The sequence below is a fragment of the Mesocricetus auratus genome, unplaced genomic scaffold (assembly GCF_017639785.1).
Source record: "Mesocricetus auratus isolate SY011 unplaced genomic scaffold, BCM_Maur_2.0 Super-Scaffold_100691, whole genome shotgun sequence".
NCBI lineage: Eukaryota > Metazoa > Chordata > Mammalia > Rodentia > Cricetidae > Mesocricetus > Mesocricetus auratus.
The window spans coordinates 18,099,086-18,243,264 of record NW_024429267.1 but is presented as its reverse complement, the minus strand read 5'-3'; the positions used below and the strand labels follow the sequence as shown (position 1 = coordinate 18,243,264).

Below are 144,179 nucleotides of genomic sequence, written 5' to 3'. Positions count from 1 at the left end.
GGCAGCTGGCAGTGTTTTGGATGCCTGACAAGGTGAGGTTCCACAGGTGCTCTGGCGATTCCACACGACTGCACTGAAGACGTACAGGCCCTCCTGAGTCCCTTCTCTCTCTCCTGTGGGCCCCATCATTCACTCAGTACGTGAGCTTGTCTCCATGAGAATGAAAAAGTAGAAAACCCACAATCATCCTAGGTTGTCCTGGATCAAAGACACCAGATACTGGCCCACGGCAGCACCAATACTCCCAGTTCCATCAACGATTCCTGTGACAGTCGCCAGAGCCTCGCTGCTCCCTTGGATCAGTTCTTAGCAACCTAAGTCTGCAGAAATAGCTGAGCTAATCATGTTGGACGGTCTGCCAATAAAAAACCCTGTAACGGTCATCAGAAGCGCATTGATGGACTTATTGTTTGGAGAGTGGCTATACCCTACAAGGGACCCCACCGCCACAGCAGGCTGAGGGCCAGCACGGGCGCTCTCTTCTACAGCACATCCGAGATGAAGCCCTGCAGAGTCCGACCTACGATGCCTCTGACATCGTACCAAATGGACAGCTTCGGCTTCCTTCCACCCGAAGTTGTTAATCAGATAAAAGGGCAGCCAGAAGAAGAAGGAGTAATTCACCAGCTTCAGGCATGTGTAGGCCAGTGAGTACGGTATGACTCCAGGAAGACAGCAAGCCTGATGAAAGCTTATTGCCTTTGCTTGGATGACAGCCCCGTCCTCTTGGATCGAATAGTTAGGCTCGTATTCATCTTCATTTTCAGCACCATTGATGAGGGACCTGTGTGAATCTTCTTCCGAGTTTTCTTCTGCCTCAATACCCGGGAGACCAATTTCTTCTGGTGACACTAGCAGTCCAAAGAAGATGACGACCCCACCAGCAAACTGCACAGACGTGGTCACCAGGAAGGCATACTCATAGCCATACTGCAGAACAGATGACGCCAGGCACGCTCCCAAAATATTGCCCACTGAAGCACAGGCACTCCAGAGACCATAGACAACTCCATGGCCAGCTTTGCCAAACCAGTTGCCCATCACAGCAACCACGCAGGGCCAGCCAGTGGACTGCAGCAGGCCGCTCACAATCCACAGCCCACAGTAGAGCCACTTGTTGTAGAAGTGCAGCCATGCCATAAGAGTGCCGAAGACAAACACCACAAACGCAGAGGAGCGCATGCCAAAAGACAGAACCCATTGCAAGTTCAGCCGATCCCCAATGATGCCACTGATGAAGAGGCCCACAGCATAGGAGAACAAAAAAACGGTATCTAGTGTTCCAAGGAAAAGAGTGGCTTCCTCTGTGCTGGGGAACAAACGGTTGCTGCTCCAGATCTCTGCGGGCAGGTCAACAGATGTGTTAAAGGCGTTTGGGGTCCACTACTTGGAAATACTGCCTTTGACATTGCTAAATGTTTTTCTTGACGCATGGAGCAATGAATAGCTGAAGAAGGTGAGCAGGAACACGGCAGCATGGTGATGGCTGAAGCCGGTGAGCAGAGGCCCCTCTGCAAAAATCTTGGCTAGGCCATGCCTCCCTCTTCACCCCAGCCTCAAAGTCTTCAGAATGGTTCAGTTACATCACTTCTTTCTGAGACCAGCCTAGGCGGCGCTGGATCCCCAACACACCCTGCCACCCGCCGCCCCCCCCCCCCGCCGCCACCTCGTAGCACACTTAAGATGGGTTTCTAAGTATACCAGAAAATTTAAAAGTGAGTGAAATAAAAGGAAGAAGTGATTTCAAGCTAATTAGGCAAGTTTAACCGCCTTTTGCATACCACCATCAATAAATTGCAAAGTATAGTGAAATAACAGGAAAACTATACACCTACCTCTCCATTTGTACTTATTTCTACCCTTACTGAAGCCTTTTGCATGAAGGTGCTCTTACCTGTAACATGGGATCTATAAAAAAATAATTGCTAGGATTATATAAGAAATGGGTGGATTATAACGAACTTTTAAAATATCTGGAAAAGAGTAATCATACCTAAATATCATTATGAAAGAGTAACAAGAGATATGCTTAAATTCCTTAAAGTCAGATTATCAAGAAATGAGTTATAAATACATGAATATATTGTAAGATGTTAGCCAGTGCATATAAGAAACAAGGTCTGTTAATGGTGAAGCCCAATGGATTGTGGTTTTATTGAACTACAAAATTCCGTAATTAAAATGGGTAAAATTTATATATTAGGGCAGGGAGGGGCATTCCAAGTATGGTGATAATATTTGAGTACTCAAGAAGGCACCAACTTTTAAAATAATTGTTGGTGACTGTGTGTTGCCTGACTTCAAATTCTGGCATCAATCTTGAAAAAGTTACTCATTGTCTGCTGTGACCCGTGGGACATTCAACAAGGGTCACTTCCTATCTTAAGGGGTGGTATTTCAGCAATGTGACCTGGAGTCATGTCTTTCTCTGTGAGGATGTAATGGTGCTATGGCTAAATTATGGCAGAGACCCCCAACAATTGTCCATAGCCTTTTCTGGTGGTATCTATTTATACTGACCTTTGGTTTCTACTTTCTTGTCCATCACCTTCTGGTCACACTCACATACATGCACTAGATGAACAGGAAATTTCAGACTATATTTCCCAGACATACTAAAAGTTGAGGTTTTAGGTCAGATTTAGATCCCACCAGCACAATATATGGAAGGAAAGATGAGACCATGCTATTTTTATGTAGGTAGATTAGTTGATCAGCACATTTCAGTGTATGGTCACATGTCTTCTGGTCACAGGAAGCATGGATGAGGAATGGTGACATCAACTAGCATTAGCTTAAACTGGATTGTGTCCCACTAGGTTTGACACTGACACTCAGATCTGTGGTAGTGCCCATGACACCCATTCCTCCAATCTTCTAATGGCATTTGCAAGCACCTGGTTCTCCATAGTAAATGTCTTTCTGTTTGAAATACCTGGTGTGTTTCTACTTCTTTCATGGAACCTGATCTAATGCGAATGTTTTATTTCTGCTCAGAAAAGAGTTACCAAAGCAGCAAGAAAACTGACACAAAATTCCATAATGTAGAGTTATATACTATGTAAAAACTAACTTTGAACTAGAGATTGACAGTTGAACATGGAATTCCTAGAATACAATGAAATGCAACCAATAAAATAGCAGCAGTCAGCACTTGAGTATTTTCCTATGTAAACAGTTTTACAAATATATAGCATAAAAAGTAAAATATAGATTGCAAAAATGTAGGTTGATAAAAGTTCTTTCTCTCCCTGTGTCACCTTCCCTAGTGGCAATTCACATAGCCAATTCTACATCTTTCAAAAGTTATTATCCACAAATGATTGCACATGAATGTATTAAAATTGATAATAGTTTTCCTCACTGAACGAAGTATTTAATAATTTTATAACATGAATATTTGCTTTATTCCTTTCTACTAATGTTTATTTGTTTGCTGAGAAGGGTCTCATGTAGCCCAAGCTGGCCTAGAACTTTCTGTGTAGCCAAGGTAGCTAGCGTTTAATTTCTGATCCTTCCTACCTCTACCTCCCAAGTTCTGGCACTGCAGGCAAGTGCCACCATGATCAGTTTATGGAGTTCTGGAGATTCAACCCAGAGCTTTGAACATGAGAAGACTGGAAAACAAAGTAGTGGGTTCCTCGGGCATCATGCTTTCATTCTATTACACTTTTTCTTCTCGTTCCCCTCTCCCATTGCTCTCCTGTGGATATCTATCTCCCCTTCCAACGAGTTTCCCCAGTTGGTTGCAGCTTCTACTTCTAACTACATGTATTCCATTACCCTCTGTATTTTTCACCGCCCTTAAAATTTCTTCCTCTCGGGCGGTTCTTCCAGCAGCATCAGGTAAACAGGCCGGCTTCCCGGCCTGTGATCCAGTGCCTGCAGATCGTCTGGGACCTGCACAGAGCTCCCAATCCCGGCGGGAGCCAAGCACCCCAGACTCCGGATCTTCGCTCACACCAACGAGACCAGGAAAGGAGAGGAGGCTGGGAGTCCAGCGAAGCGGCGGTTCTTCCAGCAGCATCAGGTAAACAGGCCGGCTTCCCGGCCTGTGCTCCAGTGCCTGCAGATCCCCTGGGAACTGCATAGAGCTCCCAATCCCGGCGGGAGCCAAGCACCCAGACCCCAGGTCTTCTCTCCCACCAACGAGACCAGGAAACCAGAGGACCCAGGGAGACCAGGGGAGTAGCTGTTCGGGATCAAGTACAACAGGACCCAGCATAGGGTCCAGGGGACAAGGTAAGAGGATAAGCGCCCCAGATTCCTGTTCTTCTTCTCCACCCACGGGACCAGCATTCGGACAAGGAATAGAAGAACCACCAGATTATTGGACTTGCTAGCACCCACCAAAAGGGAACGCTGGTCCCCAGACCAGTAAGGGGCTCTTTCTGTACCCACTAGAAGAAGAGATGGGAAAGAGACAATACAAAAACACAGTCAGCAACAGAAAAACAAATATGACACCGCCAGATTCTAGAGACTCTACACCAGCAAGACCCCAACATTCCAATGCGGACGAAACAGAAGAGAACGACCTTAAAAGCACTTTCATGAAAATGATAGAGGCCCTAAAAGAGGATATTGGAAAATCCCTCAAAGAAATGGAAGAAAAAACAAACCAAAAAATGCAAGAATTGGAAGAAAAAACAAACCAAAAAAGGCAGAAAATGGAAGAAGAAATGAAGCAAAAAATGCAAGAAATGGAAGAAAAAACAAAGCAAAAAATGCAAGAATTGGAAGAAGAATCATACCAAAAAAGGCAGGAAATGGAAGAAGAAACAAAGCAAAAAATGCAAGAAATGGTAGAAAAAACAAAGCAAAAAATGCAAGAATTGGAAGAAGAAACAAACCAAAAAAGGCAGGAAATGGAAGAAGAAACAAAGCACAAAATGCGAGAAATGGAACAAAAAACAAACCAAAAAATGCAAGAAATGGAAGAAAGAACAAACCAAAAAATTCATAAAAGGCAACAAACGGACGAACAGATAAACAGAAAATTGCAAGAAGCAATGCAAACACTGCAAGGGTTGAAAACTGAAATAGAGTCATTAAAAAAAACACAATCTGAAGAAAGGCAGAAAATAGAAAAGCTGGACAAACAGACAGGCACTACCAATACAAGCATTACCAACAGAATAGAAGAGATGGAAGAGAGAATCTCAAGTGTTGAAGATACGCTAGGAGAAATGGATTTATCAACCAAAGAAAACCTTAAATCCAACAAATCCTTAACACAAAACATCCAGGAAATATGGGACACCATGAAAAGACCAAACCTAAGAATAATAGGTATAGAAGAAGGAGAAGAAATCCAGCTCAAAGGGGCAGAAGGCATATTCAACAAAATCATAGAAGAAAACTTTCCCAACCTTAAGAAAGACATGCCAATGAAGGTACAAGAAGCCTACAGAACACCAAATAGAGTGGACCACAAAAAAAATCCCTCGCCACATAATAATCAAGACCCCAAACATACAGAATAAAGAAAGAATATTAAGAGCAGCTAAGGAAAAAGGTCAAGTAACATATAAAGGCAGACCTATCAGAATTACACCTGATTTCTCCATGGAAACGCTGAAAGCCAGAAGGTCCTGGATAGATATTCTACCTACACTAAGAGACCACGGATGCCAGCCCAGACTACTATACCCGGCAAAGCTCTCAATCACTATAGACGGAGAAAACAAGATATTCCATGACAAAACTAGATTCAAGCAATATGTGTCCACTAACCCAGCCCTACAGAAAATTTTGGAAGGAAAACTCCAACCCAAGGAAGCTAACTACAACCAGAAAAACATAAGCATTAGAGAATCTCTCTCTACCAACAGCCAAAAGAACAAAGGGGTGAAATTCCACACATAATTCCACCAACAACAACCATCGCAAATCGAAGAAGGATGAGCAATCATTGGTCATTAATATCCCTCAATATTAATGGCCTTAACTCACCCATAAAAAGACACAGACTAGCAGATTGGATACGAAGACAGAACCCTTCCTTCTGCTGCATACAGGAAACACACCTCACCCTTAAAGACAGACATTACCTGAGAATTAAAGGTTGGGAAAAAATTTTTCAATCGAATGGACCCAAGAAACAAGCCGGGGTAGCAATCCTAATATCTAACAAACTAGACTTTAAAATAAAATCAATCAAAAGAGATGAAGGAGGTCATTACATACTCATCACAGGTGAAACCCACCAAGAGGAAGTGTCTATTCTGAACATCTATGCCCCAAATACAAAGGCATCCACATTCGTTAAAAAACATTATTAGAACTTAAATCTCATCTAAAGCCCCACACAGTTATAGTGGGAGATTTCAACACACCACTCTCACCACTAGACAGGAATACCAAACAGAAACTCAACAAAGAAGCAAAAGGGCTAATAGAAGTAATGACCCAACTGGGATTAACAGATATCTATAGAACATTTCATCCACATAAAAAAGAATATACCTTCTTCTCACCACCACATGGAACCTTCTCAAAAATCGACCACATACTTGGCAACATATCAAACCTCAGCAGCTACAAAAAAATTGGAATAACTCCATGCATCTTATCAGACCACCATGCTTTAAAATTAGAATTCAACAACAACACAAATTGCAGAAAACCTACAAACTCATGGAAATTGAATAATGCTCAACTGCACCATCCCTGGGTCAAAGAGGAAATAAAAAAAGAAATTAAAGACTTCCTCGAATTCAATGAGAATGAAGACACAACATACCCAAACCTATGGGACACTTTGAAAGCAGTTCTACGGGGGAAGTTCATAGCACTAAATGCTCACATGAAGAAACAGGAGAACAGTTATACCAGAGAATTAACATCACAACTGAAAGCTCTAGAACACAAAGAAGCACACTCCCCCAGGAGGAGTAGACGCCAGGAAATAATCAAATTGAGGGCTGAAATCAATAAAGTAGAAACCAGGAAAACAATACAAAGAATCAACGCAACGAAGAGTTGGTTCTTTGAGAAAATCAACAAGATAGACAAACCTTTGTCCAAACTTACCAAACAGCAGAGAGTGAACACGCAAATTAACAAAATTAGAAATGAAAAGGGGGACATAACAACAGACTCTGAGGAAATCCAGAGAATCATTAGGTCATACTTTGAAAACCTGTACTCCACAAAATTCGAAAATTTAAAGGAAATGGATGACTTCCTGGACAGCTATCAATTGCCAAAACTAAATCAAGAACAGATAAGCAATTTAAATAGACCTATAACCCCTATGGAAATAGAAGCTGTCATCAAAAGTCTCCCAACCAAAAAAAGCCCAGGTCCAGATGGCCTCAGTGCAGAATTCTACCAGAAATTCAAAGAACAGCTTATACCAATTCTTCTCAAAGTGTTCCACACAATAGAAGCAGAAGGGTCTTTGCCAAACTCTTTCTATGAGGCTTCAATAACCTTGATCCCCAAGCCACACAAAGATACAACTAAGAAAGAGAACTTCAGACCAATATCCCTCATGAACATTGATGCAAAAATACTCAATAAAATACTGGCAAATCGGATCCAAGAACACATCAAAACAATCATTCACCACGATCAAGTAGGTTTCATCCCAGGAATGCAGGGATGGTTCAACATACGAAAATCCATCAACGTAATCCACCATATAAACAAGCTGAAAAACAAAAATCACATGATCATCTCACTAGATGCTGAAAAAGCCTTTGACAAAATCCAACACCCCTTCATGATAAAGGTCTTGGAGAGATCTGGGATAACAGGGACATACTTAAACATAATAAAAGCTATATACAGTAAACCAACAGCCAACATCAAACTAAATGGACAGAAACTCAATGCAATTCCTCTAAAATCAGGAACAAAACAAGGCTGTCCACTCTCTCCATACCTTTTCAACATGGTACTTGAAGTCCTAGCTATTGCCATACGACAACAAAGGGGGATCAAGGGGATACAAATTGGGAAGGAAGAGGTCAAACTTTCACTGTTTGCAGACGATATGATAGTTTACATCAATGACCCAAAGAACTCTACCAGGGAACTCTTACAGTTGATTAACACCTTCAGCAAAGTGGCAGGCTACAAGATCAACTCAAGAAAATCAGTAGCCCTACTATATACAGATGATAAAAGGGCTGAAAGAGAAATCAGAGAAACATCACCCTTTACAATTGCCACAAACAACATAAAATACCTTGGGGTAACGCTAACCAAACAAGTGAAAGACCTGTATCGTAAGAACTTTGAATCTTTAAAGAAAGAAATTAAAGAAGCCCTCAGAAAATGGAAAGATCTCCCATGCTCTTGGATAGGTAGGATCAATGTAGTAAAAATGGCAATCCTGCCAAAAGCAATCTACAGATTCAATGCAATCCCCATTAAAATCCCAGCACAGTTCTTCACAGACCTTGAAAGAACAATAATCAATTTTGTATGGAAAAACAAAAGACCCAGGATAGCCAAAACAACCCTGTTCAACAAGGCAACGTCCAGAGGCATCACCATCCCTGACCTCAAGCTCTATTATAGAGCTATAGTCCTGAAAACAGCTTGGTATTGGCACAAAAATAGACAGGTAGACCAATGGAATCGAATTGAAAACCCGGGTATTAACCCACACACGTACGAACATCTGATCTTTGACAAAGAAGCTAAAAATATACAATGGAATAAAGAAAGCATCTTCAACAAATGGTGCTGGCATAATTGGAGACTGGCATGTAGAAGAATGCAGATCGATCCATGTCTATCGCCATGCACAAAACTTAAGTCCAAATGGATCAAAGACCTCAACATAAATCCAGCCACACTGAACCTCTTAGAAGAGAAAGTGGGTGGTACCCTTGAACGAATTGGTACAGGAGACAGCTTCCTGAACATAACACCAGTAGCACAGGCAGTAAGATCAACAATTAATAAATGGGACCTACTGAAACTGAGAAGCTTCTGTAAGGCAAAGGACACAGTCAGCAAGACAAAAAGGCAGCCCACAGAATGGGAAAAATATTCACTAATCCCACATCTGACAGAGGGTTGATCTCCAAAATTTACAAAGAACTCAAGAAGCAAGTCTCCAAAACACCAAAGGACCCTATTAAAAAGTGGGCTGCAGAACTAAATAGAGAGTTTTCAATAGAGGAGTCTAAAATGGCTGAGAGGCACTTGAGAAAGTGCTCAACATCCTTAGCCATCCGGGAAATGCAAATCAAAACAACTCTCAGATACCATCTCACCCCTGTCAGAATGGCTAAAATCAAAAACACTAATGACAATTTATGCTGGAGAGGATGTGGTGAAAGGGGGACACTCCTCCATTGCTGGTGGGAGTGCCAACTGGTTCAGCCACTTTGGAAATCAGTGTGGAGATTCCTCAGAAAAATGGGAATAAACCTACCACAAGACCCAGCAACTCCACTCTTAGGCATATATCCAAAAGATGCCCATTCATACAACAAAGAGGTCTGTTCCACTATGTTCATAGCAGCTTTATTTGTAATTGCCAGAACGTGGAAGCAACCTAGATGTCCCTCACCTGAAGAGTGGATAGAGAAAATGTGGTACATCTACACAATGGAGTACTATTCAGCAGAAAAAAATAATGGAATCATGAGATTCGCAGGCAAATGGATGACACTAGAAGAAACCATCCTGAGTGAGGTAACCCAGTCACAAAAAGAGAAACATGGCATGTACTCTCTCATATATGGATTTTAGACATAGATCTGGGGAGTGCCAGCCTACAATCCTATGGCCAGAGAGTCTGGGAAACAGAAACTTTATTTAGTGGCTGATCGAAGAAGTGGCAGACTCCCTTGGTTAAGTACTGAGCTGAACTCAAGAAAGCCAGTAACAGAGAGGGAGGACTGATGATCAAAGGGTTTAAGACTGGGCTGGTTTAACCCCCAGAAACAGCTGACCAGACAAAGGTTAACTCTTGAATCCCAGGCATTAGCCTGGGAAGCCAGCATGGGACTGATCAAGACCCCCTGAATCTGGGTGTCAGTGAAGAGGCCTAGGGAATCTATTGAGCCTTGGGCAGCAGATCAGTACCCATCCCAAGTATACACACGGACTTTGGACTCCAATAGAACAATGTGAGGTGCACTCTCACCCAGAACTCTTGGGAAAGGGTCTAGGCCCTGCCCTATATGAAATGACACACTATGGACACCCCCATGGAGGGCCTCACCCTCCCTGGAGAAATGAGAGGATAACGGGGGGGGGGGGAGGGGAGGGCACGGGAGGAAGGGAGGGAAAGGGAGAGGGACCTGGAACTGACTTGTGAAGCAACCTTGATTCTTATCTAAATTTAAACTGGAAAATAAAATTAAAAAATAAAAAATAAAAAAATAAAAACACACAAAAAAAAAATTTTTCTTCCTCTCCTCTCAGGATCGTCATTCTAATTTCATGACCTACAAACACACACACACACACACACACACATACATATATATATATATATATATATATATATATATATATATACAAAAATACATGTTATTTTAAACATAGGCTTTGCATATGAGAAAATACATGATATTTGTCTTTCTAAATCTGGCTTATTTCATTTAATAGAATGATTTCCATGTGGTGACATTTTGTTTGTGAGCTAACAAATAAAGCTTGCCTGAAGATCAGAGTGTGGAGCTAAGCCACTAGTTAGCCACAGAGGACAGGCAGCAGTGGCACATACCTTTAATCCCAACACCGGGGAGGCAGAGGCAGACAGATCGCTGTGAGTTCAAGGCTACCCTGGGCTACAACAGAGCTCACTCCTTTGATCCCAGCTCTTGGGATCATAGGCCTTTAATCCCAGCACTAGAGAGGTGGAGACAGGAGTGATTTGGCTGGGCAGAGAAAGGAATGTAAAGTGGGAGGAGACAGGAGTTCATTGCATTCAGTCTCAGGATTTGTAGGGACAAGATCGCCCATTCCATTTGAGGATTTCTAGAGACAGTATCAGGCATTCAGTCTGAGGTTTTGTAGAGACAGGGTTGTCCCTTTGGTCTAAGAATTCAGTAGTGGCTAGCTGCTCTACTTCTCTGATCTTCCAGCATTACCATCTATTACTGACTCTGGGTTTTTATTATTAAAACCAATTAGAACTCATGCTACATTTCTAGTTACACACATTTTCTTGAAAATGTCATGATTTCATTTTTCTTTACAGCTGGATAAAATTTCACTGTGTAGATGGACCACAATTCTTCCATCCATTCTTCTCCTTATTGTTGTCTAGGCTCATTCAATTTCCTTGCTATTATAAATAATTCAGCAATAAACATGTCTGTGTAAATGGAGAGGGACCTGGAATTGTCATGTGAAGCAACCTTGTTTCTAATTTAAATTTAATTTTAAAAATAAAAAATAGTAAAAACATGTCTTATAAACATCTCTGTGATAAATTGACAAAATATGTGGGTATTGACCACAAGAATAGTAAAATGTAACCATGTTATTACATGGTTATCACTCTATTTTCAGTTTTTTTAGGAACTTTCACACTATATTCCATAGAGGCTGTCATAGTTTACACCCCCATCATCAGTGAATATGTTTTCTTCTTTTCCCACATACTTAGCAGTATTGTGGTCTTTTGATTTCTTGGTCATTTTGACCTGGGTGTAATGGTGACTTTGAGAAGTTTATTCAATAGTCCAGCTATAGTGACTGAATAACCTGAGTGTTGGGAAGTTAATTTTTACAGGGTTTTATATATCCTAGATATTAGTCCCCTGTCTGATATGTAATATGTAATAGTTGTTTTCTCCTATTCCCCACTTTGGTGACTGCTTCATTTGCTGTGCTGAAACTTCTTAAGGTCATTAAGTCCCCTTTGTCAATACATGAGATCATGACCTGTATTGCATGTTCATGGGTGTCCCTCTATCTTGAAGTATGTTCTCTATTCCCACAGTTTTGAAATCTCAGGTTGCATATTGTTTTTTGATCCATTTTGAATTGATTTTTGTACAGGTTGAGAGATACAAATGTAGGCTGGTTGTTCTGTGTATGGATATCCAGTTTCCCCAGCACTGTTTTTTAAATAAGCTGTCTTTTTCCAATGTATGATTTTGACAGCTTTGTCAAAAGTTTGGTGCCTGTACTTGAATGGGCTGTTTCTGGATCCTCTATTCTATTCCACTGAACTGCATGTCTGAGTTTGTCCCCAGTAAGGTGTGCTTCTTACAAACAATAGAAAGGTGGGTCTAGTTTCTTGTTTTTAATCAATCAGCCAATCTGCATTTCATTAGTGAACTGAGACCTTTACATGTTAGATTACTATTCAAATATTCAGAGTAATTCCTACAGTGTAGTGTTTTTTTCTGGTTGATTAGATTGATGATTTTTCCTTACTTTCTCTTTATTAGTTTCAGACGTTTGTTGGTTTACTGTGTTGAACATGATGGATTCCTTTATAGCTCTCCTTTGTTCAACCATTCCCATCAGGAAATCTATTCTTTCCTAAGCTGTTATGACTGAGAGCTATCTTTCGTCTTCAGCTGTGTATAGTATTGCTAGATATCTTAATGATTATGAACTGTCTTAGTTTTGCCTCCCTTGAAATGCCCTATCTTTGCCAATTTTAAAAGTTACCATTGTGGAATATAGCAATCTTGGTTGATATTTATTTACTTTTAGGCTTTAAAACATCTCATACTTTCTTGACTTTGACTGTTGTTTATGAAAGTGGTGATATAATTCTGATACATTTGCCTTTGTAGGTGATTTTGTTTTTCCCATTTGAATATTTTAACTTGTTTATAAATTGTTTTGGTTTTTAACTCTGTGCTTTTGACATATTGATAATGATTCATTAAGGAGAATTCCATCTCTTGTAGTGTCTTTATGAAGTGCTAAATACCCCTCATGTTTTTATGTCAGTATTTTCCACTTTAATGTCATAGAAAACTCTTAAGTGTTTATCTGAGTACCTTGTAGTACCCTGTGGATTCTTGGGTTAGGTCTTTGGAACACATCTCAGAGGTCTTATACATTGTAGTCAGGAGACATAGATGAGGCTTCCAGGCAGAGAGGAACTCTGGAAAGAAGAAAGATGGAGCCTCCCATCAGACACAGAGGACGCAGGGTTTGCAGGAGGAGAGGTAACAGCCACAAGTCACATGGCAGGATGTAGGTGAATAGAAATGGGTTAACTTAAGTTATAAGAACTAGTCAGTAACAAGCCCAAGTTATTGGTCAAGCTTTCATAATTAATAAGAAGTCTCTTGTGTCATTATTTGGAAGCTGGCTGGTGGAAGGGAAAAAGACTCATTACAGGTGACAAAGGACATTCAATTTGGATTTTCCAGCAAAGATTTCAACAGTTCCAGTCAGGCATTTCCAGGAAATTATTACAATAAAGATATTTTAATGGTTTTTCTGAAGATTTCCTTTTTTTTTAAAGAACAATGCTGAGGGGATTACCATTCTAGATCTCAAGATATATTACAAAGCCAAAGTAACAAAAACAATATGGTACTAGAACAAAACAGATGTGTAGATCAATGGAACAAAATCAAAGACACAACATATAACAACAGCCATTTAATATTCAACAAAGATGCTAAAAAACATATGTTAGAGAAAAACCATCTTCAACAAATGGTGCTGAGAAAACTGAATGTCCACATTCAGAAGAATGAAATTAGATCTGTGTCTATCACATTTCATAAAAACTAACTCCAATAGATCAAATACCTAAACACCAAACTAAAACACTGAATCTTCTAGAAAAAAAATGTTAGCCATACCTATGGGGTATAGATGTAAAAAATGGTTTCTGAATAGGACTCCATGTACCCAACAATTGACAAGTGGGACCTCAAAAAACTAAACTTCTGCACGGCTAAAGAAACAATCAAGTGAAGAGAAACCCCATAAAATGAGAGAAAATTTATGCTAGTTAAGCATCTGACAGAGAATTGTTATTCAGAATATATAAAGAATTCAAATAAAAAAGATTTTTAAATGACTCGTACAAAAAAAATGGGCCTGGAATCTGAACAAAGTTCTCAAAGGAAGAAATAAAAATGGCTAAGAAACATCTCAAAAACTATTCATCGTCCCTATCAATTAATGCAAATCAAGACAACTTAGAGATTTCATCTTACCACAGGAAGAATGGCAAGAGAAAACAACCAACAACAAATGTTGGAGAGGATGCAGGGAAATGGACCCCTCAATTTCTGTTAGTGGGACTGAAAGCTGACTGTGGGGCTCAGTGTGGAAAACCCTCAGAAAGGTAATCAATAACAATTAATAATAATAATAAACCTATCTTTTGGCCCAGTTATACCACTTTGGGCATATGAAGGCCTCAGCATCCTGCTCCCCTAATAAATGCTCAGTCAAATTCGTTGTTGCACAATTCACAATGGCTAGGAAGTGTCCCTCAGCTGATGAGTAAGTTATGAAAATGTGGTACACATACACTATGGAATACTATTCAGCTGTAAAGAAAAAACAAAATCATGAACTTGCAAGTAAATGGATAGAAGAGAAGATGACACTGACTGGGGTGACTCAGGCCCAGAAAAGCAAATGTTGCATGTTCTTTCTTATCGAGGTTTCTACCCCCAAATCTTCTTGTGTGAATACATAACCTGGAATAATTGCAGACATCAGGAAAGAAAATAGGAACTGTGGCTGGGGTGAGAGTTTGGGGTAGCAGAGAAGGGTATAGCGGGGTACAAGTGATTTGAAAGGGGATATGGGGGAAACAGGGGAGAGGGCTTTAATTATGGAGGAGGAGGAAAATAAACACAGAAGAAGAAAGAGGATAAAACTCCACAGACGTCTGAAAAAGTCAAGGATTCATACGCTTAATTATCTACCTAAAAATACCTATATAATACTTGTACCTCTGTGTATACACGCACATATAATTTAAATGAAATGTCCCCATCTGGGTTAGCAATGCTCCCTGCAAGAGCCATAGACGATCTAATATAAACCCTAGTACCATGCATGAGAAGCTCTCTTTGGAATTGTTGGTCCAAGAGACTCCCAAAACTTTATAGGCAATCACTACAGCCCTTGGTTGCCCCCTGGAGGAAGAAGGCACGTATTGATGAAGACATCATGCATTTCAGATAAAGAGCCCAGAGAACCCAATCTGGATCTTACCTGAAAGCTTCCTCCCTGAGGACTAGCTTTCTTGTTACCAGTGGGTACATTTCAAGCTTTGAAGGGAGGTAATCAAGCAATAGTTCTACCCAGATATGAAACCTACGAACCACAACAATGACTAGGATGGCACAATAACACAAAGGGTACACATACCTCGGCAGTAACTATCGGTTCCCTAATTTGACTTAAGGCCCACTCAACAAAAGAGAAACTATGTCTGGCACTGGAAACTGAGCCAGTTACCCAGGACTAGTGAAGTCATGGATCTTAACAGAGAACCTACGACTTCCACTTTACTAAACCAGCATAATTTCTAGCTACAGTCTAAATATTTATCCTTACACCTGCACATAAGTGTAGCTCTTGCTCTTCATCAAGGAAACTTCTCTTTGCAACAAAGACCATTACATAATTCCATCCTCAATCAAAATGCAGAATCGTGGTGCCCAGTTCCTACTGTTACATCTACAACACATCTTCTGTACCAAAGATCAGAGATCATTGCAGAAGAGAGGACAGAAAGATTGTTAGAGTCAGAGCAACAGGGAATTTGCTATGAGATTGTGGTCCCTAAAAATGTCAGAGAAGCTACATCCATGAAGTCTCACCAAAATGGCTGCTTAAACAAGGGCAATACCCAACAGACATGCTAATGTGGACGAGGGAAGGACCAAAAGACCTCAACCCTACACAGAGAACCACAGTCAACTAAGGAGTGCTGAGAGAGTCCTCTCCATGGAAGAGCAAAAAAATTGGTTATCCAATATCAAATGATCACACTGAAACGTGTGTGAGCAAGTTATATTTATAAATTTAGGAATAATAGTATATGTATAACTCTGATGTAATTATAACATAATCTCAAAACAAGTTTTTAATGTTTTTTAATTTCCTTATTTTTATTTTATATGTACATGTATTCACCTGCTTTTCTACACTACACATGTTCCTGTTGCCCTAAAAGGTCAAATATTGGATCCTCTAGATCTGGAGCCACAGATAGCCACCATGTGGGTTCTGGGAATTGAATCAAGGTCTACAAGAATAGCAAATGCTCTTAACCTCTGAGCCATCTCTCCAGCCACCTGATGTCTTTTCTGCATAGACAATGGTCCATATTTATTAAAGAGTACACATAAAAATAATTTTTAGATATCACAAAGCACTTTCAGATACCAACCACTCCTAACAAATAAGTCTTTTCAAAGGACAAGAATGTTCTTCTATTATACTCTACAAACTGCAATTGTCACTGACAAACATGTATACCTTTAGAATAAAGATCTGTCTGTGTCCTGACTCATTTTCTGTAACAAAAAAATCCATTGTTAGGGTTGCCAGTTATGATAAAGACATCCAATTTCTAAAAAAAAAAAATCAGGCAATACACTTGGAAAAGTGGCTCATGGGCCCTATGGAAGAATCTATTGCCATTACTTTGCTAAACGAGCACAATATTAAACTGATACCTAGTGATTTGTTTTTATGGCCATAGATTGATACATCTTCCAGTCCTCATCAAAGAAGATCCCTGTTTTAGTAGATGTAAATTAACACAGAAAGTCTCCCTCTCCCAGAAGCTATTAAATGCCAATGGTTCCCTCAGCTACTGGTGGAATTTTGCCCACTGCATGATGAGATTTCATCTGGCTTGAGCTTGTGCAAGTTTTGTGTATGACATGATAATCACTGAGCTCACACATGCAGATGATCTGTGTGTCCAAAAAGTCTGTTTCAGTCAACCACTGTCTCCGTCTCTTACAATCTTTCCATGCCCTCTTCCAGGAAGTTACCTAAGCTTTGGGGAGAAACGGTGTAATGCAAACAGCCCCTGTAGGGCTTTTATTCTCTGTACTTTGACCAAATGAGGATTGCTGTGGGACAATCTATTTGTACAATATATGTATTGCTTTCATTGGTTAATAAACAGTTGACATGCCAATAGCTAGGCAAGATTTCCAGGGCAGAGTAATGCTGGGAAGAAGGAGGAGTCTCAGGAGTTAAAAGAGACAAGGAAAGAAGCAAGATGAATATGTCATGTTGAAAGAAGGTATCGCCTTGTGGCAGAAGGTAGATAAAACATGGGTTAATTTAAAATGTAAGAGTTAGCTAGTAACCAGTCTGAGCTATAAGCCAAGCATGTATAATTAACAATAAGTATATGTGCAGCTATTTGTGAGCAACAGCCCCAGACACAAAGAAACTCCTCCTACAAAAGATCTCTGTGTTAATCATCATCTACTGCAGGAAGAAGCTTCCTTGATAAAGTTTGGGGGATGCAATGATCTACAGATAAACCAATAAGTCATTAGGAGTTGCTTTAGTATTATGTCTCTCTGGCAGATTAGTATTAGGTTCTCCCCCAGATCTATGACCTATCTGGCCACACATTTTTAGTCCCATTAATAGTGCCAGAAGTGGGTTCCATCTGGAGTGGGCCTTAGCTCATAAAGTGGTTGGTTACTCCCATAACATTCATACACTATTGTAATCTTGGGCATCGCTATCTTGTCAAGCCAACCATTGTGACTTTCAGTGGTCACAGCTGGCTTAGAGTGATGGTTACTTTTCTCCCCTGGTAGCGTGGAGCATTTAGCACTATGAAAGCTAGTCACTAGGAATGCAGTTTCCAAGAAAGAACCTGTTTGGTTTCTCTATATTCCATGAGTCCATTATGTGGTATCAGCAACGTGGTCTTACCTTTAAGTTCTGGATTCCTCAGATAAACGTATGAAGCAATAAACAACCATCCTAACTTAGGTAACACAGACACAGAGAAGTACAGCATCTTTTCTCTTATATATGGTTGTAGCTCTGATTTCCAGGATAAGCATGTTGTGTTTAGAATACCCACAGAGGAAATTAGTAGAGGGCCATGGGAGGATTTCAAAAGAAGGGGAGATAAAACACAGTGGCATACAGGGCTAAAGGAGAATAACTAGGGAAAGAAGGGATAAGTTGGGGATGAGAGATGGAAGACAGGGCAGAAGAGAGATTATGAGAAGGGATAACTAACACTAAAGGACATTTGAAAAATCCATATGGAAACCTTCTGCTATACAAGCTTCCTGAAATATATACATATTAACATATTTTAGTGAAGCAAATCTACTGTAGAATAGGAGACAATACCCCAATTAGACAACACATGCAAGCAAAAAAAGGCTCCAACACCAGGAATAGGTTACTCTCTTTTGAGTTGCTGGCCAATAGGATATTCCTAAGCATTACAAGCTGTTCCCAGTACTCTTAGTGATCCTTCAGAACTTAATAGTGTCAACAAGTTTAATGCTTTCTCAATACAATTTTATGTCTTTGACTGATAAAGATGCCTTTCCAATATAAATAATTAATTCCTTACCCACTTTCCTTAAGATTGTCTCACACTCAGGCATGTTGTGCATTACCTCAGTGTCAGATACTAGACAACTAGGGACTGTCCATGTATCTCCGAACTAACTAAAATTACTCAAAACAGCCAATCCACAGCCATCATCAGAAATCTAACCATCTCTATCTTGCTTGTCTCACAAGCACCCAATGGCTCCAGAGTGTCATTATCTTATCCCCGAGTACCATCCCCTCATGTGGCCTGCCTGGCAGCATCTCTTTCTTCTATAATGTAACTGGGAACCCTGCCTTCCATCTGTCCAGTGAAAGTGTTAGTGTCTAGTTTCCTGAAATCTCTGTAGTACACCAGCAATTAGAAGCAAATGTGGACTTTTTTCCTAGCACATCACAAAATCCGAAGGCTCCTTTAAATGAAAGAAATCACAGCTTGTTTCCTCTAAAACATTATCAAGGTGGGCACCACAGATGAACAAATTGAACCTCCAAACCTAAAGTGGCTCCTGCATCCACACCTCAACTCTCAAGAGATGTATCTGTTCATTAAGGAAAATAAGTCATCATTATGCCACTTTCTTCACCTGGAGTTTGCATAATAGCATAAGGTCTTCCTGTGCCCTTTTAGTTCATTAAGTAATGTTTGCATTCTGCAAGTAAAATTGAACAGTATTTGCAACCACAAGCCCGTGCCATTACTCCTTCCAGGAACAGCTTCTCCCACTCAGAGGCCCTTGGCAAAAAAAAGCCTCAGGATTACATGGAGTATCTGACACAGCAGGCAATGATCCTTCCCACTTCCCCTGGAACTTGTAGTCTTTCCACACACTAACTTCTGTTCTTCCTGAAGCATTAGGAATAAGAACTCTTTAAAGGCAACCTCCTACAATAAAGTATATTAGCTCATTTCTACCTTTGGACACCAGCCATACATAAAACATGAAATGACACCCTGCAAACTCCCCCAAGTGGGGCTGGCAGCCTGTGTGTCTCACCATACAAGAACGAGACCAAACCACCTCCCCAGAACCACAGAGACTAAACACAGCAGAGCCAACTACAGAGGCACAGACAACAGTCTCCTCAAACTATGAAGAACACATTCTCCATTCAATCTCCTCTCCTAGACACTGCCCAGATGGGAGAACAGCTGGCCATTTCCACAGGACATCTTCCCTTATAAAGTTCCCACTATCCACCTGAAAATTTCTTTATTACACGGATGTAAATGTTAGGTATAGAACTTCTCTGATGACCTGCCATTGCTTATGTTCTCAAAACTCTGAAAGACAGAGTTTGGGAAAGTTTCTGTAGGATTGATGCAAAGGAAATAGTGAAAGGTAAAATTCAAAGTGAAAAATGCTAAGGACTAAATCTTTGGAACTTTTAACCTTCCCATGTGGTTAGAATAAAATCAGGAATTATTTAAATGGTTTAATTGAGGAGTATCTGTATCATTCTTGCCACTCTGACTTTATTAGAGTAGGTAAACCGTCAGTTAAGGATCATGACAGGTTTCCATAAAGTGCTAAGAAAAATCTACCTGAAATGTAAGTTCTCTCCTATCAGTCATCATATCTTCTCAATGTTTTCCTAATACACATACATTTCTGCAAATAGTCACTTAGGTCCAATTACATCATGACATCAATCCCAGCAAACTACCTCTACTCAGTACCCTCAAGTTCTGTGTAATGAACTTTATTGAATTGCTGTGGAAAATAATTGCCATGATGTCTTATTCTATTACTCTGTAATGAAAGATCATTCTCCTGGCCAAAAACAAAGTGTTTTTTAAAAGTAAGAGAACTATGTATTTGTGTATATATAGAATTATATGCATTATGAAATTATATCGTATGAAATTTTCAGACAACCTTAATTGGTATTAACTCTCCTCCTTCTGTAATTACCTCTCTTCTCTTCATGAAAGCTCCCACTCCCCATATTCCCATTTCTCCCTTTAAATCACTTTGTAGCCGTATTTCCCTCTGCTCCTCATGACCTAATATATCATATATTTTAATGTTAAACCTTCTGCATCTCCATTAACACTCATCACTTAAATAGATAAACCCAGGAACCCTAATGCAGACAAATCAGGAAACCTGGTCCATGAAGCACACAGTGTGTGCAGCTACTGATGGAAGACCGGCTACGGATAGGCTGCAGTGTAGGGACATCACTGCTCTTCCATTTCAGCTTTCTCTGAAAATTTTCACCAAAAAGATGTTGTTGCATATTTCAAAGTTGAGAGGAAACAAAGAGCAAAGTTAATAAAATGCATCACATTGTAAAGCTCACTGTTATTGACACTCGTTCTTGTGCAGTAGCATTTTGTGAATACTCAGAACTGACATAAATCCTAGCTTATTTTAGAGCTAGTTAAGAATACATATGTAGCTGGGTGTGGTGGCACATGCCTTTAATCCCAGCACTCGGGAGGCAGAGGCAGGCAGATCTCTGTGAGTTCAAGACCAGCCTGGTCTACAGAGCGAGTTCCAGGACACCCTCCAAAACAACACAGAGAAACCCTGTCTCAAAAAACAAAGAAAAAAAAAGAATATATATGTACTGGACTGAAAGGATGGCTCAGTGGTTAACAGTACTGGCTGCTCTTCCAGAGGTCCTGAGTTCAAGTCCCAGCAACCATATGGTGGCTCACAACCATCTGTAATGGGATCTGATGCCCTCTTCTGGCATGCAGGCATACATGCAGGTAGAATACAACTACTAATTAATTAATTAAGGAAAAGAATACATATATATTGATAGGAACTCAGGAGGGGCTCTTTGGGATCTCCTGGCCTGAGGACTAGGGGCAGGCTGACTTGCCCCTGTGGACTAAGCAATCCAGAGTCTGCTGACATCACTGTGCTAGTCCTGCCTCTACCCACTGGGAGAGGAGGGAGAGGGAGTGTCTCAGAACTATCTGCACCCATCATGAGACCCATCAGAGTATGGGATCTGCTTGCACCCACCAGAAGAGAACCTTGGATGCACACTGACCAGGAGAGGAAGAGACACCACCTGCACCCACTGGAAGAAGGGATTGAAGATGACAACATAAGAACACATTCAAAAACAGAAAAAACCAATATGATGCCACCAGAGTCTAGGGACTCTATGCCAGCAAGACCTGAACATCCCAACATAGATGAAGCAGAAAAGAATGACTTCATCAACAATTTCATGAATATGATAGAGATCCTAAAAGAGGAAATCAGAAAATCCTTTAAAGAAATGGAAGAAAAAACAAACAAAAAATTAAAGAAATGGAGGAAAGGATGAACCAAAAATTACAAGAAACAATTCAAACAGTGCAAGGTTTGAAAGCTGAAAAGAGACAATGAAAAAACACAGGCTGAGGGAATCCTGGAATTAGAAAAGCTGGGTAAACAATCAGGAAATATAGACGCAAGCATAACCAACAGAATACAAGAGATGGAAAGGAGAATTCAACAAAATTATAGAAGAAAACTTTCCCAACTAAAGAAAAACATGCCTCTCTGTGAGTTCGAGGCCAGGCTGGACCGACAGCCTCCAAAACAATACAAAGAAACCCTGTCTCGTAAAACAAAACAAAACAAAACAAAACAAAACAAAAAGAAAAACATGCCAATTAAAGTATAAGAAGCTTACAGAACACCAAATAGAGTCCCCATGCCACATAATAATCAAAACACTAAACATACAGAAGAAAGAAAGAATATTAAAAGCAGCAAAGGAAGAAGGCCAAGTAACATATGGAGGCTAACCTATCAGAATTACACCTGACTTCCCCATGGAAACTCTGAAAGCCAGAAGGTCCTGGATACATATGCTACAACACTAAGAAATCACAGCTGTCAGCCCAGACTACTAAACCCAGCAAAGCTTTCAATCACTATAGATGGAGAAAACATGATATTTTTCATGACAAAACCAGATTTAAGTAATACATATCCACAAAGAACTCAAGAAGGTAGTCACCAAAACACCAAAAAAATCCAATTAAAAAGTGGGGTACAGAACTAAATAAAGAATTCTCAATAGAGGAATCTAAAATGGCTGAAAGACACTTAAGAAAGTACACAACATTCTTAGCCATCAGGGAAATGGAAATCAAAAAAAAAACTCTGAGATACCATCTTATTACTGTCAGAATGACTAAAATAAAAAAAAAAAACTAAGGACAGTTTATGCTGGAGAGGATGTGGAGAAAGGGGAACACTCCTCCACTGCTGGAAGGAGGGCAAACTCCTACAGCCACTTTGGAAATCAGTAGGGCAGTTTCTCAAGAAAATGGGAATCATTCTACCACAAGATCCAGCAATCCTACTCTTAGGAATATACCCAAAAGATGCACATTCATACAACAAGGGCATCTGTTCAACTATGCTCATCGCAGCATTATTTGTAATAGCCAGAACCTGAAAGCCACCTGGATGCTCCTCAGCTGAGGAATGTGTAAAGAAACTGTGGTACATTTACACAATGGAGTACTACTCAGCAGAAAAAAAATGGAATCTTTAAATTCGCAGGCAAATGGATGGAACTAGAAGAAACCATTCTGAGTAAGGTAACCCAGTCACAAAAATATAAACATGGCACACACTCTTTCATATAGGGATTTTAGACAAAGAGCTAAGGATTACCAGTCTACAATCCACACCTCCAGAGAAGCTAGGAAACACGGAGGACCCTAAGAGAGACATACATGGTCCCCTGGAGAAGGGGAAAGGGACAAGATCTCCTGAGCAAATTGGGATCATGCAGGGAGGGGAGAGAGAGTTAGGAGAAAGAGAAGAGAAGAAGAGGAGGGGAGAGGAGGACATGAGGGAACAGGAAGATTGAGTCAGGGGAAGAATAGAGGACAGCAAGAAAAGAGACACCATAATACAGGGAGCCATTATAGGTTTAAAGAGAAATTGGGCAGTAGGGAAACATCCAAAGATCTACAAGGATGACCCTAACTAACAATCTAAGCAATAGTGGAGAGGCTACTTTAAATGCCTTTCTTGATAATGAGATTGAAGGCTGTTTTATATGCCATCCTAGAGCCTTCATCCAGTAGCTGATGGAAGCAGAAGCAGTCACACACAACTAAACACTGAGCTAAACTTCTGGAATCCAGTTGCAGAGGAGGAGTGGTGAGCAAAGGGGTCAAGATGAGGCTGTAGAAACCCACACAAACAGCTGACCTGAACTAGGGGGAGCTCATGGACCCCAGACTTACAGCTGGGAAACCAGCATAGGACTGATCCAGACCCCCTAAAAGTGAGTGTCAATTAGGAGACCTGGGCAATCTATGGGGCCTTTGGCAGTGGATCAGTATTTTTCCCTAGTTTACAAATGGACTTTGGGAGTCCATTCCCCAAAGAGGGATACTTTCAGCCTAGACACACCGGGGAGGGCCTAGGTCCTGCTCCAAATGATATGACAGACTTTGAAGATTCCCCCATGGAAGGCCTCACCCTCCCTGGGGAGCAGAAAGAGGATGGGACAGGGGGTTGGTGGGGGGTTTGGGAGGAGAGGAGGGAGAGGGAACTGGGATTGACATGTAAAACAAGCTTGCTTTCTAAATTAAATTTTAAAAACGGAAAAAAATATATATATACCAAATAGCATGCATCTTTTAATGTGCTATTACTTTCAAAATAGGCTTGGACTACTTACCTTGCTTATGGCTATAGTGTGCATGGAGTCTCAATAAAGTTGTTCATTCAGAAAAAAAAGGAACTCAGGAGGGCCCATCTGAGAGAGATAATTATTTCCTTATTCTATGTCAAAATGCAGGACAGTGTTATAACACAGAATTACAAACTATGTGGAGAATATGAAGCTAGCAGTGATATTTGCTTTAGATTTTAGCCCAATGATTTCTCCCCATTATTTTGAACACTTTATGGTTTTGCTGCTGCTGCTACAATTGTAGTTTGGGTTAGACCACAGATGTGGAAATTTTGGTAACAAAAATCTAAGACTACTTTATTATGAAATTAATCAACAGCAAGATGTTAGAAATAAATAATAGGTTTCCCAAACGTCGAGTAAATGAGACAGGATAGAAATATCTTTTATGTGTAGCATCATTGCCCATGGCAAAGATTAAATTAAACAAAGCCACTGTGAAGATAAGGAAGTGAGCATCCAAGAGTGAAACATGTGCTTTCTTTAAACATTTTCTTGCTCCTGGGTCTATAAGGATAATATGGCAGATTTGTAGAAGCAAGAAGTTGTGGCAGAATGGCTGGTTCTTCTCCAAGAGAGAAGAAGGGTCTTCCCTCCTTCTGTAACACAGAGGTGGTTGTGATGTGGCTGCCAAGGTGGGGGTCACTCGAGCCAGACACCATGGTCTGAGCACAGCCTGTGGTTAATAGCGTCACTGTTGGGTGGGAGCAGGAAGGGTGTGTTGAACTTCTATTACCACTTAATTAAGCAGAATTTGCTGACCCTAAGTTCCTGCTCTCTCCAGGACCTTGAACACCACTTGCTGACATGACACTTGTCACCAGACTCCTAGATGCTTCCTTGGAAACAAGCCAGATGCCAACTTACAGCATATGTCTGGCATCAAATGACCAGCTTACTGAATTTTAAATGTTCTTTGTTCAAACCCAGCTACTGAATTTTAAATATTCTTTGTTCAAACAGTCTAGATGACTATAAATTAATACACACAAGGAAACTGGGAATTAGTGAGAAAAAACAAACATTAAATGGAAAAAAAAACAAAGGAATCAAGTATTTTTTTGTTTTGTTTTGACAAGACAGGGTTTCTCTGCATTGTTTTTGAGTCCAGCCTGGCCTCGAACTCACAGAGATCCGCCTGTCTCTGCCTCCCAAGTGCTGGGATTAAAGGCGTGCGCCACTACCGCCCGGCTTAGGAATCAAGTATTTTAAGGCATCATTACTTAGAAAATTGACTAACAAATGCAAGGTTAAAAAAAAAATTCTCCAGTCCCTTCAATGGATCCATTCAAGAGCACTTAACTAGGAGATGAGTGGAGGTGTGTGGGAGGGGGGGTCACCTGAAACACCATTTGCTTGAAAGTACCATAATAATGCCTAGTACTTTGTATGCTAATTTAGAATAGACTTAAAGGATAATAAAGGCATAGGAAATAAAGAGCTATTATTCACTGCATAGTTCTGGGTAAGAACTCTGGAGAAATGAAAATGAAAAGATAAAATCTGTCCCCTGAAGATGCTGTTTTGCAGGTGCTGAGCATGGCAGCTTGGGGGAGAAGCAGGGATGGTTTCCTCTCCTCCTTTATCTTCCCTTCACCTCCCTTCCAAGCAGAAATCAAACAGCTTATCTATCTGAAGTGGAATGGGGGAAGGGAAAGCACAGACTTCTTGGAGATGATGGCATTAGGATTTATTTCCCATCTTGATAAAAAAGAAAGAAAAAATTTAAGTATCTGCCCTACTACAAATGAAGCTACAATTTGTGTTTGACAGTATGACTAATTTGTGAATTTTTAAAGTTTAGATAATATATCTGACTTCTTAGAAATGAGATATTCTCTTCTGGGATGTTGTTGTCAGTTTATTTACATTTCATCTTTCATAAATTTCTAAAGTTTTTTATAGATAACGACTTCCAAGATTTGTGTGCCCGTGAGACTGTTTCTCTTAGACTCTGTGGCCTAGAAAGCAGAGGCCAAGTCTATATGCTTATTAATCACATTGCATACATAAAACAATACTAGAAATGCATGCGGGTGAAGTACATTAACCTTGAGTTAGAGGAGGCAACAGAGATGAATGGCCCACACCCATGAAAACAGTGGCTCTTTACTCTTAATACAGCAAACACCTTACAGCATTTGCTGCATGATGATGTGTGGCCCTGGGAATGTAACTGCTCACTGTTAGGTATTAGTCTTGCGGTCAATAGAAAAACAAATAAATACTTCTAAATATTCACTTAATTGTCTTCAGTGGTTCACTCTAGCTAATTGCTGTCTTAAAAACCTGCTAAATATATAGTTACAAATGAAAGCACGGTGACTATAATGAATTTGAACCTCAAAACAAACCCCAGTTTTTAGAGTTATGGAAGAACTATTAGAATTGAGTGATTAGTGTGGTGATGTTATTATTGTTTATTAAAGCTTTCCTGAGGATTCAGAAAGCAAAGCCAGCCTCAAGCTATAAAGATCAGGCAGCGGTGGCACACACCTTTAATCCCAGGACTCAGAATTAAGAGGTAAATGGATCTCTGTTAGTCCAAGGCCACACTAACTACATGAAATTGATCCAGTCCTAAAAGAAACAGCTCACACCAAGGTGATCTCAGTACCTGGGATCACATGCCTTTAATCCCGGCATTAAGGAGGTATATAGGACAAGAACAGGGACTCAGAGCTGGCATTCAGTCTGAGAGTTAGTCTCTACCCCGTTGAGAACAGCATAGCAGTCAGAGTGAATCTGAAGAGCAGTGAAGTCATGAGCAGTCCGAGGATCGCCCCTTTGATCTGAACTGAGGTAGAGGTGGGAGCTAGTAGCAGCCGGCTGCTTTGCTTTTCCCATCTTCAGTTTGAAGTTTGAACCCCAATATCTGTCTCTGGGTCTTTTATTTACTGTGTTGCAGACTAGTGACTTTTTGCAAGGTTAAAAATGAATATATGAAGAGAAAATTGTAGTTGAGAGAAATGCCCTGAAGCTGTGTCTTCATTTAGTTAAATATGTTTCCTTGGGGTGTGCCATTTGTGATTATTTTCTCTGTATCGTATCCCAGGAGAGAATTACTGCTTCTGATAGTGATAAGGGATGGAAAGGGCTGAGATATATACTGTAGGTGAAAGAGTAAAAGGAAATCAAGCACTGAACATGTAGTTTTAGGGAGGTACTGCTTCAGAAACTGTAATAGACAAACACTAACAGCATCAAGCCCACTGAAAAATACTTCAAAGACTTACTTGATCTTTTTATCTAAGACAAGAAGTAAAAGCACATGTATGAAGTAAAAAAAAATATGTGTTTATATCTATCATATACACTTGTGTTTGTACATGTGCATATACATACAAATGTGAGTATACTCAATATGAAAGTTTAAGTAGAAGATCTATGGCTAGAAAAGATTTATTTCCAAATAAGGTAACTATATTAAAAAAACTGAAAGAAACAAATTGTATAGAAACTTACTAAGGGATTTCTTTGACCATGTTGAGAAACACCAAGTGGAAAAGCTGGTTAGAAGGTAATACCGAAGCCCTACCTCAATACTTTACACATGCCATTGCTTAATAACAGAAAACAAACTGTGTTCCAAGGGAGGGCCTGGGGAGATGTTCCAGTGCTTAAATACTTTCTGCACAAAACATGAGGACCTGAGTTCAGATAAGAATCTACACAGGGGATATTGTAACTCCAGTGCTGGGTACAGGAGGGGGGCAGACCCCCAAAACTCACTGGCCTCCTAGTATCATCAAACCAATGAATTCCAGGTTTTTTGAAAAGATATATCAAAAACCAGTGTGGAAGACCAGTGATATGGCTCAGCAGGTAAAAGTGCTTGTTTCACAAGCTTGATGGCCTAAATTCAATCCCCTGAATCTACACTGGCTCTAACCTTCACACAAGAGGGTAAACTTGGAGGGGTATAATGGAGGGGATGGGGGTGGGAACATGAGGGATCAAGAAGACGGAGGCTGGGGAAAGCCAGAGGAAAAGAACAATGGAAGAGATATTTTGATAAAGGAAGTCATTGGTGGGCTAGGGAGAAACCTGGTGCTAGAAAAATTCTCAGGAATCCACAAAGCGAATAAAGTAGTAAAATAATACTTGAGTCGAGGTAAGAATAGAGGAGAGCAAGATGAGAGACACCATAATAGGCTTGAGGAGTGAGCTGACTCTAGTGAGATCTCCAGAGATCTACAAGGATAACACCAACTGGCAAACTAAATAGTGGAGAGACTACACTAATAGCCCCTCCTTGATGAGAGGGTTGATGACTATCCTATATGCCATCCTAGAACCTTCATCCAGGGATTGATGGAAGCAGAGACAGATACCCACAGCTAAACACTGAACTGAACTCCTGAAACCTAATGACAGAGATGGAGGAGTGATGAGCAAAGGGGTCAAGACCATGATGATGAAACACACAAAGACAGCTGACTGGATAAGGGGGAGCTCTTGAATCCCAGACTGATGGCTGAGAGGCCAATAGGAGACTGATCCAGACTCCATGATTGTAGTACCAGGGAGGGAGGCCACAGAAATCACTGGGGCCTTGGGTAGTAGATCAGTGTTCACCACGGTTTATGAATGAGCTTTGGGAGCCCATTCCAAATAAAGGGATGCTCTCTCAGCCTGGACACATGGGGAAGGGCCTAGGTCCTGCCCAGGATGAAATGACAGACTTTAGAGATTTCCTCCCAAGGAGGGTCTCACCCTCCCTGGGGAATGATGTGGGGATTGGGTGGGGGACTGGGGGGGCTGGTGGAGTGACAAGGGAGGAGGGGTGGGAGAGGGAGCTGGGACTGACATGTGAAACATTCACATTTCTAATTTAAATAAAAACACATATTGAGAAAAAAATACTTGAGATTGGGATACAGGGTAGTAGCTATGTGTTTTCCCAGCATGCATTTCCCTAGATTCAATCCCTAGTTTACAAAATAAAAATTAAAAAATGGTTCCTGCAGAATCCTTTCCAGCTATGAGTAAAGCTCTGCAATGTCCGACTCCGAGGTGTTGAGACTCAGTATAGAGACTGGACTGGAAACTGAAATGCCTACAGAAAAGTGATGCTGTGGACATGGAAAGGAAAGGGAAGACTCGTGAATTGTTCCAGAAGAAACCCCAGAAGGATTTGGTATATAATAATGCTCCTGTGCCAAAGAAGAATAAATAATAAAAATAGCTCTCTTGTTCTGACACAAGAAAGTACATTTTCATTGCTATAGCATCAGAAACAGACACTGATGTTTCTCTTGATCTTTGAAAAGAAAAATTAAAACATGCACGACCATAGATAATTTTCCACCATTATTTTCTTTTTTCTCCTGTATAACACAAATAATAAAAAAAATCAGAGACAGATATTGGGGTTCAAGCTGAAGATCAGAACAAAGTAGCCAAGCTAATAGTTCTTACCTCTACCAAGCTGAAATGGCAATCCTGTCTCTACGAATCATCAGAGACAAAACTCCTCAATGCTCTACACAAATCCTCAAAGGCAAATGCCTCCCTGTCTGGAAACTAAATCTCACATAAGACCTTTTGTTTCTTCCGTTTATACCACCTAGTGCTGAGATTAAAGGCATGATATCTGTTATTGTTTTTGTCTGATTAACTCTTGTGTAGCCCTGGGTGGCCTTGAACTCACAGAGATCCTTCTGCCTCTGTCTCCTAAATCCTGGGATTAAAGGTGTGTGCTACCACTATCTGGTTTCTAGGGCTAGCTAGTATGGCTTCTGGGATTAAAGGTGTGTAACACCACTGCATGGCTCTATGGCTGTGACTAGCTTTGCATTTTGATCCCCAGTGGCTTTATAAGATGATAAGTATATCACCACACTCCTGCAAGATAAAATATAGCCTTAAGATTTCAGTTTAAGTCAACTCACTTCATCATATTTCATATGCACACATGCACACACAACTTTACCAAACAACATATTTGAGAAGTGATATACAGTTAGCAAAATCTTATGTTATGCAAAGTTAACTCATCTTTTCTCATCATACCTTCCATTTCTCAAAATTCCAAAGCAGAGAAAGTTTTAGTCAGTAGAAATTACTTGCTGCTTCCCGAATGCTTGCTTATACATCTATGCTTAGAAAATCACTGTAGATGATGGACCTACTATCAAATAATCTTCCCTCCTGTTCACCTAAAAAATACCTCATCATGTTAAAACCAGAATACTTATTGTCACTCTGTGATACATGCCGTGACAGTCCATCCATTCTTCAACAAGCTTTTTTGATACTACCAAAGCAAGCTAAAGAACTGACTACCAACAAACAAAACTAAATTTCTGTCTTTTAGACGAATAGGAGATGTTCTGTATTAAATTCAGAGCTGTGAGTGGTAGAATAGACCAAGAATGCAAAGAAAAAGTTTTCCAAGTCTTTGTAAAAGGCAATAGACTTTTTCTGTAAAGCTTGCACATACTCATAATTGCTAGCACATTTTAGAATAATCATCTATGTGCTGTCAGTTCAGGTAGGCTGATAGATGCCAGATGCCAAGGCAAAATAAAAGAAATGTATTATGCAACATTATATAGTTATATAAAAGACCCTGTAATGTTAAGAAGGTATTGAATAAAATATTCTTGTATGTGCATATGTGAACATATATATATATATATGATATTTAGAGTATACTATTAATATGCCATACTAATAATGTAGCACTTTAGTCTCATCAGGTTTAAGATTCCTGTTAGCCATTTGCTAACTATATAAAGTTAAAATCATTACCTTTTGTTTTTAATTAGGCTTGCTTGCATGAGCATATTTGGGAGGTACTGGAGCATTAGCATCTTATCAGTGAGCATACCAATAAAGAATAAGGTTTTCCTCCTCCCAACCACTATTAATTGCCAATAGTCCCTCTGAGAAAGGTTGGGCCTTGTGAGCCTTTCCCCCTCCCATTGTGAATGTTGACAGGCTTATACTGGTCCTCTGCCGAAAACCAGGCTGCAGGGAATTCGTGGCCCCCTATTTACCTTTATTTTACATTTACCTTCTTTTTTATTTTAGTTTAGAAGCAAAAGTGGTCTAAATCGCCCTATTTAGAACACTAAATCAACCATTCTGTGAGAATTCTGATTTGTGCCAGACAGATGTCATTATGACTATATGATCAATGTTAATTTAATAAGAAATATAATTATAAATGATATGAGAATGAAAACAACCTATTACATTTTAAATATTAATTTTATTTTCTTGTTGGTAGTGTTATATAATTGTCCACTCATTCAATAAATTTGTGAGAAAAAAGAAATGTATTGCAGATGAAGAAATGTATTGTGGGTAAAGTTTATGAAACAAGGGAAAGAAAAAAAGTACAGACCAAGCATACTATGTTTGTATTTCTAGAAGTTTCCACAATGTCCAAATGAGTAGAGTCCAAAGAATAACAAAATGACAGTAAGTACAAGGTTGTAGGTTAAACATTATGGATACAAAATGCATAAAACTTACTACTGATTTTATTATATCAATCTTGTGAAAATACTATTGAACAACAAAACCTGAGTAACAAAGGAAACAGGACAAACATATTACTACTAGACTATAACTCTCACATAGAATCATCCTTATGGCAATTAGAAAAGTCTGTCAAATTCTAGCTTCCCCAAGACATTTTTGTAAGAGTCTTGTTAATCTCCAGAGAAATTAACTCAGGAATGTGTTTAGCTCATTCCAGAACATCTTTAGAGGCTTTAAATTATAAAGAAGCTACTCGGGGCTAAGAATACTGAGTGTGCAGCACTCAGTACCTTTGCAGTCATTTTTTACAGGTGATTTCAGAATGTTTTGTTGATCTTCCATAGTTTAAGATGACTCAGATCACAATATAAGTGATGCAAGATAAAATTTTCCATAGGCAATGAGTTTCCAAGGATAACTGGAATTCAAAGGTCCAACTGGTCCTTAGGATAAAAATAATTTAAAAATATACTCCTGAAGTCCTGGCAATTCCTGAACATAGTAACAAGGAATTCACTAAACTTTTAGGGAATGATTGTCAAAGATTGCAATTAATATAAACATTTGTGCTTTATTAATATGATGGGCTGGGGTATTTTGACAGTGCTTGAAAATGAAGTTAATTTTAATCATAGTGGTTGCAGATATATAGAAGGTGGGCAATATAGAAGGTGTCAAAATAAATAAAGAGTTCCTCCAACTGATTTTTGAAATGTCAAAAGGGCACACTGGAGAAAGGACAATCTTTAGTAAAGGGTTCTGGGGATAATGGACATCAGCATGCAAATTAGTGGAACAAGTCTCCTCTCTCCAGTTACAGAAAGCAACTCAACATGTATTAAAGGCTTAAATTAAAGCTGAAGTGACTATGGAAAACATTCTAAGAAATTTCAAGGAGTAAGGGTTATTTTTAGACAATATACATAAATGTATGAAATAAGAACAAATGCAGAGAAAATAGTGTAAAGAACACTAAAAAAAAGGAAAATGGCAAACAGTGAATTAATAGATAGACTACATAGGACCCTCAAACAACTATGTAGAACAATCTGATTCTAATGTATTTTATTTATTTTTTTGAGAATTTCATACATATATACAATATCCGATGTATTTTGATATCTGTTCCTAGATTGCTACCTCAAACTCCTCCCTCAGTCTCCCTCCCATCTTCATGTCCTATTTTGGGGTGGTCACTGAGTCCAGTTGACATTTCTAGTATGTACATGGGTGTAGGATCAATCACTGAGACATTGACAACCTACCAGGAGCCACAACACAGAAGAAAACTGATTCTCCTTCCTCCAACCAACAACCACTCCCATAACTCCTCTGCTAGCAGTGGGTTTCAAATGCCCCTCCACCACCCAGACTATAATTTTGCCTGGCTTCTGGTCAGTCTTATGCAGGAAACTATAGACACTCGGAGTTGTGTGTGCAATGGCCTTTAAAGTCTAGAAAACACTGTTTTGTAGCAGTCCTCCCCAACCTCTGACTCTTGAAACTTTTCTGCATCCCCCTCTGCAATGGACCCTAAGGGTTAAAGAGAGGAGGTTGTGACACAGATGTCCTATTCAGTGTTGAGCATTCCACATCCCCTTTTTCTGCACATTCATAGTCGTAAGTGTGTATTAACTGTCATCTCCTGAAAAAATAGCCATTTTGATTAGGGCTAGGAACTTCATTAGTCAACTGATATAAAAATATTTAGAAGGGAGTTTGATACCATGGTCATTCAGCAAAATAATAGAAATATGTTTTCCTTTGGGGGGACTATGACCTACCCAGGTCTAGAGTGCCAGGCATGAGTTTTGTCATGTGGAATAACCTTAAGTTCCAAAAAGAGCAGCTGGTCACTGACATAACCTTCACAATTGTATTGTATTAATGGGGATATCTTGCCAATTGTATTGTTACTATTGTGGCAGTGTTCATGGTTGGGAAAAATTGTCAATAACTTTTTTCCCCAACAGCCTACATACAACCTATGGAAGCTAGCCAATGAGGAGGAAACTTTCAGGTCGATATCATCTTGATGTTTCTATGTCTTCTGTCCTAAATATGTGGTGGTTTAGTCTTACCATCAAGTTCTGGTGGGCAACCAAGAGCACCGTCAATAGCCTTATTATTTTGGGGAGAGTCCATGGGACCTCCTATACCACCATCTCAAAACAAAGGTACCTTATACCTGACAGTGAGCTTTTTGTTTGATAACCTATTCTCCACCCCAAATATAGGTTAACACTACTTAAATTTCACTCTGTGAGTTCGAGGCTAAGCTCCAAAATAATACAGATAAACCCTGTCTCATAAAACAAAAAAAATTTCACATATATATAAGTGGATTGATGATAGATAGATAGATAGATAGATAGATAGATAGATAGATAGATAGATAGATAGATAGATAGATAGATAGATAGATGTATATCCAAAGAAGCTTTAAAAATAGCAAATTTCTATATGGCTTTTTCAAATATCTTTACTGTTAATTATTCATCCATGTCCCTTCCCAAGAACAACAGACCTATTATAGGGTTTCCTCTTCTGTGGTAAAGTACCATGACCAAAGCATCTTATACAAGAAAGTGTTTAATTGAGCTTACAGTTTTGGAGGGTTGGAGTCCATGGTGGTTGAGGAAAGGCTTGTGGCAGGAACTCTCAGCTGCTCCTGATCACATCTTGATGCTCACATCTTTATCTACATGCGCAGGAGGCAGAGAAGGCACATTGAGAATTTTATGAGTCTTTGGAAACCTCAAAGCTTGCCCACAGTGACACACCTCCTCCAACAAGACTACATCTCTTAATCCTTCCCAAATAGCTCCACCAACTAGGAAACAAGTTTTCAAATATAAGCACCTATGGGACTCATTCTCATTCAGATCACAAGATGTAAATAAACATTTCTCAAAGAGTCTCACAAGAGGTCAGCAGGCACATTTTTTTAAAAATTGTTCAGTGTCATAAATGACCAGGGAAATGCAAATCAAAACCACACAGGATAGCGCTTCAGCTCAGTAATATTGGTTATTATAATATAGATCAAAGATAATAGATACTGACAAAAGTGAGCCTTCATATACAGTTGATGAGAATATAAAGGAGTACAGCCATAAAATAACAGTATAGAAGTTCCTACAAAAAATTTAAAAAGAAAACTATACTATGGTTCTTTAATTCCACCGTAGGCCACAGATCCAAAAGAAAGTACTTTGAAGATACATCTGTATTTATTGCATACTGCATAACTGTTCACAATAGCCAAGAGATGGAAACACTTTATAAATGGAAAAGGAAACCGTAGTATATGCATGTAATGGAATACTGCATAATACACAACCACGGAAAAGCTGAAGTCCCATTGTCTGAAATGAAAATAACAAGAGATCATTATGCCAAAACCAGGTAGAAAAAGACACACATCACATCATTTATTCATTCATAGGTAGAATATAAAATTTGATGTCACTGAAATTGAGAGAGTGCAATGAAATGTCCATGGAGAGTAGAAGCAGTCATGTGGGGAGGCTGACCAAGGGGTACAGAATCAGACTGAGGAATAAGAAGTTCAAATGTGCTACAGTACTGCATTACACAGTGACTTCGAGCTATGTGTGTTTGGAAAAAAGCAAAAACTTGTTATAAACGTTTCTGTCAGCAACAGATGATAGATGCTTGAGGGGATGTTTGCCTTGAAGTTAAAGCCGAACAATATATCCTTATATCAAACCACACATGGTGCCCCAATAGTATGAACAATTTCATATTTTATGTATTGGCTTAAAATAACTCACTTTAAACTAACAGGTGTGAAAGTAGAAAAGGACCTACCCTGTCATTGGTACAGCAAGGAGACTTCAACAAATTCTGATAAATGATTTACTTACATTAGCTCATTCTGAAAAGGATTTTGGCAATGTATTGAAATATGAGAATCAAGTAGAGTGGGACTTTGATTTTTTTTACATAATCCCTCTATTATTCCATGAAGAATGAAGAGTCACCACTGGAACTAAGATTTCAAACATTCGACCCACAACAGGGAGCCTAAGTGAGACAAAAGAGGCCTCTGAGAACTATGCCCGGGAACAGCCATGGAAACATACCAATGTAAGTTCCTCATATTCCACTGTCCCTACACAAATAGTGACTTCTATGTCTTTTATGTCTTAGAAACAACTAGAATGCATAATGCTGTCATTATCACTACTTTTCAAATATATGAGATCGATTCACACTGAAGAAATCAAATAGAAAAACCAATGCCAAGTAATCAGAGAAACACAAGTGAGTGGGGGGTGAGGAGAGACATTATGAGAAATACACAAACCTTTCACAAAATAGCATGAGGAGTTGATAGAATCTGTCGGCTGAAGAGCCATGAGAATGGAATAAGAAGTAGAAGTTCAACTATTTTAAACGCTGTTAGTAACAAAATGATTATACTTTTGACAGAGGGTATGATGACAAGGACCATTAACTACTAGATTGTAACCTATGAGAAAAACTACAGCAGAAAGATATGAGATAAGAGACTTTTGGATTTGACCTAGAAGTCTGGCATATAAGCAGTGAGAGAAGTAGATATAAATCCCTGTGAACCAAGTTCATTAGGATTTTTTTCTCTCCTAAGAGAGTGTTCAATGTATGTATGCAGGCAAATGATATGGTCATCAAAAACAAAAATAAGAATATAAAACAAGAGAAAGGGAAGTAAGCAAGGGTGACACACGGAGAAGGTATTCAAAGGAAATTAAACAACTGTACCTATTAGTAGAAAACAGGGTAGTGTGGCATCATCAAGAACAAAGAGACAAGAGTGTAGTGATACTAACACATTGAATGCCAAACAAAATAAAAAGGGGAAAATGCTTGAGAAAGGGAGAACTGGTTATTCATTAACAGACCAAATTGAACCCCTGAAGAAAGCATTTTTATTGGCTTTAGAAAGCAAAAGGGGGACAGTTTGAAAAACTCAGACCATTCATCTGAGGACGTCGGTGAAGAAACTGGTAATTCAGTGTGAGTAGAGCTGAAAGAGTGGCATAAAGCCGTGGAGAAACGCAGGTGACTCGAGGGGAGACGAAGACACAAAGAGGGAGGGCAGTAAGAACGGAACTGAAAAGAAATGGAATGATTGCTGAAGTGAGGCATAAAGAGGTCAGAAAGAATTCGACTGCCAAGCATAGGATCATCCCTCCAGTTGGGAGGCACAGTTCACTTCTGAAAAAGAACAAAAAGATGACTCACTTAAAAGAGACCCTGAGATATTTTAAGAAAGGAGGTAACTTCAAACTTAGTCCAAATGATCCCCCAGTGTTTGTGTGAATGGCATTCTTGGTGAATCAACTATGTCAAGAATAAATTATACACAGCAATCTTATGCTTCACTTGAATTTTTCATTTCCTTGGTTTTGCTTGAGTTCCGTGTTGTGTCTGGTGCTCTGTGTCTTTGCTCTGTTTGTGTTGGATTGAGAAATACAATGTACTTAAACTTTAAACTGAAAGATGGGAGTCACAGTGGTGAAGGGACAAAGTTGCAAGATTTGAGGGGATTACCAAGGGCTGTTCACAGAGTCCTGGGAGCTTAGGTCTTGTTTTGACCAAAAGAAACAATCCAGGATGGAGGGGAAATTTATGCTCATTGTCTCACTACAGACCTGACCTGCGTTTTTGGAAAGGCAAGTCAAAAATCCCCCAGATGGTGCTGTCTGGCACAGACAGTGAGAAAACTGCAGGAGGCTGGTAAGGAGGAAGGCAGACACAATCAACAGGACTGCCCCACACCAGGCCTGCTTCGCTCAGGGCCGGATTTCATTCCCGTGTGCTCAAAACTAGAAAGCTAAAGCTGTTTCACAGACCCCATGCAGCTGCTGCGTTCGCTGTGGCTGCCGCTCAGATACTCATACATGGAACTTCAATACAGGGTGGGATTAAATGCAGAGAGAGGAGATTTTGAGAGATAATGAGCTGGTGGCGATGAGAAGACATCTTGTGGCTCTCCCAACAGAGGGAAGACGATAAAATGTTCCTGGAGCCAAAAGATCTCCCTGGGACTAAACAGCAGAACTAGATGCTGACGCTGAGACAGACTGCTGTGTCCTTGGCAGGACAATTCTGGCATGTGGTTTGGGGCTCGTTACTGGAGACACAGTGTAAAGTCTCCGCCTCCAGCTGTTCCAGTGATTTAGCAAGCAATAAAATCCTTACATCCTATCCCTATCCCAAGGTAGCTGCTAGCTACTGAGACCAAACTCTGAGTAATACAAGAAGATAGATCAACAAACTACAGTCCTGGGCCCAAGATGACAGCCAGATTTTTGCAGCATGAGAACTAAGAACAGTTTTCAAGTAGTTACATTTTAAATGATTCTTTAAGTTAGGGTGGCCACATATTTCTATAAATGCACAATGCTACGTTAAAGAAATTTTAGATCCACCTGAGATGGCTCAGTGGTTAAGAGCATGTGACTGTTCTTCCAGAGGTCCAGAGTTCAATTCCCAGTACCCACATGCTGACTTACAATCATCTGTAATGAGATCTGATTCCTTTGCCTGGTGGTGGTGGCGCACGCCTTTAATCCCAGCACTCGGGAGGCAGAGGCAGGCGGATCTCTGTGAGTTCGAGGCTGGGCTGGACCGACAGCCTCCAAAACAATACAGAGGAATCCTGTCTCGTAAAAACCAAAAAAAAAAAAAAAAGAAATTTTAGATCAACAGCAAATAATTTCCATCTACAAGTGTATCCCAAATAGTATATGAGAGGTCTGTGTGTGTGTCTATATGTGTGTGTGTCTGTGAGTGTGTGTGTGTCTATGTCTGTCGATGTGTCTATATCTGTGTGCCTGAGTCTGTGTATCTGTGTGTGTGTGTGTGTGTGTGTTAAACAAAACTTTATTGGCCAACCACAATATAAACATACCCTTAATAAAAACTTTTCATCTGGGTCTGAAAAGACTACAATCTTTCCTATCTGACCCTTCCAGAGGAAAGTTTGTTAAGCCCCGCAGTAAGCCACTTCTCTGCAACACAGAGCCCTATAGTCCTGAGCCACTGAATCCATTCCCTCAACTCAAGCAATAATTCGTGAGTTAACATACCCTATGTGGGGTTGGGGAGAATGCAGGTCATGTGTTCCTGGTGCTTTCTTGGAGACTGGAGAACTGAGATGGCCAGATCAGCTGAAGGAGACACCTTGGTAAAAGGAGCTTCACTTCACCCAGAGAGCTGGACAGCTGCAGTCTCGGAAACAGAACTCATAACAGAAACCATGAGCCAAAGGAAAGGGGGAGAGGCCCACCTCCTAAGGATGTAGCAGGGCTCAATTCTGAAGAAGCCAGAAGCAAAGGTATCAAGGAGTTATATTACCATCCTCGGCCCTAATCCCACCCCTCTTTTTCTGTCATGGATCAATGCAAACCATAGTTCAGTTTCAGGCTCCTCAGGCCAGAGTTTTGTCCCATCTGGGTCGAGAGGACTTCAGATCGCAGCAGTTCTTGTGACATAATGCCTCACTAGGGCAGCTGATTCTAAATCACAGTGTTTCCAGCACTCTGCTCTGGTGCTCTGCCCCCCACCCCGGACTCGGTAATGCCCTCATCATTCAGAGGACTCATCCACAGAAGTTTGCTCCAGTCTAGCCGGGTCCCTTCTCTAAGTGACGGCAAGCATATCAAGCTGACTCCTCTAACAAAACTGGACATGAGGATGTTCACTAAGTTGAAAGAATGAGCTACAACTGAGTTAGGGGAAGGCCGCCCCCCCCATCAGCTCCGGGGAAAGCCCACCCACCCCTATCAGCTCCTCTCCCCTAAATCTCTGCCTATGTCTAGGTATGCTGTGGTACCTCTGCTGGGCCTTTGTTTGGGGGTTTGGGACTCCTTGAATAGGTAATGGGTACTCACTACCATCCTGGTGAAAACTTTCTTGGAACTGACCCATGACATGAGAATTTTCTGCATTCCCTCCTTTTACACGGGTATCAAAACTGAGCAAGAGCCTTCAGCTTTTCTGCCTACTTGAGCTCCTTATATCTCATAGGTGTCTGCAATCTTGTTTTTCCTTTTTCTAATTTAAATTAGAAACAAGCTTGTTTTACATGTCTATTCCAGTTCCTTCTCCCTCCCCTCCTCCCCTGCCCCCCACCAGCCCCCATCCCATCCCTTTTCTGCTCCCCAGGATGGGGGAGGCCTTCCATGGGGGATCTTCAAAGTCTGTCATATCATTTGGAGCAGGGCCTAGACCTTCCCCCATGTGTCTAGGCTGAGAGACCCTCTATGTGGGTTGGGCTCCCAAAGTCCATTAGTGAACTCGGGATAAATACTGATCCACTACACTGACTCTTGACTTGAGAGATGCTTCTACAATGCAATAAGACAGGAGTAGATGGTGTGGTCCAGGTAAGAGATGACCCCCAACCTGAAGGAGGATGTTAGCAGTAGACATGGACAAGAGGTGGGTCACCCAGGTCTTAATGTATCTCGTACTGTATGATACAAGAAAACAGAAATTGTAAGTTATGTCAAATGGCATTGAAGTGAAACCTCTGAATGCAAGTATTGTATGCAGCAAGGCTCCTTTTGAGACTCTGAAGTCAGCGTTTCTGCAGTATTTAAATCATGATCTCAATGCGTAGAGAGAATTTGCATAGCGATAAGAAGCAGCCATATATCTGAATACATTACTCTCTCTGCCCTTCCCTATTCGGTGTATGTTCTCTCTCCTTGACAGATTTCATCTGCCATTTAGACAAGTTTAAATAGTTTCACAGGACTCCTCTCCCTCGCAGCAGCACTGAGGATGGCAGTTCATCCTGGTTTCAGCCACTTAGCTTGTAGACACCGTGTATTCACAGCTATCCCACCACACCAGCCTTGCCTGCCTCGGTCTACTCTCTGCTTGACCTGAGAATGTTGGAGTGACCCTGACCTATCCTCCCCCTTTTACACTTGTTCTCAATTCCTAGCTTATCTCATCCAACCCTGGAACTTCAAACACTGTTTAATATGCCTGTAACTCCCATTTTTTTATAGGAAACCATGATTTTTCCCAGTGTTCCAAGCTTGCTGTCCAACCGCCCACTCAGTAAACCCGTCTGAATATCTAACAGGCATTTCCAACTTAAAACAGCCAATATGAACTTTTGATTTCACACCGACATTTCCCCAGCTGCCCCCACAATTCCTCAGTCAACCTCATGCAGGAACAAGCAAGCCATCCCCACTAAGCCAGTGTCTTCCAATCCATTGCTATTTTCCTTCCTACACTCACGATGTGTCAAACATGAAACATGGCCTGACATACCTTGTCAGGCCTGGCCTCTCACATCACTTCCTGTTCCTTTTAGTATCCTACTTCTTTGTTATGGAACTTCTCATTATGTGACTGCTGTGTTTATATGCATACATACCTTTGGTTTGTTTGGTTTTTTTTTAAGTTAGCTGTCTGTTTACAGCTATTTCTCCTGTGCTACAACTGTTGCCTGACCCTAATTAGCATCAAAAACTACCTGTTAGCATCAAAACTACCAAACAAAATGAATGAATGAAGTGAAAGAGTGACCCGATTTCATCTCTTGAGGATTTATACTCTTACTCAATGCTTCTGCATATGGAAGTGTTCACGAATGGAGTCTTGGGTCATTTAAGCTCTCATTCCAACAGCCACAATTTTCACTAACATTTTTAAATCCCATTTGTTTATAGCTTTAACTCATAGGCATTATCTGAACACTGACTGTGTGAACAGACACATCCCAGTTTTTGGAATTCCTAAATACTTACCAGAAGGCATCATCTCCCAGCCAGCAATCAGCTCATTTCCAATAAAATTCAAATTCAGAAAAAAAAAAGTTGGACATGTTCTTTTCCTTTGCATTGCTATTAGTTTTATTCTTAGATGAATCATCTCCCCTGTATTGGTGTAATGGATAATTGGACCATTCCTAACCCTACAATGTAGGACTTGGCAAGTCATCATTGTTTTTCAACCAGGAAAACATGCATCAGTTATCTCTTTTTAGTTCCACCCAGAAGTTCATAAGTTATAACCTTTGAAGACCTTCCTCTTGCCTGTGTGTTTAGTGGACGCCAGTGCAGATTCCACCTTCAACAGCAAAATCGCTTTCTTAATGCTCTGAGAGGTCAAGCCTAACAGTTATGCCATGGATGATTGTTCCAAGGATATTTTAAAGTAAAGAAACCTGGAAGCAGTTCGTAGAAAGGTCAGCATGGGTTCCTGGCAAATGGCTTTCCTGAGATCACTTTTCATTCCATACTTATGGGGCTTTCTGAGGGAAATGATCTTTACCACCAAACTGTCAGGAAATCACAGCACTTCATGAGAAAGGGAACCAGACCTATAATCTTTCAAGTCCATGGTTATTATCTACAAAGTGAGCAACTGCATGAAAGGAAGCCTCCTTACTTTTCAAAAAGTCTGTTTCCCAGCCAGCAATCAGCTGGTTTCCAATGAACACGTCTTAAAGAATCTGCAGTTCAGTGGTTGACACAGAAAGCATTTTTCCTTTGGTTTCAGCAAAAAATGATGGATGCCACTGCATCTGAGCAACTGAGAACTAATTAATTAGCAAGGTCTAACGGTCTAATCACTCTTAAGCAAAATACACTAAACAAAAAGAAAATATGTGTTCGGGTGGTTTTTCCATCTCCTCTCTGGGGGACTGGAAGGCCACCCCAGAGCGTTGCATTCATTAAACGTGGGCCTTTTCTAATTCGGTTTAATTTGGTCTGATTTGGAATGCTGTATTGGCAAAGAGGCTTATCCGGGTGTAGAAACTTTTCATCTTGAGGTTCCACCGAGGGGGCTGTTTTTTCCCCACTGGCCCAGGGCCATGTGGTGGGAAGACACCCTTCTTCCCCAAACTGCTCTCCACCAGGCTTGGATAGGCTTTCGAATGGGTAAGTTGTCCTTACCCAGTCATTGCCTTAGAGGCCCAGGGCCTCCTGCGATTTTCAGGGTGTCCTGCGAAAGACACTGCCGTGCCAGGCCCCCAGACCTGTTACTGGGACAAGGACCTGCCTTCCAGTGAGGACCCTTCTTCAGAAAAGACTCTGTCCAAGGGATTCTCCCCCACCCTCTGGTTTTGACCCATGCCCTACCTCAGGGGATGCATTGCCTTAGGCTTTGGGTTCTGGCATAGGCTTGTGAAATGGGCCCCTGCCATTCGAAGCCAAGGTCCCCAAATGCCCTTGGGCTGCCTTTTTCAAAATCGTTTAAATTGGGGCTGTCTGACACCATATGTCCTCAACCCCTGATTTCTTGACAATGGCATGCGATGGCCACTGGAGGGAATTTTTGATTTTACCATCCTCTGAAATTTTTGCTGGCGTGGGCACCAGTGAACAGAACCCATATGCCCACCATTTCTGCACACTGCGCCCCCGCCCTCCCCTCAGTAGCCAGTGTCTCACAGCACTGGTCTTGTTGGCGAGGTCATAGCGCCTCCAGATTCCCGCCAGTCTGGGAACTGGGACCCTGAAAACTCCGCCTGACCTTGCTGCCTGAGACACTGGCCCCTTACCCACCCCCTAACCCTGCCTGTCTAACCCCCTCCTACGGGGCCACTTGTTTCATTCAGTACCAGATATTAAAAAGCAATTAAAGGCTGAGGAGGGTCCCAAACACTCATACAAGAATTGGTTTAAAACGTCTTTTAAAGTTTTCAGTGCCTGAGAGGAGGCAGCCAGAGTCCTCCCAACAGACAAGTCCAAGCCCAAGCCTTAGCAGCTGCCCTGAGGTCACAAGGGGTACAAGGGAAGTCGACCACCATGAGACTCCATCCTGCTGGAGCTCAACCAAAGTCAACTCCACCAGGAGCCTGCAACAAATTCGGGCAGGATGGTCATTTGGCAAGATACTGCCTGGACATTCACCCGCCAATGACGCCCATGCTCCATCTGCCTTCAGCCTGGACACTGGAATTCAGAGTTGCCTCCGTGCGAGCTGGTCCTCTATGCCAAACCAAAGAGGTCCAGCCTCACCAACACCGGCAGCTGAGACTGTGCCAGCCTTCGAACTACTCAGCCTGGCAGAGGTCTGACTCAGCCCAGACTTGGTGACTCCCATTGCCCTCTCCGAGCCTAGGGTAACACTGCGGATAGCAGTAAGTCCACTACTTTTCTTTTGGGCACGGGAGTTACCTACTCTGTTTTGACCTCTCACTCGGGTCCCACAGTTCCCTCTCCAATTCCTGTCCCTCCCATTTCAGTAAAACCTGGGACTGCCTTAGCTGAAAAAGCTGTCTCACTTCTGCTCATCGACTTACCCCTCAGATCTGATGGCGTTTGATGGCTGGGGTACGGATAGCTCCTTAGTTCATTAAGTTTCCTGCTAAAAGTACAGACAGGTGTGCCCCTTTACAGGCTTCACAGTCAGGGATCAACAGGTTTCAGATGTAACTTTGCAGGTTCAGAGTTTTTCACTTCCTGATTGTCTTCTAAAATGTCCGTGCCTTTAACCTAAATTCATAGCCTTTTGCTAGGACACCAAGATGTAAATCTTGTTCCAGCTGTCTTACTGATACCTGCAATTTCCTGGGAGAAGTTCTTCTAGATCAAGAAATCTGGTCTGATAAAAACAGTCTCCAGAGCCCATTTTTACTCCACCCATTTTTGAGAATATCTTACAGGTTCACTCCTTCCTGGGCCAAGGCCAACCCACAGAGGGGCCTCCAGATAACGCCTGTACCAGCTCCTGGGAATTCACCATCGGCACCACCTCTCCAGGCTCCACCTCTTCAGGTCTGTCCAGCAGCTGGCACCCTCTACCCTCCAGTTTTCCAAGATGTCCCAATGAAAGACCCATCTGCTCTCCTGTCTCATTCATTCATTCACCCTCGCCTCTTCTATACTCCCAGGACACTTCTCCATTCCCTTCATTCTGGTAGTCATCACCCTTCCATGACTAGCCCCATTCATAGGGACAACAACAACAATCTATTTTTTCTCCTAGCAGCCTGCCTTCTGGGCCTCCTCAAGGAACAGGTGCCTGAGATCTACAGGATGGCAGCTAACTGAATGCATCTTCACGCACCTTCCACCGAGCGTACACCACCGACTCCTGACTCTCCCCCTCCTCGACATCGTCACTTGTCAGCAGGAAGAACCAGATATATACCCAAAGAGTCTGGGATGTTATGGTGGAGGTTCCACCCAATCCCCCTCCCCCATCTCCCTCCAAACCCTACTGCATCTCAGAAAGCCCTCCAAATGGTGGCCCCTCCCCAGAGATGCTCAAGCCCATTCCTACAGGGTATTTAAACTATCCCCCAGAGAACAGACTCCTGGTTTTTCCAGTCTCCCTTTCCTGTCTCCTCTCTGGTGGGCTGAAAGGAGACCCAGAAGTGCTGTATCCATTAGACATGGGCTTTTCCAAAAAAAAAAAAAGAATTTGTGTTCATAAAAACAGTGTCTCCCATTCATCTCCTGCTGCTAAGGAATATCAACACCCTTAAAGTAAATGTAGCCTAATACTGCAAAGACCAAATAAATTTCAAAGTAATTGAATTCAACAAGATGAAATTAAAATTTTCTTTCTAAAATTTGTATATACACTTTCAACAATATTGTATTTCAGTTACTATCAAAATTCTACAAAATATGGACTATGTCATTAAAGAGGATGAGTATCATGATTTAAGGCAATAACTGAGGTTATTTATTTTTAATTGTATGCATTAAATTGTATGCATTTATAGTCTTGCATGTACAGTGTTTACTGACCTATGGTTTCCATGAAATTATTACTTTTTCTTTCCTGTGGCAGTATCTTATTAAACTTGACCATGTATTCCTTTCTTCATTCAATAGTCACTTATTGAGCTCCTACTACCTAATTAGTATGCTGGAAGCTAAAATTGCACCAGGAATCATAGTAAATGTTCTTAAGAATTCAGAGCCTAGTTGTTGAATTTTATTCTGGAACTCTTAGAGTTGAGCATCTGTGCCAGGCCTTTTATTTTGGGCCACCAGCTAGCTTCCAAATCATGACACAGAGACTTGTTAGTTCTGAATGCTCAGACTCAGCTTAGCTCTTTCTGGCTAGCTTTTTAACTCAAATTAACTTGTTTCTCTTCAACCTCTTTATGCCTTAGTGTTTTTTTTTTCTTTCTGTATATCTGCTTCTGACTGACTGGCTGGTGGCTGCTGCCTGGCTTCTGGCCCCAGATGCCTCCCTTGTTCTTTCCTCTTTCATTCTTCTCTTCTCTTCTTGAGCCTAGTTTTCTCCTCCTATTATTCTCTCTGCCTGGCAGCCCTGCCTAGCCCTCTCTTGCCTAGTGATTGGCTGTTCAGCTTTTTATTAAAGCAATCAGGTGCCTTAGGCAGGCAAGGGAAACAGATGCAACACATCTTTACATAATTAAACACTCAGTCTTACATCTTAAACAAAAACAACACACTTTTACATAGCTAAAGTTATATTCTGAAGTATAAGTAAATGTAACACATCTTTGTCCAGTTAATATAGTATTCAACAACAAGCATCTTTGAGGAATAGTTTAGTGAAACACACACACTGGGTTAATTATTTATTGACCTGCTTGTTTCCCCCCCACCAGACTGGCAATTTCTGAGGACATAAATCATACAGTAGTTCTGCTGCTTCCCTATTTTTTAATCACACTGTCAGGTATATGGTAAGTACTCAGTAAATACAGACCACAGATGACATCAATTCTAAATGCCTAGAGAATATATTAGACCCAGTTCCTCCCCCCACCAGATTCCTGCCTTGAATTCCTGCCTTGACTTCCCTTCACAGTGAACTATAACCTGTAAGAAAAATAAACCATTTCCTCCCCAATCTGCCTTTGGTCATGGTGTTTTATCACAGCATCAGAAAGCAAACTAGTATACCTCCTAAACTTAATTTTCTACAAACCAGTAAGATAGTCTATTGAAATGCAAATTACATCACTCTTCTTCTCAGAACCTCTCTGTGTCTTCCTATAATTACAAATCCATCATCGCCAACAAAGTTCATGGCATCTGGCATGACCTACAAGATCCAATGTCATCCAAACTATTTTCCACTGACACTCTGTTTACTTACTCTACTTCCTTAATATCTGTAGCCTCCTAGCTATACATAGACTACACAGTATGCCCATGTGTGAGTATTTGCATTTAGATCTTTTCTACCAGTAACACATTTTTCTGGTTATTTCCCTAAAGAAAAGAATAATATATCAGATCAATTTAAAAGGCCAAAATTAACTATACTTCTCCTAGCGACATCTAGCTGCTGCCAAAGAATTCTAGATTTAACTGTAATTCCCCAAGGTCAGTCTCAAATAAATTGAAAATGTTCAGTGGAGTTACAGCTTGATTTAGTCTAGAATCTCACAATATATCAGACTTACTGGAATATCTGTTCATTTAGGTTTGTAGAAATATGCCAATACATATGTTACAGATTTTCTAGGACTAGATAGTTGTCAGTTGGATACAAACTTAATGAGAAGTTCAAATCTTCAAATCTTCAGCCAGTCATAGTGCAGGAAACATCATTTGTATATCTTGTAACCAGATGCTTATTGAGTACTTAGCATGCTCTAGAACAGCAACTGAAACCCACAGTAGGTTCTGTACTCTGTCTGTACTTTGTAAATTCCACCAGAAATCTGCCTTGTATTTAAAAAGTGGCCTACTGGACCTCATAGCACAGGAGGCCAAAGTAAGTGGCCATGCAGCTACTCTAGTTCTTCTCTTCTGATAGAGCAGTAACTTAACTGGGACCCAGGCAAGAGACTGCCTCTAGACCAATTGAGTCAATGAAAGTGACCAATAGCAGGTTAGGCTATCCCCTATATAGCTAAGAACACCCCCCACAAGAAGAAATAAAGCCTGCTCACCCTCCAGCATGATGGCAAAGGGCAAATAAAAACATGCTCATTACTGGAAAGTTTTCAAGAAGAAATCATTGAAAAATATCTTACTCTTACCACAAAATTCTTCATATTATTTCATGGAGGCCTTCATTCGGATTCCTTTCATGGCACTAGAACAGAAGAAGAGAGAAAGCTTTAAGGTTATTGCCTCTAATATTCATACACTATTGACACAAGAGAGTATTCTTCCCAGCAGACCAAGCCTGGTGATGGTCCAAGTTGACTGAAGTATGGCCATGTTGACATGAGCACATTCATGAGCATGCTCTACCTTTTTCCCTGCCTGTTCTTTTCCTGTGAATTTCATTGTACTTTCACTGTAAAACAAGCCACGTATTTGCTGCTGTCATAACTTACCTCTATGGTTATAGTTCCATTAGGAAGATGGTGTTTATCAACATAAATGTATCCCTGTATTTATACATGAGCCAGTGATCATACCTCGCTGTTAAGAAAGAACAAATCATTATCTCTGTTTCAGACATATGTTTCACCTTTCCCCCCTACTGTTTACTCTCTAGCCATGATGCTACCTGTCCTGTCCATGCCTTCTACTCAATACTTCCTCCATTTCTGCATGAAAATGGTCTATGGTTAACAATGAATGCACATGTCTAAATCAGGAATAGAGTGATTTGTGTGATTTGATATGCAGCAGCATTGGGTTTTTTGCTTTTTGTCTTCCTTTCTGCTCTTGTTCTTTCAAATGTTTTGTACATATATTTGAAACAAAATATACAAAACATTCAGGTGTTTTACTGCCTTGAAGCTCATAGCAATTGCTCTCAAAGAAAGTAGTCCCAAGGGTATTCACTATATTATTCATCACATCAAATAAATGTGGATGTTCTGCCATGATTACCTTTGAAATTTTTATCACTGAAGACCTAATGTGTAGTAATATAGACATTACAGAATCTTAACTAGGTTAACCAAATATTCAAAGCTTATGCAAAGCTTCAGAATATATATACTAGTATTTCCTATTTTAAAAAAAACAAGTTTCCTAGAAATCCACGGTCTTTAAAGAGCTTCACAAAAGTCTGAAATTCTTCTCCCCCAGACTTTACTGGAGTCTCCCCTACCTCAAGCAAATAGGGTTGACATGCACTCAGTACAGAAAACCTTGCTCTACCTATATTCTTTGTAAACCCATAGATAACTCAGACTGGATTCAGCCCTAGCAAGAGTTAATTCATATGTAAAAGTATAAAAGTAGTAACATAGAGGAAGAACTCATGTGAGATGCTTGTTGTAACTTTTTAACATTTTCTTCTCAAAAAACATCACTTTCTTCTGTTATTAAAATTGTTTTTGAAAACAACCAGGAGCACTTCATAAGATTACAAAGTTCTTCCCTGCCTTTTGCATCAGAAAATGTTAATACTCATGTCATTCATTTGGGTTCAATATTTAATCTCAGAAACACACTGACAACACATAGAACATGGTCAAAAATGTTTACGGTGTGACACTTCAGAATGATAGGGATAATAAATTAATTGTGATCAGCCAAACATTCCTATTAAGTACGTTGGGTATAAAAATCTCATCATAGGACTTTGTTTTGTCACTTCCATAAACATGAACAAGATCATGGTCTTCTCTTCCTTTCTTTCTCCTTATCTCTGTAATTATATCTGATTCTGTGGTTTTAGAGAGTTGACAAAGACAACAGATTGTTTATTGAAGAACGTTTTTGTTATTCTTTCATATAGAGCACTAGCTTCCTTCTATTCTAGACAGTTCTTCTAAAAACGCAATTAGAGAAGACAACCTTGTGGAACAGAGAAGACAAAAGGCACCGTGTTTCCAGTCCATCACAAAAGATTCCAGTTCCCTAAACTCTATGCTGTCTCTAATACAATTCACTGCATTGCAGGTGACATCTGACTGGGTGTGCTTCCTTTAGGAAACAAATCACAGATGCAAAAAAAACCATGGCCAGACTGTTTATGGTGCCACAGAAGTAAAGACCTTTGACTCTGAGTAAGGTCTCATTCCTCTCCTGCCACCAAGTATGAAACTGCAACAGAGGGCAAAACCTCACAGATTTCATAGTTTTCCACACCTTTTAAAAACACTAGCAACTGTTGGGAGGTAGCTGAATTAGTAGAGTGCTTACGTAGACATCTCCAAAACTGTATAAACTAGTCATAATGGTATATGCCTACAATTCAAACACTCATAAAGTGGAGAATCAAAAGCTTAAGATCATCTTTAACTACAGACATACATCAAAAGTTTGTTCAAGGCCAGTCTGAACTACATGAGACTCTACCTAAATTGGAAAAAAAGATACAGCAAGAGCAATGTTCTCAAGAACTGATGAATTCCAAGAAACATTTACAGTGCATCCTACAAGTTGCCACAATTATTTTGCCTTCAGAAAAAAACTAACCCCACACAGCTCTCTTGAGAAGACCTTCATAATCATGAAGGTATGTTCCAGTGGAGTAGGAAGATGACAAGAATATCCCAAAGTCATAAGTCTCTCGCTTTCCAGCCAGGCACAATGGTCTCTGAGACAGGAGATGGAGGGAAAAGACTGTAGGCAGGAGGTATTTTACTTATGTCTGCCACAATGGGAGAGTAAGAAATCACCTCAGAGAGTTACAGTGGCAAATGGCAAGGCTCCTCTGACTTCTGCCAAGTCCAGCATTTGTCTACAAAGTAACAGCATCTGCAAGTGCTTTGGGCTCTACTGGAGGGTGTTGCATATGGACAGTCACTTGGAACATATACTGAGAATCCAAAGCTTAAGTCAACATCACCATTAAGAAAAAATGGCAGATATTTCCCACAAAAAATGAGCATCCTACACTCTAAACCACTAGAAGGAAATTTGGAATGTCTCAGTAACTCCATCTCTAATACTAATTGGACAAGATCATCATTTGGAACCAGCTACAGTGATCCTAGACATGGAATTCTTCACATAGTGGCAATTAAGATCATTGTGAGTGGTGAAACGTCTAATTACAAATTAATTACGATCAGTATTACCAGAAACCAACTTGAAAATGTCTTTTTTATTAAAGGTTTGTTTGATCACCCTGTGTGTCTGCACATGCACGCATGTGTGTGAGAGAGAAACGGAAAGTGTAAGAGAGGAATGGTATATGTGTAGGGTAGTGTATGACAATGAGTATCTTCCACTACTGCTCTCCACTTTATCTTTTCAGATGGGTCTATCACTGAACCCAGAGCTCACCAATTGGCCCTACTTGCTAGACAACAACTTTTGGTAATTTGCTTGTTCCTGCCCTCCATCCCCCTCAATGAAGGGTTACAGAAGTGCACAGCTGTACCTGGTTTTACATGAGTGCTGGGGATCCAAACTAAGGCCCTCATGCTTTGGGGAAAACACACTTTCTCTGACTAGCCCCCATGCACACTACTTACTAAGCATCTGTAAATGCAATGGTGTGCTGGGAAATGTTTAACAACCAACTCTGAAGGAAAAGACCTTGGTTCATAGTGTTTGAGTGTCAAGGGTGTATCCTCCTACAACTGCCAATTCAGACTACAAACAACAATATTGCATGAGAGGTGGTTAATGGTTAGTTTTAAGGAACTGAGAGAACCTGGTCCCAACAGCAATGAGATTTATGAAGGAGTAAAGTCTAGAGCTGTTGTCTTGGTGTGCACTAAAATTTAAAATCCTGTCATGTAGGTATCCAAGAGTCAGTAAGTTGTGTTTCACAATTACATATTCTTGTATATGTACATGAGGACAAAAATGCGTCTTTTTCATCCTTTTCTCATACAATGCATCCTGACTGTAGATTTCCCTACTTCCACTCCTCCCCGCCTCCCCTTCTCCCTAGAGTCACTGCCCCTCCATTTCCCTTCATAAAAGAGCAGGTCTCCCAGTAACATCAGCTGAACATGGCATAATAAGATGCAATAAGACTAGGCACAATCCCTCATATCAAAGTTGAACAAGGCAACCCAGGAGCAGGCAAGAGTCAGAGACACCCTCATGTTGAGGTCAGAGAACCATGTGAAGTAGTCATTTCTCTCCTTCTGCCATGCAGGCTCCAGTTATCAAACTGAGGTCATCAGGCTTGTAGCAAGTGTCATTGCTCACTGAGGCTTCTTGCTCTCTCTCTCTCTCTCTCTCTCTCTCTCTCTCTCTCTCTCTCTCTCTCTCTCTCTCTCTCTCTGTGTGTGTGTGTGAGTGTGTGTATGTGTGTGAGAGAGAGAGAGTGTGTGTGTGTAAGTGTGTGTGTGTACATTTACAAATACATGTGAGTTGCAGTAGTAGAGTACTTTTTCTATTACTGATACAGTGAATTATCACAAATATAATGGTCCAACACAGTTTATTGCAGTGCTGTTGTTAAAATACTACATGGGTCTCTTGGGGCTAAAATCAATATGTCATCAGGGACACACTTATTTCACAAGACTTCTGGAGAGAATCTATTTCTTTGCTTTATCCTAAACTTCACTCATTCCTTGCTCGACATGCCATTTTGCCTCTGTCTTCAAAGCTGTCGTTATCCACTGACTTCTCCAACCTCTCTGATTCCTTACCCTATTTTCCAGGATATAAGGCAAAACCAGGCAATTTAGGATGGTATCCCATTGTAATGACATGTGGTTAGTAGCCATCATTAGCAAACAAATTCCTTAACCTATTAATAATCTCCAGGAAATAGGTCATATGTAGACACCATGAGGTTGCCGCTGGTCTGCCTAATACACATTTGTTGTCTCTTCATGCACTACACATATACCAAAAGTAATGCTTCTGAACACATATCTATATCTGTGTTAAGGGAGATGTATAGCTGTAGTCTCATGAATTTCTGTGACACAAAAACCTTAGGCATTTTTTCTGCTAGAAATTTTGTCTGAGGGAGAGAAAGAACAATATCTACAAGAACAACTTGTTATTGGCTCTCTGCAGTTCAAAAGCTACAGAACCATATTGTCCTTCCCTTAGTTTCTGAGAAGCTACAAACCAAATTTCCTAGCTATTTGCTAATCCCAAATAATCAGTATATCTATGAATCACCCTTTAGTTGAATAGAACTTAATTCAGATGATTGTCTACAAGTGTGCTATATTTATTTTCTATTGGATAAGAGTTCAAATGCTTTTTTTGGAAATAGTAAGTCAATTACACATTTCTGAAGAAAGTCCCAGAAAGGCAAAATGATAATTACATGTTCTTCATTTCCAGGTGGGCCACAATATTAAAAATCCAATCATGGAAAGCTGCAAACACTCAGTAATAAAACTCCATACCACTGAGAGGTGTGCCCACACTAGCTTCCCATTTTCCACAGTTCTGAGCTCTGAGCCATTCCAAGAAAATCAGGACGTGATAATTCCAGTCATATAGAATATCCCAAAGAGAGGAGAAAGAAAACCTTCCAGGAAGAAATTGAGTCTCAGTGGTTGGATGTTCTCCCTACACAGAAAGCTTTGGGTCCCCCAGGCCTGCCACTCGCTTAGCATTTATCCTTGCCTAATACCTCAGCTCTTTCACAGCCTAAACCACAGCCCACATCCATTCCTGTCCACAGCAGTGGCTCTCAACAGATTCACTCCGCCTAGGAAAGTATTCCTCAAGTTACAGGCCTGGGTCTTAAATGAAGAGTGGGTGTTCAGGCCCTCCAGGCCCTTGCTTCATGCAGGGGATACTGTTCCGTAGTGAGCTTCCCATGAGTCAGAAAACAGCTCACGCTGCATACGTGCTTTGTCTCACCTCACAAATGTCCCACAGTGTTGCGGCACAGCAGGAAGGCAGGCCCTCACCATGTTCTGGCACCTCCATAGTGATTTTACACCCTTTAGAACCATGAGCTAAGTGAGTCATCCTCTACGACCTCGAAAAGCCTCATACACGACTGGCCCACATGTACAGAGAAGCAAAGCTCTGACCGCTGTGTTGCCTTACCCGAGAGACTGACTAGTCAGTTCACAGAAAACCTTTCTCTTCAAGCTTAAGGGAACTAACTAAGCTCAACCCAGGCACTCAGATTTACCAGACTGTGGCACCTAAGTAGCATCCTCTTTAAAATATAAGTAATAATTATGCCCACCTTGCAGATTTGTGATGAGAACAAAATGTTAGCTGTGCATAAACTGTTTAACGCTCTCTCTGATGTGGTAAGTTCTTCATAAATATCAGCTGCAGTCGTTTATAAAGATTAATTGGATTCTATCCATCTGCCACAGTATGTTGGACATCAGATAGTCATGGCTTGCTCAGTCTGCTTTCATACACAAGCCAGGACCACCTGTCCATTGGTGGCACCACTAGTATGCTGGGCTCTCACACATCAATGATGAATAGAGAAAATGTCCTACAGGCCAATCTAATGAGAAAATTTTCTTAATTTTATGTCCCTCTTTCCAAATGACTCAAGCATGTACCAAGTTGATAAAACACTACCCAGCACTCCTTGAGTAGGTAATTTCATTAGTGTGCTGTAGTTATGCAAAAGAAGAAGGAAGTTGCCTTTTAAACCACTTTGACAGAGGAGGTGATGACCATACAAGATTAGGCTTCACTCCCTTTTCAGTGTTCTCTTTAGTGAACTCGCTAAAGAGACAGAAGTAAGGGCTGGAGTACAGCTGAGTGGCAGAGTCATTGCTTTTTGTGTGTGAGGCCCTAATGAAAGGACAGAAACAGAGAAACGAAGAGAACATCATACACATTCTATCATCTGTGTCTAAATAGATAGGAATATTTGCCCAAATAACCCACCAATTCAGCATGCAGAATGGATAAGTCCACTAGTTCAAGATAGGATGGTATAAATTTTAATGAAAAAAATCACTATAAAATTTAGATGAGTTATGAATAGATATTCAATAAAATATTTTTAGAAGACATTTTATCATTTCTAACAACGTGAAACAATTTTGGCTCCTTCTTCACTCTTAAGGTCTTTCTAGAACTAAATGTTGGCTCTTTCCCTAGCTATGTAGAGATGATTCAGAATGCTTCTGTCATTCTTTGTGTGTGTGTGTGTGTGTGTGTGTGTGTGTGTGTGATCCCAAAGTGCCAGATTTCTAGACTGAATTGCTGAATGAGGTCACATTTCTGAATGATCATGCTAATGAACTGTTTTTTTACTTTTAATGTCACATGTGTCATATGCAATCTGACTTGATTATTTTCAGATCTTGATATCATAAAAACACCAGGTATCCACATTTTCCATTTTGAAATGAACATTTAGTTCATATGATATGGATGAGAGAAAAAAAAGGAAAGCCTAAAAAAGAAAATGCACTCAGGATTACAGAAAATATTATCAATGGAATAGTTTAATATTCCATTACTAAAAATTATAACTAAAATACTTTACCTAGTAATGTCACAAATACACATGGCTTTGGTATTTCTATGTGTGTAGACACACATGAAAATAGACAACAAAGACAAGTAATTAATGACAAGGGCAAGAAGTTAGAAATACTCATTAACCAACATGTGCTGTAGAATGAATTGCTTAAACTCTTCCCTCAGTTTTCTTACTTTGTTAAAGTTACACACCTTAATAGCAAGATTCAGTAAGACAACACACATTAGAAACCATGTACAACCAGGCCTGGTGGTAAAGGCCTCTATTCTTAGCACTCAAGAGTCAGAAGCAGTGAATCATGAGTTTGATCATAGTCTAAGCTATAAGAGCCTGGCTTTAAAACCAAAACAAAACAAACAACAAAATATATAGAAAATTTCCTTACAAGAAAGTTGAAAATTAGCATTTATATAAAGCAATTATATTGTTAAAGGAAAATTTTAGAACAAGTTGTCAAGATAAGAAAAAAATCTAACCAAACAATATGCATATTTCAGGCTGTGTCTAAGGGCCATGCATATATCTAGAAGCTAAACAAAGTAAGGAGATTTTCATCAGGAAATGAATCTTAAGGACAGGAACTGTAGCTCAGTGACAGCCTGTGCAAGTCTAGCACATGCAAGGCTCTGAGTTTGACCCTCAATGCCAGGAACAACATATAAATCCCACTCCAAGAGCAGAAACATAAAACAATACAGATTTAATGCAGTCTCTGACAAAATCCCAGTGACATTTTTTTTCTAGAACTAGAAATCAACTCTCAAATTCAGATGAAACAGTAAGATCCCAAATAGACAAAGGAATCCTTACCAGAATCAGCGATGCTGGAGTTATCACAATATTCGATCGCAAAGTCTACTGCAGGACTTTAGTAATATAAGCAGCATGTTACTGGCACAAAAGTAGACATGTAGAAAAAAGAGAATTGGACAGAGGACACACACACACACAGTTACAATCACATCACTTTTCACAAAGCCATCAAAAACATACAACACAGAAAAGGAAACTTCTTTAACAAATGGTACTGGGGAAACTGAGGTCCCATGTACAAAAGAATAAAACTGCATCCACACCTCTCAGTCTGCATGAAAAATGATTTAAAGTGAATCAGAAGCCTGCGTGTAAGACATGACATTCAAAACTTCTGGGAGAAAGCGTAGGAAGATACTTCAAGATACAGGAGCAGGCCACAGTTTTCTGACATGGACTTCAATCACACAGGAAACCAAGAATTCACAAATAGGGTTGAAATTTAAAAGCTTGTTCAGAGCAAAGGCACCAGTCACAAGAGTGAATAAACAAAGCCTGTGGAAAGGGGAGAGTAAAAGTCTACAAACTGTACACCAGGCTAGAGACTAACACTCAGGACACTTAAAGAGTGGTAAAAACTAAACATCAAAAATCAGATCATCAGATCAACAAATGGACTACAGAACTGAATGAATATTTCTCGGAAGAAGACATACAAATGGCTAAGAGATACCCATAAAACTGTGCCACGTCGATAGCCATACAGGAAATGCAAATTAAATTAAGACTGAGATTCTGTCTCATTTAAATCAGAATGATCATGATCAGGACAACAAATGAAAACAAATGCTGGCAAAGAAAATTCTATCTACCACTATGAAAGTGTAAACTTATATACCCAGTATGGAAAGCAATATGGAACATCCTCAGAATACTGAAAATAGAGCCACCACATGACCCAATTATACCACTCTTGAGTATTTCCTGAAGAGGTCTAAGTTCAACTGCACATCTTATTTATTGCTATAGTATTCACAATGGCCAGAAAATGGAATAAACCTAGATATCCAACAATTAGATAGCAAGGTAAATGTCTTATGTTCACATTAACATAATATATTATAGAAAATGAAGTTATGTAACCATAAAAAATCAAATCACGATATTTATAAAAAAATAAATACAAATGGAAATTGTAAATTTTAATAGGTAAGAGTCAAAAAGATCAATAACACATTTTTCCTTACTTGAAATTAAAAGTGTGTGTGTGTCAAAGACACAACTAAGAAAGAGACCTTCAGACCAATATCTATTCCTCATGAACATTGATGCAAAAATACTCAATAAAATACTGGCAAATCAGATCCAAGAACACATCAGAGAATTCATCCACTATGATCAAGTAGGCTTCATCCTAGGCATGCAGGGTTGGTTCAACATACGAAAATCCATCAATGTAATCCATCATATAAACAAGCTGAGAAACAAAAATCACATGATCATCTCACTGCATGCTGAAAAAGCCTTTGACGAAATCCAACATCCATTCATGATAAAGGTCTTGGAGAGATCTGGGATAACAGGAACTTACCTCAACATAATAAAAGCTATATACAGAAAACCAACAGCCAACACCAAACTAAATGGACAGAAACTCAACAGGATTCCTCTAAGATCAGGAACAAGACAAGGCTGTCCACTCTCTCCAAACGTCTTCAATATTGTACTTGAAGTTCTAGCTAGAGCAATACAACAACAAAAGGCGATCAAGGGAATACAAATTGGAAAGGAAGAGGTCAAACTTTCACTATTTGCAAATGATATGATAGTTCACATGAGTGACCCAAAAAACTCTACCAGGGAACTCCTGCAGCTGATAAATACTTTCATCAAAGTGGAAGGATACAAGATCAACTCAAGAAAATCAGTTGTCCTACTATATACATATGATAACAGGGCTGAGAAAGAAGTCAGAGAAACATCACCCTTTACAATAGCCACAAACAACATAAAATACCTTGGGGTAACACTAACCAAACAAGTGAAAGAACTGTATAGCAAGAACTTTGAGTCTTTTTTTTTGTTTGTTTGTTTTTTTGACTATTTGAATTTTATTTTATTTTTTTATAATTTTAAATAGCTTGTTTTACATGTCAATCCCAGTTCCCTCTCCCTCCCCTCCTCCGCACCCTCCCATCATCTCCCCCATCCTCCCACCCTACTGCCAATTCCTTCCGCATAGGGGATATCTAGAATCTATCATTTCATTCTGGGTAGGGTCCAGGCACTTCCCTAAGAGTCCAGGCTGAAAGAGCAACCCTCTTTGTGTTATGGACACACGATGTCTGTTAGTATTCGAGGGATAAACACTGATCCACTGCTCAGGACCCCACAAGTAGCCCAGGCCTCCTCATTGACTCTCACATTCAGGGGGTCTGGATCGGTCTCATGCTGGCCTCCCAGCTGTTGGTCTGGGGTCCAAGAGCTCTCCCCTGTTCGGATCAGCTGTCTGTGCTGGGTTTGCCAGCCCATTCTTTGCCAATTTGCTCTTTGCTCCTCTCTCTGTCGCTGGGTTCCTTGGGTTCTGTTCAGTATTTAACTGTGGGTGTTTGCCTCTGCTTCCAACAGTCACTGGATGAAGGCTCCAGGATGGTTATAGACATCAAGTTCACTATCAGGAATAGGCATTCGAGGTGGTCTCTACACTATTGCTTAGCTTGCCAATTGGTGTCATCCGTTTAGATCACTAGAGGTCACAATGGTGCCTGATCTGTCTTCTAACCTATGATTCCCTCTTCCCCCTATCCTACCCCCCCAGTAGACCTTCCTGTTCCTCTCTTCCACTTCTCCCCCTCTCTATTTCCCAGGTTCCCCCCACCCCCACCCCTCGCCGTGTTCCCCATCTGTTCAGAGGATCTTGCCTCATTTCTCTTCTCTTGGGTACCATGTATATCTTTTAGGTTCTTTCCTGTTTCCCAGACTCTCTGTCAGTGGAAGTGCAGACTGGCACTCTCCTGATCCATGTTTAAAATCCATATATGACTGACTACATACCATGTTTGTCTTTTTGTGACTGGGTTACCTCACTCAGGATGGTTTCTTCCAGTGTTATCCATTTACCTGCGAATTTCAAGATTCCATTGTTTTTTTTTTCTGCTGAGTAATACTCCATTGTGTAAATGTACCACATTTTCTCTATCCACTGTTCAGTTGAGGGGCATCTAGGTTGCTTCCAGGTTCTGGCTATTACAAATAATGCTGCTATGAACATAGGGGAGCAGATGCCCTTGTTGTATGAATTTGCCTCCTTTGGATATATGCCTAAGAGTGGAAGTGCTGGGTCTTGTGGTAGATTGATTCCCATTTTCCTGAGGAATCTCCATACTGCTTTCCAAAGTGGCTGTATGAGTTAGTACTCCCACCAGCAATGGAGGAGTGTTCCTCTCTCTCCACATCCTCTCCAGCATAAATTGTCTTCGGATACTCACAGACAAACAGTGAACTGAACTCCTGGAATCCAGTGTCAGAAAGAGAGAACTGATGGGCAAAGGAGTTAAGAGTGGGCTGGTTTAACCCACAGAAACAGTTGACCTGAACAAGAGGGAGCTCTTGGACCCCAGATTGATGGCTGTGTGGAAAGCATGGGACTGACCCAGACCCCCTGAAGGTAGGTGTCAGTGAGGAGGCCTATGGGGTCTTGGGTAGCATTTATCCCTTTGAGAGGAGGGCACGGGAGGAGGGGAGGGAAAGGGAGAGGGACCTGGAACTGACTTGTGAAGCAACCTTGTTTCTTATCTAAATTTAAACTGGAAAATAAAATAAAATAAAATAAAAAAAACAAATGGATTTTGAGTGCCCATGCCACAATATGGGAGGCTCTCTCAGCCAGGACTTGTGGGGGAGGGCCTAGGCCCTGCCCTGAATGAAATGACAGTCACTGGAGATCCACCATGGAGGGCCTCACCCTCCCTGGGGATCAGAGTGGAGATTGGGTGGAGGACTGGGGGACCTCGTGGGGAGGGCAGGGAGGAGGAATGGGACAGAGAGCTGGGATTGACATGTGAAACAAGCTTGTTTCTAATTTAAATTTTAAAAAGTGTGTGTGTGTGAGTCTGTGTGTGTGCGTCTGTGTGTGTGTGTGTGTGTGCATGTATGTGTGGTATGTGTGTACGGTATCTATATGTGTATGGGATGTGTGTGTGTGTGTGTGTGTGTGTGTGTGTGTGTTGCAAAACTAGAAAGGGTATCGAGAGAAGGATGGAGGGGATTTTAAAGGACCTTGGAAATCAATGTGGCAATGGAACACATGTGACAAGAAAGCAGAAGTTGGGGTTTACCGTGATAAGAAAGAACAAAGTGAAAGAGGAGAGGAGGAAGTGGAAATGCAGAACAAACCAGGACAAATTGCAATGGTATACATGTATAAAAATGGGGTGATGAAACCCATGACTTAGTAAGCTTACCCAAATTATTATATAAATAAACAATAAAAATCCATCTCACAGTACTGGCAGGCAGCTGTTGCATACTGTTAGTGGAAATGTAAATTAGCATAGCCATTATGAAGAACAAACAGTATGGTGTACACAACACAGATGAATTCGGCATGTCCAAAAGATGCCTCCTTGCCCGTGTTCAATGTAGTAACACTATTCACCATAGCTATCATAGATTTATTTGCATAAAGATATTGTAGCAGATATACACAATTGAATATTATTTAATTATAAATAAATTTGAGTAACACTATTCACCATAGCTATCATAGATTTATTTGCATAAAGATAATGTGGCAGATATACACAATTGAATATTATTTAATTATAAATAAATTTGCAACAAAACTGACGGGTTTGGAAGACCTCTACCAAGTGAAATATGCCAGATACGAAAAAGATCAGTACCGCATGTTCTCTCCTACGTAGTTCCTAAAAAAAATAAATGCGGCGTTGGCCTGAAGAACAGCAGTGATTAATAGAGGTAGGAAGGATGAGACACTCGGGTACGATTGGGGCATGCTATGTGCCTGCATGAAAACAGCACTGGACTCCATCAGTATCGGTTATTAGTGTAGCTAACACACGCTGATACAAACAAAAATCCAAGCTACCAAGAAGCCTGTCAAGTTTGAATTCCAAGGGCTTTAGTCATAAACAGACGAAGACTCGATGTGCTTTTGTTCCATTCCTGGTCTCACCTCTTGATCTTTTGTTTTCTTTTCCCTGGGCTTCCAGTGAGGAATCGTTCTGTGTCTCCTCCCACATCCCTGGTGATTTTTCTCTTCTGAAGTGTAGATTTTTATGATCCAAGATTTTGCCCTGAATACTTTCCCTCCTTTCTCAACTGCCTCATTCCTCTGAACAATTTATTTGCTCCCCTGTCTTCAGTCAACACTTCTATGACCTCCACATCTGAAACCCACGCCAAGTTCTCTCTTAGGTTTTTGTCTTCCTTGCCAGCTGCATCCTAAAGCTCTCCACCTGTCCTGTCTCCCTTCTATGCTCTCTGTTTGTCCCCTTCCTCACTGCTTCTCCTCTAGACATCTCCATTCCATCTCCCCAGGACGCGAGATTTACAGTTTTGTCATTTCTTTCTTTTTTCTCACCTTCCACCTCCAAATGGTAGCTAAGTCCAACAGATTCTAAGCATTCTGCAATGTCTAAGTAATTCATCTGTTAGCATCCTCGCCTTCGTATTCAGACCTTGAACCTGTGATAATGAAAACTCCTCCCACAAGTCTCTCTGCCCTCCGTATAACCTTCATTCCTAATTAGCTTGACCATAGTTTCTCTCCGTTCCTGGTTTTAATTATACCACTTACTTGCATGAAAGCATTCAATAGCTTTTTACTGTGTTCCATGAGTCTATCTCTTTTCCTTAACTTTCTCGGCCTCCCATAGTATGGCTGGAACTTCTCCACACCATTACCTCTCACTGAACTTTCTCAGTGATTACTCTACTCTGTCCCACTTGAATAACTCTCCCATTCCAGTACACAATCTGAGGTGTGTGTGTGTGTGTGTGTATGTATGTACTTGTGCATGTGTGTGTGCGTGCTCATGTGCATGTGTGTGTGTGCTCGTGTGCATGTATGTGTGCACATGTGTGTGTGCATTTACAAGTAGAGACAAGAGGTCATCCTCAGATGTTGTTCATCGGCACAGCCATCTACCTTGTCTTCTGAGAAAATATAGATATCTCCTGGAGACCTGGGGCTTTTCACTAAGCTATACTGACTAGCCAGTAAGCCCCAGGGATTTGTCTATCTGCCTGGACAGCACTGGAATTACATCAATGTGTCACTATGTCTGGCACTTAATGTGGGTACTGCGGACAGAACTTGGGTCATCACATTTGCATAGCAAGAACTCTGTCAAGTGAGCCATCAACCCAGTAGCCACATTCTGAGATTTCTACCACCCAAACAATCTCTTCGGACTTTCTTGAATGCCCTCCCTCATCTTTAAAGAGGGCCTCACCTTTCCACATATGAAAGCAATCTCTCATCTCTTTTGCATATCTTCAATAATTTGGAGTCCTTTCTAATACTTTTCATTCTGTATTTTCTAAGATAATCATTTAGGTATATGCCATCTTCCATATGAAACCCAGGTCGTTAAGGGCATGATCTATAAATCGTACCACCATAAATTCACCACCTCACCAGCAGTACAAGATTTTACATGTGCTCCACAGCCTACAATCTATTTTAATATGAAATAGCCTGCTTGACTTTTATTGAAAATGCATGAATGTGAATACAAATTCAGGATGCTATTCACCTCAATGAGAGTATAGCGCCTTGCATGGTCTAATCAGGATTCTTTTAAAGTAAACAGAGAGAAAATGTCTCAAAACTAGTCAACAAATCTAGTTCAAATAAGCACAAACTTGGTAGTAAATCTTTGGAAAAATCTCCCCAGCATAGCTTTCCATCCTAAATGCAGTTAATTGGTAGCATGGAAAACACTGACAATCTCTCTGGAGCTTGTTGACATAAGTTCTCAACAGTGTTGTTAGGTTTTAGCATGTTTAATTACAGTTATGTGGTGATGTGTGGAATCATTTTCAGTTCTGGTTTGCCCCCAACTTTCAAAGCTTTCATTTCTATGCTAAAACCTGCAAAGCAGTGAACAGAGGAGACTCAGCTCTGCCCTTCCAGCTGCCTTTGCAGAATCTGAGTCTGAGGCTAGCTGGCCTGGGCCTGTCCTTCCAGCTGCTTGTGCAGAATCTAAGGCTATAGAACTCCCAAGTGGGGGAAGTTAAGATGAAGTCCCACCCACACACCTCCCCAGGTCTTAAGATCTGAACTCCCAGTCCCCCTGTTTTGATAAATTACCTTACAAATTAGTCCAATCATCTCACCATTATACTTGCAGGGTTTATTTCTTTCCTGGAACTTACCAAGATTAAAAATAAATTTCGGTTTCTTCCAACATAGTTTCCAAAGTTGCAGCTCTTCTTTCCCTCACATCTGAGTCTACCCGAAGCCAAATGCAGGATAATCCTGCCCGGTGATGTCCCCGCTCATCCATCACGCCTTGCTGATGCGATCCAGTGCTATAAGTTTTCTTCAGGGAGCATGGGTGGCCAGCAGACGTGAGCCCATGAGTGAATGGAAGAACTGTGTAAGAGTATATCTTGGGTAAGGAACATGTACAGGCATGGTTGCCAGATCTCCTGATGTAGATGGTGTGTGGAGATAGTTTTAGTCTCTTCAAAAGAAATAACTCAATTTCTGCTTTCATCCTTCCATGACTTTTAGTGCTTTTTTTTCCATTTTCTGCATGCGAGTTTAATTTACATGTGCTTTTTAAGACCATGTAAAATCTCCTCAAAAAATATCTGATGCACATTAAGGATGTGGATACTGAAGTGAAAGATGACCTCCAAATTTGATTAACCTCTTTCTTTCAGTGTATTCACTTTTTATTCCTTAGCAACAAAACTTAGAGGCAAAATGACGTTCTAATTGGTTTGTCTGTATAATTTCTTTAACTTTTGGAATAAGAACCTGATCCTGCTATGAATCTTCTTATAATTAAGACAAATTGATGTTACTTGTTCACAATTTTCATTTTCAAGTTGACATTTTGATAACATGAAATAAAATGCTATTTGGATAGGACTTTATTTAAGGCTTTATCTGCACATTTGGTTAAGTGCTAACTTTGTTACTGTTTTCAGTTTGCTTCTAACAGACTGTTTGCTATGCAGACAGAGCCTGTGAGAGATGATGTCCCTTCCCACAGGCACAACAAGCAGCTGGATGCTGTCTTCAGACACTTAAAAGGTCATCTGAGACATCCTTGAAGATCCTGTATTACTTCTGCAGATTTTGTCACAGGGAAGCTCAAGCTGGATCGGAAGGACTCAGGCCTTTGCCTAATTTCTCCAAACAGTGCCTGCTCTGATGTGAAGAGCTCTTGGAAGGGAATCTGTCCATTCACATTAGCAACCAAAGAATTTCTGGACCACAAAGGACTATGGTGCCCTTCTCTGCTGTCAACTTTCTCTCAAGGACGTCAAGGCAGGCTGCATGGCTGGAAGAGACTGAAGGGACTCTTATCAGCCTGAGCAAGACAAACATGGCTCTGGTGGGCCTGGCTCTTCGCCCCCATTCCCTTTGCCTCACTAAAAACCATTACATGACATTCCTAAAGCTAGTCACCAAGGTCGACTCCCTTATTTGACCAGTTCCTCCTCCTGAGGCTGACTACCAAGGTCCAGCTATCACAGTATTGAAGTCCAGCAATCAAAAGCTTCCTTTGGCTCACCTAATTAACATGCCCAGTTAAAATTAAACACTGCATCCTATCATGGGTTTCCCCTTGTACCTTTATAAACTGTTGTTTGCCTGTGGGCCATGTCTGTCTCCTCTCTATCCAGAGGCAGTCCTTTGTCATCATCATGTCCCCTCACTCCCCCAGGAGACTCATACCTCTTCCTCCTCTCCCTTGTTCCCCTCCCCTCCCCCCTCTCCCCACTAGTGCTCTAATTTACACACCCACCTCCCTGCCTTCCTTCCGTTTCTCCTCGCAGTGTTTGCTGGGAAAGGAAGCAGCCATCACAAGAAACCCACTTATTCCTTGTCTAATTCACCAATGTCCCTCTCACTCTCCTTCACTCTGTCTTTGTGACCCCAAAACTTATTTCTAATCATGGTAGCACAGAATGTTGACAGAGACGAAGCATCGGAGATGCTGCCTTCTGAGGCTTAGAATTTCTGTGAACTTAAATGGAGCTCTGCTCTCACTCTTGGGAGGATTGGAGCAGGTAAGGTAGTCCAACCTCTGGATTTAGAAAGCTTGAAACCAAGAAATGTCTTCCATTCTTTTGAACATTTTTCCTTCAGGAGACAGCTTATCTGCTCCTAGTTAGCCTGACTCACAAGCTTGAATCTGTTCATCCTAACTCTTTATCTTTTTCTCACCTGTTAGTGATGGGCAGCAAAGTCTGTCCTGGTGTCTCCAAGGACGTCTTGTCCCCATAAAGATGATAAAGATGCCTCAGCTCAGAAATGGAAAGAACTCTGACACTGAAGACACCAGTTTAGGGAGCACCGTTTTTAAAATCAGCTGTATGGTATTCTGGAAAGTAGGAGCCCTCTCTAAGAAACCAGGAAGATACATTAAAGAGTCAGAAGGGCTGTAACACCAGGACTCTACCTGTTTCCCATTTAACTCACCAAGCAACTTTTATTCAAAAAAAAAAAACATATGGAACATTCTAGACAGTCAGTAGACTTAAAATGGAATCAGAATTTTTTTTAATTCTCTCCAAATTATAGATATATGGTGTTAGGTAGGTAATTAGCAATTAGTATGTTTGAAGATCATCCATGATGGACTCTGCTCTCATGATGTAATGTGCTTTGAATCCCACCTCCTCTGTTTCTGGTAAGAACACTGATTTGCAAATGAAAAGCAGGGATCAGTAAAGAGAGAAGGAAGAAACATCAGTATCGGACCCTCCTCTGGATTTGCATTATCTCAGCCATCAGTACCCCTTCTGCTTGTCAAGACTGCTATTGGCAAGCACTCTTTGATGAAGGCAGCCAAGCCATCCAAGACCTCCTGTGACAAGGAGCAAATCCTCATTAAGCCTAATTTATAACCTCAGGAGTACAGCCTGAAGGCAAAGGTGAAAATAGACGTCATACTGCAGGAGACACGTCAGGATGGACGGGCGTAACTCTGCCCTCACGTGATATGAGCTTTATACCCCAGAAGCCTCTTCCTGGATGCAGATAAAGACAGACCCTCACAGCTAAGCCTGCCTGTTTTCAGAGTTTTAACCCAGAAAGAGTAACTTTTGTCTTTTACACCTCCCCTTTGGACTTTGGCCAAAATTCTAACCCTGCTTTCCTGGACGCCTCCCCGACGCAGCTGTTTTGCAGGCTTCCAAAGCTCCCAGCAGCTTTCCTGACCTCCATCTAACTCAGAAAGCTCAAACCCAAGGTTCTCTCTCTTCCTCTCTACAGCTCCCACCTCCCACAGCAGCCAAGATCCTCGGCTTCCGTGCCTTTTTTTCTCTCTCAAACTCCAAATACACTTATTCTTGTGTTTCTTTTTAAATTTACTTTAAAATACCTTATTTCAAGACTAAGAACCTGTGAAAAGGACCCTGTGTGTCCTGGTAGTGAAAACAGAAGCATGAAAATGGGGGCCTTGCTTGCCCCGTCAGAGTCTGTGAGGCCCTGTGAGCCCTGTTTATGTTCTCTTGGGGGACTGTAAAACTGATAATGATGAAAATTTTGATTTTTACTGGAGAAATTGGGATTTGTAATGATTAATCCTAACTGAATTTTTTTCTACTCAAAACCTTTATGCTTCTAAAGGTAATCTGATACATTTTATTTCAAGCACTGTGAGAACGCCTGGCTCCTTTTGTTAGCTTCATAGTTACCTTTTATTAAGGAAGGAAGTCAAGTTTGTGTGTAATTAATTTGATAGCTACAATATGAAAAAATGATCCCTATTTTCCCATATGTTACAATAAATGATAAAAAAATATTCCACTTCATCTTAGCCAAAAGATTGATAATCAATTCATTTTTTTAAAGGGGTGGGGGGAGATACTTGAGTTCTACAAGCAATATCCACTCAATACCAAGAAAATGGTAAAGTAAAATCATTACTACATTTTTATTGCTTTACATAGATCGTGTTTCTTCTATGCAACTCAAAATATTGTTATGTAGCATTTTGCACTTTGCTTTACATAAAATATTTTCTGATTTGTTATGAGCTTTTCACCAACATTTTATTTGCTCTGTGTGTGTGTGTGTGTGTGTGTGTGTGTGTGTGTGTGTGTGTGTGTGTGGTGTGGAGCATTGAACCCAGGGCCTCACACAAGCTAAACTCTATCACTGAACCTCCAGCCCCATCAACATTTTTAACATTGTATCGTTTTCTGTTCTAAGACTTTCATAATACATTTAAACCTTCATTATTTGAGGGTGTTTATACTACTTCAATTTTGTATTAATTAACACTTAAGTGTGTGTGTGTGTGTGTGTGTTTAGGATCATTCTCAAGAATGGAACTGGTAGATTTAAGATTATTGACGTTTGAGGCTGTTGATAGCAATTCATTCGTTTCTTTATTGGCAATACATGAATGGATTCATTGGAGGCCTTAGTAACAGGGAGGAAAAATACAGAGGATCATAAATTGCTTATTTGAAACATCTTTTTTGATGTGAAGCTAAGTGGCATCTCATTCTATACCAGAAATACTTAACACCTTTCACCAGATTTGTTACATCATCTATATTTTTCTCTTTGGAATAACTTCTGACTTCTTATTTTCAAGTCCTCAGATGTGATTTCTACACTCTTCCTAAAAGTTACCTTCAATGACTTCAGGTGGACAGATCTCAACAAGGCTCTCAGATGTTGTGGGTCAGTCAGCCTATTTGTCTCAGTTGCTGTACAGAGTTGTTCATAAGTGTATGACCAGCAATATTGGCATAACCCTACGAATGAGGATATGTGAGTGACAGAGAGTTTACACATTTGTCATCAACAAACATCAGCTTAACTTCAGTCTCTCCCAAAACAGAAGAGTCACTGACTTATACCACAATAATAGCATAACTAATTAAATTTATTTTCTTCCTTAAATTTCTATTCTATTATGTCACATGGTTTCCTAAAAGTTTCCTAAACCATTATTGCCATCCATAGAGTAAAACTCCCCAAATTAAGAGGTAATAATCCATTTGCAACATTGGTTTATATTTTCCCTGATATATTTCTGTATGTAAAGAATTTGATACAGTGGTTTGTATTATTATTATTATTATTATTATTATTATTATTATTATTATTATTATTATCTAACCCAGATTGTAGGTTGAAAGTTGGATAGAGCACTATAAATCAGCAAAGAAAATAATTCTGCCAAATTTCAGTCTCCATCAGCCTCTATCAAAGTTCATCCTTTTGCTACCTAAATATACTTATATGACATTTTTTAACTTCTTAAGAGTTTGTTTTAAAGACTCAGTGGGCTTCCTGGGTGCCAAACTACTTCATAAGATACTTCTGATGATATATACTAAAATACATTAAAGACAGATGAAATCAATGTTCCCTAAAAATATATGTGTTTTTACAGTTAGAGACGGGGGCATAAAGAGGTGACTGGCAAAATTTTTTGGGTGTAGCAAATCCAAAATTTTTGAAAACTTGTTCCAGATGCTTGATGAGGCCTCCTGGTGTCCTTAAGTTCCACCCAAGCCTGTTGTACATAAAGATAATTATAAACAGAAATAAAGTAAGGGCAGTATGCGTTGGATGTTACAGGAATTGGAATTAACTCTGAACTGAATTGCACCACAGACAACAGAGGATGTGGATGAGTTGCCAGTCATGAACAGAAATATAATTTTATAATATGCCAACATGAAAGTGGGAAAATAACAGAACAGTTCACACACATACATGATGACAGCCTGGCATTTCATCCTAGCACTCAGAAGCTCCACTGTGTAGCCAGTGCCTCTAAGAGAGGATGATAAACCTCCCATACAGGATGTCTGGAGACCATGTTTGGCTATCACCATGGCTGGGAAGAACTTCTGTCTCTGATATCCCAGCAGCCAAGGTTGGTTACCATCGTGGAGTTCTGTTTCTGTAAATAGCTATGGCATTCCTATCATTTAACCATCCTAAAGCACCCTGCCAGCTTTCTTCCCATGCCTCCCAAAGCCCAGATATCTTACCTTTGCATCTTCTTCTCTCTACTGTTTCCCTACTTAGAATTAGTTATCTCTCCTCTTCAGTTACCCACTCCTCACCTTCTCCTCCAAAAAGACTATTTTCCAAAGCTTTCCTCAAAGACTAACTGGCAGAGTGAGGTTTTTAACCCCCTCTCAATATCATTGTTTCTTATTTCCTTGATCATATACAGGGTCTCTATCTTAAGAAAATCTGCTTAATTAGATTCTGCTGATTATTTTTATCAGGTTTGTGGTCATGTAGACTCAGCTATAGTTCAACACTTTATTTGACGTCACTGAGATAGTTTTGTCCTGTGTTCTCACACACATTCATATGTATGGATATAAATGTGGACAGATGGGAGTTAATACAGGTACATTTCTACAAACACATAAATGCCATCTTCATTTGAGGATGTTGCTGCCCGAAGCCCTCGTTGCAAGCTCTGGTTCTTACTTATTTTATCTCCTATTGACATTTAGAGTGCAGCCAGGAAGAGTCAACATGGAAAAATATCATCTAATACTTCTTCAGGGAAATAATTCCCAGACTCATTTGCTGGAAGACGTAAACTGCACATCTGGACAATAGCAAGCTTCAGAGTAACTATGGAGCATTTCACCTTTCAAAGCAGTGAAAGTCATACTAGAAAGTATGCTTCAGAAGAGCCCATTATGGACTTCATAAGAAAAGACATAGGGATTTAGTTGAAAAATAAATAGCTCTTACCAAAGGCACTTTCCCAACATCCTCAGCATCTGCGGTGTTGGAGCTGTGACATGTGCAGGGAACCCTAAGGCCCTGTCAGTGTTCTAAACAGTCTTGACCTATGTGTAATAAATTCAGTGTTCATCTGTCTTTGTGTCAGTGCTTTAAAGAGAAACAGCTCTATGTCACCCACTTTAAATTTCTAAATAGTGCTTTTAATTCTTGAGAAATACATCTTGTTTTGTGTATACTAGGGTTTTCTAATGAATTAAAAAGCACTGCCCACAAAATAAACCAATAGCTTTTCATTTAATTTAGGGTTGATGTCACTTTGTGGTAATGTCAGGGTACACAGCCTTTGCCTGAAGAACACTCTGCTGATGGGTGACGATGTCTCCTTCTCTGAGGGTTTCTCTGGATGTCTGCCAGAGTCCTGTGCCATTTAGGTAAGTGGCTGTCATCATGATCAGACCCCCAGCTTCTCGGCCATTCCTTCCAGCCTCCTCATTGTTGCAAGATTAAAAGCTCAAGCTGCCCAGAACTTAACCTCAGAACACAGAGAAAGTATAGCCTCTGGGGACAGGTGACAGCTTTTACTAACACTTTCTCAAAGTCTGTAGACTGATGGTGAAAATTAGCAATAAAAAGATCTCTTGTCAGTAGAAGTACTGCAAATACGATTGCTTTTTCTAGCTATAAATGTGTTGTATCTATTACATGAAGATAACAAATGTGAAAATTGGCAAGGGACCGTGAAAATCATTTCTGTTTTTATCACACAGAAATGATCACTGAGAATCTTTGTTCACAGTCACCCAGAGTTCACATGAGTATATTCACACATATGCTGCGTATATAGTCTTCAAGGTTAAACCAAAAAGTATACACAACCTTCAATCTATTTTGTAATTTAATATGTTAGAACATTTCTATGCTGAACAGAAATTGAAAATAAAAAGGTACATCTATATTACCTTTTTTTTATTTTTCCACTAAGTTAATGTCTCAAGATTTGCACAAACGTGGTGCTACTTGGCACCTAGACTTTTCTCAATGATTCACTCTTTCCTGGAACCCTGTGACTGGCACATTTATACATACACTGTAGGCATTTTACTGCTCTGTGAGTGTGTGTGTGTGTGTGTGTGTGTGTGTGTGTATGGATAAAGTCCAAGATTGAAATCACTGACTACAGTGGCAAAAATCATTTTAATTTACATTGCCAAGTGCATGCCCCCAGAAGCTATAGTGATCACTGTTTAACCAGAAACCTCTTAAGGAGAAATGATTTATGTGTTTAAAAATGTTATTGACATAGTTTGGGGAATATAGCCCACTCCTGGTTTTTAGGCCTCTTACGTGAATACATAAGTTATTTAAAATTGTAACTTTAAAGTTGTGTTGTGGCTCTCTCTGTGTGTCTCTCTCTCTCTTCTCTCTGTCTCTCTCTCTTTCTCTCTCTTTCTCCCAATAAGGATCCTGAGGGAGGAGCTTCTGACAGATTAAGAGGTTCATTTTTTCCCCTTAAGATGTGAACGAAAATGAGTTTCTTGCTCATCCTGGGCAAGCCTTAATAAAAATGTTCAGAACTTTCTTCACAGAGCCAAGGAGAAAAAGCAGTTTTCTCTTTGGTTCTAAGTAGTTCTCAAAAACACATCAGTGCACCGTGCTTTAAGGTAAAAATTTATTTCTCGATGTCTGACAGCACATGTAACTGGGAATCTTGAACAGGTTGTCCATTATAGTGACAGTTGGGTGTAGATGGACTGGGAAGATGGCTCAGTTGGTAAAATTGTGCAAACATGAAGAACTAAGGTCAGATCTGCAACACCCATGTAAAAACCTAAGTGTAGCAAACCTGTGCCGCGTGTAAATGGGAATTCTTAATTGTTCTAAGTAATAAAAAGCTGGACTCGGGTATAGAGGAAAATGCTGAGAGATCAGAGAGAAGAAGGAGTAAGCCACAGCCACATCTTACCTCCTTAGCGTCTCAGCAGACAAGACAGTGAGTTCCTGTTTCTTCCCGCTTATATCCTCCCTCTGTTGAGCCATCTCACTTCCTGTCTGTCTATACAGACCTTCAAACCTTCTTGGTTAGCTGATGACAAGCTCCAGTCTCTGATCTTCAGACAGGATTTATTTTTACAAGCAAGATATCACCATACCCCTAGTATCAGAGGGGGTTGCAAATGGGTATCTGAAACTCATTGAATAAATGAGTTTCAGTTATAGACTGTGTCTTAAAAAAAAACAGGTGAACATCAGTCAAAGAAAGATGCACAAAGTCAACCTCTGTCCTCCACACGCACAAGTAGAGACTTGTATGTGTGACTGCACAAAGAAATGTACACACCCACATTAGCAAATACACTACACACACACACACACAATATACTTGGATGTATTTAAACAAAAGAAAAATCAACAATTTAACCAGTAAATAAATTTGTTTTGGGCTGTGAATTTAAAAAAGCAGAAACCAAGTAGATTCATAGGCTAAGCAAGTAAGTTTGTTTTAGCAATTGTCATTAGTGCAGTTTTGATAACATTTACAAGAAAATGTTAAATGTGATGTCCATTGCAAAGACATAAGACTCTTAGCATGGTAAATCATTTTAAGGAATAACTTGCATAAAATCAAGACAAGGGAAGAATGCATTCCTTCTCCCTTCACACAAGAACGGAAAAGAGCAAGCTGAGAAAGCAGACACAGCAGGAAAAACAAGCAAAGTCGAACACACAGCACTGAAGCCCACGAGACATGAGGTCATCCCTTGAGGTCTAAGAGAAAACTAAGTGATGCTTTTGTGGAACAGACTCCTACCGCAGCTCAGTCTGCCACTGAGTGCCGGAATGCCCCTGCGAGGGCCTCTGTGGTAGCTCTGGAACAGTACTGAAAAAATGAGAGAAGCACATATTGGGAACTATAGGCCACATCATGCTTCCCATCCAGGTCCTACTTGCTACCTGCAGGAATGGAAATTTTATATGAAGGAAAGAAAAGGGAAGCGGTTCTGTTATTAAACCTGGGTGGGCTGAGTAAATGGACTCTGGACTCCGCTAAAATGCTCCAAGAATAATATTCTAGTTGCGTTTAACAAGCAGAACATTTGCATACCATAAACCATAACATTATGACAAACAAACAAAAAACGTGATAAAAAGTCAGATTTTCTGTGTTGGCCAAAGTAAGACTTTTATTTAAAGGCCTGTTCAAGAGTCAACACAGACAAAATCATCTGCCTCTGTGCAAACTTTCTTTCATAATCACTGGTGGTACCTTATTCTTTAGTTCTCTTGCTGACAAAAACAGAAAGTTGGACATCTAAGAAATTCTAATTTAATGAGTCTTAGGATTTTTTCAAATAAAGTAAAACTTTTCCCTCATTTAATTGCTTGAAATCCCAAAAGGAGGGAAAAAGACAAAGCAAACAAGCATGCAAAAGGCCCAGGTCCCTACATCCCTTACAGCTGCTGGAAGCAAAGGGTAGAGGATTCCAACTCCGTGTCCAGCCCCTCGGGCTCAGCAGCTGCAGAAGCTGAGAAAATGGCCCTGTTCCAAAGGGGTCTTTTGCTTCTCAGGCAGTAGTGAGGCTGGCTATTCAAGAGCATCTGGAGGATCTGGTAAATGTCTCAGTCACCTCCCAAGCTCCTGGACACTTCCTAGTCAGCTAATGATAGCAACATGTAAGCGCCAGGACATACCCACCTCACATCCTGTGCTTCACCTGGTCTGAGGATGTGACAGGAAAGGAAGCATTTGCTTTGGGATGTAAGTGGCGGGTGTCGAGCAGTGATGCTGATAACCACCCACACACCTTTAAACAGCGTTAAAGAATGCCTGGGCTCGACTCACGGAGAAAAAGTGTGGGCTAGCACTTCCTTTAAGAAACCAACAAATGTTTAGAAAGCAGTTGAGTTGTAAACATGATGTAAAATCATAACCATGCTGCATCCAGGTGCTTGGAGACGGGGGCGTCTAGCCAGTCTCTTACAATCTTTGTGTAGATTGCTAGAAGGACCCGTTTCCCAGAAAGCGTACAGCGCATTGAGTCAGGAGCTAGCCGTTCGCTGCATAGATGAAAAGGAACAAAGTTTAAGACACTGAAGTATTTGAAAAACACATTTTGCTGGTTTCAAAAGAAATTAGCCAACACAAACCCGCCAGTTTCCATCTACTAAGGAAAGTGACAGTGAGGCGTGGGTTAAAAGCAGAAAGGATTTCTTACTGGTCCTGTCATTACTTTTGTGAAGCTGGTTATGAACACATAAAATGACTTTTCACCATGCTCAGGAAATCAACAATGTGTTAATGAGTGCCTCTCAACCCCACTTTCCTGGGCTACACTTAGATTCTCTGCTATACTCACTACAGTTTTTATATTCCACCCTCTTTTTTTTCTGTAATTTAGTTATTTTATCAACTCCATCACTGAAAGGTAATGAGACAATCTCAGAATGTTTCACTACTCCGGAGTTACTTGTCTCTCAGTAGGAGAAGAGACTTAGCCAGTGAGATGAAGGAAGATGCTAAGCCTCAGCCAATCAGCAGAGACCCTCAAGAGTCTACACATCCTCATGATATAAGTGACTCTCTGCTTGTCACCACCATACTACTAGGTAACAGTGACAAAACTAGCTTTAAAAACAAAACCAAAAAAAACCTTTTTATAGAGTGTAGTATTTTCTTTGTCAGTTGCTTTGGTTTTTCCCCTGCCAGTCGCCTGGGCTCTGCCATAGTTGCAGTCCCCAAATAACACGCAGGAGGCTATATTAATTATACAGCTGTTGGCTGTTTGCTTGTTTCTTACTGGCTATCTCTGACTTAAGTATTTAACCCATAACTGTTAATCTAAGTATTTCTCTTACCGGAGAAAGGGTCTGGACCTCTTACTTCTATGGCGGCTACATGATGTCGCCTGTGTCTCTCTTTCCCAAAATCCTCCTCAACTCCTAGTCCCCCCTATCTTTCTTCTCTATTGGCCAACAGTGCTTTATTGACATATACACGGGCCTTCCACATCAAGTTTTCACTGAGACATTCAAAAGAAGTTTCACCTACAGCAGATCTTAAAACATTAAGAGGAAAAAGAAAAAAACTTAATCAACTCACTGCACTAAAGTCACTAAGAAATGCCTTGTGCTGAGCAGCTTCCCTTAAACCTGCAAGTTAATAATGTGATGGCTAATCCTGGTTGTCAACTTGAATGCATCTGGAATCAACTAAAAGCCCACACCATTCCCTGTTAGCGTTCCCAGCCTTGTGCTTGTGGATCAAGAGGTGAGCTCTCAGTATCACTCCAGCGCCACATCTGCCTGCCAGCTGCCGTGATCCCCACTATGATGGCCACTGACGCTAATCCTCTGAAACCATTAGAGTCCAAATTAAATATTTTATAAAGTTGCCTTGGCTGTGGTGTTTTGTCACAGCATTTGCAAAGTAGCAGAGAGAAATGGGAGATCTAAAGAACGCAGTGTCAACTAAATTGTGTTAGTCACCTATTTGACTAATAGGCTCTAAATTTGTCTTACAAATTTTAATTGCATATAATAGCTGAAAACTTATTTCTAGTACAAGGCTTTTCAGAATGAATCCTTCAAGGAAATAATTGTCAAACACCTCACTGTGGAGCGCTGTGCAGTCTGCTCTCCAAAGAGCAGCCAATGGACAGCACACACAAACACAGCTGCCAGGGCCCATGTCAAAGCTTATTTTTCCAAGAATATTTTAATTAAACCATACAGTCTTAAGAAGTTGGTTTCCTTTTAGTTATTTATAGTCTTCTCGTCATTGCTTTTCGTACTTTTCTCTCAAGTCTCTTAGTGAGCTTTCAGTAAGTGTTTGTATTACAGTTGGAGATGAAAATAATTACCATCTAATAAGAAATTTTAAAATAACAAATCTCATCATTTCCCTGCCATGTTTTGCTCAAATGTTTTGTATTTTTTATAACCACTTCCATAAACAATTGTCCCTGTGCCAACTTCCACACACCTGACTGTTCCCTTCAAGGGATGTTTTCACTACCCACAATCTACACTGTAAGATGACACCTTAAAACCATTTCATGTTGGTTTTCCTCTGCAAATGAATTCATAAAATTTATTTCTAACTTAATGATGCTAAGTTGGCTGTGTTCCCCTTTGAGTCACTACATCATGCTAGAGCTACTTTCTCATGGGGATGGAAGGAGATGCAGACTTATACAATATTTAAATTTTTAAAAACCGCATTTTCATTGTTCTGGGAAAGCAGGGCAGCTTTTCAGTAAATAGCACCATAATCCTGCTGGGTGACAGCACAGGCTAACAAAGGATGAGCACAAAGGATGTCAAAGAGAAACTTTGTCAAAGAAGCATAGAGCTGTTTTTACAGCCAATACAACACTCTTCCCTACAGTTTCCAGAGACTACTGCTTCTTTTTTCCTACTTTCCATCATTGAAAATAGATTTTTTTCATAAACTATATTCTGATTACAGTTTCTCCACCAGCTCTTCTAAGGTCCTCCCTACCTCCCATCCCATCCTAATCCACCCCTTTTGTATCTCTTAGGAAACAAACAGGCATCTAGAGCAGAAGAATAAAATAAGATAAGACAAAGACAGGCAAACTAGAATAGAACAAAACAAACAAATAGAAGGAAAAAACGAAGAAAAAGGTGAAGAAACACAGATGTAGGGACACACATTTTCTTCTTTTTTTTCCTTTTTTTAATTTAAATTAGAAACAAGCTTGTTTTACATGTCAATCCCAGTTCCCTCTCCCTCCCCTCCTCCCCTGTTCCTCACCATCCCCTATCCCATCCCCTTTCTGCTCCCCAGGAAGGGAGAGGCCTTCCATGGGGGATCTTCAAAGTCTGTCATATCATTTGGAGCAGGGCCTAGGCCTTCCCCCTTGGGGACACACATTTTCAAACACATGCAAATCCCATAAAAATAAAAAACCAGAAACCATAATGTATATGCAAATGACCTGTAAGGTTAAAAAATATAAATATCCTGGGGGGGGGGGCGGCAGTGTCATTTAGTTTGTTTTGCATTGGCCATCTGCTGCCCGAATGGAGCCTGACCTGAAGATTGGGTTGTATTCCCAGGAAGACTTCGTTGGAGAAAACTGAACTTCCATTTGCAAGCAGATATCATCTGGGGATAGATTCTGGGTTAGGGATGTGGGCTGGTGTCCACTTCTCCTATCAGCACCAGGACCTCGTCCGACACAGACCTACCCAAGCCCTGTGCATGCTGCCACAGCCTCTGTTCATGTACACATTGGTCCTGCTATATTTAGAAAGCCTTGTTTCCCAATGTCCTTCATCCCCTCTTGTTGGGGAAGTCCTGTGTATATGTCAATAAAGCACTGTCTGGCCAATAGGAATCTAGATAGGTGGGGCTAGGAATCCAGGAGGACTCTAGGAAGGAGAAACACAGGAGAGTTCGAGATGTAACGCCATGGGGTAGGAGCCCGGAACTATTCTCCGGTAAGAGACATACTTAGATTAACAATTATGGGGTAATTACTTAAGTCAGAGCTAGCCAGTAAGAGACAAACAAGGCCAACAGCTTCATAATTAATATAGCCTCCTGTGTGTTTATTTGGGACTTATGCGGCTCTAGAACCAGGCTGGCGGGAAAGCTTCTCACAAAGAAAAAGCTTCTCTTAACACCCTCTAGCTCTTAAAATCATTCCATCTCTTCAGCAGGGTTCCCTGAGCCCATTTAGGATTGAGTATTCCGAGGCCTCTTGCTCTCTATACATTGTCTGGCCTTGTTCCCATCAACAGCAAGAGGAAGCTTCTCTGATGGTGGCTGAGGAAGAGACTAATATGTGAGTATAGCAGAATGTTAATAGGAGGTATTTTATTTCTACATTCCTTTATCAGAATAATAGTATTTGTTTTCTTCCCTGGGTCCCTGGCCTATCTAGCCTCGGGTTCTTGGCCACCTGGGCAGTGTTGGGCATAGGCTTGATCTCATGGGAATAGCCTTAATTCCAACCAGATGTTGGTTGGTTACTGCCAGAAGCTTTGTGCCACTGTTGCATTAGCACTTGGTACAAGCAGGTCATCCTTGTAGATTACAGGGTTTGTAGCTGGGTTGGTGTTTACCTTTCTCTTCTGATAGTCTGCCGAGTACCATCCAGTGCCACTTACACTAGTCCAAAAGGGCGAGGGCTCTAGCTAATCACCAGCTCAAATTCTGGGTGTTCAATGAGTCATGTAGGTATTGTCAGCAGTAGCACCTTACCACCAGTTTGGCAATAGCTTTTTTGGGGGGTTCTTATGGGAACGTTTTGGCCGACTATTTGATTAGATGAGACCCATTCCTGGGAGTTTCATTTGGTGATGAGTTGTGTCTAGAAGGGGCTCTGTCTCCCTTGTAATTTGGATTGTATATAAATATATTTTCCATATATATTTAATATAATATATATATATATTTAAAACTTTTTAGTTTTTCAGACAAGTAGTATTTGGTTTTGCCCTAGGTCTCTGGACTATCTAGTCTCTGGTTCTTGAACACCCAAGTAATGTTTGGTATAGATTCCAGCTCATAGAGTAGGCCTTAAGTCAAATTAGACAATGGTTGACTACTTTCACAAATTTTGTGCCAACACTGCCCTGGCATATTTTGGAGGAGGCAGACTTGATGGTAGATCAAATGTTTTGTGCCTAGGTTGGTGTTAATGTTTCTCTTTGGGCTGCCTGCAGAGTACCTTCCCATATCAAGGACACTAGAACTCAGGGGTGTAGGTTTGATGCCAGCACCAGCTCAACCTCTCCTTATTCAACGAAATGTGTGGGTGTTGTTTTCATCAAGGGGATTTTTCTGTCCATTTGCAGAGAGCAACCTATTATCTTGGCAGCAGTCTGAGTTGTTTGAAAATTTCCATGGGACTCCTTTGGCCAACAACTCAATTGGATGTAACCCAGTCCTGGTACTGGAAGCTTTGTTTAGTGACAAAAGATGAACAGCTGGAACTCCATCTTCTTCATTATTTGGAGACTTCATTAGGATCACCTTCATATCTCTAAAAAGTTTCCACTGTGTTAGGTTGCATAATACCTCTCAAATACCCATCAATTCCAGCTGCCCTCCCCACATACCCTTCCTCAACCCCACCCTTCCTCCCTCTCCCCATTGATCCTCCAATTCCTGCCACCTCTACCCCAGTCCACCCATAAAGTCTATTCTATCTACCCTCCAGACACTTCCTGTGTATTTGACCTCTCTGTGACTACAGATTGTAGGTTGGTTATCATCTATTGAATGACTAATGTTCACATATAAGCAAATACATAACATATTTATCTTTCTGGGTCTGGGTTATCTCACTCAGGGTGAATTTTTATTTTTTCCATTCATTTGCCTACAAATTTCACAATGTTATTTTTTTAGCAACTGAGTAATTCTCATTGTGTAAATGTACCACATTGTGTTTGTCCATTCTTCAGTTGAGGGACATCTAAGTTGTTTCCATTATCTGGCTATTATAAATAGAATAGCAACAAACATAGTTGAGTAAGTATCCTTGTAGAAAAATGAAGCATCTTTTGGGTATACCCAGAATGGTATATCTGTATCTTAAGGTAGATCAATTCCCAACTTTCTGAGGACCACCATACACATACCCAAAGTGGCTGTACGAGTCTGAACTCTCATAAGTAATGGATGAGTGTTCCCCTTGTTACACTCCCTTGCCAACATGAAGTGTCACTTGTGTTATTGGTCTTAGCCATTCTGACAATGTTCTGATTATCATTTAAACATACCTCTCTTTCCATAGGGTGTTATCACTTATAGTTATTGTCTTGCAGTACACTCTGCTGATTATCCCTCTTCTATAGCTAATTGGTGTCTTCAATGGAATGGTTATGTGACAGAATGCTCAAGGGTGACTTTCTGCAGTAAGAATTTATTTATATACAGCAGGCACACAATTAATACATAACAAACTTTAATGAAAAAAACAAAAGAAAATTACCTCACCACTGTCTGGAGGGAACCATGTCTTCTCTCCCCTTCTGCTAGTACCCGTGCTTAAATCTGTGTTTAAAATCTTGTCTTTGTTGACTCCAATTTTGTGTCATTAAAAAAGAAGTTGTCTAATTTCAGAACAATGATATGACCAAGTTCATTAGCATCTTGAATCTCTAAACTATAATAGATGAGGGGTGTGCCTTGCTGTGTTCAAACTCATTTAATATCTAAGAACATCAATGCTACATTTCTATTTTCGGAACAATGAATTACACAGATGTGAACTTTTCCCTACCAACTTTCTACTTCAGATGTGAACTATCCAGATTAAATCCCAGTTTCACAATTTGTTTTGTATGCATGCCTACCCCTAGTGAGTGGGTGCTTTCTGCTTTGTGAAATGCCTACCTCAGAAAGACATTTAAAAATGAACATTCTTAAACCAGTGAGATGGCTCAGTGGTAAAGGTACCTCCCACCAAGCCTGACAGCCTGAATTTCACCCAGAGGACGTAGGTGGTGGAAGGAGAGAGCCAATTCCCACAAGTTGTCCTCTATGCACTCCCCTTCCTGACACAGACATAAAATGAATAAATGTAATGCAATATCTTAAGATTTTAATTTACATGTAAAATGTTGAGCCTATTACCTAACATATCATATTTAACAATTCTGGCTAGGTTCTATTACATGTGTCAAAAATAGGATTGGGTTCAGAACTGTCAGTTTGCAATTTACAAAAGAGTTGTGTGAGTACTCGTGATTGTATTCATAATTACTAAGACCTGTCAATCATTGTCATTAAAGAAATCATCTCTAAATGTAAACATTAAACAAAACTGATTATTTTATAATATAAAGCTAATTGTTTAGTTTAATAAATAATCAAGTATCCAGAGTTACAGAATTGGTAATAAAACAAATATGTGTGTTTGAATTCCTCTAACAGAACAAAAAAAATATGTTACCATTTAATAAGGGGAAAAAGTGACATAATAAAAAAGATTTATTTTAAAATACACTAAAAGACTATTTGGATGCACTATAGTTTTTACAAACCAGATTTTGATGACATAGCCAAATGAGTCAAAAACATGTGAATTAAATTTTCCTTTAAAAACTGCATATGGTGTAAAAACAAATAAAAAATAAAACACTGAGTACAATGATCTTGGACTTTAATAAATGTCAAATACTTTAAAATAGTGGCATTTGTAAATGTAAAAGGTCAGACATTCATTAAGTAGCATTTTCTTGTATGTTTTTTATTTTTACTTCAATCTCAATAATTTCCACTTGACTTAAACTTGATGTAACATAATTTTATAAATTTTGAATTAGGCTATACTATACTCTAGTACTGTAAAGTTTATCCTGCTCACATCCCAATTTTAGTAACTAAAAATAATAAAACTTATCATACAAGAAAGTACTACTAAAATAAGGTCACATGACAACAAATGAAAAACATTGGCTTACAAAGGTTGTTGGCTAAATGGAACAATCTAACCACATAGCCTAGACTCAGATTAACTTTCCTTATATAGCATCTGTTGTACACTTCTCTTAAGGAGACATGAACAAATGTCTATTTGCCCCATGGTGATCAGATAGGATGCAAGCATTAATTCTATTTTTATAACTGTTTGCATTAGCTTTGTGTCTTAAGTATTTGGTAGGTACTAGAGAAAATTGAGCTGCTGAGAAGAAAGTATATTCCTTTGTATTTAGGTAAAATGTTTATAAATATCTGTTAGGGTCATTTGATTTATGACATTATTTAACTCTGACATTTCTCTGTTTAGGTTTTGGCTAGATGACCAGTCTATTGGTTGAGAGTGGGTACTCAAGTCACCCATTATCACTATGTGAGGGCCCAACACATGACTTTAGCTGTAGTAATGTTTCTTTGTGAACTTTGGTGCCTAAATGGTTGCAATATCTTGGTGGATTCTTCCATTGGTGAATATGTAGTGTCCTTTCCTATCTCTTCTGTTTAGTTTTGGTTTGAAGTCTATTTTGTCAGATATTAAAATGACCATACTGGCCTGCTTCTTGGATTCATTTGCTTAGAATACCTTTTTCCATCTTTTTAACCTGAGGTGATGTCTATTCTTAAAGTGTGTGTTTCTTGGATGCAGCAGAAAGATGAATCCTGTTTTCGGATACAACCTATTAGTCTGTGGCTTTTTATTGGAGAGTTAAGACCATTAACATGGAGAGTTATCAATGAGCAGAACTTATAGATTCCTGATACTTTGTTGTTATGCTACTTGTTTTTCCTTCCTCTTTGTAATACTGTCCTGGCATTATTTGTTCCTTGTGTCTTTTTCATTGAGGTTAACACATCAGAGTGAAGTTTCCTTTTAGTGTCTTCTGTAGATATGGTTGGTAGATAGGTTTGGCTAAAATTTGATTTTATTATGGAATGTTTTTCTTTCTTCTTTGGTTGTGATTGATAGCTTTGTTGAGTATAGTTGTCTGGTCTGGTGTCTGTTGTCTCTCAGAGTTCACTGAACAGCCATGCAGGCCTTTCTGGCTTTCAGAGTCTCCAGTAAGAAGTGAACTGTGAGGAATGATGGCTTTTTTGCCTGTCCCCAAACAGAAACCATGGAACTGGGTTGGAGAAAGTTGCATGTAAAAACCTTTTTCTCACATATTTCCCCATTACTGAAATTATGAGGATCTACCTTTATATGTGACTTGGTATTTTCCATTTCAGTTTTTAATATTCTCTTGGTTCTATCCATTTAGGACTTTGATCATTATGTATTATAGAGAATTTCTTTCCTGGTCCTGCCTATATGTGTTCTGTATGCCTCCTGTACCTTGAGAGGTACCTCCTTCTTTAGATTGAGGAGTGTTTTACTAATTTTATTAAAAATATTCTCTGTGGGATGGGGCATAGTTCAATGGTTAAGAACACTTGCTACAGCTGGGCAGCGGTGGCACACGCCTTTAATCCCAGCACTCAGGAGGCAGAGGCAGGTGGATCTCTGTGAGTTCTGAGACAAGCCTGGTCTACAAGTCTACAAGAGCTAATTCCAGGACAGCCTCCAAAGCCACAGAGAAACCCTGCCTCAAACCCACCCCCAAAGAAAAGAACACTTGCTACTCTTCCAGAGGACCCAAATTCGAATCCCAGGACCAACATGGTGGTTCACCATCACTTGTAATTCCAGTTTGTGGGAATCCTATGTCTGTTGCCTCCTAGGACAGTGGACCCATGTGCACATACACACACACACACACACACACACACACACACACACACACACACACAATTAAAAATAATAAAAATAATCTTTTTTGTTTGTTTGTTTTTTTACAAGACAGGGTTTCTTTGTATTGTTTTGGAGGCTGTTGGTCCAGCCCGGCCTGGAACTCACAGAGATCTGCCTGCCTCTGCCTCCCAAGTGCTGGGATTAAAGGTGTGCGCCACCACCGCCCGGCATAAAAATAATCTTTAAATATATTTTTCTGTGCCTTTGACCTGGACTTCTTCTTTTCTATCCTATTTTTTATTAATTGTGTCTTTTTGTAATGTCCTAGATTTCCTGGATGTTTTGTGCCTGGGTGTTTTGTTTTGTTTTGTTTTGTTTTTAGATTTAACATCTTCTTTGACTCCTTGTCTAAGTTTTTTTTTTTTTACCTTGTCTTCAATGTCTGATATTCTCCCTTCCATGTCTTATAATCTGTTCATAAGGCTTACTCTGAGGTTTGTGTTTGACATTTTAATTTTTTATTTCCAATTTTATTGCAATTTATATTTCCTTTAGTTATTCTATCTCCTTCTTTAATTCTATTTTCATGTCTTAAATAATTTTCAGTGTGTTATTCTGTTGGTTGTGTTTTCATGGACTCACAGACCCTTCTTTGGGGTCCTTGAACACATTCATAACTGTAATTTTGGCCTTTGTGTTTCTACTACATTGCGTTTCCTGGAACCTACTCCGATAGGATCACTGGTAGAGCAGGTTGTCTTGGCTGTTAATGCTTATGTTTTTGAGCTAGGATTTAGGTAACTGGAGTTATGATGCTTGAGGTATTACTTGGTGTTGATACTTAGTCTTGTCCTTGTTGGGTGGGTATTCTGCTGTTTGGTTGTTGTCTCTCTGGAACATAGGCAAGTGTGATGTCTGGCGAGTCCCTGGTAGAGAGAGATTCTGTGGGCCAATGGGTAGCAGAAAAATGGAGATGGTATAGGAGTATAGGCTGAGAGGAGCTCTGGGAAAGAGCTAGAGGGGCCAGGGTTCATACCAAAAGACAGAGTTCCCAATAACAGAGGTGGTCTTGAAGGAGGTGCTTCTGCTAGTTTGTTGGTATAAGAATAGGCACAAGTCTGGAGATATCATAATGGATAATAGGAAGATAATAAAAATTCCATACCTGAGTTTCAGTCCAGTGTAGCAGCTGGGGGTCCCTGGTAGAAAGTGTTTCTGTGGGTTGGCAGTTGACACAAAGGAATGGAGATGAGCTAGTAGACTCATTTATAATAATTTATTTTAAAATATTAGTACATTATATAAATAACTAACAACAACTGTTTTTTTTTGCTCAGAAATGTCTATTAATCTCCCATCAGGGATTATGACAGGATGTTGAGTAAACTTTTTTTTACATTCCTGAAACCAAGGCCAAGACCCATAGCTAAAGATAATAAATCCTAAATTCTATAAAGCTATGACCTCCCGCAGGGCTTACTATGACAGATTAAATCGAAATTTGGCTTTACAGTAAACCCCACGTCCCTGAACACACAACCAGAAACAGAAGGTGATGTAAGTATAAAGGACAACATATGGAGAAGAGAAAGTTCTTTAGAGAGATTTTTGTGGGAAGCCAAGAGCATCCCTTACCAAAAGCCAAGGGAAAGAACTCATATGTGAAGACCAGAGCATCAGCTAAATGCTTGGGCCTTGCAAATGATTCAAATAAAAGCACAAAATGACACAGGACTGTTAGATAAAGTGGCTGTGTCTAAAATCTTTTTCTCAGAAAGAAGCTTGTACTTCTGGGTCTGAATGATGGCCTAAGAAGGTAAGAGGATGTAGAAATTTCCTTCTTGTTGAGATCACTGAGTGTATGTAAGGGTGTGGAAAAGGATGCCAATGCTGTCTCTAAGAGGCACAATGCAGACATTGACAAATCTCACCAGGAAACACCAGATGCCTGAGTAGTGTTTACCACTGTTCATTGAAACCATCCCAGTCAACCCCTTGGGCAAAAGTTCAATAGCATCCCGGATAACTTGGTGACATCATAGTATCTTCAGTTTTCATCAGTTCTTCTCATGTTCTCATCTTTCATGGTCCCACCTCAGCCTGTAACAGGTCCACAAAGAGAAGATTTAAGCAGTCAATCAAAGTTTTTAAATAAAATGTTACTGAGTGAAGTCATTCAGGTCAAGAAAGACAAGTATTGCATGTTCTCTCTCACATGCAGTTCCTAGCTTCAAATATTTAGTTTTGTGTGTTTAACGTGGACTATATTTGGAAGCCACCAGGTGGGGAGCAGCAGAAAACATTAATCAAGGAGATAGTAAAATACAGGTACAATGAAAGTAATGAGGAGAAACACTGAGACCAGAAAGATTCAAGAATGGAAGGGAGTGGGGAAATAAGGAAATGAGGGGCTAAAGGTATGTTAAATTGTGCACGAAAAGAAACTATGTGAGAATTACTATCTTTCAGCCCAAGAGAAAAATATAATTAAGGGTGGAATAGAACACATGTGTTGTGTGACAGGCTTTTCCTGGGGAAACCAAGACATACCCAAGCAAGGGAACCCATGACAGTCCAAAGTACTGATTGTACCAATGCCCAGTTTAGTGAGCCAATGAGTTTTTAATTAGGAATGCTAACAGGAACGGTGGTAAGGGGTAACTCAAAAGAAGCAGTAATGACTCAAAACCTGATGTATCACCAGCAAGCCCACCACAACATGGGTGATGGCTGCAGTTGTACTTTTTTGGGTCACCAGCTCCTAACTAATGACATGGAGACTTCTTATTAATTATGAAAGCTTGGTCATAGCTTAGGCTTATCCCCAAATAGCTATTAAACTTAACCTGTTTATACTAATCTATGTTCCAACATGAGGCTCGTTAACTTTCCTCAGTACCGTACATCTGACCTCCTCCATGTCTTGCTGACAAATCCTGCCTTAGATTCTTCCCAGCATTCCTATCTCTCTCCAGAAGGCCTGCCTATCCTCTCCTGCCTAGCTATTGGCTGCTCAGCTCTTTATTAAACCAATCAAAAGCTGCCTTAGGAAGGTGAGGTAAAACAGTAATACATCTTCATACAATGTGATCAAATATCCTGCAGCAGATGACTCCTGTAAACTGCAGCCCTGAAGCTCTCCTTTCAGCTTGCAGGCAGTTTCACAGTATAAGCATCTCTTTCCCTCCACATTTTTGTTATCTAGAGTATCAATCCCCAACAACTGTTTAATTATTTTAGCACTACTAGATAACCACCCTGAGGAAGCTTCCAAATTCCCATTCTCCCTGCCATGTTACCTTCTATTTACTTCATGAGGCTCAAGAGCCACCCTTCCTTCTTGGAGTAAATGTTTTGATTTGGAAGGAATGTTGCAATTCTGAAGAAGAGGCCGTACAATATGTGACAGAAGCACAAAGATAGTGTTGGGATTGTGTTAGAGGGGTGGAAAGGAGAAGTGGTAGAGGCTAACAAAAAAAAAAAAGAGGATATATGAAGAAACCTTATAAAAACCCTCCAGTTTGGAAGCTAATCAAAAATATGTAATCTTTAAAGGAGCCTGAACAGAGGGACCCTGAATAAATGGACAATACTGCTCCCAGAAGACATTAGCTATTAAATGAAAATCTCAGGGCCAGACTGTGGTGATACATTGTTTACGATCTAACAAAGTTTGCCTCCAGATCAGAATGCAAAGCCAGCCACACTAATTAGCCATAGAGGCAAGGCATGGTGGCCCACACCTTTAATTCCAGGACTAAGGAGACAGCAAGAGATGGAAATCTGTGAGTGCAAGGCCACCCAGGGTTACATGAGAGTGAATCAGCCTAAAAGAGAAACAGAGTTCATGCCTTTATTCTGATATTCACTTCTGAATCCCTCCTGAGGATGTAGAAATTAGCACCAATGTACAAAAGATGCCATTTCAGACATAGATCAATTGCATGATTCGTTATGGAGCTAATCCTGAGATTTAGTTATCCCATCCCTACTTTGAGTGCTATTTACACAAAGCCTTCAGCATATGCCTGCAAATTCTTAGTCTTCACACTAAATATCAGATCTTTACCAAGAATAGCTTCTTTGCCAATGGTTTGTACAACACTGGGCACTGGTTTTTCTTTTGTTCAACATTAATGGATTATTTGCCTGCTTCTGGCTCCCCTACCCCAACACCTGAGAACTCTAGCCCAGTCAGTGCCCTTTGCCATAACCAATGGCTTCTACTGAGTTTCCATGATAGGAAGAGTTGTAGCATCCACTGTTTTTCTGTCAGGGAAATCAGTCACAAATAGTGGCATAGCTAAAACCTGAGTTCTCTCAATTGCCCACCCTTGCAACACTTTGCATAACAGAGGCATTCACCTGAGGCAGTGGGAGGAACTGTTTCAAAGGAAGGCTGATATGGACTCAGCAGTGAAAAACCAGGTATTGTATAACTTAACTCCTACAGCCACCCCAGTGCCAGCAGCCAGTTTCTTCCCATGGATTTGAAAGAAAATAAATTGTATTTTGTTCTTATTCCCTGTTTTTAAAAAAAGTATCAGTATAGGGTCTGGAGAGACTGCTCAGTTGTTAAGAGCAATGGCTCTTCTTATAGAGGACAGAGGTTCTGTTCTCAAAATCCATGTGGTGATTCACAGCCATCTCCAACTACAGCTCCTAGAGAGCCAGTACCTCTTCTGACCTCATCAGGCACCAGGCACATACATGATACACACACATACATGCAGGCCAAATAATCGTACACATAAAATAAAATAATCAGTCTCATTATATGGCAGAAAAAGAACAGTGGTCAGTTGCTTATGCCTCATACACAGCACTTTTTCCCCCAATTTCATAAGTTGACAGATTTCTCCCTAACTTTATAGTATTGAGAGTCTTAATTGGTATTGTAAGTATATTCCACCTTATAGAATGTCATATTAAGCCACTATAGACAAGCTTTCCCTTGAATCTATGTGTAATTAGTCCTGAAGTTCACATTACAATAAGAAAGATTATCTTCTTTAAGTCATAACTTGTAGTTCATTTAAAGTCTGATCTTCACATACAAAGAGAAACAGATGGTTGAATATGATCTTCCAGAATGAATAAATGTCAAGAACATTCTTCAGCTGTAGTTGATACCTATGGGAATTTGGAGAGTACAGTGTGTAATGCACTCTTAATCCATATGTATGTGAGTTGTCACCTTTGCCAAAGTCATTGCTGTATTTGTATTGGCGAATCTCAACAATGCATTATGTCCAAATGCAAGCTCCTAATACTGTGCAGAACTACAAAATAAAATGTTGCCTGTGCTTCACAGAATGAAAGTTAGCTTTTTTTTAAAAAATCGAAGAAAAAATATAAACTCATAGCAAAATTGAGTTAAAATTGGCCTTGGCATAGTATCATGTACATCTTGACTTCTTATACAGCCTACTCAACTTCACACCTGACAGAAAACATTAACCTAAAAGAGAAAAAATCAAAACAGTAAAGTTTGTCTTTCCATTATATTGTGTAAGTTTCCATATGTGAGGTACATATAGTACAATGAATATGCATTGTTCAAAGAAACTATGTTAAATTCATGTACAAGAGTGTACCAACATTGTGCAAAATTTCACATGCAGCATCTCCTGGTGCCCCAAAGTTTAAATTTCAGGATTTGAGAAAATCCACTGGTTTCTCCTGATTTAGAAAGGTAACTCCCAGAAAATTAAGAAAAGAGGAATTTTTCTGATCATAATTTTTTAAATCTATAAGATTTTGTTATAACACACTTACAGGTGTTATAAGATCAGGAAAAAGCCAGTATAACTTACCACTGTACTGAGGCAAGGGCAAGAAAGAAAAGGTTCACAGATGTGGGAACACCAGACCTTGAACAGAGACCCACTTCCCTTCAGCCTGGGAGTAGGCAGCTGTAAGACAATGTTTACTGAAAACATGTTTACTGAAAACAATTCAGTGCCATAGAGCTCTTGGTAGGGCTCCAATAAGGGCTCACTCACTGAAACACCATGACTTTGATCCCCCCTACAGCTAGATGCTTCTTCCTGCTCCCTGCTGTTTCTCCCCGATTCTGGGGCCAGAGATTAAACCACCAGCCAGGAGGGTGAGAAGTCTGTGAGAGCTGTGAGAGGTGTGTGAGAGCTCGGTTGGAGAATTGTGTGTGTATGGATAACAGAAGTTTTTAAAAAGGGAAGCGTTTTTTCTTGGGGAGTTCTCCTAAGCCGACTTGGGGAGCATAAAGTTTTCTTAAAGCAACCGACAGGTCTCTGTGTCATCTATCCCGACCACCTCGCTACATTCTCGGATGCAGGCTGCTCAGCAGGTGCAAAACGCAGACAAGAAAAGATAAAATAGAATTAGCTGTACTCAGTGAATTATATAACATCTGCAGAAAAATCACAAAGAATTTCCAAAAACAAGGAGAAAACTGTATGTGGAGAAATTAAAAGACACAAGTCTGGAATGAAAAAAAATAGTCACTTGTATTTCTATATAATGGAGCAAAGATTCAGTAACATTTATAAACGAACATTGAAAGAAGCTCAGATAATTCAGGGTAATAGGGCTGCCTGCTCATAAGCTAATGACAAAGTCAGAAAGTAAAACATGGGATATACATAAGGATAGAAAGAAGAGAACTCAGGAAGGACATAAAGGATACCTGCATAGAGCACAAAAGCAAATGAGTGAATCAAATAACAAGCCAAACACAGATCAATAACACTTTAAAGATTTTAAAGATTGTCTAAAATGGACTCTAACTGCACAGAGTAAGATAGATAGATAGATAGATAGATAGATAGATAGATAGCAGAAAGATGGTTATGGATGGGTGATAGATAAGCAGATAGATGATAGCTAGATAAATGATAGATGATAAATATGTAGATATAGATAGATGATAGATAATATAAATTGATAGAGTATAGGCATATGATAAGTAGATGATAGATATATGATTGATATAAATAGATGATAGATTGATAGATTGATTATAGGTAGATGATAAATAGATGATAGACATATGATTAATATAAATAGATGATAGAGATTATATAGATAGGTTATAGATGATTGATAAATATATGATAGCTAAATAAATGATAGATGCATAGATAAGATAGATAGATAGATAGATAGATAGATAGATAGATAGATAGATAGATAGACAGACAGACAGACAGACAGATAACTCTGGGACCCAGCAGAGAAGTTAAGAAATTAACAGTAAACTGGAAAGTAGTCAGTTGAATTCGAAACTTTAAAGCTTGGAAACAAGTAAACTTAACTGGGGAGAAAAGTAATGAAGAGAAATTGTCAAGGATCCAATGAAGTTTCTCTACTCTTTGAAGATGACAAAGCTGAGAAGGCTCCCACACATACAACTCAAAAGGAATAGCTAGTAAAGATGAAATGGTATGAAAAAAGCCTACAGCAGAAAGTTCTGCTACAGCCAAAAAAAAAAGCATTTCAAATACAAAGTATCCAGTTCTGTCACATGCTTCTAGTGAGAACTTACAGGTGAGAAGTGACCCCTATGTCAGAAACTGTGGAAATCACTCCTGTCCCTGAAGAAAAACTCTAGAGACAAAATAATCTGGATAAGTTCAAGAGAAGACTATATACATTAGCACTGTGCCAATCTTACCCACACTGGAGATTTAGAGTTAAAATAAGATCACCTTCTTCTTCACCCTCTAAACTGATGACTCCGACTTTGATTAATTGTACTTCTGAGAAGTTCTCCATCAACTGCCTCAGTAATTTCCTAGGTGGCCCCAGCACCTAGTTGTTTGATCATTTCATGTCTGAAAAAAGGCTATGCATGCACATATACAGGTGTGTGTTGTATATATGTAAGCACATGTAAAGGCCAGAGATGGATGTCAGGTGCCTTCCTCAATCACTCTCTATCTCATTTTTGAACAGGGTCACATGTTGTACCTAGAGTCTTACCAATTTGGCCAGCATGGCTGGTCAGTAGCATCTGCCTCTTTCAAACTCCCAACACTGACATGCCTTGCTTTTTACCTAAGTTCTCACAATCCAGTGAGATCATGGTGCTTGTGTAGCAAACACTTCCCCAACCGAGCCACCTCCTTAGCCTCACATTATGGGATTTTTAATATAAGACACACACCTAAGGATCCCATGGCCAATTGAGTTTAGAAATTATCTAACATATTTTGTCATTTGTTAGAGACAAATAAAAGATGTTCATAATGTTTAACTGGAACCATTTTTATTGAACATGTTGAAATATAGTAATTTAGGCCCAATGACCTTTTCAAAGAATTCAGAGGGCTCACCTGGAGAGACAGCTCAGCTACTTGAAGAGATTCTGCCCAGAAAAAGAAAGGGGAAGAAAGAAGGAAAGAAGGAAGGAAGGAAGGAAGGAAGGAAGGAAGGAAGAGCGCTTACTTCCTTCTCTGTTGCTATGATGACAAAAGCCAACTTTGGGAGAGTTGCTTTAGCTTACAAGTTACAGTCCATCATCAAGGAAGCAGGGCAGGAGCTCAAGTGAGGAGCCTGGGATAAGCAACTGGAATAGAGACCAGAGGAATGCTGCTTGGTGGGTTGCTTTCTTACAAACCTAGTACCACCTGAACAGGAGTGGCACCACTCATAGTTTGCTGGGCCTTCCCAATTTCTTTCCAAGTGACTCTATGTGTCAAGATGTCAAAACCAACTCCCACAGAAGGAAAGAAGAAGGAAGGGAGGGAGGGAGGAAGGGAGGAAGGAAGGAAGGAAGGAAGAAGGGAAGAAAGAAAGAAAGAAAGAAAGAAAGAAAGAAAGAAAGAAAGAAAGAAAGGAACGAAGGAAGGAAGGGAAAAATGAGGTGAATCATACACCAAATAAACAGGACTTAAGCTTTGATGGTGATGGTGGTTCTTAACTAAATCTATTTTGTGACTTATATGCAGCAACATAAAATTATAGAGGTGAACAGGGAACAGGTAATGCATTGCTACATATAGACATTGTATAATGTTTTAAGTAATTTAAATTTATCTATCTCCTCAAACATTTATGTCACTTAAAATACATACGTTGTATATAACTTTTATGAAATTATATCAGGGTGAAAATACAGCTCCCAAGAGCCATAGACTACATAATAAGATCGGCCAGTGCAAAGCCTGGGAACCTCGTTTTGTGTTGTTGGTCAGGGGAGTCCAAGAGACTCCCAAAACAATATAGGCTGCTGTCACCGTCATTGGTGGCCTCCTAGAACTTGAAGGTAAGACCCTAGTGGTGTCCAAAGACACCACATATTTCAGACACAGGACTTGGGAAATGAACTGGAATTGACCTAGGACTTTCCTCCTCGAGGGCTATCTCTCATAGCATCTAAAGGTGCTTCACAAGTTTCCAATGGAGGGAAGAAATTCATTGTTATACACAGCTTTAATGTATATGAATCACAGCAATGGTCAAAATGGCAAGAAAACTCAAGGGCACAAGAGTGACACCTTATATCTAACTTATAACCAAGAGGCCACTCAATCAGAAGGGACTCATAACTGAAACTGTAAATCTAGCCAACTACCTGCGACTGCTACTGAGACTTCCTTAAGCCAATATAATTTATAGCTGCATTCTAAATACCCATTCTTATTTCCACAGCTAAGTGTAGTTCTCACCTTTATAAAAATTAATCCTTCTTTTGAAGGCCATCACGAAATTCACAACTGATCAAAACTCAGAGAATTAACCATACAGTGCCCAACACCAATTGATTCATCAATAATAAAATCCCTGCACCTAAGGCCCAGAGAACATTGCAGAAGAGGGACCAGAAACATTTTAAGAGCCAAAAGACCAGTATGCTGTCAGATAGTCCATATATATATATATATATATATATATATATATATATATGGAAACTCTACTGATGAAATTACAATTATATGGTCACCTCAACAAGACCTACACATACCAGCTAACTCCCCAGTGTGGGTGGAGAAATCTGACAAGGTTCTGCCCACACATGAAGAACTACAGGCAATTAATAGGTCCTAAAAGAAGAAGAAGGAGTCTTCTCTGTGAACAAGCAACCCTCCAAGGTCATCCAATCCCAAGTGGCCATCTCTAAAGACGTGCATACAAGCAACACTAAATGAACTAAGCAGGGTCTCTGTGTGAGTGTGTGTGTGTGTGCACTCGCACACACGTGTGCACATGTGTGTATGTGTAAAAGTAATTTTAAAAAGAAGTGTTCACAAATTTTGAGAAGGGGTCCATGGCAGGAGTAAAACAGGAAGAAGATGGGGGGGAAAATTATGTAAATACAGAACTCTCAAAAATTCTCAAAAAAAGGGGGGGGGGGTGATAAAAACAAAGGGAAGAACCCTTGAAATCTTCTCTTCTAGCTTTTTTGAAGAATTCAGCAGATTATTGCTAGCCCTCATAATTCCATTGTGCAACACCATTCTGGAACTTCTTATTCCTATCTAATTTTGTAACCACTAACTAGCCTTTACCCATTCCTCGCTCCCCCATTCTTCCCAACCTCTATAATCACCATTCTGCTCTCAACAGTGCTTATGCTTCAGGTTCACTCAACATCAGACTTACAGCTCCAGATACACTACCATAGATAACATGACTTTGGTATGTTTGCTACTGCGTAGTACTCCACTGTTTCTGCGCCACATTTTCGTTATCTACTCTCCAGCTGGTTAACAAGTTCATTTTTCACTTCCTTCTTATTGTGAATAATGCTGCAATGTGAATAGAAATATAGATGACTTCTTAACATGCTGACATCATCTTTTGTGCTTGTTCCCACTTGTGGCCATGCTAGGTTACTGGGTAGTTCTGGTTTACTTTTTTAAGGAACCACCATACATTTTCTATAAAAATAATAAGCAAAGAGTCCTTTCTCTCTGCACCCTTATGAGCACTTGTTACTAATTAGTGGTTACAAAATTACATAGGAATAAGAAGTTACAGTGTAATCATGAAATTTTCAGGCAAATGGATGGCACTAGAGGAAACCATCCTGAGTGAGGTAACCTAGACTCAAAAAGACAAACATGGTATGTAGTCAGTCATATATGGATTTTAGATACGGATCAGGGGAGTGTCAACCTACAATCCCAGTGCCAGTGAGTCTGGGAAACAGGGAGGCTCCCAAGAGAAATGTATGATACCCCAGAGAAGTGGAATGAGGCAAGATCTCCTGAGCAGATTGGGAACATCGGGGGAGGGGAGAGGGAACCAAGAAAAAGAGAGAAGATAAGAGGAGGGGAGAAGAAGGCATGGGGGAGCAGGAAGGTTGAGTCAAGGTAAGAATAGAGGAGAGCAGGATGAGAGATGCCATAATAGATCGAGTCATTATAGGCTTGAGGAGAGAGCTGACACTAGTGAGATCTCCAGAGATCTACAAGGATAACACCAACTGGCAAACTAAGCAATAGTGGAGAGACTACATTAATAGCTCCCCCTTGGTGATAAGGTTGATGACTACCTGATATGCCATTCTAGAACTTTTATCCGGGGACTGATGGAAGCAGAGACAGATACCCACAGCCAAACACTGAACTGAACTCCTGGAACCTAGTGACAGAGATGGAGGAGTGATGAGCAAAGGGGTCAAGACCATGATGGTAAAACCCACAAAGACAGCTGACCGGACAAGGGGGAGCTCTTGAATCCCAGACTGATACCTGAGAGGCCAACAGGGGACTGATCCAGACTCCATGAATGTAGTGCCAGGGAGGAGGCCACAGAAATCACTAGGGCCTTGGGTAGTAGATCAGTGTTTACCATGGCATATGAATGATCTTTGGAAGCCCATTCCAAATAGAGGGATGCCCTCTCAGCCTGGACACATGCGGAAGGGCCTAGGTCCTTCCCTGGATGAAATGACAGACTTTGGAGATCCCCCCAAGCAGGGCCTCACCCTCCCTGGGGAATGATGTGGAAATTGGATGGGGGGCTGGTGGAGGGACAAGGGAGGAGGGGTGGGAGAGGGAACTGGGTTGACATGTGAAGCATTCATGTTTCTAATTTAAATAAAAACATATATTGAGGGGAGAAAAAAAAGAAGTTCCAGCGTATTGTTGTACTAGAGCTACTAATGACATGCTAACTTCTTCAAAAAGTTAGGTATCTTGTTACAAAGTCTGTTGCATTGTTGCTTGTTTGTCTTTTTTGAATAACTATTTTTGCTGAGGTCATGTGACCTGTCACTAATGCCTAGATTTGGGTTTCCAAATGATTAGTGATGTTCACCAAGATTTTCCATAGCTATCCAGCATTCACATTTTTCCTTAAGAACTGTCTACTTGGGTCTGCTGCCCATTTTTTAGTGAGTTTGCTTTTCTGCTATTGTGCTTTTAGACTTCTTTATATAGCCTGGATATCAGTGCCTAGGTAGTTGTATAAGTGTTTGTAAACGTTTTTTCACATCCTGTAAGTTGTCTCTCCATGCTGCTGCATGTTTGCTATTCAGAAACTTTTATATTTAGTGCAATTCCATTGGAAGAGCTTTGTTTTTATGTCCTATGATTTTAAGATCTTTCCTTTAAAAAAATCCTATTTCAATGTCCTAAAGCATTTCCCTGCATTTTCTTCAGGTTCTTAAATTTAAGTCTTAAATTCCCTTCGAGTTGTTTGTTACATGGCTGAGAAACAGAGGGTATTTTTATTTTTTATTTAAATTAGAAACAAGCTTGTTTTACATGTCAATCTCAGTTCCCTCTCCCTCCCCTCTTCCCATGTCACCCATCAGCCCCCTACCCCATGCCCTTTCTGCTCCCCAGGGAGGGTGAGGCCTTCCATGGGGGATCTTCAAAGTCTGTCATATCATTTGGAGCAGGGCATAGGCCTTCCACCATGTGTCTAGGCTGAGAGAGTACCCCTCTATGTGGAGTGGGCTCCCAAAGTCCATTTGTGTACTGGAAATAAATACTGATCCACTACCAGAGGCCCCATAGATTGCCCAGATCTCCAAACTGAGGTACAGAAACATACTTTTAACTTTCTACATATGGCTATTCAACTTTCCCAGCACTAATGATCCTGTCTCTGATGTGTCGATAAAAAGCTGGAGACATGCATACATACATATATTCTATGCCCTATATTCTGCTCTGCTGGTCTATAGGCTTGTTCTTATTACAATACCATAATACATTGGCTACTATGACTTTGTTGTACATTGTATATGCTTCCTGTTGTGTTTTTTTTTGCAAGATATCCTTAATTATTCAGTTCCATTTGTGGTTTGGTAAACATTTGGTTTTTTTTTTCTAAAGAGTTTATATTGGTGTTTTGATGGTGATTACATGGAGCCTTGAGTAGAATAGACATTTTAACAATGTTGATTCAACAAACCCATGAATCCAAATTTCTTTCTTTCTTTGTATTTCACTTACTTAAATAAATTTATCCATAGAAATATGTTTGAGATTTTTTTCTTTTCTTTTTTTTCTTTTTCTTTTCTTTTTTTTTTTGTTTTTGTTTTTAATTTTTCAAGACAGGGTTTCTCTGTGGCTTTGGAGGTGTCCAGGAACTAGCTCTTGTAGACCAGGCCAGCCTCAAACTCACAAAGATCTGCCTGCCTCTGCCTCCCGAGTCCCGAGTGCTGGGATTAAAGGTGTGCGCCACCGACACCCGGCAAGATTATTTTCTTGATAAGCACAACCAATCTTAAAGCTCAAAATGTGACTTTATCAAGCATGTATTTATAATTATTGATCCTCCATATCAATTGTTAAACCACTAATTATAACAGTCTTTGCTCTCTACAAGACAAAAAATATTGTTAAATGTGCTATTAACGCATACCATGTACCAGTGTAGTATGTCAGAAAATACTCGCATCTTAATGTACAGGTGAATTACTCCAAACCAAATACACCTTTAGAAGACATATGGAATGTGAGCAGTAGCATCCCTGTTTCATGGGTGAATACAGTAAATGCTGAAAACATTCCATGTTGTCCTAAGGGTATACAGCTGATAAATAGAGCATACAGAAATCTATATAAGGCCACATCTCTTGAGACCTCTTAAGCTACTTGGTAAAAAACATTGCCAGAAAAGGAAGTATAAAACACTATACATTTTCTAGTCCAAGTTTTACTACACTCACTCGCTTGTGCCATCGGGTTTGAACTTCTGAATTCCTGATCTTTCATCCTTCACTGCCCAGGCCTGATTTTCCATCCCTCTCATATCTGATGTCCTAGTTAACTGACTTCCATCTTGTTCCTGGTCACATTGAACAACTAATTCCCTCTTCTCCATTCCTCGGCTCTGAAAACATTGGCTTAATTCAGACCTGGACTAGTTTTCTCTTCACCCACTTCCGGCCCAGCCCAACACTGCTGTTGCCCACAGAAGTGCATCACAGGCACTCCTAGGGAAAGAACTGACATTCCTCATTGAAGTCTTTTCAGCTATTCACAACATTTGTCAATCAGGCAACTGTTTTGATACTATCTTTCAGGGTCACTCCTGGATTAAGCAATGCGTTTTGTTTGCCAAGAGAGAAGCCCCTTCCAATACTTGGTCACATGCCAATTCTTCCTTAGCTACAGCAACAGCAATTGCTTCCAGCATGACCTATTCAGCTTGCTTGAGACAGTCTTTAGACACACAAAGTGAAAAATCATTATTTCATTCTCCTTTCTACCCTATATTTTGAAGTCTCAATTGATTTTAATAAATTAATCTTAGCATAATTGACTTCTTGGAGATGTTTAAATCTAGTTCTTCAAGCAAAAGAACTAGACAGGTCTTCTTAGTATCAAAGAGACACGGAGTTCCTTTAACATAATGTCATTAAAATACTATTAACCCTAAATAATAAATTAACATATATTCCAGGTTCCTAGCTCTATCAGGACTACCCATCTATGAGAAGAGGTCAACACTGACATCTACAAATCCATGGTGTCCCTGAAGAGTACCACTGTAGCATAAAGGTTGCTGTCACTGAACCAATACTTAACTCCAATTATCATTGCTCAAAACATCTGGTTTAATCTCTATACTGTATAATGAAAAATATTCTAGCCAGAATACAAAACAGATAATTTGTGTTAATCACAGATAAAAGAGCTAGATACAAACAGCAAACAGGTTTCACAAAGAAGATATACAGCAGAAAAAAATCATGGTGTATATATACTACACATATTCTTCTAGATTAAAAAAATTGAAAGTAATTATGCTATGTTCTACAGGGGTTGTATTTAGTGACATGAGTGATCATTCAGAGTCAAACATTTTTATCCATGTGAGAGCTACTCTTCCTTTATGCTGCCAAAGACTTTACCTAAAACTCACTAAGTAAATAACGGTGCTATCCCAAGAACTGAATAATATAGGACGCTAAGTTCACTCCCTGTAGTTGTAATTCAAAACCAGTGAGTCCTAGATTTGCCAAGCACTGCTCAAGGTAGGACCTGTAAAGAAGGAATGCTACTTTTATGTCAATAAATCTGAACAAGTGAGAAATATCTCCAAATTTTCATCAACTACCCAGTGATTTGGAGAACAAAGAACAAAAGGAGGGTTTGACTGGAGGGATTTTAAGACAAGTATCTGGTCTCGATTTTCCTGGTTGCCTCACTTTCTGTGACTACTATTTACTTCTTGTATTTGGTCCTTGCATTTTTAAAATAATATTTTATTAATTCTTTGACAAATTCACATAATGTATTTTCATCATATTCACTATCCTTGGCCCCAATTCCTCCCAGATCTACCTTCATCTCCCTATCCACATAACTTTAGGTTCTCTCTCTTTTTTTGTAAACCTAGTGTTCAATTTCTGTTGACCAAAATCTCATGGGTTTCGGGGAGTATGATCAACCTGCTAAAGGTCACATAATTAAAGAAAACTGGTTCTCCCACTCCTGAAGCTATCGAATGTCAATAGCTCTTCAACCAATACTCACTCCACCTCCTCTGTGCTGGTATTTTGTCTGGCTTGAGCTTTCACAGATCTTGTGTATGCTGTGGGATCATAGATATACCCTGCTATGCCAAGAAAACAATTTCCTTGAAGTCATCCCCCTTCTCCATCTTTTACAATCTTCCTGTCCCTCTTCTGTAAAGACTGTTGAACCTTGGGGGTAGGGGTGTTATAGAGGCATACCATTTAGGGCTGAACACTCTGCAATCTCTTATTCTCTGCAAACTGATCAGTTGAGGGTCCCTGTTAATCACCATCTACTTCAAGAATAATCTTCTCTGGTGAGGGTTAAGAGATAAACTGATCTATTAATATAAAAAATAAGTCATTCGGAATCATCTTAATACTATGTCCACTTAGTGAAATAAAAGTTACATGTTCTCCTCTAGTTCTTGTCTCTGTTAACAGTGCTGGGTATAGGTTTCATCTTATGGAATGAGTCATCCACCCAATCAGAAACAGTTGGTAAGTCCTATAGCTTTTGTGCCACTAATGCACAGGCTAAACACTATTGTAACTCCCAGGGTGTACAGAGGAATGATATTTATGAATAACTTCTCACAGTATGCAAGCACTTTCTAGCACTATTAAAATTGGCCAATAAGGACAAAGTTTCAAGATACCAACTTGAACCTTGCACTTTTTTGTTTGTCGTTTATGTGTCTTCTAGGGTTGAACAGTTTCATCTCTAGATAATGACTCAACAAAGATTTCAACACCTACCAGTGGAATATGCCCTCCTCTTAATCCCCTCGACAAGGCAACAAGGACCTTCTATTCAAATTATTCCTAAGTATGGCTACCTTTTTGTGGTGCCTGATGGAACACCTGATAAGGCATCAAACAATTCAATTGGCAGGGCCGGCATGTCACCTGTACAGTTTGAAGCAGATGCAAGAACAGATCTACAACCAACTATTTTGCTCTGAACAGAGGGACTACTGATAAAAGACTGGAATACAGAGCAGAACTCTCTTAAGTAATTATCACATACATAGTCCAGAAATCAAAAACTTTTGTATCTGTCGTGACAGAGATGTAACCCTGTGGCCTGTGTCCTATGACCAAAGCTTTTGACCAGGATTGAACCTTGATCAACCACAAAAAAGTGCCTTATTTACATAGCCTGTACTTACATATTAAAGATTTTGTCACTGGAAACTAAGTGTACAACAATTCACACCAACTTCCTCAAGCTCTACAGTGGTCAAGTATACATAATATAAATCATATGCTGAGAAACTATACACAGTAAAATTAATTCTAACCAAATATGTCTTTTTCCAAAACAGAGATACCCTGCTTGTCTATTATCCATTGCACTGTGCTGCTGCCTAACCTGATGCCCTCTCCCAATATTTTTCCAGGATCCATCCAGCTGCCCACCAATCTTTGCCCTTCTACCACAGTGGCTAGTCAGCTCTATCTTCTTCAGTGTATCTTCTCTTCACTCCAAGAATCTCAGTTTTGAGAGTGTATTTTTCTACATCTAAAGGACTGTGCAGGAAGAGCCGGTAGTTAAACAAGATATAAAATGAGGTGTTATGCCAATAAAATACAGTAATACAGTGTAAGCTGAAAGAATAAAAAATAATGACTTTCATACTAGTTGGCACATACAGCTGCCTGTGTGTGGACTGTTGTATGAGCATATTTTAGCCAGTTTTTAATTATATTTTCTGGATTTTCTATAATAGATATACAAGGCTTTTAAGAACTATAAACACATACATCAAAAAGAACTTTTGTCTATAAAAGTAAGAAACCTATCCTGCTTCCTAATTTCCAGAACCCAGACCAGTAATGACAAATACGTGTTAGGAAGACATATATTTTCCATCTTTGTGATGGCTATTCTTAGTTGTCAACTTGACTACATCTGGAATTAACTAAAATCCAAAAATGGAAGACACGCCTGTGATTGATTTTTTCTTAATTTGAAGTAGGTAGATCCACTTCTAATCCGGATCTCTGAGGTAGGAAGGCAGATCTTGAAGTGGGGGAAGACATACCCTTAACCTGAGCCACACCTTCTACATAAGGACATAGAAAAAGGAAGCTTTGGCTCTTTGCTTGCTTGCTTTCACCTTGCTAGAACACCCATTCTTTCACCAGCAGTAGAGCCTATTTCCTCAGTATTCCCAGGTATACTAAAGATCAGCTGACACCCTTCCTTGAGGAGTGAACAACTACTGGATTTTTGGACTTTCCATTCACCACCAGTAATTGTTGGATTAGCTGGACCACAACCTGTAAGTCATTCTAATAAATCCCCTTTATATAGAGAGATAGGTATCCATTATGCAAGTTCTGTTGCTCTAAAGTATCCTAACACAACCAATCTTCAACTACTCAAAAGCATCCAGCATTTGTTCTTACAGCAAAATTGGAATTGTGCAACCAAATGTTTTGCATATTTCAACCAGCGGGATCCTTTCTTTTCTTAAGATGATGTGTTAAGTTTTTATCTAAAATTTCTCTGAAACCACACAAAAATGATAGATGAGAGAGAGAGAGACAGAGACAGAGAGAGAGAGAGGCAGGCAACAGTAAGAGTTCCTAGTCATTTATTTCAAGTTCACCTTCTGAATGTTTTCCATTAATTACAATGAGCAGTTGCCCATAAATCTTGAGAACAGAGTTTAATGGCTAACAGAATGCCAACTTCTGGGGCACTACCATGAGATTTCATTTTATGCCTTTTATTATTCAAAAGGAATTTTTAATAAGATAAAGGACCCTGATTATAAGAGGCAACAAACAAATGCCCTACCAGACTGGGTTTATCATTTATCAATTCATGAATCCTTTAGAAAACTTCTTTGAAAATCCTCAGGCACTGTGAATTTCACTCAGCTCTGCTTCACCTTATCAGCAAGAAGGACAGTGTCCAGAATAAAAAAGGAAGATACTGAGTAGTACTCTATTGCATAAATGCACCACATTTTCTCTATCCACTCTTCAGTTGAGAGGCATATGGGTTGCTTCCAGATTCTGGCTATTACAAATAATGCTGCTATGAACATAGTGGAACAGATGTCCTTATTGTATGAATGTGCATCTTTTGGGTATATGCCTAAGAGTGGAATTGCTGGATCTTGTGGTAAGCTGAATTCCATTTTTCTGAGGAATCTCCATACTGATTTCCATAGTGACTGTACAAGTTGGCACTCCCACCAGCAGTGGAGGAGTGTACTCCTTTCTCCACATCCTCTCCAGCATAAACTGTCATTGGTGTTTTTTATTTTAGCCATTCTTACAGGAGTGAGATGGTATCTCAAAGTTGTTTTGATTTGCATTTTCCTGACAGCTAAGGATGTTGAGCACTTTCTTAAGTGTCTCTCAGCCATTTTAGACTCCTCTATTGAGAATTCTCTATTTACTTCTGTACCCCACTTTTTAATTGGATTATTTGGTGTTTTGGAGACTACCTTCTTGAGTTCTTTGTAAATTTTGGAGATCAGCCCTCTGTCAGTTGTGGGGTTGGTAAATATCTTTTCCCATTCTGTGGGCTGCAGTTTTGTCATGTTGACTATGTCCTTTATCTTACAGAAGATTCTCAGTTTCAGGAGGTCCCATTTAATAATTGTCGATCTTAATGTCTGTGATACTGGTGTTATGTTGAGGAAGCAGTCTTTTGTACCAAATTGTTCAACGGTACTTCCCACCGAAATTCACAAGCAAGTGAATGGCACTAGAAAAAAACATTCTGAGTGAGGCAACCCAGCCACAAAAAGACAAACATGGTATGTACTCACTCATATATGGATTTTAGACATTGAGCAGGGGATTGTCAGCCTACAACTCCACTGCCAAGAGTCTGGGAACCAGGGAGAACCATAAGAGAGATGGGGTCTACTGAGGAGATTGGGCACATGGGGTGAGAGGAGGGGGAGAGGAAGCTTAGAGAAAGAGAGGGGGAGAAGGAGAGGAGAGAAGGGCATGGGGGAGCATGAAGGCTGAGTCAAGGAGACACTATCTGGCACTAGGAAGATTTTCAGAGATCCACAAGGATGACACCAACTGGCAAACTAACCAAGAGTGAAGAGGCTACCTTAAACGCCCACCCCCGATAATGATATTAATGACTACCTCATATGCCCTAGAGCCTAGAGACAGACACCTACAGCTGACCACTGAACTGAACTCCTGGAAACCAGTTGCAGAGAGGGAGGAGTGATGAGTGTCTCGGGCTAGTAAAACCCACAGAGACAGCTGACCTGAACAAGGGGGAGCCCTTGGACCCCAGACTGGTGACTGAGAGGCCTGCATGGGACTGATCCAGACCCCCTGAACATGGGTGTCAGTGAGGAGGCCTCGGCAATCTATGGGGCCTTGGATAATAGACCAGTATTTAGCTTTGGCAACAAATGGACTTTGGGAGCCCATTCCACATGGAGGGATGCTGTCTCAGCCTGGACACATGGGGAAGGGCCTAGGCCCTGCAGGGGATAATATGACAGTCTTTGAAGATTCCCAATGAAGTGGCCTCACTCTCCCTGGGGAGTGGAGAGGGAATGGGGTGGGGGGGTTGGGGGGGTTGTGGGGAGGTTGAGAGAGCTGGGATTGACATGTAAAACAAGCTTGTTTCTAATTTAAATAAAATAAAAAATGGAAAAAATAAAAAGGAAGACACTATTCTCTGGACAGTCAAAGCTCACTTGCAGCTGGATATGTGAGGCAAGGATAAAAATAACAAGAACTCCATTAGCACTGGTTTGAAATCTCCAACGATTTTAGGCTTCCACAGTTTATAATAACCAGGGCCCAACACCATCAATTTAAAAGATGGTAAGTAACTGAGTCTAGTAGCCATCAGCTTTGTGTCAGCACAAAATCCTGAAAAAAAATCTATAAATGATAACATGATGCCTTACCTCCTAATACTTTGAAATAGAATTTACCATAGATTTTTTTTCCACTGAACCCTTTCATTTCTTCATAAGTACCCTTGATGCATGAGGTTGATTAGGAAATATAGCCTCCTTGCAAGTGAAACTACAAATGTTTGATTTGGAATGATCAGAAATGGTTTCAGTATAATCCAGGAAGAAACATTTTCCAAGAATTCATCCATCTGTCTCATTGGACGGACCCTGGGAACTGAAACCCTCTACAATGCAGGTCATAGCCCTAATGGGAAGTACGAATCTCCCCAAATATTGACAGCAGCAAGAGGTAGAGGCTCTTCTGGGTGTAGCTTTCTGTTTATGGTATATGACATTTTCCTTCCCAGATAAATGTGTCTTTTTAAATAAAGTTTTCATTCTCATGGTTACCTATTGAGTAGTTTCCAGATTTTCCACATTAGACTATCAAAGGCAAGACTCAGATAATCTGTAAGAGCTCCTTTGAATGATTTTAATAATCAGCAAGGTTTGTTGACACTTCCTTAACTGTTATACAATTCCTAGCACAAACCACTTGCTCAATGGAAGGCATTAGAAGAAACCATCCTGAGTGAGGTAACCCAGTCACAAAAAGACAAACATGGTATGTACTCTCTCATATACAGATTTTAGACATAGATCTGTGGAGTGTCAGCCTACAATCCTACAGCCAGAGAGTCTGGGAAACAGAACCTTCATCCAATGACTGATGGAAGCAGAGGCAGACTCCCACAGCTAAACACTGAGCTGAACTCAAGGAACCCAGTAACAGAGAGGGAGGACTGATGAGCAACGGGGTTAAGACTGGGCTGGTTTAACCCCCAGAAACAGCTGACCTGAACAAGGGGTACCTCTTGAATCCCAGACTGATGGCTGGGAATCCAGCATGGGACTGATCAAGACCCCCTGAATATAAGTGTCAGTGAGGAGGCCTAGGCAATCTATGGGGCCTTGGGTAGTAGATCAGTATTTATCCCTGGCATACAAATGGACTTTGGGTGCCCATCCCACAATGAGAGATGCACTCTCACCTTGGACTCTTGGGGGAGGGTCTAGGTCCTGCCCTGGATGAAATGATAGACTATGGACATCCCCATGGAGGGCCTCACCCTCCCTGGAGAAAGGAAAGGGTATGAAGGAGTTGGTGGGAGAGCATGGGAGGAGGGGAGGGAAAGGAAGAGGGACCTGGGGTTGACATGTGAAGCAATCTTGTTTCTAATTTAAATTTAAAATTAAAATTAAAAAATGCACAAAAAACACTTGCTCAATTAAAAGTCTATAACAACATCAATGGAGAAAGAGAGCGGCTTCTCTGAGCTAGCAGGTTTCCACCCCAGTGTCTGACTCCCTAGTCTTTATTGGTGAACAGAGCAACAGAGACTCAGTTAAAAACTACATTTGGAGGCAGCAGCGGACCTGGTGCCAGTGGGACTGAAAATCCTGCTAGGCCATGGCCAGAGCAGCAGGGCACTGATTGTCCGTGAGGGTATAGGGCCATAGAAGGTAGTTAAAACATCAGTAGATTCAGATGCAGCCACTAAGTCACTGGAAAAACAACCTGGTGGTTGTGGGGGGAGACAAAAAGGACCCACAATACTATGTGAGGAAATGCTTTCTATCACTCCCCACCAGGTAAAGTCAAATCAAAACCAAAATAAGAAAACATCTCATCCTCATTAGAACACTTACTGCCAAAAAGCCAAAACAACAATTGCGTGTTCTAGTGTGATGTGATGGTATTATCACACACTGTGAGTGAGGATTCAGGTTTGGTCTAGTCGTGGTAGTAAAAAGCAAGCAGGATCCTTTAAAAGATTAAAAACGGAACTACTATATGATGCAACAGTTCCTCTCCAGGATATACATCCAAAAGAAAGATGTATATGGGTACATACATTTGCACAACTTACTGAAGTACAATTCACAACATCCAAGATATAGAATCAACCTAAGTGTTTATGATAGATGAATGGGGGAAAATCAATAACAAACACACACACACTCTCACACACACACACTCACACACACACACTCACACACACACACACGTGCGCACACATACACACATGCACATGCATGCACACACAGGACTACTGTTCAGCCTCTGAAGTAAGGAAATCTCATCATAATGAATAAATTTTAGGGCATTAAGAGAAGTAAATCAGCTGGGCGGTGGTGGCGCACGCCTTTAATCCCAGCACTCGGGAGGCAGAGGCAGGTGGATCTCTGTGAGTTCGAGGCCGGGCTGGACCGATAGCCTCTGAAACAATACAGAGAAACCCTGTCTCGTAAAAACAAAAAAAAAAGAGAGAGAGAGAAGTAAATCAGGCACAGAAAAGCAAGTTGCACATGTTCTTTACCTATGCCTGAAGGTTTTAAAGAATTGAACTCCTACAGGAGATGAAAGAATAGTGGTTCCCAGAGTTTGAGAAGGCAGAAGGAACTGGGAATCTTGTTTTAACATTTCCTGGGAGATGTGAGCAAGTATCTGTTCGCCCCAGATAAGGCACCAATGATAGACCAAAGTAAGGATTCCACCAAACTACAGTGTGTGAACCAAAGGCATGAGTGACTTAAAGGAGTGTGGATGATTCCAAAACAGCTGTGTTAGCACAGTCCCATCCAATCTTGGATTATGGCCTCACGCTTCCTACTTCCTGTATATTCTGGCATCCCTGGATATGCATAGCTAAGAAGACCTAGCCAAGGACTGGTCATTGACTGACCTATCATTGTGTCAGCTCCAGTCTCTCCTGCAAGTTGGTTCAACAAGACACGTTAAGACAAGTTACATAGAGAGATGGTTCAGTTGTTAAGAGTACCATTGCTCTTGCAGAGGACCTGGGTTCAATTCCCAGCACCCACATGGCAGCTTCAACCATCTGTAGCTCCAGTTCCAGGGGATCTGATGCCCTCTTCTGACTTCCACGGGCACCAGGCTCCCACATGGTGCATAGACATCCATAGAAGCAAAACATCCATACACATAAAATAAATCTAAAGACAAGTTAACTTGTCAGAACTGTGTGAAGCCTCTTAGAAGAGACATTCCTCTGCTGGACTTTTCCTTCTCCTGGCATAACTCTGGGGAAATTTCATTTCCTTGGGAAACAGTTACAATAGGCTGATGGGTAGGGCCATTAGTTTCTCTCTTCTATCTATCCTTGCCCTTACCAGAACATTTCCACTAGTTTATGTCACTCTCCATAATCTCGCATCCTTAGACACTGCCATGGGGCTGCCATGCATCTCCTATTTCTAATGGGCTCAGTGGGGACAGCTCAAGCTGCTCAGCCCAGGGGCACCTCAGCTGGAGATAACCAAATGTTCCCAGTGGCCCGTAAGCACCAGTCAGCAAGGACTGCTTTCCTCCATGTTGTCTCTGAGCACTCAATCTTTGTTTCAATAAGTGGTGAGTGGATACACTGCTGTTTTTATGGTTCTAATTCACTCACAGTGGCCCCACCCCCGTCCTGTGTCCCACTGCCTCAAGGCAAGAGAGTGGATCAGAAAGTGAGGTCTGGAAAGGCCTTCCACAAAAGCTACAAAATTAGCATATGGAAAACAAAATCTGATGGCCAAGAGGAAGATTGGAAACTCCTCAGTCTTGCAATTGCGTTCTTGAGGAAGCTGTGGTATGCAAATGACCCATAAAGGTTCCAGTCCTCCACACTTGGCAACCACTAAACTTCTGAACGTCTTCTCTGATCTGGCCGACTTACTCCCTTGACAGTGAACTCTTCTTAATAAGTTCTCTTGCTTTGCTTACTACCGTCCCTGTGGCTCTGTCTGCATAACTCCAGTACCCACCAAGAGCAGTTGGCATGCCAGTCAGCCAACTTATAGGATTTATTTCTCTAATCCCTTAAGCTTCCTGCTGATTCCAGACATGCCTGAGAGAAGCCTCTCCAAATAGCAGGCTCAGGTCAGTCTTTGCAAACTATAAAATCCTGCCACCCATATCCTGTGGCATTCCCCATATAAACTAATAACATCAAAAGACCCTGAACCCTGAATAGTCTCTCTCTCTCTCTCTCTCTCTCTCTCTCTCTCTCTCTCTCTCTCTCTCTCTCTCTCTCTCTCTCTCTCTCTCTCTCTCTCTCTCCATCCCTCCCACCCTCCCATCCTCCCTCCCTCCATCCCCAACAGGCATGCCCTTCTTAGCCACTCCCTTCCTTTGCCATCTCAGCCAAAAGTAATATTTTTACTATACATAGCAGTAGCCGTGAAACCCCTGTGCAGCCTGTTAGCATTCTGATTCCTTACATGTTACTATACAGACCACAACGTTCCTCCTAAACTTATAGCCTTTTTAGGGCATCTCTTTACTCACTCATTGTATCCCACTGACCAACCAGGCTCTCTATGACACACAGAGGAAGACAGACTTTCCCTGTGATAGAGGACTCAGTCCTGGTCACATGTCTCAGCACCCACTGTAGGGGCTTCTGTCCAATTCTTTGTCCTGGGACAGCAGAACCTGGAAACCCCAGCAGCTACCACCAAACCCCAATCCTGGCTAGAAGATACCCTTTCATTTCTTGCTTTAAAGTCCTTCCCAACTAAAGAGTGCAGAGGCAGAATATGTCCCCTTTAGCATGGTTGCTTACATCATAGTTTTATTCAGGGCTCCAGCTTTATGCTGAATCATCAATTTTCTCTTCCTCTGCATTGTAAGTTGGACCTGAGGGTATCTTCAGTCTCTTCCACATCACTTTCTACCTCTTCAGCATCTGATTTTTACTGTAGGTTCCAATGTTTTGTTTCCAGGCGGGTCTCTACCAGATACCTAATTTGTATTCTTTTGCCTTTGGGCCCCTGGTCCCCCAATGTAAGAAATGACAAGGCAGTATTTCTGTCTCATCCTTTCTTTTATGCAATTTTCCTGCCAAATCGGAGTCTGATATGGAGGATTATACCCACATGCCTCTTTTTTCCATATAGTTCTCCTTCAGATAAGCAAGACTCCACTGGACAGACATTTTGGCCTCAGTCACATGTCTTATTACACACAGTAGCAGTCATACAACCACTGCAATAACTTACCAGAAATATCTTTCCATATGTAGTATTCTTGGGGACTGTAATGTATACTCTAGTCCTTCAACAAATAACAGGGCATTCCCTGAATGATACATATGATAGACCTCACTCATTAGGTAGGCATGCTACCACACAGAGGAATATGGCCACCATGGTATTCCCTCCACATACACTCCACTTACAAATGGCTTCACCTTGGTCGCGTCTTAGTGTGTGTGTATGTGTGTGTGTGTTTTTACTTTGAAATTGTTTATTACTTTAATTTTAAATAGCTTGCTTCACATGTCAATCCCAGTTTCTCTCCCTCCCCTCCTCCTGCACCCCTCACAATCCCCCCAGCCTCCCACCCTATCCCCACTTCCTTCCTGTTGTTACAGGAATGTGGGTCCCAAAACAGCTACATCGCTGCAAAGTCTCACTACATCACAGAAGCTGTATCATGGGGGTCCTTTCCAGTTAATCCGTCACTCTCCACACACTCTAGAATTTCGAAAACCACATGCAACTGGGAGATGAGGAGCAGAAGGGAGTTTGACTAGAATCCCAGGTGAGGGTTCTGTGATTCTAACCTTCTGCTGAAGACTGTCAGCAGTTTCATTATGATTGCCCTAGACCTAACGATCTACCGGTGTATCAATTGCTTACTTCTGGTGTATCAATTGCTTATTTCATCATCATGACTTCTGGGTCAAGTAATCTCTTTTCTAAGATGGAAATGGTATGTTCATCTGGTTATGTATGGAGGAAATAACCATATTACTACAAGGAAAGAGGTGATGGATAGAATATGGTAAGTGGGTACCAGAGAGGAGTTGGGTATGAGTGGCAATGTCAGTGTTCTAAGGCATACTAGGATAACTATAATGGGCAAAAATTAACTTGTATTTCAAAATAACAGCTAAAGAAATCTTTTAATATTCCCAGCACAGAGAAAAATGTTAGAGATAAACCAATTACCTTAATCAGCTTAATACACAAGGTGAACATACATCAACATGAAATATCACTCTCCAGTACCACATGGTAGGTAGCACAATCTATAATCTAGCACCTAGGAGACTGATTTGGGAGAACAATGAGTTCATTGCCAATCTGGGCAACATAGCCAATTTGGGCCACACACCAAAACCGTGTCTCAAAAATACAAAGGAAAATGAGCAAAAGAAAAAAAAATCTCATCCTACCCTCTAAATGTGTTGCAAATGCTATGTGCCAAATTAAATACAGAAATATTTTTTAAGTTTTTTTAAAGGTTTCTCTTCAATGGCAGAATTTGGAACTTAAGAGGGAAAGCATGGAAATAAAATATTTAGGAAGCTTTTAAAGTCTTCTAATTAGGGAAGGCAGTAACTTGGTCTTGTGACATGATGGTAGCTGTGATAGCAAATTGCCTGTTTTGAGCTAGTTCCTATCTGTATTGAACATGTAACCTGACAAGAGCATGGGAGTTAGGACTATTTCTAACATTTTGACCTAATAGTGGACAGTGATGCTCAACATAAACTCATCTAACTTCAGAATGACTGTGCACCACCTTCACGCCATCATAAAGTCAAAACACAGCAACCAACTAGAAAGGCAACTGTGCAGTGGTGCAAAGGTGGGGAAGAATGGGGGGGATGGGGCAAAGGTCCTCGTGTTGCACACGTAATGCACAAAACGTTCGTCAATATCTAAGCCAAAATATCAAGAAGTCAGCTGGACTTGAGACTAACTGGTATGGTAAGATTATATACATCTGTTGAGTGCTTCTGAGGTGTGGGAAAGCTAATGCATGTGAGAACTTGAGTAGACGTTGAGAATGTGGCCTTTCATTTGGAGGAATAAGAAGTTAAGTGTTTCTGTGCTCATACCAACATAGGTGTTTAACAAAGTTAATACAGCTGCAGGGTACAGGTTAGGAGAGACCAACACCATCGAGAGATGTGGAAGCAGCCTACTAAGAGATGACTTAGGTCATCCACAGTTACGAGATTTAATTTATTTTCCATAGATCCAATTCAGAGGGAAAAAAGGAAAACTTTTGAAAATATCCTTTTTCTGGCTATGACCTTTAGAAGGCTATAAAGTTTAGGGTTTTTTCCTCATAATTTTTGAGGCATGTGCTACTATTTTTCATCAAGTAGACTATAAACATGACAATTTGTACAGGCACAGCTGATTTACCCATCATGGTAATAAAAATCCATATAAAACCATCTCAGTCTGTCAAACAACCCATTGTCTTCAACATGTTTTGCCCAGTTTTTTACAACTGACCTGACTGGAGTGTTGTTTCCATATGTCCCAGCCAAACCCATGTGAAAGAACACAGAGAATTCACTCCACATCCAAGACTGACTCAGAGGCTCTTCCAGCCACATCTTGAACATATAGCTAGAAGCCCAGCATAGGTCCTGTTCTGCAGTCTACACACTATGAATTTTTATATCCTTCCCCCTGTTTCTTTGCATCTTGCCCATCCTATTCTCTAAGTTTCTAATATGAGCAGAAATATAATGAGGAAGATTCCTTTCTGGGTGAAATTGTTTTCCCCAGTGATATCCCGGAGCAGGGTATCTTTGTGAAAGTCTAACTACCTGTGAAAAGTTACTCTGCTCTGAGACACTGCTGTCCTTGTATACCCTATAAACATTCACAACAGAAATATTCCTCAATATTCCTTGCAACCCAGTTCCAAGCCACAGCCACTGCAATGGCTGAGGAATTCTAAATAAAAGAATTCATTTTCTATATGCATATTGTTTGCTGCCCGTATAGACAAAAGATTACAGGATCTAAATGACACCTATGTCATCTACAAAATGACTATATTAACTGCTCCTTCATGAAGTTTTAAAAGACATTACTACTTCTATGCCTTGAAAATGATGAAACACAAAAAAAGAGTATGATTGAAATATTAAAGGGAAACCATGGGCCAGCAAGATGGCCAAAAAGGTACAGGCTTTTGTCAAACAAGGTGAGGTGACATGGCTCCAATACTCTAAAGCCACATGAAAGTGGAAGGAGAGAAATGATACTAGAAAGTCATCCACTAACCTTCATGCATGCATGCTAGCAAGCACATATGTGTACACACACACACACACACACACACACACACACACACACACACACACAATTAAGAATTTTAGAGGAAAAGAGTTCATTAAACATAGGATTTCCTAAAAAGCTCCTGTGGGATAAAGCACTAACCTACCTTGAGGATCATTCTGTTAAACAAGTAGAATTAACACATGGTCTACCATCTGTGTGGAAGGAAGTTTCTGAATGAGTCTCAGTGATGCTCCCTCCTGCTTCTTGTGTAACAAGCTGATGGTCTGTCCCCCTCAACATCATGCTACAAAGACTCTGGCTTCCATCCTGCTTCTTTCTTTCCGTGTTACCTACTCCAGTGGCAATCACTGCCATCTTGAAAGCTGTTGCATGGAAAGCAACTGCCAGCAAAGAATGAGTCCTACCGCCATCTACAGTTAGTAAGCTGTATAGCCTAAGGTGACCCAGCCCCTGCCCACATGGGAGCTGCAAACACTGCTAAGCCCAGATTGCCCCTCGATTCTTGTTCCACAGAAACTAGGGATAGTATGTGTTATTTAAACCAAGCTATTGTGCGATGATTTCTTTAATGAAGCTATGGATAACTAATATAACTGAGAGTGAACTTTGTGTGTGGAAAAAAAGGCAAACAATTAATGATATCTTGCCTCCAAAACAATACAGAGAAACCCTGTCTCGAAAAACCAAAAAAAAAAAAAAAAGATATCTTGATGTTGATGCTTGCAAATGATAGGTTATAATTAACTATCAATTTCCAGGAGTCTCTGATTGAGGATCCCTGCCCATAGAAGAACAAAAGCAAATGGATTCCATGGAATGAAAGCAGACTCTAGAACAAGCCACAGAGATCAGCATCCCCTTCTTTTATACGTGATAATTCGTAAATCTGTACCTACTTTGTAAAACAGTATCTCTAAGATGTCTTTTACTTGGATAAAACCCTCATTTGTCAACATGGTACAGGCCTTCAAAATTCCCAAATGTTTCCTATAAACCCCAGCTGATGATTTGATGTTTTCTTTGTGGAATGTATGGCATGTTTCTTTATTTAAAAAAAATGGATAACCATGATATCTTCATTTGCCCTTTTTAAAAGTGTGGAGTTTATGTTAACACAGAAAAATAAAATTTTACATCTACGTCATATATATCCAAAGACAAATATTTTTTAACTACCCAGTTGGGGACTGGTGAGATAGCTCAGCAGTTAAGAGCATTTGTTGCTGTTGTGGGTCTGGGTTCAATTCCCAGCACCCACATTGTGACTCAAAATTATCAATGACTCTCGTTCCATGGGATCCAAAACTCTCTTCAACCTCCATGGGCACCAGGGATGTATGTAGTATAAAGACATACATGTGAGAAAACCATTAATATACATAAAATTAAAAATAAATCTTAAGAACTATTTTAAATTAATAGACAATATATTTAAACTATCTCATTGGTTTTGCTGGGAAGGCATGAAAACATATTTTTCTTCTGGTAATTGGACTATAATTTATTAGAAATATTTGTAAATAAATTATATCTCCTCTTTAGTACAAAAAAAGTTAATGCTCATTTTTTGCTTCCCACTAGTAAAGCATAAGAACTCACTAAAAATGAATCCCAAGTTCAAAAGCACAACTGAAGAGTAAGAAAACTAAAATGAAAAAATAAAAGCACTGCCCATGTCATGCCCATGCCTGGGATGTAAATCTCTTGGGTTGCCAATGTCAGCCGCCTGGACTACAGTTACCTAGGAACTCAGCAGCATCCAATGAGGTATGTGGAGGACAAAGTAATGCAGAAATCAGAAATGAAGTTAACCAAGCATGGAGAGTTTCAGCAGGCGCCAGTCAGCTGAACTAACGAATTTCTAAATCATATCTAAGTTGGTGTGTTTCTCTAGACAGCATATATTAATTTAAAGTATTCCGCATGTTTGGGAACTATACCTAGTGTTGATCCCTGTTCCTAAGTGTTAATGAGACTCCAGATGAAATCTAGATCCAGACCCAACAGGCCTTTTTTCTCCATGCTTCTATAACACACCTTACCTCCTACTCTCTAGCACTTGTTTGAGATCTATCTATGGAGAAAGATGTAGGTGACAAGTTTTAGGAACATAAGTGACCACAGTTAATTCCTTTCTCCATTGGCATGATCACAACATATGAGTTGTCCTATTCTGTTAGAAATAACTTGTGTTCTTTGTTGAGTAATGCGTGTCTGCATTCCAAATACTGTCAAGGATGGAAATTATTCTGTATCACTGAACTGACACTAAATTGCTTATAAGGCCAATGTGTAATCACACAAAGCTATAATACAGAAGGGTACAATCTCCTACTAAATTTATTATGTGCCTTAAGAGACATGAAAATTGCTGTCATTTTGAAAAACCTACTGATATTGGTGTTGGTGAGGTTACCTGCAGCAGGATCCAGTCATCATGATATCATAACCAGCTGAAGGAAAACTGCATTTAACACATAGCACTAGGGTTCACTAGGGTGATTTCCATTTACTAGTGCTACTGTAACATAGTAACACAAACAAAGTGACTGAGACAGAGGCTAAAATTTCAATATCAAGATATCAACTGGACTACATTCCTTTGGAATGCTAAAGTATCTGTCCCAGCTCTCTTTTCTTGGTTTCTAATCTCATCACTGCAGCCATCACATGGTGTTCTCCTGGATACATATCTAGATGCAAACTCTTTTTTCAAAGGACACCAGATATATTGAGCTAGTAGCCTAATCTATTCCGGAACAACATATACTTAACTATCACAGTTACAGCAACCCTATTTCCAAATGAGGTCACACTGAGACCTACACATTCAACATGATAATTTGGGGTATGCCACAATTCAACCCATGACAAGGGTCAATAAGCCAACATTAAGAATTACCAATTGTCCTTTCACATTATAATAGGCCAGAATAACTACCTTGAAAGAGTAATGTAATCAGAAAGCCTAGGTGCGATAGAAGTCTGACCTGGTAGCCAAAGTAGACACAAGATGTGTGTCTATGGAAAGAATACCTTGTTTATCACTTTCAATACCAGTGGTAAAAAAAAAAAACTGTGGTGAGCCCTTAGCATGAAACTAAGTATAAGTAAGACTTAGGGAAACAGGGGGATAGCACTAGTTTGCTCAGTCATTTGAGAGAAGATGCAAAACTACTTAGTTTTCGAGTTAAAGTCAAAAGACCTAAGGGTATACAATTCCTTTGTTGTAGAGAGCAAGAGCCCAGATGTGCTGATACCCCATCTAGTATCCTTTCTCTACTCCACAAAGACTAAAACTCTGAAATGAGTCCAAGACATCACTGCTGAAAATGCCATCACTTTACACATTACTTCTTCATGAATGGGGAACCCCAAGAGGTGTGGATATCCAAGGCAACTCAACTTGCTTTACCCCACTTAGCCTCATGCTGGCTCTTAACAAGTGTAAGTTAGCACTGCCCTCTAGAGGTCTCCTGCTTGGTCTCCAACTCAGTTTTATCCCCCCTGCACACCCTTTCCTTTCCTAAGTGGAGTGTGTCCAGACAATTGCTTTCAGCAGCACATTTGGTACATAATTAGGTGGGCACAGTCAGTCATCAGCAAGGAGAAAAAGACATGTTTTCTCAGCATGTGTCATAGTTATCCATCACTTCACAGAAACATTACATCATTCATTTGAACTCATTTATGTGCTCTCATCTCCACAAACTGACAGAAAACAAAACTCAGTATCTAACTCCAAAGGTAGCATCCATCTCTATGTATAACATTCACAAAGGAGTCCAAGTACTACTCTAAGAGCATGGGGAACAAGCTACTGCAGACCCATATCAGAAGAGGTTAAGAAACTGAAAGGAACTGAGTGAAATCCCTCTTCCGTGTTCTGACTCTCAGCTCCATCACCAGAAATCCATACAAAGGCACCTAAGGCTGTGTGGTTTTCTCATTTGGTTTTAATCCTTTCCAACAGATGCTACAAAGTAAACAGAGTCTCGAGAGTCTTCAATTCCATGTTCACTTCTGCTAAAAAGATGTGTGACCCTGAGTGACTCCTCTAACCTCCGGAGTTTCAATTCCTCCAACTTTAAAATGAGGGACTGAGTTTAATTAGCTCAAAAGACACTTTCAGCCTTAGTCTTCCATAACTCTCTGCAATCAGTTCTACTCAGCACTAAATCTGGAGTCCAGAAAAATCCATGTTCCCAAAGAGTTGTATTTAATGTCACTAAGAGGCAGTGGCCCATGTTACTAGCCAAGAGATCTGGAGTCTGAACTGCTGAGGATGTGCTAACCTTGTGCTCAAACAAGACTGTCCAGATACCAAAGGTCAACACAGTAGGGAGAAGCCAACAGCCGAAGTCAGAAGAGCACATTCCGTACTTTTAGTAGGTGAAAGTACTGCATGTCCACTGAAGCCCACTTCCTTTGAAGTCAGATGACAGTGTCTGAAGGTGTGGGGACTAGAATTGAAACCTACTGAAGAGAGAACAGCAGGGTGAGCCATGCTTTTACTGTGCCACTCCATTCAGTCTGCTAGTATTTTTCAAGACTTCTTGAAAATACATTTGTCATGGAGATTGACATTCATAGACAATGATGGAAGAAGGTGAAGAACATACAAATGCAGGTCAGCTACCACCACTCTCCCATCCACAGGTTCTGCCCTTTGGATTCCAACAACCAAAGACCACAATTAGCAGGCTGTGGGGACACCTGTATTACATACACATAGGTTTTTATTTTGCATCACTGTTTCCCTGAAAAGTACAATATAATGGTTATATACATAGTGCTTGTAATACACGTAACTCAGAGATTATGTGAAGAAAGCAGAAATATAAACAAAGGCTATATACAAATACTGTGAAATTTTATATAAATAATATGAGTACCCAGAGATTCTGTTAAGTGTAGGGTCCTGGAACCAATCACTCGTGGATACTAAGGACTAACTATATACAGGAAAGTATCCTACCTTCACACACTGAAGTGATCAATATTGTTAAAATGTACATACAATCCAAAGCAAGCTGTAGGCAACACAGTCTCAAAGTGTCTAAGATATTTTTCACAGAAATAGAACACTTTCCTAAAACTCGAATGGAATTACTGAGACTCCCAAATAGCCAAACCCATCCAAAGCAAAAAGAACAAAGCTGGAGGAGGCAGCATGTTTCTTGACTTGAAAATTTACTATAAGGAACCGTAATCCTGGCTCAGAACGTTGCGTGAAGGAAGTCTGGAGGGTTCTCTGAAATCCACTTATGGATGAAAAGACAGGACTGGCTACACAGAGCTGTGATGATGCCCACCATGAACCCCCCTCTCCCACACACACTAAGAATAATAGCAGTAACAATGATGAATTTTAAATGGTAGATATAAGAGGTAGATCATATGCTAACATGCTTGATTCAACCATTTCTTAAGTACCGCAGAATATCACATTGTAGATAATATATGTAATTTTTTTCAATTTTAAAAATTTATATTTTTACACTTTAACTTCTGCAGAAATAAATAAGTGATGGATATATCTGGATCTGGTATGACTACGGCAGCACCACCAACACCCCATAGAGAAATATCACAAAGTCAGCAGAGGAATCCCAGAACTGTGTCAGAGGTAATATTTCACCAGACACTCTTAAAACAAGGAGCTTGAAGAGTACCATCCGAGAAATCCTCATCCAGATGCAGTTTCCATAAACCTGAAAAAATACTTGTTCCTAGAGGAAGCTAACATTCTATTTCCGAGATGAAACACTAAGGCTTAGCAAAAACAAAACAGATAACATGTTGGGATAAAACAAATATGCTCAGGTCCAAACAAGTGGTCAGACGAGGGTTAAGTAAGTTTCCAGTCTTGCAAGTGAAAGACCCTACACCAGGCAGTATATGGTGGCACTCTATAGGTGGAGATGGGAAACAAAACAAAACAAAAAAAGTTTCTCTTTCCCCTGCCAGGTCAATCTGACTGTGTCAGGACACCCTGTGCAAACTGCCTCTCAGGAGCTCCCACGGTGCATCAACCCTGCCCAGGTAAGGACTTTAGTGTTTGCTTTGCAAGATGTACACATACACCAATGAAAAGTTCTTGAAAAATGAAACATTACTGAATCTACCAATGGGTTTATCATAGCTCATATGAACTGCAATAATTCTGGAACTTGGTATATTAAGAACATTGAAAACTTGAGAGTAGATGTTGTATCACAGCCCTGCCACCAGAGTAGGAGCTGTTGCTGGTGCTACTGCCGCTGGCATTGCTGTTGCTGCTGTTTCTGTTTGAAGGGAATATCTTCCCCCTGAGAAACCTAGTACCCCACTTGTAGGGGATAAAAGACAATATGAAAGAGTATTTCATGCCTTGGCTGTGCAATGCTGAATCCTGAGACATGAATTCTTTTGATCTCTATTCTCTGGAACATAGGGCACCTGTAAGGCAGATTCAGCCACAAATAAAAGCCACGTAAATGTGAGACAAATGTGGAAAGAGTTAGTATTAGCAATTCACAACATGTGTTGGTTGGGTGGGGGCCTCCCCTCCCCATGTGGCCATGACTAGAAACGACTGCCCTCTAAGGAGCACACTGCCTCTGTCCTCTCACAGGTTTTGATCTGGCTTTGAGGGAATTTTTCTTCTCTCCCTGTCTTTTTTCTTGGCTGGAACTGCAATGAGGGTAGGAGACTTTTCACTTACTGGTTCAGAGATTGTAATCTGCTTCCTTGAACTTCACTCATTCCTGCCAAATCTTTCAGCAATGGCAAAATGTCTCCCGGGCGTGCAGAGACTTGCTGCAAGAGCTGGAGTTCATTAGCTTCTATTCAGTGTTCTTCCTATTATCAGTGCACTTGGAGGGTAAACGCAATCAGCTCTCCATGTGTCATTTCTGAAATGGAAATGCGTATTCTAAAACAAAGTCTCTCGAACATAGCGTTGAAGACTCCCTTGAAGGATCTGCAAAGATCTGGGTCGCACCTCCAGGGTTCTGATCTTTCAGGTATGAAATGGAGCATAAATACATTGAAGCAAACCCCCAGGCCAAGTTGACAAGGTAGATCTAGAGACCATATTTTGATATCTACCATTTTAGAACGTCTTGATACACTCTCCCTAGCATCCAAATCAATTTAAAGGAGCTAATATCAGGATACTAGATTGTATGTGATGATTGATGTCAAACTTGTTTTATGCAAATTGTAACTATGACCTCCAGGCTACTATAATTTCTCAGGCATTAACTAAATTTGAACAGGGTTTATCTCCTGAGTCTGTGTACTAGCATTGCATAACTAAATGTGCTATGAGTCATTTGGGAGCTGGCAATCTAGACTTCAGAGGAAAGCTAGACAAGCCAGGTGTCCTGTACTAGCAATTTAGAGCTCCAGTGTGGATCTCTCTTCACACCAAGATCTTAGTTCAAGAATAAGAGACTAGATGAATAAAGAAAAAACAACTTAAGGAACTTGATACTTGTCCTTAAACTGATCAGGATACCCAAACTATGTTCCAAATGCTGATGAAACAGGGCAAAGTCTTCCTTATGCCAACAGACAAAGAACTTTGGGAACCTATACAGTCATGGTCAATGGGTAGGGAAGAAGGCAATGTAAAACACAATCCAGTGCTTATTTGTATAGTATTATTATTCCCTGGGCTTTTCCTGTCTTTGAGTTATCATTGATCACTGTATTTAAAAAAACAGAATTCTGCCAGGCAGTGGTGGCGCACGCCTTTAATCCCAGCACTCGGGAGGCAGAGGCAGGCGGATCTCTGTGAGTTCAAGGACGGGCTGGACCGATAGCTTCCAAAACAATACAGAGAAACCCCGTCTGTAAAAACCAAAAAAATAAAAAAACAGAATTCTAAAAATAAGGAAATGTAATAAAAAGCTAAATACTAGAGGAAGGGGGAACACTAGAACCTCACTGATAGGCACAATCCCTATCAGTTTCTTTATTCAATCTTTGGAAGGTGTGTATTTTTAGACAGTCCAGTTACTTTAGTGCTCCAGGGTTTGGTTGCTGGTATTTCAGATTATAGGTTTCTAGGTTCTGGTGTGCATGCATGCTTGCAAAGAAACATGGTGTTTTGAACATATTAGGCCAGTATCCTACCACTGGACTATATCCCTAACTGTGGTTCTCTAATCATAGAAGAGTTCTTATTGGCTTATTTTCATATATCAGTAATTGTTTAATAGCTACTTGTTATAAAGACTGAATACATTCAGAGGAGCATACAATTCCCCTTCACACAAAAAAGTTTAAGTTTGATGTTACATATAGAAAATTGAATGAATATGCAAATAGATCATCAGGTAATGTTTTATGGATCCAGTTCAATACAAAATGCCATCTGAATTATAAATTAGGAAAAAATGGAACTACTCAGCTACATCTTCAAAAAAAAGTTAAGCAATGGTATAAGAAATGACAAATCATATCACATATCTCATTAAAGACTATGCTTAGGAAATATGTTTTTACAAAACACAATGATAAACAAGCCAATAAAAGGACAGACAGATTAAGCAAACACTTTGTCTATTCTACATGCCTGACAATAACGGAGACGAAAAATGGTCAATGTCATTAAGTCATTAATTGTAAAGAAATGCAAATTAAAACTACAAATTAAGATAATTTCAGTTGCATTACGGTATCTAGAAGTTTTAGGAAGCCTGGATGTTCTGGTGTTGCTATCCTGTATCAGGACGAGAGGCAACGTCATCTTCTTTTGTGAGTGATAAGAATGCAAACACTAGAACTAGCTTGAAAAACAGTTGAGTAGTTTCCAAAGATAAATAAAATCTGGCCACTGAAGTCAACAGTCCCACCCAAAGAGATTTACCTAAAGAAATGAGAATACTTTTCCATGAAAGAACTCATATGTGAATGTCCATACCTGCTTTACTTCTGAAAATTGAGAGCTAGAAACAACACAGTGACCACCCACATCTGGATGGGTAAATGAACTGAAATGTCTACACAGCGGGCTGATGCTCCATATCACGAACGACTGAACTATTGATACAGCCAATAAGGAAGATCATCAAAGAAGTCAACCCTTTCCAAAATAATAACATACCACATGACTTTATGAGCAATTTTGGAAAACACAAATTAATCGACAATGGCAACAGCAAGTTGGATGCCTTCAAGATTAAAAAGTCCTAGATAAATTGGTAATCACCCCTCTAACTCAAGATAGTGTCTGAAGTCAGAGCAATAACTCAAGATAGTGTCTGAAGTCATAAATAGAAAAATAAGACAAGAAAAAGACACAAAATGATGAAAAGAAGAAAAGAAGAAGTCAAATATTCTTGTTCATAGAGGACATGATTCTATACATAAAAGACCCTACAGACTCCACCAGAAACCTCAGATCTCATAAACACTTCAAGGTGCAGGATATAAATTAGCAATGTAAAACTCAGTAGCTTTCAAGTGTACCAATAGTTAACTTGCTGAGAAATAAAGTAAGAAAAGTAGCCCATTCACAATCAAAGGACCTAGGAATAAACATTATGTGGCAGTGAAAAAACACTAAAATGAAAACTTCAAAACTCTGAAAAAAAAGAGATTAAAGATACTAGATAAAGCCCCTCACATGCTCCTGGATTGCAAATCAACATTGTAAAATGGCTATCCTGCCTGAAGGAATATGCAGACTCAATGCAATTCTCCAAGAAAATCCCAGAATCATTCTTCAAAGACCTAGAACTATCAACCCTAAAATGCATATAGAAACACAATGCCAAAGGAACCCTTAGCAGAGATGTGCTGCCTGAAGTATCACAAAACCTAACCTCAATTTACACTCCAGGGGGGCTTCAAAGGAGTTCAGAAAGTAAGACCATTTTCTGCACGAGCATGAGAATCTGAGTTCTAATCCTACCACATGGCCTAGTGTGCCTGCAATCCCAAAGTTAGGGGATGGAGACAGGTACATTCTGTGGGTTTGCTGAACAGCCATCCTAGCCCTGTGGAGAGTTTCCCATTGAGTGACCCTGTCTCAAGAGAGCAAAAGGGATAGAGAAGGACACCCACTGGCCACCTATTTTTTTTTACATAGGAATCAAAAAATATACTGGAAAAGAAGTAGCCTATTCAAAAAATGATCTTGCAAAACTAGATATTTGGATGCAAAATAATGAAATTAGATCCATATCTATTTCTTAACTGCACACAAAAAAGTGAAAGTGGATTAAATACCTTAATTTAAAATTGAAACCTGAATTTGCTAGAAGAAAACATAGGGAGTATACTTCAAATACAGATATAGGCAAGAATTCTCTGATCAAGACTCTAATACATAGGAATTAGCCTTAAGAATTAACAAATTGGACTACATGAAATTGATTCTTTCTGAACAGGAAAGAAAACTATTTACAGAGAAAACAGACAACCTAAGCAATGGGAGAAAACCTTTGCCAGTCACACATAAGACAGGTGGTTATATCTATACTGTATAAAGAACAGGAAACATTAAACACCAAAACCAATTATTTAAATTAACAGTCTAATGAAATGAACAGCCAGTTCTCAAAAGAAGAAAACCAAACAGCATATAAGTACTTTAAAACTGTTCTTAGTCATTACAGAAATGCAAGTCATGACTGCTTTAAGATTTCATCTCGCCCCAGTCAGCATGGCTATCTTCAAGAAACAAATGCTGGCCAGGATATTGGGAAAGAGGTGCACTTATTCACTGCTGGTGGGAGTGCAAATTGGCACAACCACCTTAGAAATCAGTATGTAAATGACTCACAAAATTAAAAATAGGACTTCCACATGACCCAGCTATTCCACTCTTGGATATATACCCAAATTCTTACCAGAGAATACCTGCACATCCATGTTTGCTGCATTTTTCCCAACAGCATGGAAATGAACAGTCCTACATGTCTGCCCCACATGAGTAGATAATGTAAATGCAGTATATATGTATGTGTGTGTATAATGGAATTTTACCCATCTGCAAATAAAAATAAAATTGCATAGAAACAGACGAATCTGGAAAGTATTACATTGAGGTAACTCCTACTCCTACTCAAACAAAGATCACATGTTCTTTCCAATATACACGTTCTTACTTGTTTATTTCGACATTTCGTTGGAGGGGGTATGGGTATAGGCTCAGGAACTAGGAAGGAAACCATGGAGTTATGCTGAAGAATGAAGGATGGGCAAATATTACATATGAGACATAAAAGCTGGAAAGAAGGTTATAGGTGGTGGGCAGAAGAGGAGGATGAAGAACTATGTTTTTTAAAATACCATAATGAAACTTAGTGCTATGTGTATTAATTTTCAGAATTTTTAAATGAAATTGGGAGGGGGGAAATAGGTTGGAGTTGCCTGCGGCTGTCAGAAGAGATACCAGGAAACATATTCTTGGGAGGTTTATGGTCTTGAAATTTGTGTGTGTGTGTGTATGTCACACTGCATTAATGTGCACACTTTAAACTTGTACAATGTTACATGTATTATACAATTATACTTCAATAAGACTGTTTTTAAATAGAAAAGTTCAGTTACTTATCATTCTAAGAATCACTAATGAGTTAGTAAGAAAAATCCATCTGTAGCAGATCATTTCCCATCTTAAAATTGATTATCTAAATTTACTTATCCTCAAATATGAAGAAAAGTAGAGGGAAAACACTGACCAGGTGTGGGCAATTATGTACACAATCTTCCATCCACTTGCTCAGGACAGTTCCAACTTACACCTGTTACCTGATATCCTTATTAACTGTCCTTTCATTCCCAAGGGTATCCTAATTTGGAAATAACCCATTATATGCTCATGGTCATGTGCTTAGCCATCCTACGAAGATGCTCTGTCTTCTTAGTAACTGCAGAAAAAGCAAACTGAAATCACTGAAGCCCCAATAACAGCCAGGCAGGCAGGTTTGTCAACCAAGACGAGATCAACTTTCAAACTAAGAATATGACAAATCAAGCAAAATATACCTGACTTTCCATCGACAGCTCCAAGTAAGAGCAAAGGTACAGCATCCACTTCAAAGGCAGGAGCTTCCATTCTCAGCACCCGAAAGGTGGCAGGGCTGTGCTGACTGCTGGGAAGACACTCCTTCAACAGCAGCAATTACAAACACAAGGTTGTGAAGCAAGACAACTGTGACTAGGCCTGGGACAGGGCCAGCTCACTACAGTGGCATTATTTCTTTAGTGTCAAATAAGTCTTTAAGACAAGAACATAAGTTTAGCCCAAGAACGTTGAGCTTCCTGCTTTTTATTGTCTTCAACATACTGATAAATTATTTAAGTATTTATTTTTGGTTTCATTTGTGTGGCACTGGGGGTTGCAAGATTAGGCATGATGTAAACATTTGTTAAATAATAAGTGTATTAATGGCCATTCAATTATTCTAATTTCTTCTTAGACAAAAATTAACAGTGTTTGTCATAGATGATTACTGTTAGAACATCAGTTGCTACTGGGAAAAAGCCTCTTTACTGAGTCATCTGTTTGCTTATCCTAGAGACCATTGATTTCAAAGGAAGTTGATGTGTATGGAATTAAATTGAGTTCTAAGTGCAGAAAAATCAAATAGTGTTTTTTACTGTGGAATGGGGAACATGGGAAGTCCAGTTCAGAGACCCTGTGCTTTCATCTCTAACAGATGAGGAGGGCAGGAAGGGTTAGCCTCTGCCTTTTAATAAGAAACTCCTTTGACCCTCATTTATTTTTTTTCTTTGCTCTTCGTGTAATGCTCAACAACCAGAAAGGAACCTCGGGCCACAGGTGTGCAGTGCCCATGGTATTAATCTATCCTGCTGAACTTCAAAATTTGTCTGACAAAAAAACACTTAAGTGGTCTTTCTGTCAAGTTTTGTTAACTAAAATTTAATGGTCCCTTCTTAGAGCTTCATTTTCAGTTAACTAAACTGGATATAGATGCCAAGGTTAAAGGCAGAGATGCAAAGCTCATAATGGGACCATATGAAATAACATCTGCTTTATATAGACTACACTTACATGGAAAGGAATAATTAATTGGGTGGCCTTCTCTCTCAAGTGCCATTCATAGCAATGAGAAAATAAAGAGCTCTAAATATAACAAGGTAACCAGCACAGCTCTCCAATGTAGTCTATTTCATTTAATTTAGTCATACAATGAAGCTCATATTTGAACCCTATTGGCATCCCTACAAAGACAGAACACATATGAACAATGCAGCAAAGAAAGAAAATGTCCTTAACTGTGTTAGAGGGAGCTTAGCCAGTCCCCCTGCACTATCTTCCTGACTGCTTGTGGAATAAATGCACAGAGATGGAGATTGCACAGACATAGTTTCGATCTCAAACACTCAGCAGACGTGTCAAGTGCAAGCACTAACAAATGTGAGCCAGTACTCACGACACTCACTCAGAGCACTGACACACAGATGAGCAGAACTGGATTCACTCTCCATTGTTCAAAAGCAACCACTCCTAGACACATTTAAATTGCATTGCTCACATAAATAAAAACTGCGTGTTCTCCACTTACTCAACTAATGCATTTTCCTCATTGTTGTATTTTTGATTTCCATGTTAGATCAGGACAATATTATGGTCTAAGAAAATTACTGTGCATGAAAGGTCAGCCTACGGTTAGATGTGGTAGTGGAAAATGTTCTGGCAGGTACAGTTCTTGGAGTGTGTTGCAATCGCTTTTTAAAACTCTGGAAAGCTAATGCTGAGAAACTTCATAGAATTAAGGTGCTATTACCAAGACCTGTTGACAGAAACAACTGAGTGGAAATAAACCAATTCCCTAAAATACCATGGGTTCTCTTCTTCCAGCCGTCGTCTGCCATCTAGTGGATGTATTACAATCTAGCTAGGAGTTGCTTTCCTTAAACTCAACTATATCAATTGACTAATGCAATATTGTCTTTTGAATAAGAACAGAGGCATTTATTTCAATTGGCATGCCTCAAAACAAAGCCCATCTGGTTTACAAAGAAACATGATACAGTCTGTCCTCTTTTGCTTCTTTTTTTTGGCTTCTTTTTTTTTTTTAATTTTATTTTCCAGTTTAAATTTAGATAAGAATCAAGGTTACTGTGACAAACACTGACCAAAATCAGCTTTGAAGAAGGAAGGATTTATTCATCTTGCAGACCCATGCCACAACCCATCACTGAGGGAAATCAGGGAAGGGGCCCAAGGCAGGAACCGGGCAGCAGGAACTGAAGCAAACACTGTGGAGGAACAGTGAGTTCTGACTTGTTTGCAGGCTCATGTGCAACTCTTTGTCTTATACAACCCAGGACAGCGTAGCCAGGGTCTACAGGGAGTGAGGGCCTCTTCCCTCAGCTCGCAATTGAGAAAATGCGTCTCACATGCCCATACACCAATATGATGAGGTGATTCCTCAGGTGAGATTCCCTCTTCCCAAGTGTCTGCAGTTTTGGTCAAACATAAAAAAATAACCAGTCCAGGCCTTACTGAGAAAACATCACTTTTGTAATTATGCCCACCAAAATACAAATCCTTTTAAATTCAAGCCAAAGTAAATAAAAAGAATTACTAATATTCATTCTGTTTATGCTTCTTCTGTGTCATTTCAATAAATTATTTTACTATATCATACTTCAACTAGAATATTTGTACCCCCAAAAAAGTCATTGAATAAGCAATTACCTATTAATCAACTTTCAAGACAGTCATTAAAGGAATACAAAATATAAGAGACACATCCTTCAGTTTTTTTTATAATGTAGTCAGTCAGCAAGGGAAAAAAATCCAAATGAAACAATGAGTAGCCTTGCCTCTCTTTGTATGGTCCAAAGGAAAGAACTCTGCCCCCAGGAACTGTCAGTGCTTAAGAGTGACACTTTTAGGCTGTGTTTGACAATAATGAAACCCCCAACCCTGAAAGCAATGATGATGTCTTTTCCAGGTGAGATAATTAATATCTTAGTATAAAGAGTAGGCAGAAATTAATTACAATGGAAAGACTCAAGGGCAGTGGCATCCCATGGAAACCCGAGCGGTGGTGTAGGCTGACGGGTGGTGAGCTGAACACCATCTGCAACACCAGGATACTGTCTCAGAGCTTAGGCTCTCCTGATTTGCCCTTCACTGAGCAGCCATTGGCTGCTATAGATGAAACAAATGCTTGTAACTGGGTTCTTAAGAGTGAAGCCGGTTAATGAATCCCATTTAGCTCACCAGGTGGTGCACTTGCTGAAGGGCAGAGCCAAACAGTGCTTTGGAGACTTAGCCCCCTCTCTGGAGAACCAGTATGCCACACTCTCTCTAGTCAGAGACCCTTCACCTTTGCCTTACTTCTCCACAAACAGCTTTTTGTCACCTGGAAACTGTAGCGATTTTTTAACCTCACCTTAGCAAGAATTCTAATGTACCTTAAAGTAATTCTTCCTATGGTTAAATTTTTCTGTTCCTACCTGCCTGTCCTTTGTCTTTGAGGCCCCATCTTCGATAATAATTGTCCTTCCTTTTTTCTTCGATAATAATTTAGTAATATTTGTTTTATACATAACACACATATGTAATACATATACATGTATTGAGTGTTTCTTTCAGACAGTCTTAAAGCCCTGTAAAGGCTTGTTATCTCACATTTATACTCAAAAATGTTGCTGTTCAGAGCAAGTGTACAATTGTCATGCATACAAGCAGAGAGAAGAATGACTGTAGACCTTTCTTATTAAATCAAATCTTGTACATAGTACAGAGTTGCTTGTTTTCTTTGGACTCTACTGCCTTCTATTGAGGAAGATCCACTAAGGTAGTAACAGTTGTCTCTTACTGAAGCTGTAGTGATATTGAACTTGCCAGTTACAATCTATGGCCCATTTCAGGTACAGCCACCCATAAGCCAATAAAAGAGCCAATTAGTGGAAAGCAGAAAAAAAGTTTATACAATGTGACCACATTGGGAAGAGTGTCAAAGAGATCCAGCAAATACCTTAAGTCTGGCTTGGTCTTCAGGGTCCTGAAACAAGATCAAAATTTAAATAGAGGGCCAAGGATTGCACATCTTGGCAGTCCTGGTCAAGATGTGGCCCCGCCCTCCATTAGCCATCATTGTCTGGGCTTCAGTCTCATCTGTGCGGTGTTCTGGGAAGTTGTTAGAACTGTATGAAATCTCTTTCTGGGAAACAAGATCCCCTCTAACTGGAGCCTTTTCCTTCTCCCAGCAGGAGATTCCTGGGGAGATCCTCACTTCTTTGGGGTCCACTGTCTCTATAGTCTGACAATCAGATTGAGACACGGTGTCTCTTTAGAATATCTTCAACTGCCAAGTCGATTACAGTAGTGTCTATGTATGTTTCCTCATGACTCAGAACCTTGATTTAATCAAATGAATTAGATATGGAAAAAGACCTTTTTGGTCAGGGAATGCAACTTCCTGCCAAGAATAGGACTTTTGTCTATAAAGCCTTCATTGCTCCAGATGTACTTATAATAAATATCACATTTTTCTATTTTAGACTCTCTGTGAAGCCATCCCCACCAATACTCATGATTGCCACACAATTCTATAAGATATTTCCCATCTCCCACTTCAGCCTCCCTTCAACTATATTTTCTTACTTAGCACATGAGTGTATTCTGCCATTTGCTTTTGTGGGCTTGTCCTCAGCAACTGCAGAGGAGGCACACAGTCAACAGAGACATTTTTGCCACCAGCGAGAGACCTTGGCAAACATCCAAAGCTGATGAAACGCTGGACCCTCTGCTTAGTGTTCATATTTCTTTTACTTCTTCCTAAAGTTCTTTATGGAAAAGATCTGTGTGGTCTCCCAGTTTGTTGTGATTTTTCTTCTGTTTGTTTTGTCCTATTCTGATATGTCTGTTTTTGCTTTATCTTACTTTATCGTAGTATTATTATTACTTAGAAGCCAGTCTGTTTTTCTAATGAGGCAGAACGAATGGGTGTGAATCTGGATGGGAGGAGGATGGACAGGAACTGAGAGGCGTGGAGGAGGGGGACGGCCACAATCAATGTATTTTAATGAAAAAGTCTATTTTCAATAAAAGAAAAAATAATAAAATCACAAGAAAAAAAGGATTTGATGTCTTCCGTAATCTGTTGCCCCTAGAATCACATTAAATATGCCATTCTAATTTATTCATGTGCACTCATGTTCAAATCAGTAAAAGGTATCAGTATCCAGCAGATACACTACCTACACAAGATATCATCACCCAATCCAGCAATGGCCACCAAGGGTAAACAAACAGCCTACAAACACAAACTTGTCAGGAAATTACATCAAGGGAAGGCATCCAAGACAGGCAGACACAGAACTCTGCTCCGCAGTGAGGTTTAGAAACACTAATGTGTTTCTAAAGCTGGAGTCTTATGTGAGGGTCTGAGGAGGATTCAAGGGAAACAGCATCTGGGTGCTACCATAGGTAAAGTTGGCTGGACAACTGGCTGTCCCCAAGAACAGTTGAGTATTTAACAGTATACTTGGAGGCATCATACCCAGGAATTCAATAGTCATTTAAAAACTGTGGTCACTAAGGCATTTTACAGCCTTTGTCTGACTGTGGAGGACACCATGCTCTGTTAACTTTGATTCTGACTTAGCTGTTCCAAAACGGCAGAAACGAGTACTGTCATGTCAGTCTGAAAAAATGTTCACTCTATGGATCCTGAATAGGTTTTGACTCTTTCAGAGTCAATCCTAAAATCTTTTAGGTAGAAGGAGCTCTGTACTACCCCTGAAACATTTTAGTGAGTCTAAATAATCACTCTAATTATTTAATTATCATCCCTTTGACCCTAAGAGTCTTCACAAGAGAGTATGTTGAGCTCCATGCCTGCTCACTGACCTCTGCTCTCAACACTGACTTGCCAGTGACTCTGAAAGTAAGACCCTCTGTTGGGAGAGTCTCTGTGTGTGTGTGTGTGTGTGTGTGTGTGTGTGTGTGTGTGTGTGTGTGTGTGTGTTTGGTGAACCAATACTTGGGTTAGTAAAGGAGTATGGATGAGGGGCTAATTTGCAAGGAGCACTTCTGATATGGTTTGAGCTCCTTGTCTTGATCCACTCCATCATCACCCTTTCTGTCACCAGCTTGTACTGTTGGCTTAAGCTACACGCATGGAAAAATTAAATCCACAACATCTTTTTCATATAAACTGAGTTCAAACCAGCTGCCCTGTCCACCTTTTCAGCCAGCCCACACTCAGTTCCGGTTTTAAGCCAATCATAGAACTCCCCTGGTAATGGTTAACTTGTACGATTTTCCTCACAGTCAGCTCTGTGACCGAATGGAAGAAAACTAAGACTCAAAAGCCCCATGTGTAAACTCCAGCTCTCCAACTCACTGCAGAACTCCAAGCAAGCCATTCTACTCCTCAGGGTCTCGTTTCCTTGTAAAATAAAGTCAGTGCCTTAGACAGTTTCTCACAGCCTTCAGCTCTAGTGTCTTTCCATGTCTCCCCAGGCTACTATCATGCTAAAGCCTATTGCATCAGTGTGATCTTTAGTTTATTGATGAAAAAAATCATTCATGGAAGCTAATTAACTTGGCCAGCATCATAAATTACAGGATCCTGACAGGCACAGTCAGGGTGTCCGCCCTGTGCTTCTTCCTCTACTCTAGTCGGCTTCTATTTAACCTCACCCAGGTCCATCAATCTGTCCTTCCCTACCAAGTGTCTTATTAGACTGGAAAATCCTTTTCTATAGCCTCCAAAAGTTACTCCAGTGCCCTTTTTCCTCTGTGCCATACAACTTCCTAAGAGGCTACATGCAACTTGTTATTTACTTCATTCCATGAAGGTCGGGCTTCTTTTCCATGTTCTGAGAACAGTTCCTGGACCAGTACACTCAGGAGTCCTGTCCTGGATGTCATCAACTTCCTTCACTACAGCATCTCTGTCCCCAGTTGCTACTCCCTAAGTTTTCCTTGTGGTTCTGCTCAAAAAATTGTCTTTTGTGGAAAGCCCCAGTATTAACCTCTATACAGGTCCCTATTCGTAACCTCTGGCCTCCAGACATTAGTGACAGAGTCATTTACTGTTACACAGTCTTTTAATGGTCTCTCTCCACTTATTTCTCTTCCTGTTGAAAGTCCCATCTCAAGGTATTATACTTCACTAAAATCTGAAAGCCTCCATCTCCTGCTCAGATTGTAGATTTATTTACCCTGTACCTTCCTAGACAAAAATCCTGTCGAAATAGCTGAAAGCTGACCTGTCGAGGCCTTTGTTGGAGAGCAATAATATTGACTAACGGGCAATACAGCAGGTAAGAATCCCCAGCAATGCTTAACATGAGGTCAGAGACTAACAGGCACTTGGCCAGTAGCTCTTAAAAGTGCAAAATATTCTCTTCTCAGCTAAAGAAGAAGTGATAAACTTTAAAAGAAGGGCGGGTTACCCAGATGTGTAAATAAACATAGTTTGTCTTAGTACCAAGAACATTTTTTAAATCCTTGTCTCTTTTTTTGCCTTAGAAACAGTCAAAACAATCCATATGATGACCTTCAGAGCAAACAAAACTGAACTGTACACCTTGCAGAAACAAAACAGGAGCATTCAAAGATGTATCAGGACAGACAGAAAAAAGTCAAGATTGGGTGCTTGCAAAAAGATAGGGAAATGTGTTCAAAGACGTGTTTATGAGCATGAATTAAATGAACTTTATTATTATAAACCACTAACCAAGCCATTTGTAAAAAGGTATGACAGACCATCAACTATGCTATTTGTATCAAGGTTGTAAACATATTAAGGCTCATATGTCCCAAAGAGGGTCTCAATATAAGGGGGTCCCAACAAAGGAGGTGCCTGCTAGCCACATCATAATGAACATTATTGAACAGGGGTCGTGCCATTTGTACCAGATAATGGCAGTATGTTGGCATTCATATTTTCCAAATATTGCCTTGGAAACAGCTGGCTGCAAATGGCTCTTATCACTCCCTTTCTTCCTTCTGCTCAGCTGCTATTTTAAGCTCTGCCCCCATGGAGTTGTTCCTATGATGACTCTCAAGGACCTTCCTTGAGACAAGATTGATATTAGCCCTTTCCCTCTTCCTTTAGCCTCCTCCATCCTGTAGCTTGGATTCAAATATACCCTGATCTCCATCTCTAACCATTAGGACAAAGAGAGTGCCCTAGGAACAGCCAAACAAAAGTCAGGAGAATCCTCAATTCTTACAGACTTTCTGGTGCTGAGCTGATATGCCAGACCTGGATAACTGTGTTACTTTTCCTACATCAGCTGTAACAAATTACCACAAATTAGTAAAGGATCTGAAAAGACAGACAACTGTTCTGTCATGTTCTGGGGGCTGTAAGTTCAAAACTGAGCTGAAGGCAGGCCATGATACCTCTAAGGTATGCAGAGGAGAGTCTGCCCTGGTTTGGGGGAAATGCAACTAAAAGAAATGTTTTATCCTATCTCAGAAAATGTTTTCAAAGAAGATAGAAGTGACAGAAAGCAACGCTATTATTCAATTAGCATTAGGCAAGAATGTGACTTGCATTACCTGCTGTTTTATCTAGGTTCTATTACCAGTAAAGACTTGGAAGTCAGATCTTAGCGTGAAAACCTGATCGATCAAAGAAGCAGAAACCTGACCTTCCCTTGCCCCCTCTCCCAACGCATCCCTGACCAAAAGGCCGCAGATCTCTAAATCCCTCACTACTCCTTCTTGAGCCTCTCTATCCATGTCCCTGGTCCTCCACACTCTCTATGGCTAATTCTTGTCAACTAGTTGCCGGCTCCACCCCCTGATCCAAGACTAATTTTATTACCACAATCTTGGAGTTTCACAGTATAATCAAATATCCTAAAACAATCACTGGTAGTCCACAAGGAGACAGAAGAAGAAAAATAAATCACCCTGAGACACACCCAAGCTAGCACAACTCATTCCACTCATGTTCTCAAGATAAGTCCTCAAGTAAGAGGACTTGACATCACCTAGGGTCACATATCCTACACTCACCTGGCACCTGGGATGGACACCTGTGTTTGCTAATTCAATTTACTCAAATTAAAAATGAATGTAAATCTTCTTGGCATGAATGGTGATTCTTCCTCAGTAGGGTTTCTTCAGCAAAGAAGTGTCTCCTGAAGCTATACTCCTGCTCTCTCAAGAAAATTAAGGCTCTGTCTTCCTCAGCAACTGCATTCCTGGTGGGGATAAAACTGGCAAATGGTTGTTTCTTCTTTTTTAAAAAAGATTTATGTGTATTTCAAAAGCAGCGATAAGAATTTATAATTTAAGAATTTCTAAGAAATTCTTAATGGTTCACAGAAGTTAAGTCTCCAGTTTCTCATTTTTATACCACACACTCGCAATTCTTGGCCTACTGACAATTCCTTCTAATCCTGACCTCACACTACAGCCCCGTGTGTCTTAGAGTCCAAGTTTCCCTCCTAAAAAAAAGAACACAATTTTTGGATTCGTGAGTACTGTTACCAACATCAGTTCAGAGGCCCCTGCTGTAGTTTTCCGAGTTCCTGTATCTCTTGATAGCGAATTGTAGAGACACATAGTTACAGGAAAGGGGATAGGTCACAGTAAAAGAGAAAAACGGATGGGCTTGGAATTGCACCGCAGTGGGATCCTGCTGCAAAAGAGATAGGGAGAGGGTCCTGTGGTGGTTTATGGGCCAGTTCCATATGACATCTTTTTTCTGCACAGGCTGTGTATCCTACAAGTAGCCAGAGCCTGGGAAGAGTGAAGTCTTCCACTACCGCCCCCTTCTTTCATGCGTTAACCTCTGGAGTCGTATCCTCCACCCCTTTCCTGTTCTACCTCCATTCCCTACCCAAGTCTGATCTAATTTCAATTTAAAAGCCTGCATTATTTCCATATAACATTACAATCACAGGTAGGAAGGGGAGGGAAGGACATGCCTTCTGGGAGACACAATTCAACTCATTGCAATCACCTATCTATATCTTATGTAGGAGGAATCTAATTTGTTTAAGATACCATGTTTGTTCATCACAGCCAGCTAACCCTAAATCTGGCAGAATGTAAGGACAAAATAAAAAATCTTTCACTAACCAAGTACACTTCTGCCCCCTAGTGTCCACTAATATCACTTACCCTTTCTACCTGAAGAACATCTGGTCCTTGAGATCTTTGTATTTTACCTCTTTCCCTGGCTGGCATCCAAAGCTCCTTTGAAAGGAAAAACAAAAACACAGATTTTTTTAACTAAAGATAAATGTTCTAACCAAAATTTTTCCAGTGTTGTAACTTAAAATGAATGTATTTCCTTCAAAATAGAATCAAGTTACCAATGAAGAGATTAATACTATTGAGGTTAAATTACCACATCTCTTTCTAGGAAGAAACAATGGAGACATGAAATCTCATACCTTTGTTTTTTAAGATCATATCCAGAACATCATTAATATAAAAGCAATTCTAAAAACATAAAATGAACCCACCTGCAGCAGCATATTAGCTTGGGTATGAAGGGGTATGAAGGGGAAAGGAAAAGAAAAATTGGAAGGGCATGTGTGGGAAGGCGGGGGCTGATCTGAGAAGAGCTGAGGGGAGATAGAACTTAAATATGATCAAAATACTTGGAATGAATTATGCAATTGCCAAAACAATAACTAAAAAATATTATGACAAAACATAAAATGGAAACTTGATTTAAACTCCTGAAATATTTAAATTTGCTAGAATCTATTATTAAATCAAATAGTAAAAGCTTGAACATGCCATAACAGTACCACAAAAAGCCTCTTTGTTTCAGCTCTGTGATAATTCCAAACTGCCTGAGGCAGACTGACTTTTCTTTGCTACTGTTGTAAGGTTGTTAAACAAAATACATTCCAGGACAGAGGAGTGAAGAATGGAAAACAACAGCAGATCTGCAGACATAAAACACATTTGCAAGATGTCCTCAAGGGAATCATCTATTTAGCTATAATCTCCTATGCTTAAGGGATGTCTTTCCAAAGGTCCAAAGTATTATATAAAATAAAAAGTTAAAAGTCTCAGATACCAGTGCTGGGCTTTAATCCCAGCACTGGGGAGGCAGAGGCAGGGGGATCTCTGTGAGTCTGAGACAGAGACCAGCCTGGTCTACAAGAGCTAACTCCAGGACAGCCTCTAAAGTCACGGAGAAACCCTGTCTCGAAAAACAAAACAACAACAAAAAAAAGTTTCAGATACTAGATTTACATTAGGTGTGCCTGTGTTAGAACCAAACTGGCATAAGTAATTAAATTTGATATTTCCTCCAGAAACCACGTATCTAAATGCTTGAGGATATTGGTCAAGAGCACATGAGCAAGAATACTACGCATGGCTGGAACAGAGATTGAGAAAGCAGGTGCCACCAGGTGGACTCAATCTATCTGGATACTTGCCTTCAGATGCCTCCTGGCTTCTCCAGGGTCCCTGTGGCTTCACTTCCTAAGCAATCACATTAATACATTATTAGCATAACAGATGTTGTGCTGAAAATATAGTTTAAGAACTGTTTTGGCAAAGTAATTTCATTTTAAATGTATTAACTTTGTCACTTAAAAAATAATATTCTAAATCATTTTGGAGTACAAACAACACTGATACATTATTATCATTTGATTTCTTCTCTGCGTATCTGGGCTGTCGTATCTATATTTTCCTTAATAGATGGGTCACATTAAAGCTTCTTCAAAAGGTTATGTTGTATAGAGAGATCAAAAACGACTGAGGACCAATATGAGATGGCTAACAAACTGTGGGGACTTTAAGATTCTGAAACCCTTATTTACTTGAATTAAATCATACATGTGACTTACCTACCATTGGGACTCAGTGGGCAGCCAGTGTGAGGGACCATAGTCCAATCTCTCTAACTGCAAAATGGTAGTTTGTTGTTGTTGATGATGCTTTGTGTTCTTTATTTTAATTTTGGTTTTGTTTTTACTAAAGCAGCAAAAAATAGACCAGGTTTCATCTAGTTAGGACTCCAGTCGCCACTGCATGTTAGACTCATTGGGAAGATCTGGTGAAATGCACAGATTTTCAATTTGGACTCTCAGGGTATCAGATTCAAGACAAGTGACATAAGATACTAACCTTGATTTTAGCAAGCACCTCGGGTCATGAGTTACATACAGTGGTCTCGTGGTACTTATGCACAAATGCTTCAGTCTTACACACTACAGGATACACTTCAGTGGTGACATGGAGCCTTCACCACCTGAGCCATCTCGCCAGCCCCAGCCAGTGGTTTCTCTTCCTTGTTACTCTCACAGCTTGAGTGTGAACTTCAGGCCATTACTGCCAGAAGAGATCTCACAGAGCTGAGCCACCAAGAAGTGAGACTCTGCCGAGTCCCAGAACACAAAATTCAAGGAGGTTTTCCCGCTGTCTGATCGAACAGGTGATGGCAAAATCCTGTACAGCCAATGCGGGGACAGGATGAGGGACCTGGGCCAGAATCCCACCAACACTGAGGTGCTCAAGGTCCTGGGAACCCCAAGAGTGAGGAGATGAATGTCAAGATGGGCTTTGAGCACTTCCTGTCCACACTGCAGACTGTGTCCAAGAACAAGGACCAGGGAGCTTATGAGGGCTCTGTTGAAAGCCTTGGTGTGTTTGACAAGGAAGGGAATGGTGCCGTCTTGGGTGCTGAAATCCATCATGTCCTTGTCACACTGGGTGAGAAGATGACAGAGAAACAAGTAGAGATGCTGGTGGAGAGGCATGAGGACAGCAATAGCTGTACCAACTATGAGGAGCTTGTCCAGATGGTACCGAATGACTGAGGACGTTTCTGTATCCCAAGCCTGTGCCTTTTCCAGTGTGAGATTTTTGGATGATGTTTGCCTTTACCAAATAAATTTTCTAAGAAAAAAAAATGAACTTTTAAATCTAATCTACTCATTGCAGGGATCTTGTTCAATGATTTAACCAATCAAAGAAATACATTTGTATATAGCCATTCAAACCCTGGCCTAACCCAGAGAAATGATCCTAGTGGCGTGGAAGACTGGCTCCTATAGCACTGAGCTTAGTAATCCACACATACTCCTTTAAAATCATCTACTCTGACCTTGAATTTTCTTTGAAAACCTCATCAAAACCATTGTAGTATTTTGGGTTTTGTCTCATTCCAGGGGCACTGCAGGAACCTGGTCACCCAGGAGTTAAAATTGTATTTCCAAACTTGTTTGGAAGAATATATTGGTTAATTTCCTCACTACCGTTAAAAAACATCTGCCAAAAGCCACTTAAGGAAGGGTCTGTTTTGGCCCCAATGTGAGGGTATGGTCCACAATGACAGGAAAGGCATGGTGGGGAATGCAGCTCTGACTGTGACTGCAGGAACATGAGTCACCTGGCCACAGTATGCACAGTCAGAACGTGGGAGCCATGAGTTCTGCCTCCCCGTCCAGGGCAGGCTGCCGCCACATTCAGGATGAGTCTTCCCTTGTTAAACCTCTCCAGAAACATTCTCACAGAGAGTCTCCTGGGCAGTTCTACACCCCTATCAAGATTACCAACAATGATCTGGAACTGCGCAGTTGGAAGAGCATTAAAGTGAAGCGTAACCATCACCAAGAGAACGCAGAAGGTGGCAGGAAGATTCCCATCACTCTGTTTTCAAGAAAACTTCACTTATCCAAGCAGTTGTATTGAAAGATATCAACAGCAGCATCAAAATTTTCACCAACCAGACATTCAACGTCCATGAAAACACTCAATGTTGGCCTTAGAACATGAAGAAACCCAAATTCTGCAAAAGTGAGCAGTACACTCTGAAGTTTAAATTCACAAGTGTTAAAGAGAATCAACAGCAATGCTTTGAGGTTTTGACTCATCTTTGAAGGATGAGTGAAATTGGGTTGCTGCACACTTCTGCTTAGTAGAGTAAATATGACCATACGCCTTCTAATAATGAAATAATTAGAATATCTAGAAATATAATCTTTGAATTGGCTCCTAATTATACTGTAATAACTACTGTGAAAATAAATAAAAATTCAAATTGACCCTATAATGGGTATAAAAGATGTAAGTAACACTAAATTGATGATACTTCCATATACCAATATTTCAAGCGTGTTAGTGATAAGTCTTAGGGACACAGAGACAAGCTGAAATGAAGAATAAGGATGAGGAATGTGAGTAGCACGAGGGAGTAGTTGCAGGGCTACTTTTCTGTCTTTCCGCAAAGTGTTATGAAGACCAAGTATAATGACAGAAGATGACCCCATCAATGTGACTGCCACATTTCGGTGGAGGCAGCAGGAGTCTGTAAGAGTAAAAACCCAGAGGCAGTCCATCTATGTCAGAAACAAGGGAGATATGCTCACCATAAAAAGCAGTAGGGCAACGTGACAATCAGAATTATTCAAAATGAAGGACTCTTGGGCATGACTAAGTCACAGTGGCCTTCGGAATGAAACAGCCTGACAGCCTTTCTAGAACCGTCCTAAAAACATCTCCAGGAAATCCCCAGCTTGATGGCTAGAAACCTGACATGCAGTGGAGAGCACTGATGCTCATGTTATTTCCAAGCCTTAGCCAGTTTGCAGACCTAGTACTCTTGACTGATGAGTTAACCAAGTCCCTTTGAGAAGGAATTCTTCAACACTGTCACATGTATTTTACCAAATAATCCCCAAAATGATCAGCATCATTTGGTGGAATAACCGAGTATTTGAGGAAACTAAGTACTTGTAATTTTCCAGAAATTGTTAGACATTGGAAAATGGCATTATATGAAGCAAATGAAATGAATTTAATATGTCCAATCTTTTTAGTACAAATAGAGAAATTAAATTACTGAGGAGGGTAAATGCCTTGTTCATGATCAGCAAATGTCAGGGACAGGGCTGAAGGCCAATTCACTAGAAGAATGTATATATGACCTTGCTTAGAACAAAAATAAGAATGTGGATAAAGATTGGGGCTTTCAAGTGAGTGATTAATCATTAGACAAAAAATAAGTCTATTTCTTCCTTTCCTTTATCCCCTTTGTAAGTGCAATTCTTGAGGACTCACCATATACACCACCCTAATATATTAAATTTGTTGATCTAGTCAATCACCATGTGCTTATTTCTTTTGACTTTAAACAGAAATGGTATATTTAATCCTCTCTCCTCCCTCCCCCCTCCCCCTGACATTAGAAACCAAGAGATCTATTTCTTGCCATCATCATTATTAGCTTGAGAGTTAAGGGAAAATGGTCAAGGCATCATAAGGTACAGAATTTCCAATTGAATATTTACAGAAATGACAAGTGACATGAATAGTGGATGTTTCAGTGGGAAGCCAGAGAGGAAGATTTTCATATTCTGAATGATCCCGATCCCTAGCTACACTAGTCCACTAGAGAAACCCAAATCAACCAAAATGCACATTTTTAAGAGTATGGGAATGAAAAGCGTCTTTGAATAGAGAAAATAGTATTAATCAGAAAACTGAACTATTTTAATCACGTGTGTAAGTAGGTTTTGAAACTCTTGGTCACACTAGAAGTCCAATGTGCTATCCACTGTGCAACAGACCCCACCTATAAGTCAGTTTCGAAAACAAAACACCATAGTGTAATGCCAGTTTTGCTAATGTCTCCACTATATGTGGAGGATGTAGCACTCTGAAATTTTTAGATATTGGATCAACGTCACCATGACTGAATTTGATTTTGGCATATCAAATACTAAGATTAGAATCAAAGCTTTAAAACAAACAACCACAATAAACAGAAGCAGGACTTATGCAGAAATAAAATAAGCTGGGTTTTGGTGGCGCACACCTTTAATTGCAGCACTCGGGAGGCAGAGGCAGGTGGATCTCTGTGAGTTCAAAACCAGCCTGGTCTACAGAGTGAGTTCCAGGACAGCCTCCAAAGCCACAGAGAAACCCTGTCTCGAAAAACCAAAAAATAAAATAAAATAAAGGCTTCTCGACACTAGTTTAGTCAGTTCTTCAGTCACCTGATACAGATGCTGCTCAGAGGCAGGACGAGATGGTGAACTAGGAACAAAACCATATGAGCCCCTAATAAAACTCTGCTTTAGGAGACCAAACAGAATTATATTTGCATTAATTACTCCTTTTTGTAGGTCAATAGCTTGGAAAATGAGGTGATATAAGAAAATAACAAACTATTCGGGGTTCAGTTCCAAACAAGTGATCATTAGCTATATAAACTTGGCTCATCTTTTGCAAACCCATTTGGACAATGGGGAAAAGACATCATCACCCTTCTCTTCTGCGATTTTAAGCACTAAGTAATTCATCTAAATGTTTCAGAAAATGTGCAATGTCTCATACAAAGCCAATGAACGGCAGTCAGTCCCTGTTAGCCGAAGTTTGGAAATGAAGACTTCAATCAGCAGCGGCTGTCAGCAGGCCGCGAGACAGAAAGAACAAGGAGAGACAGAACTGTTATTCTGATGGGCTTCCCTCTGAATGCGATGCCTGGTTTTTCTCTCATAGCCTTCGATATTCTCACTTGGTTCTGATACTTAGTATTTTAACTATAACACACCATGGGGAATTTTTTTCCTGATCTTGTCTATTTGGTGTTCTGTGGGCTGCTTATATCTGCAGTCTTTCCTTCATTTGAAGGAAGTTTTCTTGTAGGATCTGTTAAAGATCTTTCCATTGATCTGGGGTTCTCCTACTTCATCTTACCTAGAATTCAAAGGTTTGGTATTTCCATGGTATCCCATAACTCCTACCTGTCTCTGCCATGTGCTTTTTTTATTTTTCATATTCTTTATGAATGGTTAGGTTCTTCTCATTTACTGAGACTTAAGAATCATGTTCAGAGTATGGCACAGCACACATAAATAGATATTTTACTTCCACAATTGCTATGTGGTAGAGTTTGTATGTTCAATAGTAGAAATAACCATCAGGGGAGCCAGTCACCCTCAAAACTGTATTGAGAGCATCACTTAAGAGTCTCACTGATCCGGCTTGTTCTCACCAAGGCATCAGAACTCTCACCATCACAGAAACTGAGAACAACAGAGACCTTTGTCATCCTAGCAGGACAACGTGATTTCCCACCTGACCTCATAAAAAGGAGATACAAGAACTTTTCAGGGCTCTAAGAAAGCATCTGAGAGATCCCAACTCAACATTTTTAGACCCCTAGCGACTAGCCCATCACAGAGTGACTTGCCCTTCTGCCTCTCCTGAGAAACCGGAGACCTCAAGATAAACCTAAAAGATAACCCTCCCTTATCCAGGAGCTAGCTCACCATATTCCTACTCAATGTTTAACTGTACAATGCCTAAAGAATGCTTACTTGAGATAACCTTCCTGTTACGACATAAGATATCATTTAACTTCCTCATCCGTTATGTTTATGATGTTTGCCTAACTCCCCAATTCAGTTTTTCCCTTTTAAAAACCCCCAACTGCAGCTACTAGGGGTCGAACTCCTCTGCCCCTGCGAGGGTCACGAGCTCGGCCCCAGTGCACTGGTTCCCCGAATAAACCTCATGTGCTTGCAGCAAGAACGGTCTCTCTTGAATTATTGGGGTGTCGGCTTATCCCAAGACTTGAGTGAGGGTCTCCCCACTCTGGGGGTCTTTCGCATCAGCTCCTTCCCAGTTCAGAAATAATAGGTTTTGAGATGCTGTCTCCCCGCAACCAAACTCCAAAACACCTAATTGAGAGGACCACAACCACAGCAACCAATATTTAATAAGAGTGTCTTTTATATGAGATGCTAAGTAGTGACTGCTATGAACCTAGGTTCTACCTGGTAGATCCTCACCTACGAAGAGGAGAGCCCTGACAGAGAGTATGCCTAGTCTCAGGTCAAGCAGTTAGACAATTTTAAAGAAGAAAAAAGGTACATTTTAACTATAAATCCACATCATATCACTGTTTTTAAAAAACTTAAATGGCTATATAGGACCACCCACCTCACTCTCCAGAGAGTTCCATGACAAAACCAGAAATCTGTCCTCTTAGTGACAGTATATTTTGTTTGTTATGAGGGCATAATTTTTTAAATACTTTCAAATTTTGAAAGAAAAAATTCTAAGGGATTCTACATTTTCTTTACTGTGGTTGAAAGTCACACCAGAATCTACAGATTCAATGCTATCCCCATTAAAATCCCAGCACAATTCTTCACAGACCTTGAAAGAACAATAATCAATTTTGTATGGAAAAACAAAAGACCCAGGATAGCCAAAACAACCCTGTTCAACAAGGCAACGTCCGGAGGCATCACCATCCCTGACCTCAAGCTCTATTATAGAGCTATAGTCCTGAAAACAGCTTGGTATTGGCATAAAAATAGACAGGTAGACCAATGGAATCGAATTGAAAATCCGGGTATTAACCCACACACGTACGAACATCTGATCTTTGACAAAGAAGCTAAAAATATACAATGGAATAAAGAAAGCATCTTCAACAAATGGTGCTGGCATAATTGGAGACTGGCATGTAGAAGAATGCGGATCGATCCATGTTTATCGCCATGCACAAAACTTAAGTCCAAATGGATCAAAGACCTCAACATAAATCCAGCCACACTGAACCTCATAGAAGAGAAAGTGGGTGGTACCCTTGAACGAATTGGTACAGGAGACAGCTTCCTGAACATAACACCAGTAGCACAGACAGTGAGATCAACAATTAATAAATGGGACCTACAGAAACTGAGAAGCTTCTATAAGGCAAAGGACACAGTCAGCAAGACAAAAAGGCAGCCCACAGAATGGGAAAAAATATTCACTAATCCCACATCTGACAGAGGGTTGATCTCCAAAATTTACAAAGAACTCAAGAAGCAAGTCTCCAAAACAGCAAAGGACCCAATTAAAAAGTGGGCTGCAGAACTAAATAGAGAGTTTTCAATAGAGGAGTCTAAAATGGCTGAGAGGCACTTGAGAAAGTGCTCAACATCCTTAGCCATCCGGGAAATGCAAATCAAAACAACTCTGAGATAACATCTCACTCCTGTCAGAATGGCTAAAATCAAAAACACCAATGACAATTTATGCTGGAGAGGATGTGGTGAAAGGGGGACACTCCTCCATTGCTGGTGGGAGTGCCAACTGGTTCAGCCACTTTGGAAAGCAGTATGGAGATTCTTCAGAAAAATAGGAATAAACCTACCACAAGACCCAGCAACTCCACTCTTAGGCATATACCCAAAAGATGCCCATTCATACAACAAAGATGTCTGTTCCACTATGTTCATAGCAGCTTTATTTGTAATAGCCAGAACTTGGAAGCAACCTAGATGTCCCTCACCCGAAGAGTGGATAGAGAAAATGTGGTACATCTACACAATGGAGTACTATTCAGCAGAAAAAAATAATGGAATCATGAGATTCGCAGGCAAATGGATGACACTAGAAGAAACCATCCTGAGTGAGGTAACCCAGTCACAAAAAGAGAAACATGGCATGTACTCTCTCATATATGGATTTTAGACATAGATCTGGGGAGTGCCAGCCTACAATCCTATGGCCAGACAGTCTGGGAAACAGAAACTACATTTAGTGGCTGGTTAAGTACTGAGCTGAACTCAAGAAAGCCAGTATCAGAGAGGGAGGACTGATGATCAAAGGGATTAAGACTGGGCTGGTTTAACCCCCAGAAACAGCTGACCAGACAAAGGTTAACTCTTGAATCCCAGGCATCAGCCTGGGAATCCAGCATGGGACTGATCAAGACCCCCTGAATCTGGGTGTCAGTGAGGAGGCCTAGGTAATCTATTGAGCCTTGGGCAGCAGATCAGTACCCATCCCAAGTATACACACGGACTTTGGACTCCCATAGAACAATGTGAGGTGCACTCTCACCCTGAACTCTTGGGGAAGGGTCTAGGCCCTGCCCTATATGAAATGATAGACTATGGACACCCCCATGGAGGGCCTCACCCTCCCTGGGGGATCGAGGGGATAACGGGGGGTGGGGAGGGCACGGGAGGAGGGGAGGGAAAGGGAGAGGGACCTGGAACTGACTTGTGAAGCAACCTTGTTTCTTATCTAAATTTTAAAAAAAAGAGTAAAAAAAAATAAAAATAAAAATAAAATAAATAAAAAAAAGAAAGTCACACCAGGCATTTTGTTCATAAAAAAAAAAAAGATCTGTGTAGGAAGAGTGCTTCTCTTCAAGTGTGAGGACCTGAGTTCAGATCCAGTTCTCAATACCCACAAAGAAAGGGAAAGATATCTGAGGATACCTAACCCCAGCACTAGAGGTCAGAGACAAACAGAACCAAGAGCTCATTAACCATTCAGCCTAGCAAAAATTACAAGCTTCATTTCAGAGAGAGACCCTGTCTCAAGGCAATAAGGTGGAGAATGACAGCAAAAGACACCAAAAGTCCTGCGCTAGGCTCCAAATGCATGTGCATAAGTATATGCACATACACAGCTGGATGTATGCACAACACACACACACACACACTCCATACCACATCACACATACACACAACACACAAAGAAACCAAGAGACTAATGCCAAACATTTTAAACTAAG

General features: G+C 40.2%; 2 long non-coding RNA genes and 2 pseudogenes across 2 annotated transcripts; 1 reads left to right on the top strand and 3 right to left on the bottom strand.

The window, feature by feature from the left end:
• LOC101835766 overlaps positions 1 to 1,843 on the bottom strand; it is a 1,937-nt pseudogene extending 94 nt beyond the window's left edge.
• An 11,110-nt stretch (positions 1,844 to 12,953) lies between these two features.
• On the bottom strand, positions 12,954 to 44,028 carry LOC110341560. The gene is made up of 3 exons (XR_002383523.2): positions 43,940 to 44,028; positions 34,257 to 34,351; positions 12,954 to 13,048 (listed from the first exon to the last, which is right to left on the bottom strand). It is a non-coding gene; the product is annotated as an uncharacterized LOC110341560 (long non-coding RNA).
• A 39,194-nt stretch (positions 44,029 to 83,222) lies between these two features.
• On the bottom strand, positions 83,223 to 133,876 carry LOC110341561. The gene is made up of 3 exons (XR_002383526.2): positions 133,799 to 133,876; positions 118,424 to 118,613; positions 83,223 to 84,885 (listed from the first exon to the last, which is right to left on the bottom strand). It is a non-coding gene; the product is annotated as an uncharacterized LOC110341561 (long non-coding RNA).
• Positions 133,877 to 135,781: 1,905 nt separating this feature from the next.
• On the top strand, positions 135,782 to 136,521 carry LOC101836027 (annotated as a pseudogene).
• The last annotated feature ends 7,658 nt before the right edge of the window (positions 136,522 to 144,179 follow it).